Below are 125,078 nucleotides of genomic sequence, written 5' to 3' on the forward strand. Positions count from 1 at the left end.
CCGGATCCCACGCCGCCTGGGACGGTGCTGCTGCATCAGTGAGTAATTCCTGCTAATTCACCCCCCGGGGCCGGTGGGCTCCGGCTCGGCAGATCGCGGGGGAGGCGGGCGTTTTGGTTATCGCTGCTTTCCCCCCCTCGCCCCTCCTCTCGCCTCTTCTCCGGGTTTTATATTATTTTTGTTTTCTCAATAAAACACCACGCGAAGAGGCGAGATGACAAAGGAAATGTGATCCTAGGCGCTGCAGGGGCTCAGAGCGAGCGAGAACCGGAGAGGAGGAGGAGGAGGGGGCGAGCGTAGCGCTCTCGGATAGCATTGCACAGCGGCTCCAATTTGTGCGAGCGAATATAATACACCCTCCATGAATAATTCAGGGCGGCCGGCGGGGACCTGCCGCTGCTCCTCTGCCCGGCCGCCGCAGCCTCTGCGAGCCGCGCCGAGCCCCGCGGCACTGACCGGCAGCAGCCGCCCGAGCCGCCGGGTACCGCGTGTGGCGGGGCTGCTGCGGGCTCGGCGCTGCCCTCCGCGGGAAGCCCCGCGTAAAGGAAGGCGTCCGGCGGGAGTCGGGACTCGGAGAGGCGAGAGAGAGGACTGCCCTTCTTGGCCGCCCTCGGAGCCCTTTTATTCTTCCCATCTCCTCCTTCTCCTCCGCGTCCCGCCAGCGTGAGTCTCTGCCGGTGGGGTGGGCACCAACGCCGCCCTCCATCCCCACCCCCCCAGTCATGCGGTGGTGGAGCAGGCGTCGGCGGGGGAAGACTGGAGCCGGAGAAGTCTGCCTGGCCACTGTGTTTCAGTGCCTCTCTCTCTCCTAGAGCTGCTCTGGATTGCAAAAGTGGAGGGGGGAACTGAAACGAAATTTCCCCTTCCCCCCCGACAAGCACAGGTTTAAAGGAAAAGAGGAAAAAACCCAACGCCCCAAGAAGAAAGAGCGAAACTTGAGTTAAGCCCCTGCTGCCCCCCACCCGCCCGGCCGAGAGGGACTTGCACTGCCGCCCCGACCCGGTTCTACGGCCGTGGGAAACCGGAGCCGAGCCCCCGCGGACGGAGTTCGGTCCCCGCTGGATGCGGCGGGGATCGGGCGGTCGGCGCCCATGCACTTTCCGTTTAGGAAGAAGACAAGTAACCAAACCACGTTGTCAAACTGCTGACCCGAGGGGGAGATGAGAAGACTGTGTGAGGTATTGACCGATCCGAGAATCGATGCAATTTGTCTAATGCAACGGGGGATCGGGGGTTAAGTACATGAGAGGGAAGAGAGGATCCATTTGCTGAGGGAGAACGGGACAGCTACACCTTGATACCAAAAATACTCCCCCCTCCCCGCAGCAGCCAGCCCGGCAGCAGCGAGGTACGAGAGGACCCAGCTCCCTGCAGACCGCCGGATCGATGACACCGTATTTGCAAAACCGGCCCATCGATCCCACTTGGCAAAACGACTGATCGATGCCAGCTTGCTCGTAAGCTGCTCGCAGAACTACCTTCTCCCCGCGCCTCTGTTTTTCCGCCCACCCTTTTTTTTTTTTTTTTTTTAATTGGTTTTTTTTTTGAGGAAGGAGAGACACGTTTTTGCCCCCCATCGGGGAGTCAGGCCCGTCGCAAATGGCTTCGTTTCCCGAGTCCGACTTCCAGATCTGCCCGCTGTGCAAGGAGATGTGCGGCTCGCCGGCTCCCCTCTCGTCCAATTCCTCCACCTCCTCGTCCTCCTCGCAGACCTCCAGCTCCTCCGGGGGTGGCGGCGGCTCCTCCTGCGGGGGCCCCGCCGCGGCGGCTCCACGTCTGCCCTGCCTGCACGCCTTCTGCCGCCAGTGCCTGGAGGCGCAGCGGCACCCCGGCGCGGGGGACGCGCTCAAGCTGCGCTGCCCCATCTGCGACCAGAAGGTGGTGATCTCGGAGCCCTCGGGCATGGACGCGCTGCCCTCCTCCAACTTCCTCCTCAGCAACCTGCTGGACGTCGTCGTCGTGGCCGCCGCCGCCGACGAGCAGAAGAACGGCCGCGCCGCCGGGGCCGGCCCCGCCGCGGGCTCGAGCGCTGGCGGGGGCGGCGGCGGCGGCGGCAACAACCGGCACCACGGCCGCCCGCCGCCGGGGCCGCCCGCGCCGCCGGCTCCTCGCCCGCCGCCGCAGCCTCGGCCGCGCCCTCCTCGACGTCGTCGTCGTCCTCCTCGGGCGGCGGCGGCGGCTCGGCGGCGCTCCTGCTGCGGCGGCCCCACAGCCGGCAGGGCGAGCCCCGCTGCAGCTCCTGCGACGAGGGCAACGCCGCCAGCTCCCGCTGCCTCGACTGCCAGGAGCACCTGTGCGACAACTGCGTGCGGGCGCACCAGCGCGTCCGCCTCACCAAGGACCACTTCATCGAGCGCTTCGCCGCCGGCTCCGCCGCCGCCGGTCCCGCCGCGCCGCTCGCCCTCAGCCCGCCCTACCCCCGCCTCGCCGTACAACATCCTCTCCGTCTTCCCCGACCGGGCCAGCTACTGCCAGCACCACGACGACGAGGTGAGCGCGGTGCGCGGCGAGGGAGGGAGGGAAGGGGCGGCCGCGCTCCCGCCCCTGGCCGGCGCCAGAGGGCCCCCGCCCGCATCGCCGGGGACCGGCCGCGGCGCTTCTGCCGCCCCGCGGGGCTGGGGACGGGGGGCAGGGCCGGTGCGGGGCGCGGGAGCCGCTGGCACACCAGGGGAGGGCGTGCGGCGAGGCGCCGCCGCCCGGGAGGAGGAGGAGGAGGAGGAGGAGGAGGAGGTGAGCCGGGGGCCCTTCCGCGAGGTGCGGGACACGCTGTCCCGGAGGCGGCTGGCGGAGCCCCGGTCTGCCCGTGAGCGGGTTGTAGTGGGGGCATTGGGCTGCTGCGGGCGCTGTGCCCCTCAGAGGGAGCTCCTCGGGCTCGTGGAGATGCAAGAGAAAAAGGTTTGGGGCCCCCCAGAGCCCCAATGCTGAGTTAAACTGTTTTGTGGAGTCTTTGTACAGCCGTGTTCGGTGTGTAACCCACTAGAGAAAGAAAAACGAATAAATAGGGAAGGAAGATAACTGTGTTGAGAAAAGGACACCTTTTTGATTATTTATTTATAAATAAATAAAAGGTAGCAAAAAAGTTAGGAGATATATTCACGCTTGCATATGCCAGCTACATCTCCTGCCCTTGGTCAACATTTTGTCTACTTCTGTGGTGGCAAACATCTACTGATGCAAAAACAGGAACTTGCTTTATGTGGTGTTAATTTAAAACGCTTTGGCTTTGCAAGTTTTGATTCTGGTGACCCTAAGTATTGTTTCATAGATCTTAAGAGGCAGTGGCTTCTTCAAAATGTACTGAAAGTGTCTTAAGTTTCACTGGGATAGTTTCTTGCTGTGATAGTTTGAAACTTGATTTTTCGTTTGAAGCTGGAAAATGGCGATCTGCTGACTTTCCCCTTTTGCTCTGGGGGTCAGCGCAGGGGGATTTTGCTGGAATTTTCCAACCAGCGTTGGAGGTAGTTTCCTCCCAGGATGAAATTGGACAGCACAACAAGGGGCTTCAGGGAAAACCTGCCTGAGGACAGGGGTAGTACAAGAGTTTCCTGTGGGATGCTTGCTTAACTGATACATGAAGGCATTTAGCCTAGGGAAATGTGGTGATGCCTTCAGTTTTCAGGGACGCTTTTTCGATCTCCTCTCATGTTGTTATAGCTATGAAATAGTTCCAGAAAGGTCAGGTTTTGTGTTTCTTGAAGTTGCTAGTGTCAGAGGACAGAATGTATGAATTCTGTGGAAAAAGAAAGACCTTAAAATGACATTTGGGAGACATGAAGTGTGCTTGAGGAACAATCAAGTTTTTAACAAAAAAACCCAAACCAACCCAGAAACGTTATGGCAGCTGGGCTGTTTACAGCTCTTTGTGGTATCTCGGTATCTCCCTAAGAGTGGGCTTCCTAAAGCACACGTGTAATACTGAATGCTAGACTGAAATAAGGCATGATGTTCTTAAGACGCTAAAAAAAGCCATCTTTCTGCATTCATTTTGGAGTATAACTTTGGTCTTGTGGTACAGGCTAGAAAGCTTCTAGTTTTTGTGTTCTCAGTAGGGCGAGTGGTTTTACACACTTCTTTTTGAAGTGTGTAAAATAAAACAGTTGAGGGCTTTTGGCCATAGCATAGAATATCCAGCTTCTAATGTGATATATTCTCCATCATTTAGTAAAAGAGTAGCTGGGATAGGAGCTCCAAGGTATTTTGTGGACTTAAAAGTTTAAATTGCAAGTGGAACAAAGGTATTCTAGCCTTGCTTAAAGTGTACAGCTTTTCTAGAAGTAACTTCTGAAAAAGCTTAATTTATTTTACATAAATAATTTTACTTTCAACAGTGTACTCTGAAAAGAGTACACCTCTTAAAGGATTGGGTTTGGGTGTTCCTGTATCCTGTAGACCTAGAAATTGTTTTAAAACAAGTAAGCATTTTCAAGCCTTCAGCTCCTGTTGAGAAAGGCTTTTATTCTGCAAATTAATGATCTACTACTGTTCTTGATTAGTGCATTTTGGTGGCTCCTTAATGCAGTTGTGCCTGATCAGTATTTGCAAGTATTTATTATTCACTCAAGGGGAATTGTTTGGGAGAGACTGACTGTTAGGAACAGTTTATCCTGTAAATCTTTCTTGCTTTGGCTAAAAATATGGGTGAGGTGTACAAGTTTTTTTCTGAGAAAGGGTGGCTGCAAAACTGTGAGGGTTATTGCTTGTTTAAGAATGCTATTTACAGCCTCATAAAAGGCACGATAATAGAAAGGCAGCCTTCCAGGAGAGTACTTAGTGCATCACTTAAGTACTTTGTTTGGCTAATAGTGTAAAAACAAACCTAAAATGCAAGGCAGGAATGGTAGCCGTAATATTAGCAGTTAAAAACTCTGGTTCTGCTCAGTATGTGAGAAAAGCTGGTGAGCAGGATATTCCCTCAGATTAATTCATGCAGGCATAGGCAGATCTCATCTGTAAGCTGCTGGAAGAGTAGTTCTCTTAAATGCAGAGTTCTCCTTTGCCAGGGTATGTCCTCCTCACCTTGTTTGAGATCAGTTATAAGGAGTTTGACCCCATCTCTGAGGGTTTTCTGCACAAAAGTTGCTGGTTCCCTTATTCTGTGCCTCCTTGCCTAGAACATGATGCTCCTGTCCTAATATTGCTACTCATTTGTTACCTTTGGTCCTGTTCCTCTCTGGTGTTTCCGTCCCTCCTTCTGGGAATCACTGTCCATTCCCCATAATTTTTCCTCATTCCACCTCCGTTTTGAGACTCCCTCGAGTGAGAAGGGAAATAGCACCGTGGGTGGTTACTTACTGGGTGTTCCAAGTCTCAAAACAAGACTACACATACACATTTGCCAGACAAGATCAGTGTAGTTGCTCATCCTCTTAATGCAGAGAAATGCAGATTTCAGCTCTTAACTGGGATGTCTGGCATAGTGTCTTTTTAGTCGAGATGGTTCTGGTCTCAGTTGAGCTGTTGACTCTGGTTGTGTGCTATGAGTATGTAGCAGTCTCTGTAACAGAGAATATTGACTGTTACAATAGTGGCAAACATTAAAGAGAACCCCGAACACTGCTTTTAGGGCAGCAATGCCTGCAGATACTACAGTGATGCATGAAAGAAAGTGAATAAAAGTGTTGGGGGGGGTGGGGGAGGGAGCAAAAGCCAATTCTTTGTCACAGAGCTGCTGTTGAAACCCAGTCTGGTGGTTTACCACTGGGAACCTCACAGTCTGATGTAAAATGCTATCATGGCAGCAGGGGAAATGCTTAATCTCAGATGTTTCAAAGCATTCTACAAAAGTAAAGGTGTTGCAACCCTGATAATTTTCTTTTGTCTGGCAGTGTTTGTTGTATGGACAGAACTATCAATGCTACTGTAGCAACTAGATGTTATTACTATAAAATCAACTAGAATAGGACTTGAAAAAGATTTTACTTTAGTTTTACCCATAATTAAATCAAATATCCTACCTGATATGTTAATGTGTTCTTGATTCTTTCATGTGACTGAAAGAGCACCTCTATTTTTCTTTTCTTGGAAGTCTTAATAGTCTGCGAACGAAACCACGCTCTTAGAAAATGTTGGAACAGCTATAGGACACTTGGCTTGTACTGATAAACTCTCTGGATTCAAGTGAGTTTGCAGAAAGTGGAAAATGCCACAAGTTGCAAGTTAAATAACTGGGGTTTCATTTATGCCAGAGCTCAGCTGCTGTGTGCTTTAATATCATTTCATGATAACAGTGGCGGATGGTCCAAACACTTCAATAACAGACTTCTAACACTTTCTAGGGAAAGTGTGGAGTTGCCAAATTCAGTCATCTTAACAGTGTGTGACCCTTCTAGTTCTCATATTGCTCTACAGATTCCATTTTAGGAGTGGTTCATGGACTACCAAAACATACAAGACAAAACCCTGTAGCGCCACAGCTCCCTCCATTGCAAGAAAGGATTTTAAAGGTCTTTCTCCCTTGCCCTTAGACACACTGTTCCTTCATTTTCCTTGCATCAGTTCTGTCTTTGGTCAGGTTCTTAACTGATCAGATTACTTTACAAACTCCGAAGTTTTTTGCCATTTTCAGTGAGTTGCAGTGGTTCATGGGGCTATTGGAGCCCCATGGAGACTCAGTAAAATTAGATTGCTATGTTGAGTTCTGGGGCTGCATATATTCCTGTATTTCTTATCTTTTTAGATTACAAATAAAATGCATTCCTTCTTACTGTTACAGACTGTAAAAAATGCAATTTTTGGAGGATTGTGCATGTATAGGGGAAAACATTCAACTGCATATCTGTCAGTTGAACTGAAAGCTACTTATCTGGTACCTTGGCTAAATTTGCTGATTGAATTTGTCTAAGCTACTCTAATGTAGGGTAAAGCTGTGGTTTCACAATAGGGAGCAAGCTGTCTTAACATCTCACGGCTACTCAGAATAGGGGATCTCACTTCCTCTTCTGTTCTCACCAGGCTAGGCTGTGTGCACTCAGGAGATGCTTCTGTGAGCCAATTTAACTCACTTAACATGACAGAAAACTTTTTTCCCCTTTTCTACCACTGGTAAAAGTTTATTTTAACTGCAGGCTGAACTGGTATGAGGGGAGAGGAGGAATAGAGTCCTTAGACAGGAATGGTAGGTTAAACGGGGTTGCTTTTGTGTAATGGCTTTCCATACTGCCAAATGCTGAGCTTTGCTCCGAGGTGCTCCCAGTGCCATCCACCCACACGTCTCGCCAAAGCACTTGGCTGATGCAGAGGGAGTATGCCTGTGTTCCCAGTTCCAGTTCTCCACCTCTTGCTCAAGGGTTATTTATGTGAAACTGCAGTGTGTGATACAGGCTCTTGCTGTTTCTCTTTCTAATGATTAAGGGTTTTGCCGCCTAACAAAATGATTAAGGATTTTAAGAGTGCATCCTGAGGCAGTCATCTTAAAATGTGATCCTTGTGCACAAGATAGAGAAATTCGTATTTCCAGGGTATGTAAGAAACTGCATGTAGTTCTTTGTACTCATGCAGCCTTCATTTACCATACTTACTGTGTCTTTTCTGATGTCAAATGCACATAATACAGGTGCCCATCTGAAGGCAGTGCTTCAGATTAGGTTACTGACAGTTGTGTTTTCCTTTTTAATTTTTTCCTGATGAAGAAAGCAGGGTAGTGAGTTATTTTGTTCATATGTGATTTATGGAATGTGGATTTAACATCCTTAGGATGATAAGGGATTGGAATAATCTCTAAATTCACAATATTTTTAAATTTACAAATACTGTTCAGCTATCAGCTGTTAAACCTCTTGGATTACCCTGCCTTACCTTCCCTTTAGATGCCTCCATCACATCTGTAGGTCCTGGCTCTTCCCTGCATGCAGAAGTCTTTTTATTTAACTCCTTCTCTTTAGTAAGAGAATGAAAACTTTGGGTTTTAAAACAGCTTTGATACCATACTGGACAGAATCCAAACCCCCCCTGCTGTGCTGTGACTGGTGTTGAAACCCACTCAACATTTTAGGGTAAACGCAGCAAAGTTGTCAGGTTTTTCTCCTGGTGATAATGATATTGTTACACTACTGGCTTAATTAAACATGACTTCAGACAATTTCCAGTGAGTAAAAACTGGAAGAAGCAGAAATGCCTTGGATGTTCAGGCACCTTTCATGGACTATTTTTACTGAGAGCATGTATTTGTAAAACCAAGAGTGTTGCTGTATGTAAGGATATTAATGCTTGCAGGCTGCAGCATAGACCTCTGAGGTTAATAGTGACTTTTTCTGAGAACGTACAACTGGAGATGTGCATACAATAAATAGGCATGAAACTAGTCTACTGTATACCTGTAATTTTTTAATTACAGTTTTGTTTAAAAGTGATTTCTTGAAGCATCTTGTAAATGGGAGAGAAGGTCTAGCTGAATTTTTGCTTCCATTTAGTGATGAAATCTTGCATCTCATGTGTAGCAGTTTTTCCTTTCAGCTAAATCTTCAGAGCATGTAAACATGCTTTCTAGACCATGCTTCCTTAAAGGAAAACTACTTAGTTCCTCTGTTTTAAAGTAGAGGAGGTATCATTCCTCTTTCAATACTGTCTTGACCCAGTCTCTTCCTAGTTTTCCTCCCATACTCCCTTCCTTCCTGCAAAGTTGTTGGTGTCTTTCCATGAGACAAAGAATCATGATGTGTTGAGGGCATAGATCTTAAGCTGCATGAACAATGCACTGAATGCAAGACCAATGTTACCACAGATAAGATTTCACAGAAGAGGTTTATTGTCTTCAGCTGTAATCCACTTTCAGTAGAGCAGTTACAAATATAATCTTGGATCATAATTACATAGTACATAATTTTTACTAATGCTTTTAACCTATCATTTGAAGTCTTAAATTAAAGTGTGGAAATACTGGATGGGAATGGGACTGGCTACTGCTTGGCAATTCAAGTACTGGTTAATGTAAGGAATGGATGTCCCTGATCCTAAAATATATTAGGCATATTGACTTTGTTTCAGCTGTTCTCCTCACAGGCTCAGCTGCAGCTCCTTCCCTGGGTTGTCTTCTCCTTTCCCTGGCTGTGCTTGAAGAAGGGCTCTGTGGGTGGGATGGGTTTGGTCCTTGTAACAAATTAAGCTTGTGCATCCAAATCAAGTCACAGAAATGGAAGAAAACCCTGTTAAGGAATTGGAGCAATACTATCTGCCAACTTCTACCTTGAGTACAAAACCTTCTTTACTATGTAATGTCACCTCAGACATTATTTTATCTTTGCCCTAACATCTTAAAGAAGAGAAATTTTATGTGGCTAAGACAGTAGTGTGCTTCTTTTCTAAAGTTCTTTTGACTCTAAGCTACTTGTTTCTTCCTCTGCTATCAACCCTCAACAAAATAAATTCTTTTCAGGTTTAGAGTCCATAGCTGCTAATCTTTTTTTAGCAACTAAAAATGTTGGCCCGCTTTGAATGCTCTAGCTGTATAGCACAGTATGAAAAGGAATAAAACGCAGTACTCACGGATGAGGCTCATGAATATATGTTCTGTGTTGCTCAGGCATCTTGGATATGTGTGCAATACTGACACAAGAATTAATTCATAGTTACATGTTAAGCTCTAAGAAATAAGAGCTCCATTCCTGTTATTTCTCTTGAGTGTGTAATACGCATTTCTAAAACCCCAGATGGTGAACTTGTTGGATAGGATGATGACTAGTTAGCAGTTTCCTTCATATGTGGTTGAAATATTTTTGAAGTGACTAAGACTTGAACTGGAAACTTCAAATGCTTATTGTTTTATGGTTCTGCATGCTTTGTGCTGTATGCCTCTGCACTGGTGCTGACTTGGAGAAAATGGATTACCTCCCAGGAGCAGGGAAGTGACTTGAGACAAGCTCTAAACCTGTTGGGCTGGCAATGGGTGCAAGTCACTTTTCAGAGTTGAACACTTAAAATTCTGGGGACTCTGAGGTGTGCCTTGACTGCTATAGAGGAAATGATCTCTACTGAAGAAACACGTGAATTGTCTTAAATTCATCTCTGAAGTGGACAGATTAACCCAACCAAAGGCTACTGCTGTCACCTCAGCAGGTATGTTTTACTCCTGTTTGTTACTACAGTATTATCTCCAAAGATCACACAAGCAATCACCGAGGCTGCTCTCGTACCAGTGCTTTCCAGGAATGTGAGAATAGCAAATGCTCTGAATTTGTGTTGTGGGGAAGAAGGGTTCTTTAGTGAGCTAAAGGTAATAGCTAAACTTGTGTTGTATCATTTTCACTCTAATGTTGGTTAGTCTCCATGCATAACCAAAATATTTAAAGGTGTTCCGTCAAGTTTGCTAAACCTTATCTTTTTCAGTTGTTCGTTTGTATTACATGCCCACCCCATACATTTTGTGGCTAGTCAGTGTTGTTATAGACTACCATCTACTGTAAATACTTTCTTTTGCTGGGCAAGGTATTGTGAATGTGCAGAGCTACCAAACGCTGTGTTTGTCTGGATTAAAAGGCTGGCAGGGATCTCAAATTCAGTAATCAAACTTCAGCAGGATTCTCGGATGGTAGTACTGGAGCTTGTTATTGTATCTTCTCCATGTCCCATGTTGTCTTGGGTTTTGTGGATTCTCTTTGAATGTGTAGGTACTTGCTGTCCAGAGTGGCTGACATATGCTAAAAAACTAATTTTATACAGCCTTTTGTTCAGCTCCTCTTGGTTAACAAAAGGCAAACTATTATTTAGGGTAAAATGTCAGCTATCAAACTTCAAATCCTCCCCTTTTCCCTCCCTCTTCACTTCAGTGGTTCTTTTTACTCAGCTATTCACACTGTCATCTTATTGTAGAAAATAAAAATCCCTAGCCTTAAATATTGGGTGCAGGCAAAGCTTGAAAGCTGTCTGCATTATGGATGCCCTTAAGCTTTGTAATCCAACCTGGTGCTGCATCAGGGAGTAGAGAAATGCTGCTGTCTTGTGTCAGGGTTGGTAGTGTGCTCTGTGAATCACCAGTGAGTGAGTCAGTACTGGTTGCCTGACAAGGTTACTATTGCTGGTCTTCTGTAACCTTGAATAATGCCATGTCAGGTGGTGGAGGGTGTAAGGGAATGTGATCAGGTAGCTCCTGGGGTCTTGCTGCTGCTGTGTCTTGCTGTGCTTTGGAAGTCAACTATATAGTTCCTGGATGTTTTAGTAAGTGCATGTATCTGTGAGGCAAAGTGGGTCTGTTACTTTGAGTAAGAACTTTCTTAGGGCATGGAAAGAAGGAGCATCATGCCTCCAAGCCTTCTTTTTTCCCTTTAAAAGCAGGGCTGGTAAAGGGTTAAATTCCAGCCCCCTGCAGCACACCCCGCCCCCACCGCTATATATGGTGTGCCCAAAGGCACTGGAGATTTAATACATTGAAGTTGGAGCGTGAAGGGGGTCTGCAGCCTGCTAGACAAAGTCACTCAAATTTCAAGAATACTTGATCCATACAAGGATGTTACTTGAGAAAGGCATGGCTTTTCTGTTAAGAAACCGGTTGCCGAATGAGCCGGCTGAGTGTCCCAAACACGGCTTTTGTGGCTAGATGAGCAAATTGGAAACCAGATTTTCTTTAATTGATGACTGATCAGCAAGCCAGCTAAAGTGGTTGTGAGAACCAAACAGTCTCCCTTCAGAGAAGTGGTTATTTGTAGGGGAAAATGAAAATGGTTGTTTCTCCCACTGAAGTGCTTGCAAGTTGTGGACATTATTGTGCAGATAATGATACAAAAGAGCTTAGTTGAATTGAATACTAGACTAAAATAATGGAAAATAATTTCCCCAGGCTAGTTACTGGAGAAGCAGCTACAGTGTTGCAACTGTGTCCCAATAGGATATATTTGGTGTTAACTTTTGTTAAAAGGCTTTTAAATGGATGGGCAGATATTTCGGGAAGAAAGGAGGGACAGTTTATGGAAGAAAAAAAGACAAAATTATTATAATAAAAAAATTGGTACTGGAAAGATCAGGCAGTGGTCTGGAGTGGATTCTACCCTGAAAGAAATAACAACCAAACTAGCAACAATAACAAAACATCAGGGAATTGGAAAGGATGAAGTACAAAAGAATTCCTAGAACACTGAGGTCCCAGTCTTTCTAGTGCTGCTCTTGTATGTACTAAGATGGTAATGGGAGTAAAATTTAATATGCTCCTTGCTTCTTCCCCTCTTGTACTTAATATAATTTTCAGTGAGGGGGTGGATGTAATAATCCCTGCCTCCCCCAATATCATGAAAGCATTGATAAGATTAGAATTAAGAATTGGATTAGAGTTATAAATGGTGGCTGTTGACAGAGTTCCAAAAGGTACTACATGCCCTTTCTTAGCATGAAAGTGCTGGTTTTTTTCTCTGTTCTAGACAACATGTATTCTAATTGACAATATTTCATGGTAGCTCTTGCTCTCTTCTAGCATTACTAATTTTTTCAAGGGCTCTGAGCTTCTTGCTAGATAACTAATGTATGGCCCTTGAGCTTTCTGCCCATGAAGCATGAATTACCCTGAGTGGTGGTTGGTGGGACAGTTCATAGGGAGGTTCATAGCAGGAAATCTAAGTAGGCTGGGCTAAGTGGAAGCAAGGCTGAAGTGTCTTGAGCTGGCTTTTACTGCGTAGCTGGCAATTTGCTGGAGGGCTGTCCACTCCAAGCCTCCAGACACTCCTGAGAGGTGCTTTTTCTGTTTGTATGCACTTCCCAATGCATACAAATTTGATAAACTTCCTAAGTTTTAGACAGTTGTCTTGTCAAAGCAGACTTTATCTTCATGTTATTGCTTTTCTGGCAAAGGTGTTATTATCCCATCTTTGCATCTTGTCAAAAGTAGTTCATTATGTACCTCTGAATCTGAACTCTTCCTCAGTAGCAGCTGTGTCAAGTCAGCCCAATTTCTTTGTCCCTTACCAAAACAAGTGGTAAATCTCTAAGGCAATGTTCCTCTGAGCCTGAAGGGGTACATGGGGGCCCCTCATTCCAAGTGGCTTATTCTTCAAATAATATTTCCAGGGAGCAGTTGTACACCTTCATTGCATATATTGTTACATACTGGTACATGGTTAGTGCATGTTGATACCTTCTAGTAATAATTGAAAATTCTCTATGATTTAGGCAGCTACATCTTCTAGAGAACTACTAGAGAGATTTTGCTGGAAGTTCTGAAGCACTGCAGTTACAATTAATATAACGTGTACATTTCGTTTCCCCTTGTAGGAGACTTTGGCATTGACTTGGATATAGGTAAGGTCAGCATGTCTTTGCAAAGACTGGAGTAGTTGGATTCTGTGGCTGGCCACTTGAGCTTGTAGTGGCATACTTGGGCTTGGCTTAGATCCAGAGGCTCTTCTTTCACTGGAACGCTTCCTTGTCAGTCCTTTCCTGAGCCAGTGAAGCGAGTTCAAGTAGTACGTGATTACTGATAGTCTTTACTAGTGCTCCTATCTTGGTCTTTCAGCAATGATGCCAAAAAACTTTATACACTGAGAGAACAAATAGGAGAACCATAATTTAAAAGTGCAGGTGTTAACATGAGCTTACTTTCACAAACTGCAACAAAAAAAATCAACTTGAGCCATTTTTATAATTAATAGTTTCATTTTCATATCTCAGTCCTTAGATGCAAGCAATTAACTTATTTTTCTTTAAAGAGTACCATCATTTTTATAGTTGTAGAAGTTATTTAGGGTGTTAAACTACTTATAGCTTTATTTTAATTGGTTTCCAATTGCTTGTCTAGCTGCAGAACTTTGAGGAGGAGTTACTCAGCTGCCTCATTTGGCAACCAGTTTCTTAGAGTGAAGTCACACCTTTCAGTTAACATCCTTGTAAATACAATTCATAGCATTTTTATTCTGTATGTGATATCACTTCTGATACCTGTTCTTAATGCCAGCCTATGCCAGTCAGCAGAGAACAGGGGCTGCTAAGGAGCTTCAGCTGATGAAACTCCTCAATGGTGTGGACCAAAGATGTATGGAAGGTCCCTTTCTCTTGTCCAAACCTGTTCATCTCATTTCCTTCCTTAGCTCTGCCTTATACTTTGAAGTTGAATAACATGGATGCTTTGAAAGAATTTTTGGTGAAAGCCATAGTTGTGCATGTCATTATAAAGCATTCTTGTGACTAAGCATCTCTTAAATTTAAACAACTTTTAAATTGTTGTGTTTTTTGCTAGTGCAAGTCACAAGTGTTCATTCCTCGCAGTAATACACTTTATCTGTTGCCATTCATTTGCCTTCATTATATAGTGTCAGTGTGTGTATGTAAACATCATTTTTATATAGTATTTATGAGGGTTTGGCTAGCATAGTAAGACCAACTTATTTTCTCCTAAATGAAAGATAAATCTTGACAGTTAATCAATCTAGGAATAATGTATTGGACCAGTACCCTGTCAGAACTGCTGTTTTGTCTTCGCCAATGTTCAATACAACTGTTTCAGGAAAACAGAAAGAAAAGGTGTTTAGTATTTATTTTAGAGTAGCTGGTCTACAGTGTGTCCTTCTGCTTTAATTTTTAAATTATCACGGGGAAGCCTTGACAGTGTCCTGTCTTACATTATTTTAATATTAGTTTTCTAATATAAGTGACAGAAAAAATCATGGTCTCAACTGAAAATATCATACAATCCATGAAATTCAATATCATCTTGTCTACAGGAGAACATAGTATTTTCATCAATGTGTTTACTGTTTGAATTTTAAATTCATTTTAACACCATCCAGGGAGGAAGCATAAAAGGAAACACTTTTCACTAGCTAGGGGATAGATTGGAAAGAGGAAGTGTTGCATATCAAAACAAAGACCAAAATAAAAAATAGAATAGTGATACCTCCCAGCTGAGATTATTTTATGCTATCCAAATGTGCTATCAGCAGGTGAGAGACTCACTGACATGGAATGCTGTCTTGGGAAATCTTGTTTGTTTCATCCAGGTATTCCTCAGCATATGAGAACACAGTGTTAACCTTATTGCAGAATTCAGATAGATTTGTATATGGCTTATCTGGGGATGGAAAGCAAACAAACTACTTGGGATAATGAGTACCTCCCTCATTATAACTCTATCCTATTGTCACTTTTTTGCAGTTTATTCTTCCCTTTGAGAACAATTATCTCATTATATGTAGTGGCATATGATTTTACTCCAAAGCTTCCTGTTAATAATTTTCCTCAAGGTGTGTGTAAAGAAATAGTTGACACCTGTGTTAGTAGGTTCAGATTTTGGATGTAGATGGGCAGTTTTCCATTTGGCTCCTGTGGCAAAGATACTTTGACAGACAGCTATGTAAACGCTTGCTGAAGGAGGGAGGTAGTAAGGGGAAGTAATCAAAGGTGACTGACACAGCTCTAAATCTAGTAACTTGTTTTGGATGCACATACTCTAATAAAGTAGCACAAGTTTTTTGAGCAGCATGATGTGAAATGATATAAAATGCTACACTTATTATCGAAGAAAGGAAACTCCTCTTCAGAAACCCCTGTCTAACCCAGGAAAACCGTTGCTAGTCCTTCGCTAAGGAGCGAATGGCTGTTGTTGGAAGATACTTTCCTAGATCAGGAAGACTCAGAGTATCGTGGTGTGTGGGTTGTTTTTCCCCATTTCATGTATCTGTTTTTCTCCAGGCAGGGGAGACATTCCTGTCAAATACGTATGCCATGGCTCCTTTTCTGCTAAAACTAGGTGAAAATGCTTTCAGAATGAAAGAGCTTTGTAAATCAAAGTTTAAACAAACAAAAAGAAACAAAACCAGCCAAAACAAATTCTCAAAACACCCAGCTCTCATGCGGTCAAAGAAGCCACTTCTTGGAGTAAGCGGACTTGTTTCATGTTTGATCCCATATGGAGTTACGGAGGGAAACCATTCCTCGAGTGCTTTTGTTAAATAAAGCTGTTGCCATGAATTAAGCAACACTGCCCTGGAATGTTTCTGATCATGGTCTTGCAGAGCTTGTGACCTTTGCACTGAACATGTGAACTGAAACTTCATCTTCCAGTGTTCAATAACCATGTTAAAAATTCAGAGGTGAGGCAGTCTTGGGATTTCCTTAGGCTAGCTTAAATGCCAAGTGAAATTTAAGTACTGATTTATACAGTTACTCTTCCCTTTTTTTTTTTTTTTTGTGGTAAGTCTAAGCTACAATTTTTAATATAAATCTGAAAATTCTTACCAATTAAAAATACCTCCACGATTGCATAGACAATGTCTTAAAATGCTTTCATTTATAGGAGCCTACTAAAGCATTAGATACTGCCACCTTCTTGTCTAGATGCATTCAATTACTCTAATTAGAATGTTTGTAGTAGTATACTACTGCTTCTTAAGGCAATTGCTTTGACCAGTAACTGGTTGTAGTGCCTGCAGAGGATATTCAGTTTTAACTGGGCTGCAGCTGAAAGGGGGAGAGAAGCAGTTTAAAAACTTTGCCTCTTGCAGTCCATCACTTTGATGCCACTAGGCTTCCTACCCAAATAGAATGCTATAAACAATTAGTCTTTTTCCTGTTTACCAGATAGAAACACTGCCACCTCTTGGCTATGCAATATCCTGGCCTTTCTGAACAACCTTATTGTTTCTTGTGATGTTTTCTGGTGCAGTGTTTCTGAATAATTAGGAGGTGGTGTAGTGAAAGCCTTAATATACCATACTGTAGACTTGAGATTTTTATGGCAGCCCTAGTAATTGTGGATTCTACCCTGGAACAAAAACATGGAGTATTACTTGGTCAAGTGACTTTCAACTCTGACCCATTGCAGTATACATCCCTTAAAAATATACTAAGTTAAGGTAGACTTCTGCCCTTGCTAGATTAGCTGACCACACAATTTGGCAGCAGTGCTGGCATCTGAAAGTAATGTCTGGCACAAAAGGGATTCAGCCTTTGTGCCATTAAAAGGGACCGACAAAGTATTTTCTACTGATCTTTTTTTATTTGGTTTTGGTCAAAACTATGTTGATCAAATGCTGAATTTTGCATTTGGGGAAAAAGGCTGTGTTAGGTTCTGACAATGTTTCCAGTATCAGTTTTAGTGAAGCTGGCTTGAGGAGTAGTCTAAAATATTGCAGCTTCAGGATTCCCTATATTGTGGGGGGTTATAATAGTTAACCCTTAATTCCATAACACTTCCCAGTCAGGAGGGAAGTTATGCTTCTACCCGAAAGCCTTTTCTTGCTGTAACCAGCTTTGTCTTTTTCTATAAACATCCAGTGTTGTTTGTCTGGTTGTGCAGTGAACTTCATTCTCAAGAACAGGTACGGAAGGGTAACTTCTTCAACAGTTAACCTGCCACAAACTAAATGAGCCTTGAGGAACACCCCCAACGCTGGCTTTTACTCTAACAAGCCAGTCCAGTGAGTGCTGGGAAGAACTCCTACTTAAAACCTGCCCATGTGAGAGAGAAGTCTGATGTGCCATTTCTCAGAGAACTTTTCCTGTAGAGAATCCTGGTGCAAAGCAGTGACACCCATAGCCCAAAGAGCTGTAATACCAGTTAGTGCAATCCCCACCTCAAGCAGCAAGTTTTGGTGGAATGTGGAAACTTGAGAGAGACAAGGTGCTTACAGAACATGAGAGGACTTCAGTGGTTGAGTGGGATTGTCAGGATGCTAACAACATCCTGACTCCTATATTAGCAACGGGAATTAATTTCTTGACGTGTAACTTAAGCTCCATAATGGTGATAAAGGATCTGGGTTTCCAGCATCTGTTCATAAGTTGCAGCTCAAAACCCTTTCTCAAAGGTAGTCTCCTTCCTACACCCCCCTACCCCAGCACCTTCAGGTGTGGGGGTGGGAGGTCATGGTGGGGAAGCAGCTTTCCACTGTTGTATCCCTGTTCTGTGCACATCTCAAAAATGAGGCAGGTGTAAATCCAATTTCCTGTGAATGAACTTTCAAATATAACTTCTGACATGGTGTTTTGGAGTCTCTTGTGGGAGAGACTTTATAGAGAAGAACCTGAGTGACTGGCCTGAGAGAGAGAGTAATGAAGAGCCTGGCTTCCTCATCAGTAGGAGAGGAGGGGTGTCTGGGGTGCCAGTCAGTACTCCAGTGGCTCTTATTTCATACGAATAAACACCTTATTAAAAAAAAAGACACAAACTCTGGTATTACTGCAGTACAAAGTGGAAAATAAGCTGCAGAGCTTTAAAGGCCTTCTGTAGCCATAGCAAATAAAGCTTCACTGTGCAGGCTATATGCTTCCTTCTTGTAGATTTTAGTGAAGTAACAGAAAAGGGTGACAGTTACTATACAAGCTTTAAGCCTTCTTGTTTGGATTCATGAATCAAGGTTTAGAACTGCTGAAATGTCATTCTTGGATTTAAATGACAAGTAATTTGATAGTATGGAAGTTACTGAAATGTTTTTGTTTAGCAGAAAACCCTCTGTTGTGTTTAGTTTTGATGGCATACAGATTAAAGGTGTATTGTGCTGCTGCTATGGCATTAATGAAAATACTATTTAGTGCCTGTTTTTCAGCATCATTAGTGCAGAGTTAGTCACACTGTATAAGCAGTAGTGGTGGATTTTTAAAATGGAGGCCTGCTGAAGGGAGGAAGGATTGGCAAATATGATGTATCTAAAAATTACTGGAAAACAGTAATTTTCAGAAGTGTTTCTCTAGTGGCAGATTCATTAGGATAAAATGTTAACTGAATAGTTTTGGCTAATTTGTGATGAAAGTGAATAGAAATTTCAGAATTGCTCGCGGCTATTATGATGGCTAAGTATTTTGAATGGAAGAACAAAAACCTACCTTAAGGATTTTTTTCAGCCTTTTTGACAAAGCTTAAGAGTTTTTAACATCTCAAAACATGTTTGACCTCCCCACCCTTAAGCCATTTTGACACTCTTTACCATTGCATTTCAACAGGAAAGAAAGATCCTTTTTATAGCCAAATGGCTTCCTCCTTCTCTTCTGCCTCTTTTCCCCTCCATCCCCCACCCCAGAGAGCCTTTCTAGTGCTCAGGCTTCAGCTGCTGCCTGGATACTGGCTACATCTGTCTTGTTTAGATGGTCCTAAGAAAAAACAGCATTGACTGTGACCGGAGGGCCAACAACAAGATATGTTTCTTTTCAAATTTGAAAGGAAGCCCTGCACTTGCTTCTGCCTGTTTCTCTAAACTCTTTTTAAATCAATCATGGCTGGTGCTGGTAAATGCCTCCTCTCCCCTCCCTCCCTGAAATGGTCAAAATCCAAAACATTTGAAAAAAGTCTAACGAGTTAAATATGGTGGTGTTCACAAGGCTGATTCCCCTCATACAGCTTCTAGTTGGATAAAATAAACTCTTTATGGGCTCTTGCTTTGAGACAGCCATTGGGAAAAGTTTCAAAGAGAACAGTGTGACTCTAGGTGGAATTTGGAGGTTTGCAAGTCCATAAATACTTACACTGATGGCAGACTGAACTTTTGTACTTGCATTAAAAGGGACAGCATTAAAAACTGATTTTGGACCTAAGCAGTGCTTGATGTTTTGTGGTGAAAAAGATGGTGAATGTCAGGGAAAGAGGAGTAATTATGTGGGGCAGATGGAGGACTGAGTAGTTCCTATTTTGGGGGGACTCATCTGATACTTTTAGAGTGAAGGATTAAGGCTGGAACAATGACAGTCTTTGCCAGTCAAGAATGCAGTTACAAAAATGTGGGGTGGTGGTTCTGGTTTTTAAAGGTTCATCAGCTGGGTGGGGGGAAGCCATGCAACTTGATCCTGTTCATAAAATTCAGCCATAGCTGAAATGGATTTGCCGATGTGACAATATCTTGTTACACACAAAATAGGAGGAGACTGTGTTAGTGCATGAGAACATGCTGATGTTTTTGCATCACAACCTATGCGTGTCTGGCTGGAGGTGCTAACTTTTGGTTAGTAGTGCTTTTACCACCCCCCACACTGGAAAATGCATCTTTATAATGAACTGCAGGGAACAGAGGAGAAACAAATAGTAGAAGAAATTGCTCTTTTAAGAGTTCCTATTATCCCTTGATTAAATAATGGTTGCTACTACTTTTACTGGTTTAAGAACTTATTAGCCATTTCATTTTTAATAGGCTTATACTGCAGTGAATAGTTTTATGCATGAGCTCTATTTAATTGCTAGCTGTGATGTTTTTAGTCATGAAAATAAGTATATAAGAGATGCAACCTAAGTATTTGGCATGTTACTGGTGTGACTTGGGTGTCCAAGAACCCAGTCCTTTAACTTTTGTGAAAATGTTGCTAGAGTGAGATTTTCTGTTTCATTTCAGCATTTCCTCTGTAGTTAGTGCTTGAACTTTGGAATCCACTTTCCTGGCTTTTGTGTGGGGAGGCAGAGCAAAATGGATGTTTGCGCTGAACTCAGCACATGCTCTGAGCTTCAGATAACAATTATTTGGCTTTTTAACATCCTTGTGTTTGGCATGTTGAGCCAGCCGCACGGGGCTGTCCTGGGTATTCACACACAAGGAGCAGGTCAGCTCACTGGAGCTTTAATTTCCATTAACCTCGTGTTGCTGCAGACTGACTTACGGTTCTGTGCAGAGATGCATAGAACCTTATCCAGCTCTGAGGTGGCTTCAGCTTGTGCTCTGGAACAAAGATTCTGAAGTTTGGTTCTTAGATGTGTTGTAAGGACAGTCTCTACCTCAAAGCAGTCTCTCATGACACATGCTGCAGGATTTGGTGTAGAATGGGTAGCTTACTCCTAGAACAAAAGGAGTACTTTTAATATGTGTTTCCTTGTGAAAAGCTGGATCAAATAGGAAAATAGATTTGCAAAAAGTGAATTTAATAACTCTGACTCAATTTCTTCCAGTTTTGAGGGGGTAGATTTCAATTTAATTCACCGATTTAATAAAAATTAGTGGCCTGACATCTGTTGGCTCTCAGCAGACCTTAGAGAGGTCACAAACTGGTAGAGGCTGTGCCTGTGGGTTTAACAGTGTTGGCACAAGCTGACATGTACACTAGCTAGATTTTGTCTTCAGCCAAGAGAGCTGTGGAGACCTCTGAGTCCAAACACTCTCAGTAAGCTATAGCTTTGTTTTCAGACTTCTCTTGAGAGGTGTGGAGTTCCCTGTCTGAAACGACCTGCTAATGCCCAAAGACCTCCCTGATATGAAATTCATGTCCCATTTTACAGCCTGTGTCTTTCCCCTGCAGAAAAAATGGGGAGCTGGAGATTAATGTATTAATGATCAGCCCTTACTTTAATTTTCAATTTGCTAAAAGCTGAGGAATTTTTGAGTTTGTCATATCACGCTGTCAGGATTGGTCTCACTGCCAAAACCCCGCACTTGGCCCATACGTAGCTCTGTGTGCAGCCCTGTTCGTCTGGCATGAGGTGGGAGGATAAATATTCGCTGCACACAGGAGTAGTGTGCAACTGGGGGGAACACCGAGGGCATTAACAATACTCTGTCAGCGCTAATATGAATCTGCCATCACTGGAAGCTGAAATTTGGCCTCTCCAGCCTGGGCTGAATGCCTCCAGCTCCTCAAAATGGAGGCTGTTTGCTGATACAAAGGCAATCAGCGATGCTGCTGCTGTTGCCGGAGGGCGTTCCCTCCCCACCACTCAGCTCCTTCAGGCGCTGGTTCTGCAGTGGCCCCAGCGAGCGAAGGGCAACGCTGCTGCTGCTGCTGTGCCGGGGAGGAGGGGCACGCCGGCCCCTCTCCTCTCTGCCCGGCTCTTCCTGCCACTGCCTGGTACATCAGCACCAGCTTTTACACCTGTAGCTGTACTCCTGTCACTTTCCCAACATCAGCACAACAGGCTGTATTAGCGAACTGAGCTGACTGATGAGCAACTTAATCCTTTATAGACCATGGACAAGTTTTCAGGGTAGTCTTCAGATTGGTTCTGTGGTGGCACTACTTGGTGCTGATGCTTGCTTGTCTAAACTGGGAGGATGCTTGAAAGGGGGGTGGCTCTGGAAGAGGTGGGTTTGCTTGGGTCAGCCTTGAAGCCCTTGTGAAACCTCTACTGTGTATTTGTGAACTCAAGTCTGAGGTTGTACTGGGTGCTGCATCACAGAACAGATAAATGCTTCATGTAAGTTCAGAATCTTTTTGGAAGTAGAGCTGACTTCCCCTAACGGCATCCACAGTGCAGCCCTGGGGATTTGTGATTCTGCCTAAACTAGAGAAGTGGTGTGGGTTGGGATAATTACTGAAATTTGGAGTCTCTTCAGATTGAATAGCTTCTGTTCGATACCATGAGACCACAGTACTAAACCACTCTTTCTTGCAGTAAACCTTGAACCATGTGCACCTTCAAGTCCAAAGTATTGCCTGCAGTGAATTTCCTAGATTTTTTTCTTCAGCACCTTTAACTATACCACTAACAGAAGAGCAGTCTTTATCAGAAGAGACACTGGTCTACTGCATTAGTTGAACACAAAGTCAGTGTGAAATCTAATAGAGGGCTCTCGCCTTGTTCCTCAGTTTACCAAGGCCTTCTGTAAATACCAGCTTACAGTGGAGCTCTTTACACTTTGACTTGTTAAGTTGTAATCCTTTAGCTTTCAGATTTCCTGCTTGTGTCTGGCACCACAACTTTTCACCTGTCTTCTAATTCAGTACTTGGGGTTTTTTTTGAATGTGGCTTTAATGAACAAATATAACTTTGGGTAAAGGGAAGAATATTAATGTACAGTGTAACTGGGGCTTCTGTTCACTGTAAGGGTCTTTTGACCTGCTTATTAGTGGGGGCATTGTTCTGGTAAGCCATTCCAGGACCCATCCTGCCAGTCTTCTGCACAGGATTAATCATTTCCTCTTGACCTCCTGCTCTCTTTTCCTAACATGTTGCATTGATCAGAATCCTTAACTCGCAAGTTTGCTCCTGTTTTTTAAAGAACGGGAGGAAAAGGAGGGGGGAAGGAATGCAAAGAAATTAGATATAATGTCTGCTGTTAACATTCTTAGTAAGCTTTATTCCTTTTTTTTCCTGCTTGACTCCTCCCTTCTCCCAAGAAAAGAAATCCCTTCCTGAGATGTATTAGCTCCAGATCTCAAGCATCTTGAGTGCCTCTATTTCACTGGAATTACTTTTTTTGAGCATGCAACTTCCTGCAAGATCAGCTCTGCTTAGAAAGGTCACATTTAAAGCTTTACCTAGCTGAGGCTTTCAGCTACTGATCTACCAGATTAGAGCACTTTATTAATCTTTATCTGCAGTATTCCCATCATAGGTAAGGCAGCATCAAGAACACTGCATGTGACTCTTAATTTCCCTCTAGTTTTTTTTAATGCCAGCAGAGGGGAAGGTATTTATGGGATCATGTGGGGTACCTCCTAGTAGTGAAAGCTCCATGCTTGTCTTTACTGACAACATCTTTGTTATGCCTTTAAGGGAGCTGTTGACTTTAGGGTACAATGGTCTGCTGCCAGCCAGTCCCAGATTATATCAGTAACAGAAAGGAGGACTTGTTCTGTTCAAATCACCCACGGGCCCCTGTATTCCCCTACTACCGTTTGCTGGCAGCTGAGCCAGAGTTCACAGGAGTAGACCTCTCTAGACTTCAAATTTTACTTCTGCATGACCTAATTGTTCCAGCCCACTTGTGTCCAAGTGTGGTCTGGTTTTGAGAAGGCTGCTGCAGCTTGTGCTTCCTTTTCTAAGGTGTTAACAGCAGCTCCAAGGGAGAGAGTTAAGCTGAAGAAAGGCAATGGGATAAAAGCAGAGGTCTGTTTCCTGTTCTCACAGAACCTCTTTCTGTGAGGCTGTATGTCAGAGGTAGTCTTCCACTCCTAGCCCTTGCTTAAGACTTCATCTCCTGGAAATAAATCATTTAACCTGCCTTGTATCTCTGAACAGTGATGCTGGCTGATAAGCTGTTCTAGGTGCAATGGCCTTGCTCAGATTAGAGGAATGCTAGATGTCTGTACCCATTCCCAGGAGTACTTTGTGCTACTCTGGGCTACCTGGGGATTCATCTTTGTATGTGGAGTGGCTCCAAAGGGCACTGAGCCGTGTGACTGACATGCACAGATTACTTAATAGCAGAAATGGCAAAGCTAGAAGTAGACCACGAGCTGGAAATTAAAACTGGGTATAGTTGTCCTATCAAAAGCGAACTGATTGGAAGCTCTAGTGGCAAATTAATAGTCCTGTAGAGTGAGAGATCTGACTTAGCCCATCCACCAAGCCCATGGCATGTGAGCATGAGACACAATAGCCCTTTGTTCCTGAAGCTGTGGGAATTACTAGATTTTGTTAACTGCTGGTTTTGGAGGAATCTCCAAATTCCATTTTGTTTCCTGCCCTGAGGTAGAGTTGTGGGACTGTAACAAAACTGTGATGGCTAGTAATGTCGTCTTACTTCCCAGAGATGTGTGTTAGGAGCAAGCAAAAAGGCCACATCACAAACCAGCATTTTGTTACTTTGTGTGTGTCCCAAAGAAATTGGGGGCAAGAATTCAGAGATAATAGAGGATACCTCCTAGTAGAGAAAGCTCCATGTTAGTCTTTACTGGCATCATTTTTGCAATGTTGTTAGGCAAGGCCTTTCACAAGAACACCTCTGTGGAGGTGGAAGTGGGCCTATTGTCTGCTTGGTAATAGAGCAAAACAAATCACCTGCACTGAAGGCAGGTTCAAGCTGATAGCTCTGGCACTATGCAGGGGAGGGCTGGGGCTGGGTGGAGGGAGCCGCGCATTCTTCCTGCTTCTCCTCTCAGAAGATCCTGTGGGGTGGGGGGGGGTGCTTTCAGCCATGCCCAAGACCTTGCATTAAGTAGTTGTTTTCAGCTGCTCTTGGCCACCACACCCGAACATCTAGGCTATTGTCCCTGGGTGCTGCTGCTGGCTGTTGTGCTCCCCTAGCATCTGGCTCTAGTGATAAGGGACAGTAGCAAAGATGAGGAGGAATGCGCAGTCACAGAAGGGGGCCTCTTGTTTGCCCCTGGTCCAGCTCCAAAGGTCTGTGTTCCTTTTCCCTAAGCTTCCTTGTGGAAGGCTACAAGGTCCCTTACTGCCATTGGTTGATATCAATTGCCATTGGGCCCCTTCAGTTGGGGTGTGGAAGGGGGTAGTTGCATAACAGTCTTCTCTTTTTATGTGTTATCTTGATGGACTGTCTTGGCAGTTATTAGCCTGTTCAATCAGAAAAGTCTACTGACTTGTTTCTAAAGCTTCAGCTGTGTGGGCATACATACCACCATTTTCACCACTGAGACTACATGCTTGCAAAAAAAACCTGAAAAACCATTACAATGGTGATTCTCCAGGAGTTTCTTGTGAATAGTTCCAAGATGCAAGATGTAAATCTGAAGTCCTGGCTCCAGTTCCATTTACACAGATGAGAACTGAGATCTAATGGAAGATTTTTTTTTTTTTATTCTAGTATAAGCAGAGATGATATTTTTCATTTTCACATGTCACTCACAATAGGGCTGAGGCAAAATCAGGGCCTGTCAGTCACATATGTGTGGTTCACATCTTGTTTCGCTCCCATGCCATCTTCTGCTGAAGGGCATGTGACTGACTACCTGAAGTGCTAGTCCAGCATTTGGCTGCTTGTTCTGGTCCAGAGAGTACCCCTGAACCCCTGAAGAACTCTAGGGCATTGTCAAGTCTCACTTCTAGCTCAAACAAGAAACAGAACTCTCTTTTCAGGAAAGAAGGTGTCCAAGTAGCTGAACACTACTTTAATATTAAAACAATAAAACTTATAAAATAAGTTTTTGTGGCAGAAGCTGTGTCCCAGTTCCAGAAATAGCCTTGTTATCCAGTCTGAAACCAATGCAATTTGGTAACTGGCCTGTTTGTATGAGAACTGTTTTTTAAAACTAGAGATGTGAGGAATAGGTATTTCTAGTAAGGCCTCTTTTAAGCTTTGTACATCTTTACTCAAAGTGTGGTGATGCACTGGGACAGATTGCCCAGAGAAATTGTGGATGCCCCATCCCTGCAGTGTTCAAGGCCTGGTTGGATGGGGCCCTGAGCAACCTGTCCTAGTGGAAGTTGTGTCCCTGCTCATGGCAAGGGGATTGGAGCTAGGTGGTCTTTATGGTCCCTTCCAACCCAAACCATTCTGTGGTCTTGTACTCCTCTTCGAACCATGGAAGGTAGTACAGCAACAACCATGAGAGTTAACTGAAGTAGCTTGCAGACCTGATGCAAGCTTTGATTTTTCTCTTTTGGAGGGAAATTGTACAGTGGTAGAACCTACCCACTGTCTAGGAAACAGTGGGCACATGCAGGCTGCATGAAGTGAGGGTAATACTTCCATGGTGTCTCAGCAGTGAATTGGAGTTGGTGTTAGTGTGAGTAAACCAGAACACTAACCAAGGGAAAAAAAAAACCAGTTCTATTTTCCTCAGAATGGTCTTGATGAGAAATGTGTGTCTTCTGTACAAGAAGGCTTCTGGTTACTTGTTTTGCTCCTTCAGTGCTACCTGAATTGGGTGCAGAAAGGATTAAGATTGGAGTCATCTGTATGTGTTGATTTGCCAAGTAGATGAATTTTGAAGTTGCTTTCTCTAAGCAATTACCAATGTGGTCTTTCAGTGTCCTATTGGTAGTAGGTGTTATTAAAGCAGATTTAAATATTCTTTTACTCGTTTGAGTGTTAGAATGCTATGCTCTTTGAAGAGAGAAGTCTAACAGACCGGTTAGCTCTGTGACCTGCATGTAGCAGTCTTATCTACATATAGTTCAAAATGTGCTATGTTTGTATTGTCTGCGTGATCACAAACCTTTCCTAGAAAGAAAGGATGTGGGAAGAGAGGTGGTTCTGCTCATCCTCATTCATTAAGGTACGTGTAAAGGTGGTGTGCTTTTCACCTTGCTGGTGAAAATAGTGACTGCATATGAAAGAACCCCGACCAGCACGTCCACGTGGCTTACAGCACAGGGAGGTATTTTACTGAAGTTGTTAGTGCCAAATTGCAGTTCTCTGAAAACATTCCTCCTCCCCCTTCCTCATCAGAGGTTGTGGGTGTACAACTCAGTCCATGCCTAAAGTCTCTGCTGTAGTTTAGTTTCTCACATGAAGAGCTGGCAGTGAGTAATCCTGACATAGGATGAGGAGGGGAGCTCTCTACGTTCTATTTGGAAAACTTGTGCTGTTGTCACAAAGGAAAACAACAGCTTATAATTGTATTGCCCTTGCAATAAAGTGTGGGTTGTGTGACCCTTTTAGATTAAAGAAATTGCTTGAAGTTGCTTAAATAGGCGTTGAAATGTCTTAAATCCACGTAGGAGTACCTAAACAGCTGATTGCACACAAACTGGCTTTCCCTGTGTGTGCATGTGCTCAGCTGCTAATGGAGGCTCAAACGTGCTCTTCAAATGCCCCTTGGTTGGTCGGAAGCCCCTTTGATACCTGTACTGCCCTTTGCCAAGCAGCAATAAAACCAAACCCTTTCTAGGAACTTGGAAGCAGCCAGACCAGAACTCTGCACGTACAATGCCAACATTCAGCTGAGCAGTTTATAAAAACTATTAGCAGTCAGAAACTATTAGCAGAGGGCAATAGCAGATGAAGTTTAAGATCAGGGAAGCTAGAGAAAGAAAGCAGAGGCCAGTTTCTTACTTTGTCTGTCTTTCCTGCCTCAGTAAAAAAGTAGTGGGGATACAGGTAGACTAAAAGCGTTGTTGTGGGTCCTTCTTCATCTGAAGAAGCATGAGCTCTCTCAGATGTATTGTTTTTAAAAATAAAGAACTAAGTAAACTGCTTTAAAATGTAATTTCTGAAAACTTAACTCATTCCAGGAAAGAAATGCAATATTCTAGTATTCTCTGCAGTTAGTTATATTCTTAAATTCTGCTTGTTCTCACTGCTATATGATTGAAAGATACTTGAATGATTCAAATGCTGGAGTGTCTTCTCCTTAAAGCTTGATAATTTAATATTCATTATTTGCACTTACAGATTCACAGTGTAAATTTGGTTTAGAGAAATTAAAGTTAGTTTAATCTTTGCCTGCAAGACCTTAAACTCCTCCTTCCTACCCACCCCTTTCAAGGATAATATTCCACTGTGCCAGATTGCCCATATTGCCACCAGAAAATTGCTTGGACCACTTCTTACAAAATCAAAGGTCAACTCCATGCCTTGGTGGCAGCTGGGAAACTAATGATTTAATGCTGCTTTGACCTTTGGCTTCCTAGTCCGTTTGAGTCTGACCCAATGTTTTAATTTTCCAATACTGCTGGGCAGTTGGCTTTTGTCTGTTTCCAGATGTAACTTGCATATTGAGGCCTGTTACTGAAGTGAGAACAAAACAACAAAACATCTCAGCTTGCAAGGGGAAGGAAAAATAACAGCACCTACTTCTTATGCTACAAAATACAGCTGTCTGATGACACTGATGCTTCCACAACTAACAAGGTCAGATTTAGAATAACAAAACGTGAATATTTGTCCCAACATTCACATCTAGATTTAAAGTACGTTAAGAGCACTCTTAGTGAAATGCTGCTTTTTTACGTGTCTGTAAAAAAGTAACCGAGTAAAACCAGTAGCTGTTTCCCCTCTGTTCTGCCCTTAATCTCTCAAAATAAGTATTTCTTTTTTTCACTGGAATAAAAGTCAATGTTTGATCTGATACTGGGAAATACAGAAAAAATAACCAGTTGGTTGTTGAAAATGCACATGCTTGCTGTGGGTTAGGGAATTGAAAGAAGTGTAAAGTGAGATGGAAACCAGTGCTGACGCACCCCTTCATTGAGACTGGGAAGTTCCTTTTTTTTCTTTCCCCCTATAAGAAGAAGAAAAAAAAAAAAAAAAAAAAAAGTACTACTCGAGAGTGTTTTGTCACGGATTTTTGGTGTATACACAATGTGAATATTGCATTAGGTTTTTGCAATACCGGTAATTTTGCGACCATTGCCAGTATAGTTTGCATTTGCTGTTAATGGTGTGATAATGGTGGGGAAAGCACCCTGAGGTGATTCGTCTTTTCTTAATGAAAAGACTGCTGATTGTTTGGGAAGCTCCCCCTTGAGTACTGATGCATATGGAAGCTCCCCCTTGAGTACTGATGCATATGGAAGGCCCTCTTTGCCTGAAAGTGCAAATGTCTTGTTTTGCCCGGTCTGTGTGCCCAACACAAGCACCGATTGGACTCGATTCCTGACTTAACTACACTGCAGCTCTCAAAGGTCAGCTCATACCCGGGCCCGTGTGTGAGGTTGGTTTTGCAGAGCAGATGGGCTCCTAAAACTTTTATGGTTTCCAGTCAAATCACCTCAAGCTGTAATCTCATTAAATCTGAAGTGAATCAGTGGGTCTGCTTATTACTTGAAAGCAGTGTTACAGGAAGTGATGTTCCTGATGCAGTAGGTCTTTTTCGGCACTAAGCTACCAGAGGTACTTGCCTGTGTGTGGCTCTGAAAGCTGCTCCCTTACTCTGATAGCAAAGGTGGTGTGTGGGGTGCAACAAGTTAACCTTTTGGTAGAGGACAAAGGTAGAAATGCAGCTTTTCCTGTAACTGTAGTTGTGTTTGCTTCGGGAGTTTAAATTCTCCCTTGCACTCTTGATCACACACACCCATTGCACTGTCCCAGTGCTCATTTGTGTCTTAAAATAAATTAACAACTAATTTAGGAAACCAGCACGGTGCTCAGTGATGTGCACAGTTGCTGAGAGAGCTGCATGACAGCGCTGTCCAAAAGCCTGACCTTCCTCTTTTTAAATTCAGTATAACTGTCTTTGGGAGAAAACAGTACATAAAAGAATCTCTGGAGGAAGGCAGGTAGCTTAATTGAAACTCATTTGACCAAGCAGAGTTGACTCTAGTTTTAATTGTCTTATGCTTAGAAATCTGGTTAAGCATGTTTTGTCCTTCTGCCTGGACTGCAGAAAGGCTTTTTCCTTTTTAGAGAAAATAAACCTAATCTATGACCTCCTCATACTTGCTTCTTAGCAAACAGGGGACATGTAGGACTAGTTTGGCAATATGTAAAAAATTAATGGTCATGGCATAACACACAAGACTTGTGTACACAAGAGCATTCATAAAACACAACCTGCTGATTGTGCAAAGATAATAAAATTTCTTCTGCCTTGCCTACCCACTTCCTCCCTCATGATATGTGTGTGGTGTATGAGACCATACCTTGTGTTAACCCAGTCTTTTGGCTAGTTCATGTACCTTAACTGCATCAAAGTCCTGCTGATCCTTGTCAGAAATAGCCTGTTCCTAATTTAGGTGTTTATGGTGCACTTTAAGAACGTCTTCTTCCTTAGAATTTTATATAAAAAGACAGTGAAGATAGGGATTTTTCTGTTGTTTTGTACTAAGACTAATGTGTATTTTTCTTTTCAATAATTGGGCAAGGGTTTAACCTTCTTAGCCACCCCTTCCCTCTTCTTTCTTCCTTTGGTAAAGTGAATCACATTAAAATCTTCCCCTCTAGTTCAGCCTGGATAGCTTTTCTTCCCTTCACTGATGATTGAGCAAGCCTTCTATATTTACATTTATCCTGATTTAAAGCTTTAAACAAGGCTACAGTTAAAGTTTAGGATAAGGCTAACTTGCCTGCACAATGTAGAAGCCATCTAAAGCTGGTGGAATGTGAAACAGTGGATGCTGCTGTTGAAAAGGCTGGTGCTTTCACTGAGGGATTCAAGGTATTTAAGCATTTTAAAAATTCAGAATGCTTTTAAATTCTTAAAAGGGTCCTTGAAATATAGCACTGAACCATGACAGGGTGGCATCAAACCACTAAAGTTTGGTTAGACCAAAGCTGTAATGCTCTACAGCAGAATCGGTTTGGTGTTTGTAGGAATGCCACACTGTATACTTGCCCCGTGGGAGCACCATGGAATGGATTAAAATAGTGCCTATCAATCATAACTTAAACCTTGACTGGGATATAAGATTGTCCTCATTCTCCCAAAACTGAAGCTACTACTCAATAATGGCATCTATGGCACAGTGACAAAGTGGAGTTATTAGTGCTATTATCTGTAAGCACCTCCAATCTATCCTGCAGTTTGAAGGAGTAGTGGTCATGCTGTCAATTTCCACTTAATTGAATATTCATCCTGGAAAGCTTATGACTTTTCAGCATTCTCAAATTCAGAAGGAAAGCATTCTGAAGTCCTCCCCATGAGGAGAAAGACTATTAGAGTAGGACACTGTGCAGCTCTTAAATCTATGACAGAATTGCAGAAAGTACATTTTCAGGGATTTTTAAAAAAAGTTCCCATAATCAGCAAAGACCACTTGGGGGAAGGGGGGGTTTAAACTTGTTTGTGCCTGTATTTTAGCACTTGGAAATAAGTATGAGGTGGGTAGGTAATTAATTCAGAGCTCTGAAACTTGGAGGTTTTGCTTTTGCTCTGTTGTCAGTGAGGTAAACAGATAACTAAAGACACACTTAAGTCCTGGTGGACAATATACGTTTTCATATATAAATAAAAATTCTCTCATTTTATGTTAATGACTTGTTAAGAAAAAGTTTCTGTTGTTCATGGCGACAGAGAAAAAAAATTCTGTGCAAACACTTTTGACTTCCTGGAACAGCTCTTCTTATTCTTAGATGTCTTTCCTTTATGATTTACAGTACCTTTTTTGGCAGTAACTACAGAGCTGTGTAATTATATGATAGATGGGCAAGAACTTACTCATTCACTCATGAGGGATTAAAGAGTAACCTGCAGTAGTGTTTGTTATATGATTATTGAAATGCCCTGTGGCTGTTAAGACAGCTAGGTCTTCCAAAACAAACATTAAATACTAGAGTTCAGTTGGAAGTAATAGTGCACTAGCACCCATTGGATAACACTTCCATGAGGAGTCTTTCATAAAATGTGATTTGTATAATCCTCCTTAAAATTAAGAGGAGTTGTAACAACCGTATTAATCTGACAAATGCAGTCTGACATTCTACTACAAGCAGCGAAGCTTTGCTCCTCAGGGACAACATTGTTTCTCTGAATAAGATACTCCAGCGTATGTGCCAAGCCCTATGCTGGGAGCAGATAATGATTATTTTTGACATGGATGGTACAATTTGATGGTGTTAGCTAAAGAATACACTGTAATAATACACTGTCAGAGACTACTGCCTGGATCTGGAGCAAACCAATTTTGTCTTTTCTTTTAATGCCATCCAAATTTGGTTTTGCTTAATTAAGATTCCTCATTTATGAGGAATCCCAAATGAAACCTCAACATGTTGTAATCTTTCTTCCTGTTCTGAAACATGTGCACTTAAGCTAGTAAAAATTTTACACTTGCATATTTTTGGTGTGTGAGTGTTTAAAAGTACGATAGTATAGGGGTAGAACTTGAATACTTTTTGAAGATACCTTCCAAATGTTCATGTTGGCTGTTTTGGTGAAGAAAGAAGTTCCCTGAAAGGCCCTATTCTCTAAGAACTTCATATGTGGGTATATAGTTGTAAAAATAGTGTGTGGGACAGAGTAAGGCAGAGGAGGTGAGGCAAAGAACAGAGTGGGCCAATTCAGTGCTGCTTTTGTGCTTTCTACAAAAGCTGTTCCACATAAGCAGTAACTAAAAACATTGCAGTATAAAACACTTGGAATGGGTTTATATGTCAGTTTTCCCAGACAACCGTCTTGCCTGTATTTCCTAATAAAAGGCTATAGTTGGTCATATTCACTTTGACCTGAGTTTGATGTGCATATGGCACTGGTAGTAACTGGACTTGTTTAATAGGAATGGATTGTTTCACAATTAAAGAAGAAAAAATTTAACAGTTCCTGCTGTGGGGGTTCAGTACCATGGCTGTTCATGTTACAGCTTTTCTCTGAAGACAGAGATTCAAGGCAGAAGTTGGAGGAGCAGCGGAACTGTGCTGTTCCCATTAGATATCGGGGCTGCAGCAGTACCCAGTGCCTAATGCTGGGGTGGGACGGGGAGAAGGAGAGGAGAACAGGATGGCGCTTTCTACCCTGCCCAGTCGGCTTCACTCACTTGGCCAACTGGATAGTTTACCACTGAGGATGTAGGGAGGAGGAGTTCCTTCCTATAGTATCCCAGGTGGTCAGCTTATGCCCTAGTTGGGTACATTTCTTTTATTGTTATTTGCTTTTACTCCACATAGAAACAGAACCATAGCAATTCTATGGAAGTTTAAGCTAAGTTAAAACCTGATAGAGGTATTTAATGTTTTGCATATGTAAGAGTCATTGCAAGCAGCTGTGCTATCTCTTTAGGGATATTCACTCCCATAATACTGGGTTACTCTCTGAAGAGCTGATACTGGAAAGCAGGGGAGGAGGGACAGTGTCTTGTACAAGTTGTGTGGACTGATTTTGCTTACCAGGCTGTTACTCAAACTGGAATTACCAGAGTCTAGTAGTGGTGGTGTTAGATATCAGAATTGCTTCACTTTGCTGAATGTGTGCTAACAATCCTCTTTGTTAAAAGGACTTTGAGATTGGTTAGTCTACAAGTTGATGCATTTTTCTTTCATCCTAACACAAATACTCCTTTTAAAAAAGTATATGGAGAAGCTTTTTTAAATTATGTAGAGATGATGTAATGTTACTAAAATTACCTTAAACGAATAATCTGTATGGAGACAACCCCCCCCAAATATGTGCATTTGAAGGTCAGAAATTAAACATGTTGAGCTGTTGCCTATTGCTGGTTTTATGTTCATGTTACTTCCATGTAAAAACTACTTTATCTGAAATTTATAACTTTTTGAGCACTGTTCTCTACTAATGGTTTTGACTCTGGGTTCTTGTGCTTTTCCCCTGTGATTGTCAGTAAGGTCACATAAGCAAGGGGGAGCAAGGAGACAATAACGCTGCAAAGTGGGCTCAGAATTCGTGCTTGCTTAGTTTTCTAGTACTTAGTTTTTCAGTATTCTCTAGCTTCTGCAGTTTGACTTAGAGGTTACTCATGTGGTGCTTCAACTGTGGGAGTTTTCAAATACATGCTTTCAATCTTTTTTTTTCTCTTATTGCAAATGAGGACTAGACGACACAATTGAAGCATTACATGGTGTGAAAGAATAAGTCCAAACTTGTGTTCTGAAGAAATACTTTTCTGAACCAAGATGTCTAGTACTGCTTAAACAACAGAAAACAAAACAAACAAACAAAAAAACCCAAAAAACACCACCAAAAAAAAAACCCAAACAAAAAAGCCCCCAGCACAACACCCCGAAATCCTCACACAAAATAAAACTAAAAAAAAAAAATCCAAAAAACCACCAAGGTAGAACCTATCACAAAGTTCGAATAGATAAAGCAGCAGTTTATCTGGATAAATGTGTTGTTTCTCCTCATACTCAGTTTTTCCCTAGCAGTTGAGCATTATGAATTTAAGATGTCTAGTCTGATAGGCTTCCTGACCCCCCAGAGAAGCCCTCTAACAATAATTAATGGGAATCAGTTGCATCAAAGTGAATTTTGTTAGGTAGTGGTGGATTGACTACAGACTAGCTGTTTAAGAAAATCAACCCTATCACGCCCTGTTTGTGTTGGGATCAGGGAAGTCTCTCTGTCAAACGGCACACAGCCCATCTGTTTAACATGTTGTTTCCCAATTGGTTTGTCCTCAGCATGAGGACTAGCTGCCCTTGAGTGAAATCTGGGAGCTTTAGGGTCGTTTGTTTCTCTTCCCACTCCCTTCCCCCATCAAATCAAAAAAGATTAAGTTTTGTCTCCAGTATATTAAGAGACAAGAACTTTTTTATTTATTTGCAAGACATTTAATGGCATCCTTGCTGTCAGATTTCCATGTGAAGATCAAACAGTTGCCAAGGACCTGAACAGAGATAGTGTTCTGTGCAGTGGTGTAGGAACAGCATGGGGTTGAGGAATATGGATTTTAAGAGGTGAGGTCTGTAGTGGTGATAGTCAGAGAGACAATACAGGAGCCTTGAGAGTACCCTGACTCTTAGTCTAACATTTCTGTGCATAGAAGGAAGAATTTCAAATGCTCTTACACTGAGCTGTGTGGGAAAGGGAAGACGTTACATAAGGTGCTTGTGGGGATGTTAATGTTTTGGTTCTCTCTAAAATACAAAGTGCCTTGTGCAATAGCAAAGAAGTTGTCAACCTGTTGCTGTTTACAGCATCACTGAAATCATGGCCCAGCTTTGGCTCAGAACTTTAAGACACTCTGGTTTTCAGAGAGCTGAAGAGTATACTGACTCTTAGTGGAGGACTTGGCAGGGACTCACAGCAGTGCCTCGGACAGATGGACTTGAAAGTAGAACTGTGTCCTGACCCACTCTGTCAGCTACCACAGCAGGCTATTAGCTTGCATACTTGAGCTGTTGAATATTTAGATCCACCCACTGTCCCCTGTGCCAAGACCACCCTGCTGCTACTCATGTCATGCAGATTTGGCACAGAAGCTGCATTTAAACAGCTAATGAGTTGCATGTTGAAGCACAGGCTGGTCTCCCCTATTGAAATCCATGAAAGAGCTGTGACTTATCTTGGGCTGAGTAATCTACTAGCTACTGATACCATTGCATCTTTCCCTAGACTGGCTACTTTACCTGCTTCAGTGTTGAAATAGATGCTGTGACTTTAAAAAAAAAATTTTTATATATATATATATATATTTTTTTTTTTTTACCCCAAACAACTTATTAAAGGAAAATTGCTGAATGTAGACTTGCTGTTAGGTAGTAATTAAACAATAGCCCACTGTGGGATAATTATACCTGCATCACCTCAGTATTAACATTAAAAGAGCACTAAGCCTTGCTTATCCCTATTTAGGAAGAATTAAACCAACGAGTTAAGTTGGAAGCGAGATGCCCTTTCCAGTCCATCAATAACTGGAATCTCTGAGGTGGTGCATTAGATCAGCTGCCTGAGTTACCTTGCACCCAAGAGCTTTAGAAAGTTAGCTGATGAGATGGGCAAAGTCCAGTGACTGATGTGGTGCTCCCTCCATAATCAGAGCGGATCAATGGGGGCGTAGTGCATCTGGCAGAGGTGCTGCCGAGAGAAATGCTTGGGATGCTGCAGTTCCAAGTGAGTGCCTAGAACCAGAAGCTGCAGTCATCACATGAAGTTTCATTTGTAAGATTTTAACTTAAAACACAGAGGATGCAATCTCATAGCAGGCTGGAGCCAGCAAACCCTTAAAACAGCTTTGTCAAAGGTGTGACTTCCTGTCTCCTGGCCGGTTGGCAGCCTGTTGTCGCACCATTTCAGTGCTCATGTGGCCTTCAGAGTGAAGTGGAATTTGATTGTCACTTCTACCCCAAATCCATTTAAATTTGCAAATGCTGTTTGTATTGGCAAAGACAAAGTAAATGGTCTCTGCTCCACTCCCAGCTGACTGTTAATACCTACTGGGTGTTCTAAAAGTGATTAATGTGGCTCTGCATCTTTCAAAAAACTTTGCTTTTAATCTGGATGATTTGACTGACTCAATGCTGTCACCGCTCTAAAATATGTAGCTGTTTTTACCGGCTTCATGATATCACAGCAGGATGGAAGAAGGTAAACATTAGGAATTTTAAGAGTATAGTAGTCTGTTTGATTTACCAGCCTGTTTAACTCAACTCCAGTTAGATACTGTTCTCTTCCAGTTAGAACTTGAGACGAATGCTATCAATGAGAAGATTTACACTGATTTCCAGCTGTGAGGTTGGCAAAGTACCAGATAGTTGTCAGCAAATGTCTCTATGCCCTTAATTATGGGTTCTTCCCCCTTCCTTATGCTGTTCCTACTGATCTTCTGATCCCAGCCTCAGCTGATAAAAATAGTTTATTCAAAAATGAATTTTATGCTTTTTGTAAAGATTCCCAAATCTTTTCACTGAGACTGGAGGAGTATGAAGGGGAGGGAGATAGGAGCAAGGAGGCAGGGGAGGTTTAGGGCTTCCTCACAGAGCAGCTGTCAGTTTAACTGTGGAGTGAAATGACAGCCTTGAGCTGTATGTGGTTTCACATTTGGGGTTTTATTTGTGAGCAGCCTTTACCTTCATGTGCTGGGCCAAGAGATACCTGTGTGGCTGAGAAACAAGGAGCAGAACCCAGTGGAGCATCTGGGGAAGGAAAGGTATTAACACTAGTGCTGGGGGAAAAAGTGTGTGGAATTACAGCTTTATTTCCTATAAACAGACTTGTATGAGCCAAGTCATCTGCTAGCTGGGCTTTTATTATTCCAGGTGGGGTAAGGAAGTCAAGGTGAATTTAACCGAAGGGGGCTGAGTGATCCTCTTGCACTTGATGAATTTCTAAACAGACCAAAACCCACCTCTGTTCATGCAAGCGGCAAAGGAAGGTAATAGTAAACTAATTTCACTGTTGCCACTCGGTGCAGCTACCTGTGTATGCTGCATGCCCTGTGTGAGATAGGGCTGTAACACTTCAAAGTGCCCATGCTTCTCTAGAAATTTTGTTATTAGACCATTGAGCTAAATTCAAGAAGTAACTCTTGTCTGCTGTGGAGACCTTCTGGAGCTGGTGTACAGTTTCCCATTACCACTGGATGCAGTGAGGAAGATTGGTGGTAAGCCAGTCTCTTCTACACCAGAGCATCAAGTTGAAATACAAGTTCTAGGAGGAATTTGATCATTAACTGGTAGGGAGAAACATGAGGGTTTTAAGTATATTTGAATGCAAAACGTTTAAGGTGTACTGGGAAAATGCCCATAGTTCTGATGTGTATCATGCGACTTGCTCATGTCTTCAGTCTTTCTATTTAGCACTCAAATTTCAAATTAAGGTTCCCGAAATGCAACTTTCGTCATGGTGTGAAGCAAGTTAATTGTCTTGAATTGCCATTGAAGTGGAAACTAAGGACTAGCTTCCTACAGAGTAAAAATATTACCTATTTTGGCAACAATTATCTGTATCAAACTCTACACCACTCAGGATGACTAGTTCATTTGTATGCTGTTTCAAAAAAAAGGAAATAATTGCTGCATGCAGGGAAGCAGCTTTTTCTCCAGGAAGGGAGGGAAGCAAAAAAAAAAAAACACAAAAAAAACCCACCAAAAAAAAAAAAAAAAAAAAAAAACCAAACCAAACAAAAAACCCAAACCAAAACAACCAAAAAAACCCACCAAAAAAAACCCCCCAAAACCACAACAGTGCTGAGGAAATAGGACCAAAATTCCTTGGAAAATTGCTTTATACTAAACTCGGTCATCTAAGCCTTACACGCTACCTAACAAAGCCACTGGTGTTTGAGTTACTGTCAAGGGAACTTGATAATAAAACACCTTTAGTAATGGAAAACTTTAAACTGACTGGTAAGTCAGTTTAAATGGTAAGTTTAATTTTTTTTTTTTTAAATCATAAAATCAACCTTCATTAACTTACAAGTGCCATACTGAAACTCTTCCAAATGTAGAAACTAAGAGGCTACTGTTTTGTCTGTAGACGTTTTTTATTGTTGGTTAAGGTAAAAGGGTAGATTTTTAGAGCATCAGACTTGCATTTTAAGAATAAGGTGGCCTTGTGTGCTGCTGCCTTGTACAAATTCTTAACACTGTAGGCTTAAATAAAATCCTTGCAAGATACTGAAATGTCATGGCAGAAAACAAATTTTGAACGTGATTAGATTCCCCATGCTTTATTGTCCATTTGCATGCACATGTGCTCTGAAAATGAGAGAAACGAAGTGTTTGCAAGCTGGGAGGAGACGGCACTGTGAGTATTGCAGAGAGAACATTTATTTAAACACAGTGTAAGGATAAGCCTCCTCAGATGCTGTTTCTGCTGAATTCTCCTCTGTCATGGTGCCTACTACATTCCATTGCTTTTGTCTGGGCTTGGTATTTGGGAAATTTTGGTGAGGGCTGCTGGAAGGTGGGGGGGGGGGTGGGATGGGACACGCTGGAAGCTGGTCAGCAGTAAGGAGAGAAGGGCTGGTGTGGGAATTGTGGAGTGGGGTCAGGGTTTAACTTTAGTGGCCATTCATCAGATGATGATTGATTGCTGTGCAGTCCCGGGGGACGTTTAACAACATCTCCGCCCATCCCCCTGCCCCCTTTGAAAGCAGATGGACCAAAAAATGGGGAGAGCGACACCCAGGAATTCCTGCTGTTGTAAAATGTTTTTACGGTGCACTGTACAGCCTTTCCTGAAGCAATCACATTTATGGCCTTGCTGTTGTATTTCTTGGGCTGCTGTGGCTGTAAAAGATGAATAGCCCTGTAACATGGTTCACTGATTCTGTTTAAATTGAAGTAGGCTCCCTTTATTGTTTTGTGTCTAAAATTGTATGCCACCAATTCAGGAAATATTTCCTGTTTGGGAAATAATCAACCCATAGCTGATTTATTTTAAAATAAATCACTTTTAACTATCTATAAAACTAGTCCCCTCTTCCTTCTGATTTCTCTCTTCATTTAATTCTGGTGGAAATTCTAAAATACTAATTAATGCAGTGGAACAGTTTTAAAAAAGAAATAAAAGCTCCTAAACTTGCTTATTAGTCTTTTTCCCCTAACTGGATAGGGTGTTGTAGGGCACCAGTTTTTGTCTTAAAAGTGTTGTTTGTACTTAATTACTTGTTAATTACTGCAGAAAGAAACAATTAATTAAATGCAATTTACACAGATTATAAATTTCTTTGAAATGAAAAATCTCTGCTTTCATACTGCTTTCCTTGCTGCCCATCAGAACATTAGTGTGGTTTGGAAAAACCAGCAATGTTTGAAGGTGTTTGCTTATAAACCAGTTTTTCCTATCTTTGGGTAAATAGTGAAATTAACAGGACAATAGTTAATTTACAGCTTGATGGATCATGCTCTGCCTCTTCAGAGGGGGGAAAAGTCCTAAAAATTTCCTATAGGTACTGCTTTGGTTTTTTGTTTTGGTGGGGGTTTTGGGGTTTTTTGGTGGTGGTGTGGAATTTTTTTTTTTTTACCTGAGTGTAAGCTGGTGTGTCCACTAAGGAAGACTTAGTGTTACTCTTCCCTTCTCTCCTACTACTCCTGCCTATTCCAGACCAGTCTTATTATTTGTCCTATAATGAGCAAAGAAAGGAGCATTACAATGCTACAATAACAGTGAACTGAAATGTGGGGTGGCCGTCTCCCATTGCTGAAACTGGAAGAGGGGCTCTGCCGGCGCTTTAGGTGCGCTGTGTGTATCAGTTCTGAAAGGAGAACACAACTGTGCATTGTCCTACACCTATCCTCAGTATGAGTTTTTTTTCCAGGGAGTTGCTTGTTTGAGGGATGGGGGGGAAAGGGGAGATCTGGCTCCCCCTGACCCCACTCTATTTAGAAACAGGCATAGAAACTTAATCTAGCAGTACGTGACCTTTGTGGCCATGACCTAGGGACTGGGATGTGAGCAGGCTTGAGCTTAACAATAAACTCCTGGCTGTGGCTGCAAGCACGGGCGGGTTGGATGCTGTGCCCAAGCCCCGTCAGCCCAGCTGGCACAGCCCCCCTCCCTCACTGTTGTGCCCTGCGCAGCTGAGGACTTCACAGCTTTATTCTCTGGGAGCATGCTCCCTTTGCTGGGTAGAGCTGATGTACAGCCTGCTGGGTGCTGCTGACATGTGTGTGCGAGACTGACCACAGGAGGAGAACTGCCCTTGTAGCCCTGCCAACTTTGGGGGGTTCTGCTGTAGTCTTTGTGTCCAGAAAGGAGTTTCTGGGGAGTTTCTAGTTCATCTTGAAGCTGGCTGACTCCTTCAGTTCTCTGGCTAGCTTCCCTCCCCACGGAGAGCACTAGGGATTGTGCGTTCATGCTTGTCTCCTCTGTGTACTTAAGGTAAAGTGTAATGACGGAGATCATTACAGCACTATCTACTGCTTTTTGCCCAAGTCTGCTAACTCTTTTGCTCTCAGTTTTAAATCTAGGTTGTTTTTACCTTTTTTGTTTGTTTGACTAAGAAACAAGTAAGGCCTTATCAATGGCTCTGTAGTATTTACCCAAGACCTTCCCCCGCTGTGTCCTGTGTAATCTTCCAAAATGAGAATATGGCTCGTCACTCTTCATTCTAAATTCAGGAGTGATGTTTCCCGCCACATTTTGGTGGGTGGCAAGAGGTAACTGAACAGTTTAAGCTTGGTTTTTTCTTTGGCTTGAAAGGCTGGGTGACTCTTTTACCCAGTGGAAGTTGTTGCCTTGTAGCAGGAGTGGACTGAGCTTTTCCTTCTGGTATTGACTGTTGTGGAGGACTAGTAACAGAATTAACTTGCTTCTGGTCTTCTGTTCATATGGTCACCATTTTCCTTTCAGCTGCTCTGCTTGACTGAGGCCCCAAATCCCTGCTGTATGTTTTTAAAGTATATCAGATTCATATGACTTAACTTGATACCTTGTCTTGGTTTTCATTCTCTCTCTCAACTTCTCAGTTGTTTAAGTGGAGTTATTTAGCAACATGTAATAAACATTCCCTGTAATTTCAACAGAAAAATGACAGAACTGTATGTGCAAGTGAACATTGTATACATATTTAGACAACTGCAGTGTAAGGACAAGGATCCCTCTAGCTGAGGAGGATGATGTGTTTGAACAATGCATTTCAGAGCTAAGGCATTTTTTCACTTACAAAAATGGGAGTCTGAGACACTGCTTGAGGATTTAGTGTTTGAACAGAAGCAAATATAAGTCTGTTGCAGTTTCCCTGCAGCAAAACTTAGTTTCAAAAGAAAAGGGCAGATTTTAGTAAAATCTGACATGTGCACACGAACACACACATACCCCTTTGAGAAATTAATCCATATACCACTTCAGCTGTTGTGCTTAAAGGAGCTTAAAATGTCACTTTATGCAGCTCAGGCAATCCAAGGGAATCACCTGTCCTGTCCTTCCCCTTGCTTTTGAGGGAGAAGGGAAAGGGGGATGTTATGCACCATATCACGAGCTGTTAGCTGGAGTCGGGAGTGGCTGGATGACAGCTGGGAGAAGACAGGCATATCAAACACTTGTCCAATCTTTGTTCTACTCTTGCTCCTTTCTGTGAGGTAGGCTTCAAATATCTGGTGATGAAAAAGTTGTTCATGGTATGAAACCTCGTGCCATTGTACTCTTCCATGGTAATACAGATTTTCTGTTATTATTATTATACTCTAAGAAAAGTAGTGTATGTAGTTAAGAGTAAGACTTGAATACAGAACTTTCTTGTGTTGGACTGTTGTGCTCCTTCATTTGCATCTTTGGAAACAAAAACTAAGACAGCTGATTTCTTCTCCCCTCTAAGAAAACACTCTTCCACGGAAGTTGCTATTTCTGTGTGTTACTTCCCTCTAGTGGATGGAATGGGAGCGGCTACGGGTGATGAATGGCTCCAGCTTTCTAGGCTAACATCTTGGTGTAAGATTGTGATTTGAATATAGGGTTTGGAAGTGCTTTGTGAACAGAACGGAGATTTAGTGGTTACCCACAGGTCACTGTAGCATTCAAATGCTCTGATGGGCATGATAAAGTTCCAGTCTTGTTTTCCAGCTCAAGCATCACTAGCATAGAAAACACTGTCATAGCAAAGGTTTTTTGCTTTGTTGTTGGGAGTGGCAGGGGAGAGTTTTGCCGAACATTGTTGCTGTCCTGAACATAAGGAATTTGCATATTTTGAAATGAGAGGATGTTTTTTAGCATGCATGGTTTGTTTTCCCCTTGTGAGGAGTGGGTGTGCTGGTGTTGCAGTTCTCCAGTGTATTGATTATTGAATGACCCACTTAAGAGAATGTGGTGTTTGTATTTGCAGGAAAAGTCTTCACCTGAAACTTGCCATAGATGCCATCTCCAATCTGTAAGTGTTGGCAGATGGCTTCCGCTCTTAAAGAGGAGCTGATGTGGACACTCTTCCTAGTATTGTATTGCAAAGAAAACAATGACACTTCCATCTAACTGTTAGGGCATGGTTTGGAGTTTACTGGGAAGGATAGCTCTTCCTCTGTGGAGAAACTATTGTGAAGTCTTTGCCTATTGCTACTGCCTCTAACCATCTCCTCTATAGTTGAGCTTTTGGATATATTTTTTTTAAACATCCTGGCTCTGTTTTCTTTTTAATTCTGCTTTTATGTAGTGAGAAATATCTCTGTTTTTCCTTCTAGGTACTGCATTTCTACTGTGATACCTGTTCTGTCCCCATATGTCGGGAATGTACCATGGGACGACATGTGGGTCACAGCTTTATCTACCTCCAAGACGCCCTACAGGATTCCAGGACTCTCACCATTCAGCTCCTGGCAGATGCTCAGCAAGGACGACAGGCTATTCAAGTAAGATACTCCCAACTTAAGTACTTTATTTCCCCCTCCTTCTTCTCCCCCCTCCCCCCCCCCCCAGCTTGTCTGTTACAGGGCAAGGTGTCAAGGCAAAAAGCTTTCTGCTTCTGCTGTCAGTCTTCTCACCCCTTCTGTTTTCTCAGATCTCTGACAGAAGTGGCGGTGGAGCTGAAAATAAAGTGCTGCTATATAGTTTTGCATTCTTGCAGCATAATCCTGTGATGTAAATCACAATATATATGAAGCTTTGTACAAATGCACTTGAGTGTGAAGCATTTCAAGAAAGCTCAGATCTTGTATAGCAGTGCCAAACCTGGTTTTGTTTTTACGACTGAGACTTACTTTGGGCATCATCCTGCCTGTATAGCACCTAGCACTCTACCTACCTTTGGATCTTCTTGTCTCCAGGGTTGCCACCAAATACAAAATACTAATCAGCTGCTGGATTAGTGTGATATTTCTTAACCTGCATGTGCAGAGGATCTAGAGCTGTCTCCATGCGAGGATTGCTCTGCACACAGAGATGCACATTCTGCCTGCTCCTGTGTTCTACCTCAGCTGTGTTTTATAGCGCAAATAGAAATACCTGGCAACAACTGGACAGAAGGTAGCACAGTGCTTCAAACTAGAGAAGGAATTTTCATAGGGAACTAAACTGCAGTGATATGTAGATGCTTACTTTTGCTGAGTATACCTAGTGGTAGGTTTGCTATGGTATCAGCAGTAGTTTTGTCGATAGGGAGACTTTGGGTGGGGAGAGCATAGTGGGAAGCTTCACTCCACACCTCCTGCCACGTGGTTTTGTTAGTGTCATGTTCCAAATTTGAGTTTGGTATTGCAAAACTCAACACTATGTGCTTTAACTACAAAGTTTTTTTGGTTTTTTTGAGTAAACATTTATAGAATGTCATGGATAAGGAGTAAAGTTACTTTGTGAATTGGGTGAGCTTTCCGGGCACATGCAGGGTACAAACAATAATTAAAATAACAATAATTAAAATAAAATTTAAATAATTTTAATTTAATTAAAATAATTAAAATAAAAAATTAGAAGCTCATTGTCCTTCCTGTGCTGCTTGTTTCGAGTAAATGAGGGAATTAAACTTCTGTGAGACAAGAACAAATAATTAGTCCCTCATTAAGCCTTTGCACCAGTGGAATGATAATAGTTTATATTGGTATAGATAGTAAACAGTTGACAGCTCCCCTCTGCTTCTGATGTTAATTTGTTACACCAGCATAGTAAACACCAAGTTTTTGGAGCTGGATGGCTAACTTTAAACTCCACCTTCAGACAGAATCCTGGAAAACATAGCATCTTCCAAGATTTGTTTTAAACTAGGTTATAAAGCTCTTCAGCAGTATCCATACTGAAATGTTTCACACATCCCCAAATTGACAAGGAAGGAATTATACTAGTTTAAAGACCATCACTGGTGCAGTGTTTTGAATTTCTCCAGCCTGTCCTAGACAAGGGCTTGCCTGTTAGTAATTAAATTACTGCTTTTGACCTTCAGGGCTCTTAATCATCTAACTGGTGCAGCTAAATCATCTAAGAACTGTTTTTTGGAGTAGAAACTAGCAGGAGATCATGGAGCACCACTCTGCTACTATTGCATAAATGCTTTTGTGCCTGATTTTGTTCCCACTGTGTTCACTTTTCTCATTCCTCCTCTTTTTTTTCTGGCTTTTAAGCTGAAGGCTCCTGCCATTGTGGTCAGCTGATTGTTACTTGATGGTGCAGGTAAAAGTTGCACGGCACAGGCTATGCTCATGTAACTCGAACAAGCAGCTCTACTGAACTTAGCTTGTGCAGCTTTGCCCTGGTCTGGCTACAGCCCATCCAGGTTAAGAGGCTGTCTTGGAAGCATTACCTGAGCAGCTTGTGTAAAGATCTGTAAAATGAACCATGTTTTCAAGAGCTGAGTTGTTTCATTACTTTAGTGGGGTTTTTAACCTGGAGCATGGCACAGAAGAAGGGTAGTGAGCAAACAGATCAGTGAGAAAGCTGATGGGGTTGGAAATCTGTTTGTACTTGTGGAGGAATGGGAAGATTGTTCAGCTCAAGCCAGCTACTCCTGGAGCAACATCAGCAGCAACTAGAAGAGCATGTGATGCTGTTAAAAACAGAGGTGCTCAACTCAAAAGTTTTCAAGGAGCAGAGCTTTCCTTGTTCTTGGGGGACAGTATGGCTATATGTTTATCCTAGGGAAGAGATACCATGTCAACATGAATTTAAAACAAAGTCTAAAATAAGTAGTCTCTAAATTGAAAGAAATTTGCTTGAGTGGTTTTCTTAAGAGTATGGGAATAGAATTAAATGCCAGTACAAGCTGTAATATAAGGAACACAAGACTGGAGCTCTAAGAGGCTTGCAAAGTAATACCTTGTAGTAGCACTTCTTAGTGAGACTGATTCTTACTGCTGTACTAGAAACTCTTTCTTAATAGGCTCTGAAAGTGATAGCTCCCCTGACAGGAGATGTTGAGGGTGGATGAGGAGGGGTAGTTGAGAGTAAATGGGAAAAGGTGGAATTTGAAGGGCGTTGCAGGAGAGAGGAAATCAAGCCATGCGTCAACTGGCTGGAGAGTATCTGGTTAACCAAAGTTGAAGGCTTTTAGGAAGAAATGTTTATTTAAGCTCTTCCTGTGGCTTTGGAGGAAAGATTGTTTTTCAGACTTTAAAAAAATGCTGTGAGTTGGGATACATTTCAGCCTCTTGATCCAGTGAAGCCTGATGTAGTCTGTCACTCCAGAAGAGTCCAAACCTCACTTTTCAAGGAAGTTGAAGTCCTCTGCAAGAAATAGCAAGCCTAAGAGCAAGAGGTTTACTTTGTTTTTGAAGTTTCTGCAGCAATGGACAGCTTTCCCTGCTTCCTTGTGCTATGATGGTCCTGGCCTGCATTTCTAAGCCTGTCTCTAACATGAGAACTTGTGCCTGTGTGGTGAACTAATCCAGCTGAAAGGGTAGCCTTTCTGTGGGTTTACTTTTTGGCTGGGTCAGCTCCCTGGCTGGTTGACTGCAGTGCTACAAGGACTGTTGATGGTGCCAGGGAATGGAGCAGAAACATCCAACTCGGTTGCTGGTAGGACTCTTCCTTATTTCAGTGGAAAGCTATACTCCTAGCTGGGATACTTTTCCAGTCTTTTCAGAGACTCAGATTGATTCACAGGGTGATGTGAAAGCCAAAGTTGACCCTGGATAAATGGTGTGGGAGGAATCAAGACTGCTGCCTTTCTACATGGGGAGCGTGTCTCGCTGCCTTGTTTTACCTCATGAAAGTGCACACTTAGCTGTCTTCTTTCAGAATTTTTTCCAAGGACTAGGTCACAAACTGAACGTAAATCTGTTATGATGAAAGATAGATGGCTTCTTCAAAATGTCACGTTCTTAAAATACATCTATACGTGTGTAACTGTATATATGTATGTATGTATGCATGTAATCTAATGCACTTGCATAACAGTAAAGCACTGAGTGCTCCTGTTCATTTAGGGTCAGTTTCCAGGTGGACATGTTAAAATACATTTTAATTTATTCATCTCAGATGTCTTAAAAAGTGGGTTTATTGGAAAACAAATTCTTTCTCAGCTGAGCCTGTAGTTGGTTTTGCTGGGGTGTTTGACCATGCAAGCTTCTCACTGCCCCACCTCACCAGTGAGACTGGCCATGTGTAGAACACAGCGGGAGCTGCTCTCTTATCTACTGTCATGAAAGGCTTAGGAGCTTCCCTCCCAAATTTGTGGGGGAAGTGGTATGAAATAGATTAACACCTTTATGAGGGGTGAGGGGTTACTGTAAGGAACTCGACTGGCCAGAGGAGGAAGCTGATCTATTGCCCTGAGCCTCTGCCCTTCAGTGGGAGCTTCCCTGTGGGTTGCCATATGGATCTGTGCTGCTGGGAGGTCGATACCTGAGAAGGATGGCACTGCTATGCTGCAAGGGATCGTTTTGGGGTTGTCACATTGAGTTAGCTCAGGCAGCCTTGTTGATGGCTTTGAAGTCAGGCTTGCAGGTTTGAGAATCAGAAATGAAGCTTTGTCAACAAAATGGAGTCAACTGTGCTTTTTCTAAAGCTGGGATTTATGTCAAGAGGCTGAATTTCTTTGTACTTGTAGTTACTGTTTTGTGTGGTATTTCAGTGAGTTCCTCAGTGCAGCATATAAGCAGATGGTTATTGGGGAAGGTGCATTTGACACGTGTCACCGTCCAAAACTACTGTTCTGCCTAGAACTGTAGGCAAAAAGTCTGTCCTTGCAGTACAAACCAAAATGATTGTTTAGTTGTATCTGGCATGAGTTGACCTGGCCTCTAGCCCTCCCTCCATCAAAGCTTCTTTTAAAATTACCTTTGTGAGGAACTTCAAGTGAGAATGTTTTAGTGTTTTACACGCATTAGACTGAAGCCTTTAAATTGGTCCAGCTACTGTGATTTGTACTATGGCTGCACCAGTATTACTGCAAATTCACTACTAAAGTTGTTAGTTGTAGTACCTTTCACTGTGACTGTGTAGGGCCTTACAGTTCATTTTTCTAGTGTAAGAACATTAGGAAGTTTGTATCCAGTTCTTGATGCTGGAGAAAGCGAACTGTTATGTCTTGGTTGTTTTATCCTGCTTTGAAACAGTGATAAGTAACTGGAAAAGTTCAGTGAAACAAGCCCACTGTATCTTTTTGTGACCTTAAGGAACTGAAAACGAACCACTTATGGCTGGAACACCTTCCATTTGGTGGAAGAGGGCTTACTTGAGACATACCAAAAAGTTTCCTTCAGGACTTTTTGTATTTACTATGCTTGTAAAAGCCAAAGAGGAGTTTGTCAGAGAAGAAGCATCTCAGCTGCTTTTTCCCCGCTAAGTAGGGTTAACTTAGTCTTAAGTTCCTTAATGGTTAAAGCATAAATTCTCCATACTGAGGTAGGAAAGTGTATGTTTAATACTCTTTATTCAATACCTGTGATCCATCCACCCCTGAAATACTGAAGAATTCCTCAGTAGAACCAAAATTTGCTTTTAAGTTTGAATTTTCTCTCCAGAGGGTTTGCACCCTTGGAAAACTTGAGATTGGGAAACTTAAATATTGAAATTAATGCCTGAAAAATTATACCTCCCTCCCATCTTTGGATGGATGGATGGACGGAATAAAAAAATCCTAGAGACCTTTTCAAATATGGTCATGCAAGCCAGCACTGATGTGTTGCAGTACAGTTACCATGAGCAGCCTTTATGCATCTCATGGTGCTGCCACTGTGGTGTGTTGGGCTGCAGTTGGTTCAGTTGGATAAATTCCTGGACTGAATTGGTGTAACATGCATCTAACAACATGGCTCAGCATCTGGATTATCAGACCCTGCTGTTTCAGAGAGCTGAGTTAGCATCTTCAAATATCTGTGTGCTGTGTGGACCTAGCTGTGGACATATTGATTTAATTTGAGTATCAGACAGCAGAAACCATGCAGTGAGGGCATCAGCACCTCTGTAGTTGCTCTTCAGAACACAAGCTTTGTAGCAGTTTTTCTTTCTCCCAGAGAATTGTATGCTTTTGATCATACTTTTTTCGTTTAAAAAAGCAGCACTAGTGAAAACTTGGGAGTCTAGAACATCAAATATTCCATAGGAATATTTAAGTTAAGTAAACATGGAATTATATATAAAGTTTTTTATGACTTGAGGCTCTAGTTCCTACTGTTCAACAGAAGACAGGAAATACAAAAAATTGCTGAGTGCTACCATTCTACAAAATGGCAAGTCCTGATTTGGGCACCTCTGTAGTCAGCGCAGATATCCTGAAGCATGGCCAAGTTCTGTAATGCTGCTACCTTGCTACTTCTGACTCTTGCACGTTTCCTCATAGGTTCGTTTTGCACCATCAGTTGCTGTAGCCACTGTAGCAAGATCATGACTAGTTTTTCCCTCAGGTGGTGAAATGTACATAAAAGGGAGTTCACAGAGGTGTCCACCTAAAGGGAGCTTGCAAAGGACGCCCAGTTTCCAATACGACTTTGCCCTTCACCTTTTACTCAAAACCGAAATGCGCTGCTAGCAATAGCTAGTGATGGATGTCTGCGTTGCTTTCCTTCATGTTTGTCTGCCTCACTGGAAGCTATGTGTGCAGTTTCCTGGTGTGGTGGCCCTCTGGAATGTATCACCTGCACAAGGACTGTTGCACTTCAATTTTGCTCTTGAGGAATTGAAAGTACCAGTTTTAAAGATACACTGCAAAGTCCTTTACTTGTTTTTAACAAACACAAGGCACTGGTGACATCTCTAATAGAATGGGGAGTGGTATTGGCCATCTTCAGACCCCTGAGAAGCCAGAAGTGGAGAGGTACAGCAGCAACTAAATTATGTACTGCATTGTCCAACAGCAGGAAACAAAACAGTTGCTCTCCATCTCAAATTCAGTAACCCAGCATAATTCTTGGCTAAACACAGGCCTTGTCTTCTGTCTCCCAAGTGTATGAACTGGTTGACCATCTAATTGACTAGCGCTGGAAAAATTATGACATACCGTGAGGAGAGAGCATCATAAAAGCTGTTTTTCTTTACAAGTATTTGTTGTTAAAAAGATTATGTGGTGTCTGAACAGAACAAGAAATGCTACTGCTTAACATGCTTCCTAAAAAGCTGACCTCTCTAAGTTCCGCACAGGAAATGCCTGCAGAACAGCAGGAGTGAGTTTTCGTGGCAGAACTCTGACATCTTAGAGTAATCAAAGTGAACAAGGGCTTTCCATGTGAAGAAGAATCCCAAAAGTTGTGCTTAATGCTCTTGGCTTTTGCTTCAGATGTAGATAACTTGCCTATTGCTGTTCCCCCCATCATAACTATGCATGTCTGATGCTGTCAGCCTTCCCAGGCTGTTCTAGCTTATTTGGGCAGAGTGCAGGATCCTCTGAATTTTACCAAAACTTCACCAGTATCCTGGATATTAGAGTCTTAGCATTTTGGGCATCCCCCACTGATCTGAGCTGTTCATACTTGGGCAAGTAAAAATAAATCCAGATGATGAGATGTGTAGTCGGTAGACAACCTTGTGCTATTGTTATTTGCCCTACCATAACTGGTTCCTACAGCTGAAAGATCACAGCATCCACAGGGAATTGCTACCTCTCCTGCTACAATGGAGTTCTTGAAAGGTGGACTCTGGTTTTAGTGGGGGTTAATGAGGAAAGTTGGGATTGCTCCTATCTCTAAGGTATAAAAAGGGATGCGTATACGTAGATCATGCTTCTAAATTGGTACTGCTGTACAAAAAGCAAAAATAAGTGAATCAAGGCTTTTATGCTTTCACAGACATCATTGTTAAAATTGGAATATGAGTGGATAGTTTCCCTAACACTTCTCAAGGAGATACCTCTTTCTCTTTGCTAGAGAAGGAAGGTGTTCTGCTGTACTTGATGGGAATCCAGGTCTGTTTTGGAAGAAATGCATGCTTTTTCCCTACAGTAGGGCAGGTTCTGTATTTGAATGGCAAAGAAGAGATAGAGGCACAGTATTGTTACGTTTTCCAGCTAGGTCTGAGGCTTACTGGCTTTTATGAAGCCTTAATCCATGGCCAATTGTGACTTCATGTCTGTTTCGTGAAGTGTTGCAATGAGATTTTCATTTTTTGTCAAATTCGCCTGCCAGAAACTTTGTGAGAGGGCAGGTCAGGTCAGCCTCCAGTGGGACTGGGATATGTAGGCTGTCTATGAGTTTGAAGACATTCCCTGTTAAAACTGTAGTGAAGGTGACTCTGGGAGCTCATGAAAGAGGAAGAGCTGAAAGACCTGTTCCTCTTACTGAGTCCTGGGCTGCAGGCTGGCTGTCAAGTAGCACTCCTGTTTTCCCCGACAGTTTGCAGGAGAATTCTTTGGAGCAAAGATAGAAATGTTGTCTTGTCCGATTTTTTTCGGGGTTGTCTTCAGCTTGTCTCCGGAGAGCAATCACCCAGCCAAGTTAGTCTCATTTTTCTTTCAGAAAAGGGTCTCTTATGTGACCTGAAAGAATAAGTCTAATTCAGACTAGTTGTCTTAAAATAACTTACCTGGAATGAAAATGTCCACGTAACACTATATTTAAGGTTTTATGTTTTGGCATTCCAACTGTTGGCATAAACTAGAAGCTGCTGAACTGAGAATTCAAAAATACTAACAACTATTGAGTGAAAGATGACAAAGTACTGTCTGACTTTCTAGATGATGCTGGGTCACATTGGGTAGTTAATAGATTGTTGCATCAGGTGGTTCTTAGATTGGTACATCCTCATATGTAGAATTAAACTGAGGGTATCTTCCAGAAGGTTCTGAATCTATGATAAAGCCTTTAAATTACTTTTTTGCTGACTTCAATAAGCCTGCATTTCTGAAGAAAAAAAAGTGTTTCCTAATGTTCAGAGGGAACCACTGTTTCAGTTTGTGCTAATTCCCTCTGGTCCTGTCACACGGCACCACTGGAACGACTCTGGCTCTGCCCTCTCAGTGCCCTCCCTTCAAGTATTTGTATAAATTGGTAAGAACCCCTCTTTTTTAGGCTGAATACCTTCACATGCCATCATTTTGTTCTAGAATTTTGTGACTAATAAGTTAGTCTTTTTTTAACCTCTTTGAGGTTCACAGGCTCATCTACTGGTTCACTGTATGACAAAAGTGTTGAAAAATTGTTAACCATTGCTATTGAACCTTTTCCACTGGGAACTGTGATCCTTCAGATTTGCCTGGTCTTTGTTTTTATGCCCCTTTCTGTAATATTTTGTGAAACTTGGGAGTAGTTTAGGAAGGATTTTTTGAGGAAACCATTTTTAATTTGAGGGGGGAAAAGAGACATGCTCCTTCTGTGTGCATTCTGCAGAATGCTACTACAGAATGTTTTTAAAATACTAGCATTGCAAGGTTAAAATAATTTGGTCTCTACCCAAGGTGTGAATAGCTATATGAATGCTTTTTACTGATAACCTTTTTTTTTTTGGTTTTTCTTTTAAAATTGATTAACTTTATGCGATGTTAGGGGTATTTCTGTGCAGCTCAGACACATAGACAATGCAGTCTATTCCCTACACTGTCATTTCTTACTAGGAGCGGACCCATCACACAACAACAGTCTGAACCGTTTTGAGGGAGTAGAAAAATTGGCTTCTCTACGTGTAAGAAAACAGGAGTGTGAATTTCTGTGCTAGTCTCTTGTTCACCATACTAGCTGCTTGCTGGAATTGCACAGGGAATTTAGTGCTCTGGTGTTGGTGCAAGGCACAATGAAGGTGTAAACTCCATGTAATGGATGTATGTAAACAATCCTGTCAGTTTTTAGGCTGCAATGTATAAAATGGGTGAAGGCCTAGTAAGAAACTAAGAGTTGTCACTTCATGCCTTCACCTGAAGGTGTAGTGAAATGTAAGCAGCAGTCCTCTGATGCATTTTTAATTGGTTTGGTCGAGCCTGAAGTGTGTTTGTCTGTTTTTCTCCCTAGCTGAGTATTGAACAGGCCCAGGCTGTGGCAGAGCAAGTTGAGATGAAAGCGAAGGTGGTGCAGTCTGAAGTCAAAGTAGTGACCACTAGACATAAGAAGGCCTTGGAAGAGCGGGAGTGTGAGCTGCTCTGGAAGGTATGCACCCTTACATTTGTGGTTTGTGCTGCTGACAAGTGATTTTCAAACTGAAAAAATACTTAAACTACTACACAGCCAGATTCTGATATCCAAGGAAAACTGCAGGTTTCCTTAACGGGAGCTGCTGGTGGGGTTTTTGCAGGGGCTGCTGCATCCTCAGAGCAGTGCAGCCCCACCTGTGGGCTGGGCGCTCCCCCTGCTGGCCCAGCAGCTGCCCTGAGAGGAGATCTGCTCCATAAACAATGTCTTCAAAATATCTTTAATGTGCTGCTCTAGAATCAGGTGCATAGTATAATCAGTTTCCCGATCTGCTTCTCATAAAGGACAGGAGCAAAGCTGTATATCCCATCCATTTTTTTTTTTTTTTAGAAAGACTAGCAGAAATTCTGTGAGACCAATTTCATTGTCCCCATCCCTAAAAACCTTTACTCTCAATCAAGGTAGCATCCTCCCTCTAATTATTTTTTTGGAACTAGTACAAGAAAAGAGTACTCTCCAGCAAGAATATCTGCACAATCCTGAACTGATGGGCTCGTTTCAGCCAAAATGCGTGTGTGGTATTTTGAGAGGAGGAAAGGAAGTAACAGGCAAGTTTCTTATTCCAGAAAAGTAACTTAATGGTCATGGCTTTTCTCTGCTTGTTTAGCACAGATTAGTTTGGATTGGCTGTTTGCATCCCTCTTGTAGAATTGAACAGGAACACACTCTCAGCTGTAGGATTAGGACTTTTAGATCACCAAGTCAAGCTGACTTGTCCGATGACCCCATGACTGCTATAGTGCTAAAAGGGAGCAATAATGTTTGGTCAAGATGGGAAAGGTTTATGAGTAAACCGAGACTGCTCCTATAACAAGCAGTGGCACCAGAGAGTGCAGCTGGAAACCAGGTGCTGTGTGGCTGCTGCCTGTACTGCAGAGCTGGGCAGGATGGCACATACGTGTGCTTGGCAAGGTACAGGCTGCCAAGAAGCAGTGCCATTCTGCTAGGGCGTTTCTCCCCTCTTCTCCAGCAACATGAATTGGAACAGTAATTTCCTGGTTTAATATCTGTTGCCAGCAAAATGACCACTCTGGTAGAGGTTTATTGTATAGAACTGCTCTAGCTACAGTGAGACTCATCCCCTGCAAGAGAAGCTTTGTTTTCTTTTGTAAGTGTCACTAACAAGATTAAAAATGCATTTTATATAGTTAGTGTACTCTGAAGGCTGCTTTTTCTGAGGTTTTGGATCAAGGGAGATGAGTTCACTTTTCACTGTTAACCTTCCCCAGGAAGCTTGGCAGCTTTCTCTTTTAAGGTATTCCTAGTACAGGAGGAGTAAGAGCTGCCCCTAAGCTCTTTTTATCCCATGGTGCTGTACAAATGCACTTTTTGGGAATATCTGCACTGAGAGCAAGTTCTCTTTAAGTTAGAAAACATTATTTTAAGAAGAAAATATGGTGATAAATTATTTTAGCAAAACAGAGTCGAACAAGCTCTTGGATCAAGTATGCTAATAAACAATTTTTTTATACTAGAGCTGAGTCTAAGGATTAAGCTGAGACCTAAGATCAATTTGTCTTGGACATCTATTGGAAGAAGCATCTCCAATTCTTTTTTTACAGTTTGGTAAAACCTGCATACCTGAACTTACAGCATGTTTGTACATATGTTATGTAGTCAGTGTCTAACCAAGGGGTGTTCAGACATTGAGTCTTCCTTCATTAAAATGCATTTCAGTTATTGTTCTGCAGCCAAGCAGATATTCAGACATCAGGAAACGTCTTCGCTTTATTGTTGCAAAAGTACATGTCACATTAGTTTTACAAAGCAGGTGTCTTTGTCAGATGGTCCTAAGTGCTTTTTCACATGTAAAGGTAGACACAGGCTTATATAGATGAGTTACAAAACAACCATTTTTGCACCAATTGCAGTCCCTCAAGCAGGGACTGGCAGCAACCTTCTGTGTTATTTGAAGTGACGTTTACAAAGCATTCTGTTTTAAAGCACGAGCTCAGCATGACCGCCAGTATTTACAAGAAACTATTAAAATAATTGGACCCTAAAAATCCCTGGAGATAGATGTCTGCTATTATCCAGTCACATGAAAACAGTTCTGGCGCGAAGGGGAATGACAGGAGCCCACGTGCATTAGCTGATGCTGACTCCCAGCCTCAGCTCTGTGGGACAACAACCCACCGTCTGAAATTGGTCTCAGTTCTGGTTAGTGAAGCCTCAGCCTCTGCTCTTCTTGAGAGGCTGCAGTAACCTCTGTCTTCCCTGGGGGCTAAATGGTGGTGTGCCTGTGGATGATCTGTCAAGTACCTTGCAACTAGAAAACAGAATACCATTTGGGGAAGCAAATAATTACTAGTAAGCAAGTGATTCTTGCTTTCGAATGTCACTCTGATGCAGCAGATCTGCAGGGTAGGAATGTATGGTTTTGCCTGGAGGGTAGGAGAGACTAATAATCCTACATTTGGATAAATAATTAGTTTTCCTTGTTTCTTCTTGTCTACATCGTGGCTTTTGGATGTTTGTTCTGCAGCTGTGTGTCAACATGCCGTAGCAACTCTCCAACTGGCTTTTATGTAGAAGGGAGACTGGAGGAAATCTGTGTTCTGGTCTGTCTTTCCTGATGTAAGTGTGCTTTTCTCTCCCCCGTTTCCTACAAGGTGGAAAAGATTCGCCAAGTCAAGGCCAAGTCACTCTACTTGCAAGTTGAAAAGTTACGTCAGAACCTAAACAAGCTGGATAACACCATTAGTGCTGTACAGCAGGTCCTGGAGGAGGGTCGTACCATGGATATTCTTCTGGCTCGGGACCGCATGCTGGCTCAGGTGCAGGAGCTGAAGAACGTCAGAGGCCTTCTCCAGCCACAGGAAGATGACAGGATCATGTTCACCCCTCCTGACCAGGCATTGTATATGGCCATTAAATCTATGGGCTTTGTCAGCAGTGGGGCTTTTGCTCCCTTGACCAAAGCCACGGGGGAAGGTCTCAAGCGTGCGCTGCAGGGCAAGGTGGCCTCTTTCACCGTGATCGGCTACGACCACGACGGGGAGCCTCGCCTTTCAGGGGGTGACATGATCTCTGCAGTGGTCATGGGCCCAGATGGAAACCTTTTCGGGGCAGACGTCAGCGATCAGCAGAACGGAACCTACCTGGTCAGCTACCGTCCCCAGCTGGAGGGAGAGCACCTGGTGTCCGTGATGATGTGCAACCAACACATTGAGAACAGCCCCTTCAAAGTGGTGGTGAAGTCTGGGCGCAGCTACATCGGCATCGGGCTGCCGGGGCTGTCCTTCGGCAGTGAGGGAGACAGCGACGGCAAGCTCTGCCGCCCCTGGGGGGTCAGTGTCGACAAAGAGGGCTACATCATTGTCGCCGACCGCAGTAACAACCGCATCCAGGTGTTCAAGCCATGCGGGACCTTCCATCACAAGTTTGGCACGCTGGGCTCCCGGCCGGGCCAGTTCGATCGCCCTGCCGGTGTGGCCTGTGACATTTCGCGTAGGATTGTCGTGGCCGACAAGGACAATCATCGCATCCAGATCTTCACGTTTGAGGGGCAGTTCATTCTGAAGTTTGGGGAGAAAGGAACAAAGAACGGGCAATTCAATTATCCATGGGATGTGGCTGTCAACGCAGAGGGCAAGATCCTGGTCTCTGACACGAGGAACCATCGTGTTCAGTTGTTTGGGCCCGACGGTGTGTTCCTTAACAAGTATGGCTTCGAAGGGGCACTCTGGAAGCACTTTGATTCCCCCAGAGGTGTGACATTCAATCATGAGGGCCACTTGGTAGTGACGGACTTCAACAACCATCGCCTCCTGGTCATACATCCAGATTGCCAGTCAGCACGCTTCCTGGGCTCCGAGGGCACCGGGAACGGCCAGTTCCTGCGCCCGCAGGGAGTGGCCGTGGATCAGGAAGGGCGCATCATTGTGGCCGACTCCAGGAACCACCGGGTGCAGATATTTGAGTCCAATGGTAGCTTTTTATGCAAATTTGGCACTCAGGGAAGCGGCTTTGGTCAGATGGACCGTCCTTCAGGTATAGCTGTCACCCCTGATGGCATGATTGTTGTGGTCGACTTTGGAAACAATCGAATTCTCGTCTTCTAATCTGTGTTTGAATTAGGAAGAAACTGTCTCAGGGAAATTCTTCTAAGAGAAAATGAAAAAAATACAACGTTAATTCAAACCTACCTCATCTTTAATTTTTTTACAGATGAATGTACTTACCTTTTCTGCAGGGAGTGAGCCTGTAAAATTGAATTCTATCTACCTCATTGTCCTCCCTTCCCTCCCCGGTTTCTTGCCCCCTCCCCATCCCCACATACTCATAGTTCAGAACGTTTTACCTCTTTCCCCCCGATGGGGTTTCATGCACAAACAAGTGTTGCTGTGCACATTAGGTGGTTTGTGTGGTGAGTTCTGTTAGACTAAGCCAGGAAAGGCGCTATGTAACTTTTTAAGTGGAGAAAATGGTAGTAGGTGTTTGTAGAGAATTTGTGTTCTTGACCATTCTGCAGTTCTGTGGGTGGGGACATGGGAGGGAGGGACATTTGTTGTTGGTTTGGTTTTTTTGTTGTTTTTGGTTTGTTTTTTTTTTTTTTTTATTGCTGCTGCAGCAGAGAACTTTTTCCCGTTCTCCTTTTTATACCTCAGTGTGTTTGATTTACTGGCGAGCACAGCATCTTGTTCCCAGACAACTTTGAACGTTTTGTGAAAGTGAGTGGAAGTCATTCACCAGGAAGAGCAAGTTTGCATCTTTTTTGGCATTTCTCTGTATTTTTTTACTAAAACACAGTAATTTAACAGCACAAAGTGAAGCTGATGAAAATGCACAAAAATTCTTTTAAGTTTAAACCAAATTGTTCGTTTTAGTGGCTTAGTGCGGTCATTGTAAAGTTAAGATAAAAAGCAAGGCTTCCTTTAATGTATCCTGTTGTTGAGAATTTCATTTTTACCCCTTTTCACCTGAAAGCTAAATTAGTTTGAAAAAAGTTACTGTTTCTTTTTATCAGTGCCCCTAATCTGGGAAACAGAGGAGGTTATAAGGAGCACTGAAACAGGGAAAATCAAGACCTTTTGATTTACTTTCTTTCTGAAATGACTAGCGTTTTTTGCCCCTCCCCGTAGAGTGACTTTAAGGGAATAACGTTTGATTTTGTTAGAACAGAAGTGGTACCTTTTTCCAAAAGTAAGAAATAAGCACAGCTTTGGAGATTCAGGGTGTGTTTTGGAGAAGTCAACAGTTGTTTTGCTTTGTTTTGGGTTTTTTTGTTTAGAGAGGATTGCAATAACTCTATCAGTGATGAGGTTTTGTTTTGGTTGTTTTTTTTTTTCATCTTCTGGCTTCCCCAAAGAGCTGGACTGAAGATTTTGAGAATGTCTTCTGTAGCTTTTAGGGTGGGTGGGGTGGGCCTGTAACTCCCTGCTGCAGGATCTCTGGCTACAGATCCAAGTGAAGAATTACCAGTACCAGCTAAAGGCAAACTGCATCGAGGTGAAACTTTGCTGCTTTTTTCCCAGGGCAGTACCAAAGAATTCTGTGTAAAATTAATGTATATGATCCTTAAAAGCTTGGAGGCAGGGGAAGTTTGCCCTTTAGGGGATATAAAAACAGGTGTTCTGAGAAGCAGAAACTTTTGGGGAGAATAGAGATCTCTTTAGCAAAACGTGACTTTGAATCCCTGGGAGGATTTGGTTTTATTCTTCGATTTCTTGCATTCCGGTTTAGCTGTTCATGCAGATATGGTCTCTACACATCTGTAGCTTCACCCTCTGGTGTTGGCAAAGGAGAATTGTTTAAAGTGGGAAACAGGGCTCTTCTGCAATGCAAAAACTCATGTGTCAGTACTCTTGGGTTTGGAAGTGCCATGGGATTTACCTTACTGTTTGCAAGAGATCTCCGAAATGTAAACATGGTCATTGTTGAAAAGTCTGAAGAGCCTTAACCATCCTCCAAGGAAAGGGTTCATCTCTCTGCCAGCCACCATGCACAAAAGTGACCTGAGGTTGAAAGGCTCTTTACAAGTTTGTGAGAAATCACAAGGTGCACTTTCCTTCTTGCTGCTTTTCCCCTCCAAGGAGTGTTAACTTTCTGGGTTTTGTAGAAATACCGATGATGTGTGCAGACAGAGAGAGCTGCCACTTTAGAGGAGGCTTAAACTAAAGGACCAGAAAGAGACAAGAAAGATTCATGAGATGGCAAAACCTCTTTCAAAAGAAGGGTGAGGAAAACCACCTAAGTTAAATGGCATAAAACAACTGTGCTCCCTTTCAGCCAAAGCCTCAAGGAAGCAGACTCTTCAAAGCAGTGTGTTTCAGTTAGGCTTAATCTTAGGATGGCATGGTTTAAAAACAGTCTTGAAAGGATAATCTTTTATACGGATGTCTGTCATTAAATTTCTGTGGCCACACAAAATGTGTATGAGAGAGCGCTAGTTTACCTTCAAGTTTTGCAAGTTCTGCCTGCATACACGCCTCCCTTCTTGGGGGTGGCCTACAGTTGTGACAGATGTCCATGGTTGTTTTGTATTATTCAGCCCAAGAATTATTTGCAACTTGGGCTGTGAAAACTAATAGCCTGCAAGATGTAGATACCAAAGAAAATTGGTTTTAAAAGCTTTAATGTTTTGTCTGCAGTGTCCTTGCATTTATCCTATCATATCTTAATGAAAATGGCAGGTCTCTTAATACTTTGACCAGAGTGGCTGACAGTGCTGAAGTGTCCTAGAAATGCTCTTGTGCTTAAATGCTTGTGGCGTTTGCCCTTCTCTGCAGCTAGAAGGGAGTTGTTTTTCCAGGCATTAAAAAAAAGTGAAGTGTGCAGTCAGGATTGTGTTGAACTGGAGGAACGTTTTGCCCCCCCAGCCTGCACCGTGTGGAAGGTGACAGACACTGAAGCTGCCCTTTGCTGTTTTGAATGGAGCCATTGCACAACCCCGCAGCCCAGCTCAGTCAGGAAGAGGAATGACTTGAACTCTTTTTAAGTTGCTGTCTATTTAACTCATAATTTAGTGGGATTTGCTTGCAAACTGAACCTGGAGTGTTTGACCTCGTGTTGGGGAGCTTTTTCGTTTTAAAAACACTACTATTTAGCTACCCAAAAGAATTCCTTATCTTTGTGATAAATAGTGCTAAGCACACTTGGTCTCATTGAAAAGTGGTAGTGTAGCTTATAAAATGGAGTGTTTTATATGCAATGAAAAAAGTAGTGCTAATATACAATGCCAACATCAGATGCCCCATAGGGGCCTATTAAAAAGTAATATACTTAAATGAGATTCAAACCTTGCTCTGCTTTTCCATGCATGTTCTCAGGTTAATGCCCCAGTATGACAACATGCATGCATGCAGAGAGGAAAAGCAAGGCTTGGAAGCTGGATTGCAAACCAAACAAGCATTCAGAGTAACCTTCTTAACTAGGGGAAATGGCCTGGAGAAGGGTGAAGTGAGTGTGTGCCTCTTCATTGGGGAACAGCAAATGTGGGTGACAGAGCTGTCTTCTACTAGAACTCCCAAAGGATTTTCTCTATGCCGTGTTAAACCAGTGGCTCTCTGCAAACCTTTTGCTTGACAAAATGTTATCAGCAATCAGTGTGGCTGGTTTGGGTATATAAAGCAATCTTGTCCTTTCTTAGAATTATTTAAGCAGGAATTTTAGTAGCAAGCTGAAGCAGATTCAGTACTTGATAATGCAGGTCCTTCAGATAACTCACTCCTTTTTATTTAGTACCTTTTAAATATAACTTATTTAAGGAAGTCCATAAACCTTAAACTTTTAAAGAAAGCAAGGGAAGGAAGATAACACCTGAAAACTAATGCATGTTAGGGCCAGACATAACCAACTTGGGAGAAAGAACAAGTCACTTGGATTTGGCATTCCCTTGGAATTGAAGGAGAGTGGGCCCAGTTTGTTATGTTACAGTTAAACCAAAATTAATTTCTGAAGAGAGCAGGTTTATAGGCTCATCTTGCCATAACTTTGATAATAAGATTTATTTGTTCAGTTCTAGTTTAAAAAAATATTGTGCCAAAGTTTTGTTTATTTTTTAAAGGAGTGTAAGCCAAATGGTGCCAAAAAGGTAATAGGGTATTTTAAAGTAGAGATATTTAGACAAACAGTTTGGAACTGTATAAAAAAGGAACACTGGTACTTGCGTTAGACAAATATTGTACCTTTGGTCTCTTGGGAGTTTGAAACCGTTTGCTGTGGTACAAAATGCACAACTAGAGATGCCACTATCTTTTGCTTGAAGTTCTACCTCCATTTGCAGAAGTAAATCATCTACCTCAATTTAGCATCAGACAGGTTTGGGAAATAGCTGAGAATCTGCCTGGGGGGAGGATTCATCCTGCCTGTTGGAAAAGCATTTTAATTGAAAGAGATACTAAGTGTGTACTATGTGGTGACTGCTTGCTTTTGTTTGCTTTTGTTTTTGCTGCCTGCCTATGGAGATATTAAGCTGCCCTCACTAGAGAATCTGTAAATAAAACCAAATGTTCAGGCAAACTGGACTGAGACCTGAAATGCTTTTGAGTTTGTTCTGGTTTCACTACGAGGTATGGAAGTGTAAACTTTTGTTCAGTATTATGACACTACTGGCTGACGTGACATATTTCATGTTCATTTGCAGTGTTCTTATGTCCGTAAGACCTTTAGGTCTTCTCTCTACGAGAGAAAAACTACGAGAGAAAAAATGCATGCCTACCAATGGGTCCTGTTTGGGAAGACTGGTGTTATGATTGCTGTAAACACAATGCTATACCAAATGCTTGAAGGGAATAAGGTCCTGATTTTTTATTTTATTGACTTGGTGATTGTATTAGTAGCTTGCTTGACTCAATGGGATTTTTTCCACCATGACAAAGCAATCAAGTTCCTACTCCTGGAGGGCAGCTTAGATTCAGACACACTCAGGAGAGGCAGTTTAAAACCAGTGTCTTGGGGTTTTAGGCAAGTTTAGTAGTGACGTGCAACATACCCCCTGTTGTACCTATGGAGTAAAGTTGCAGAAGCACATTTTCAGACTACTCTATTGGGGGGAAAAAAAAATCCTTTTTCCTCCCCAGTTCATATTAAGGGGTGGCAGAAGTGGGTACAGGAGACCCCTAATAACAATAGGCTGTGTTGGGTTTGGTAAATGTTATGGTGGGAAATGTACATTGATGTCTCTAAGTGATCTTACGGGTTAACAAACCAGACTGGCATCTTTTTCCATCATTGTTCAACTAATAATGGTTCTAAAAGTGCTTTGTGTACCTGCATGGTCTTAGACCTTCTATTAATGATTGTATCAACTTACAAACTCAGGTAGATAATTTTTTTAAGCTCTTTTCATGGAGCCTTACTGACTGAATGTTAAGTGTCTGTGTACTGATGTAGTTAAGTAACTTCCTTTTGAACTACCAAACTAGTTTAAAAAAAAAAAAGTCCTTTTATAGGTTTGTAGAGTACTTTTCAGACAATGTAGTAGTTTTTCCTTCAGAGGGAGAGATGCCTGTTTCTGGGTTTTGTTTTTAGGTTTGGTTGGTTGTTTGTTTTTTGTTTTTTTTTTTCCCTAAAATGACTAGGAGTTTTTTAACTAGTTTGTAAGGTTTGCTTAGTCACCTGAGTTGGTGGGGGTTTCTTACATCTGTGACTCTTGTTTGTACTGTGCATTACCTGTCATGCCCTGCTCACTTCGTGCACAGGTCCTTGGAGGAGCTGAGGGTGTTGAACACTTGCCTGAGATTTAACTCAAATAGAAATTGCAAGCCTGGAACAAAATGAAGCTCAGCCCCATGAAACCAATGTCAAACATGCTTTTTTTTTCTCTCCCCCCCATTTAATTGGCTGTAGATGTATGCCCCATCTTACAAAATTTTAACTACTGATTTATAAGTGGCATTGCCTTGGTGCAAGTTTGCATTGGGATCCAGGCTGATCTTGTCATTCTTTGGATGTTGGGCATCTTGAGTTGATTTGGTTTTTTGGTTTCCTCTTCTGTTATTTCTTTTCTACTTTAGTTGACTAATCATGCTGCTCTCCTAACAATAATAAAGTATCTCAGGAGGACAGACAGTGCTCTGCTTTTAATGAGCCGCTCAGAGCTTTTGTATCTAATTGAAAATGAGCCAGGCTGTGACAAGAATTGCCATGCTCCAAAAAGGGCATCACATTTCTACTTGGACAAAAAGTGATATAATTTTTACTTGTCAGATGTTGAGTACTGCAGAGAAGAAAGCATGACAGGTTATGTGCAAACTTTTACATAGAATAAGTGAAAAAAATGTTAGAACCCTTGTGTTAATGGAGGCTTCTGAATGTATCTTTGAATGTGGTCCATAGGGAAGGCTGAAGGATGTAGCAAGGAGACGATGTATCAGCTACTGGCAGCCTTAAAACAAAGTCAGTGTCTCTCTGGACTTTAAAATGTTCCTATGCAGTTTATTTTATTTTTGTTTAATCAAATAAATGTGAGGTTTTTTCATGGCAACTCTGTGTGTGTGTGTGTGTTTCTGTACTACCCAGAAAAAGTCTTCTCTTCTATGAGGATGCAAAAAAGAAAAAGCCCCTCTTCATTGTCTGTGCTGTTAGAAAAAATTGCTCATTGTCATGGCTGGAGGAAAGAGTTGTGATATTGAACTCACTGTTTCAAACGCCATGCTTTTTTTCCAGTATTTTGCCAGAAAGTTTCTGGTTTAACTTTTTCAGGTCCATTTCTAGGTTTCCATTCCTTCACCTTGGCAACTGAAAGAATGCTTCTTCTGCATGGCAGTGTAAAGCAAAGCCACCAGAACATTCAGTAGGTGTCTCTGGCATCTTACAGGGCAGGCTGTCAACAAAAGCTGGGTGAGTGGAAAGCTGTCCTCTTTCTTCACTACCTTGGAAAATGTTTAAAAAGAAATGGTGAGCATAGGAAGATGCTCTTTAAGGAAGGTTTGAGAATTAAAGCCGCTGACTGAATTCCCAGTATGGGTAGCAGTGGAGGTGGATTCCAGGTTCTGGAAGTGCTGGCTGCTTTAGCTTTTCAAAGCCAAGATTCCTTCTGGGCCTTTACAGCTGTAGGGCTCTCAGCACCATGCTGTGCTCTATTCATCAAAATCCTTCACCAGGCCATTGCTTTCTTCCTGCTGGAGCAGCTGGCAGCAGGTCAGCAGTACAGAGCTCATTTCAAGTGGGAGGGAGGGAGAGAGAGAGAAGGCCCTGTGGAGGTGGGGACAAAGGCTGCCCAGGTGACCTTGTCCAGCTTCCTCTATTACTCTATATTCCCTTGGCTCCTGTGTGCCCTCTTCCTGAAGACAGCAGGAACCCAGCAGCTCACTGAACACCAGGAGCTGGCTTAGGACGCTGCTGAATGAGTGCTGTTCTTGCACCCAGGGCCATGGGCGGAGCTAAAGGCTCTGAGGAGAGAGAACAGCAGTGGTGCAGGAACAGTGCTGAGGTAGCGACAAGGCTTATGGTGGGTGGTGGGGGAAAAAAGGGAATGCACCCTCTTTTTCCTGCTGTGGGAATATGAGCCAGTGCATGGCTGCAGAGGAAGATCCTGGAGGTAAGGGGAGAGTGAGGGGATAGGGACAGGCGCCCTTTCCTTCAGGAAGTGGCCCAAACCAAACTGATAAGCATTATTGCATTTACTAACTTAGCCCACTGCTGAGCCTGGGCTGCTCATGCTCCCCCTTTTTCCATCAAAGGACAGTTCACAGTTTTACTTGACCTTCACTTCTTTCTTAACAGAGACTAAAAGCAACTGAGGGAAAAGGGACTGGAGGGAGAAGCCAGGTCCTTGGCTGCTGCCTCCCTTGATGTGTTTTGATACTTATTTTTTCTTTTCTGTTAATAGTGAACGATGGAAGCTGAAAGCCGTCATCAGCACTCATCCATCCCTCTGTGCGAGACAGCGCCACGGGCAGGGGGGAAGCGGCAGAGCTGCTGTGGGGGCTGAGCCGCCTCCGGGCACAGGAGCAGGCAGGGGCAGGGAGAGCTGGGGCCGAAGGCTGCGGCTCACGTGCAAATGCGGCTGCGATAAGATGTGCCTTATCTGGGAAACAACTGCATCCGTCATCGAGCCCGGGCACGGCGAGAGCATCTTTTGCATGTGAATGCCCCGCATTCCTGGGGGGGCGGGGAAGGGCGGGGAGGAATCTTCTCTATTCAGGGCCCGGGACCACACAGGGAGCATCTCGAACCTTTTGTATTTAATCAGTCAATCTACTTTGACGTAACGGATGTATCCGCTCCCTTTCTTCCGTCTTTCAGAAAGGTGATGGCTACCTACTTTTTCCTGATACGTTTTTTATTCCTAATGTTTCTAAACTGTTTGCCCCTACCTGAGGCCAGGGGTGCATTGCACCTCCTGCAGTGATAGAAAAGTTCCTGGAAAAGGCAGCTACGGGGTTGTTATTCTGAAAGGACTGAAAAGCAGTGCAGGCAGTTACCTGACACGAGGGAGAGTGCAGGTCTCAAGCTTGCTGCTGGACTGCTTCCTGCTGGAGACACACTCCACAACTCGCACTTTCATACACTTGCTGTTGTTTCTGTCCGCTGGTTTCTGCAAGATGGCAGAGACAAACCCAGGGCTGTCCTGCTGCCGCCTTCTCCTGGACACTGCATTACCTCAAGCTCACGTTACTGCGAGCAGAGGCTGCAGGCCCCACAGCCCAGTGCTGCTTGGAAAAGTGACCTTGGTGCTGGCTGGAGGCAAAGTACAACAGCAGCAGCACAGGGAGATAAGGTGGAAGCTCAGCTCTGTGCTGGAGATTATTAGGATAGCTGAAACGGCACAAAACAGCCCTGGAGGGACTGTGAGGAGAAGTGCTGGGCTCCTTGCTGGGCTCCAATTATCTTATGCCTGCATTAAGTCCCAAGGTAGGATGGCCCCTCCCCTCCTGTGCTCCCACCAAGTAACCCAGAGGAGGGTCCTTCATTATGCTGCCATCTTCGTTTGAGTAAAAGGTAGAATTTTTTTTTTGAAAGAAAGTATTCCTCTACAGTGGAAACTAGATTTAAAAACTGCCAAAACCCAACCAAAAAAAAAAAAAAAAAAAAAAAAAAGGAAAAAGCTCCCACCAAAAACACCCCATACCTAACAACAACAAAATGAACAAACAAAAAAAAATAACCCACACACAAAAAAACCCCCAAGAAACCAAAAGCAATGAAACAAAAAAACCAAGTAACACAAACAAACCCCAAACAAAAAAAAGCCAAAACAAACCCCAACTTTTTCCTTATAGCCAGGCACACACTTCCACTGTACCTGCACCATTACATGTTTCTGCTGGGCAAAGGAAAACCAGGGAGAGGAAAAAAAAAACCCAAACCAAACTAAAAGGCCAACAGAAACAGGTTCCCTCTTCTTTGAGGAAGAGCATGGCTCATATGTGTCAAAACAGCAGCCAACACAATAGTTCAGCTGCTATTTCAGCAGGACTTTAGTTCAGGTAAATGGTTCTCTCCACTCACTGCTCTCCCCTCTTATTCTATTCAAAAAGAGCTGAATTACACACTTGGATAACCTTTTTTTTTGGTAAATAAACTACCACTCCCATTCAAAGCAGCTACCAACCTCCCATCATTCATGAAATAACCTTTACAAACAAGTTTTTGGTTTACATCTTTTATTAAAAATTTACATAAACAAACACACTCCAGCAATTTGGGTATTCAGGTGTCCTAGGTTAAAAAAATATACAAAATCCCAAGCCCTCATGATCAGGGCAGCAGCAGGTTAAAGCACAACCTCACTTCCTTTGAACAGTGGTGAAAGCTGGCATCTGAATGGGCTGGAGTGAGTGGACTGGCTGGAAAACAGGCTTTTTCCGCATGTCAGAGAGTGTTTTCACAGAAGGGAGCAGCTGGTTCCTCTTGATGATCTGCAATGCCAGCTGCGTGTTACCTACAAGACAAGTTTCCATTAAAAAACCCAAAATACCATTTTATAACACATGAATTACTGTTCAGGGACAGAGCTGATGAGCCAGCCCTGGGCCCAGGCCAGGTACAGCAGCAGTCCTTCTTCTCTACTGAAATGCTGACATGGCCAGGAAAAGCAGTAGACAACAGTAAATTTGAAGAAAATAGTTTTGATTGAGTCCACCTATCCTTAACTGAAGACCTCACGCTTTTACCTCAGAGCTGGAAGATGCCAAAGCACCTTCTAATTTCCCAAAGGACACCTCTTCTCTCTCCCAGCTGCACAGCGAGGCTCTAGCTCTCACACAAAATGCCCTCACACTGTGACATTGCAGGCAGAAATGCAAATGCCAAGGGGACAAAACATGTTTTTAAAAGAAATATGATTTTCAACCGTATGTATGGCCCATCAAATAACCACCAATATAAATGGAAAACTTACTCTTCATTAAAAATTAAACTTGTAAAATTACAGGAGAAAAGACACTGAGTTCTGAGGACAGTGTTCCTCCCTCATACTTCTTTTCCACTGAAGTTTTCATTTCAGAGGAGCTGCACCATTTTGTTGTCATTTATAGAACAAAAAATGTCTTTAGCCTCTTTCCGTTATATACTTGGAAGGAGGTGAGGGATGTAAATCCCACTTCCTACTCTCTTCTGCTCTGTACATCGTTGTTGCGGAAATAAAGGTTCCCAAAATTCTAATTTAGAGACATCTTTGTAAGAAAAGCTTTACAGAAGTCTCAATTCCAAATGCAAATGCTCAAATCCTCTGCCTGCCTGCAATGCAACATCACTGAAGGGGAACAGGCACACAGAACATTTCACAACACTTGGATATTAAGTGCCCCTCAAGGGGCACAGGTCCACAACCGAGACAGCTTCAACCAGCAGCTGCACGAGGTCTGCTCACACTGCAGAATTCAAGTGCAACTTTTCCAGTTTCCCATTATGCAGAGCTTTTCCCTCATACAAACACAGTGAACCTTCAAAAGGAAGCATTTTGGAAGAGACAGTTATCATTATTACAAGCTTTGCTGCCATACTTGCTACACAGGCCTTGACAAGGCTTCTTTGGGAAACCTGGATTGTGGTTGCCTTTTAATGGAGAAAGCTTTCCAAACCCTCTTTTTAGTATAAACCTCATCAAGGGTTTCACTGAGCCTATCTGAGACCACTGACTTCTGCACAAAAAGTATAGAAAACTTCAGCTCAGGAAATGAGTGTTTAGGAAGTCTGGAGTGTGTGAGAACAGGATGGCAATAAACTATGGAAGTGAAGGTGCACATGCATGGATCCACAGCAGTGTAAAATGGAGCCGAGGCAGGGCCTAAAGGGTGTCATTCAAAATACTGGCACAACTCTATATGGAGTAGGAATGATGACTACTGCCCTCCTCCCTTTGTATCCCAAATTTAGGTTGATGGAACATTTCCCAACTTACCATTCTGTAATTCAAGATACACAGCCAGCAGGATGGCCTCTGGAGGGATCTCTTTGGGGTGGATCAGTGAAGCAGCCTTATTGAAAAAGAAGATGGTGGGGAGGAAAAAGTGCTTAAGAGAAAGATCCGGCACAAACAAAGTGCCCCTTGACAAGATTGCTACCACCATCTCAGGTAATAAAACTAACAATTCATTAACTAAGATCACATTTTTTCAAACTAATACACTCCATCAGGTTTAAGCATGCAAGGAGAGACTACAAGATTCTCTAAATAGCAAGATTGTTTCACACTAATTAGCAGGACCATCTGCTGTGTGCTTGTGTTCATATGGATCTGTAATTCTTGGGCCAGACTAGTGTGGTTTCCTGGTGAGGTGACAGGTAAAGGTAACCTCCACTGCTCCAAAGTTCAGCATCAAAGTTAACAACAATCATTCATTAGTTTTCCATATACAACCATTTTTCAGCTATGAAGTCAATGAATTTATTGTAGATGCAGAGCCCCACTATATTTTACATCCATGGCTGGCCTTGGACTCCTTTGGGCTTTACACAGGTGTTACAGAGCCCAAGCACAGACACCTGCCTCATCATAAGAAGCCTCAGGAAGAAAAAGAACCAGACAACTGCCCTAAGTAGCTGAGAGCCTCAAGGATTTGAATCTGTTCACATGCACAACTACTGTGAAATAATTTGGAAGCTGCTGTTTCAGTTGGTAGCTCAACAATGCATCCAAGTAGTCTTCCTGACAGACAGGAATGGCTGCAAAAAGAAACATCATGACTGAAAGAGACAGGTCCCAGACATGAGAAGGACCAATTGATGTGACACAGGCTAAGTGGAGACAGCATTTCAAAAGCAGTACTTGAGAATTCTTGGGACAAAAGGCAGACAAGGAACAGAACTGCAGTTTGTTCTCACAGCTCTAAAGACAATAGTTCTGATGGTGAGTTATTAAATGACTAGGGAAAAAGCCTTCTCTGAAATATAACAATTACTACTAGACCATTAAAAAGACCACAAAAAAACCCAAATAAACCAGCAAACTTAGAAAATATGAAAAGGCTTCCTTAGTCACCTTCCACTGTTCTGACATGACCTAAGGAAAAGAAAATGCGGCATATAGTGGTACTGAACTTTTTACACAAGCAAGAAATTTGGAATTCTTCATTTTGTTTCTAATAGAGACTGCAAATAAGGAGTCTGTAAATAAACTTGGGCTGTGAAATCACCAGAATTTGCTGTGATCTAAATGGCACTTTTAAGGAAGTACATTTCTCCCTAAAGGTGCCTTGAGATTTGTTTTTCATACCTGATGAAGACACTTTCGAGCTTTGTCATATTCACTCCTCAAGCAGTAAGCACTTCCAAGGTTAAATAACATCATTGTTCGTGCAGACGTGACCGAACTGGGGTAACACTGTGGTGTCTGCTTGCCAGCTGCAATGAAAAAAAAGTAAAAATCTTTTTTCTCTTACACTTCTATTCCAACTGGCCAAGTAAGTTCTTGTACTCTGCTGAATACAGTGGTTGGTACTTACAAGACTCCATTGCCTCATTCTCTCCTTTGTCAGACCCTGCAAAGAAAAAAAATACCAAAAACAAACCCTGTCATATTCTGTGACCTTTTTTAAAGGTTATTACAAAAATAATACAAAGATACAAATTTTCTGCTTTCTTCATGGTCTGACATTAAAGAGGGAAAACAGATCAGTTTGCTCAAGAGTTTATGTCTTGAAGATAGGAAGTCTTAAATGTGTTGTGCTTTTAGATTTGCAGATGAGTATAGGGAAGTTAAACTGCAGACATGTCACTGGAATCAGAGCTCTGTAGACTTCACTATACAGATGGGTTCTGAAGTACTTTCCTCTTACAGAATACACAGTCTTGCCAAGAAGACTAAGATACAGATTAACTAAGTTCTCCCCAGTCCTGTATCACACTAAGGTGGATTCCAAAGCAAAGCCTGGTTTAAAGACCAAAAAGGTGAAAGAGATGGTATGAAACCCAAACTTAACCATAATAGCACATTTAACAAAAGCAGCTTTCCAAAGTTTCCTTCAAACAAGTCAGAATACCACAATATACAGTCCTATTGATGCTACAGAATTAACCATTTCAGAGGAATGACAAACAGGGAAAAGACACACAAAACACAAAGTAGGAACTGAAGCCAGGAAAATAAAAACACAACAACAAACCCACAAACAACACTCTCCCCCACCCTGCAATAACCTACAGGTCTTAAAACAAAATGTCTTAATCATCATTATATTTGTGTCTAGAAAGTTACAGCAGGAAGGCAGCTGAAAGCATAACCAGTTATAATGAAGTGTGGATGCATTAACCTTGATCCTGCTCATTTGAAGAGATCCCAAGGGAAACATCAGTGACATTCTCAGGGTTCAAGTGAGTGATGGCATCAGATATTCTGTCTAGAGAGATGAGAGCTTCTGCTGCATACAAATGCCCGAGAAACCTACAACAGCGAAGGGTTAGGGTACAAATGTCAGCACAGCAATCCCCACAGTTTGTTATGTGAGTCAAGCAATGCAGTTTTTAATGTGAGCACATGGGAACTATTACTGGGAACACTTGCATGGAAATTAACTTGCTCATAAGGTATTGTCATAATACCCAGTTCTACCATTTACTGCTTTTAGGCACCAAAGTTATTAAAAAAAAACAACACCTGAATAATGACAATTCATCCATGCACAGGAATTACCATTCCACAGTGAAAGTACCTTGGTGTGGCTTTATTCACAGAATTAAGAAAAGCTACCCCAGAATATTAATATATCTACAATTTAAAGTGTTACATGACTTTACATTCAATAAAAATGTATTTTCCTGGGACCAAGATACACACCTCTTTGTCTTTGCAAAAAACCTGTCATTTAGCATTTCCTTCATTACATAATGGTAACACAAAATTATGTGTTACCTTGCAAACTCCTCAAAGATCCTGCTAATACAGTGACTGTGCAAAAGCATGAGCTCCTGCAGTAGTGTCAAGAACAGGAGCCAAAGAATTTAATTGGCATGGACCAGTTTAGAGCATGGTGCCAGCATATAAAAATAAGCATGAGTTACCTTTGCTTTCCACAAGTACATTACCAGTTTTGAAAACTGTTAGTACTGTAAAAACCTCTGCTATATTTTATCCTGTGTGTTAAATGCACAAAGTCAGAAGGATGGGGCTAAAGTTGCCTTTTTTGAATTTGTAGAGCTGTATGAGAACTGGGGGGTAGAAAAAGAATGCACTTTGAATATCCTTCAAAAAAGTACAGTGCCAAATGAGAGGTGAACAAGAGAAACTGAAGAATGGAACCTATATAAGCAGCAGTCGCAGCTGAAGTGACAAGTCCTGCACACACAAGATCTGGTACCCTGAGTGACTGAGCAAACCTTCCCCTCTGAGGCTGTAGTTTCATAAGTGACCTTTCAGCAGCGTGGGTTTGGGCTGATGTTGGCTACCCACAGCTGCACATCCCTGCCCCTTGTGCTGGGCCAACACAAGCACATGCAACCCTACAGTGAATCACAAGAGAGACCTAATGGTCCTGCTGCTGCATGGGACCCAGAGCTGGAGAAACAGCAACAGAAGCAGCAATAGATTCCAAATTATGTGGTATTCGTGCACAAAGGAGGGAATTCATGTTCCTGCGTGTCAATGGACACTTAGTCAGGGCTTCAACAAGAACAGGAGCAGGCCAAGCAATTCTTTGCATCAGATACAGAATTGGCAAGCAACTACAGACACTGGAAGTTTCAACTCAGAACTCTCCAGCAAAAAAACAGGGCTGAGGGAGAAGAAATGACCCCACCAGACTTACTTAAGAGACCCTGACAGCTTTGGTTGCTGTAGAAGTTTATCTGCATGATTCAATGCCATAAGATTATCCCCCAAAGCCAGAGCCACATAAGCACTGCACGCAAGGATCGAGCACCTGGAAGGAAACAGACAAAAAAAAAGGGGAGGGGGAGAAGCCATTATGTTAAATGGAGAATTCTGTGATTCCAAATACACTTGTTAAATTTTCTTTCTTGTTTAGTGCTAAAGAAATAAATCAAACTTTCAATAATGACTTCCCATCTAACTATGAAGTAAATGAGTTAGTGTTCATTATTTATGGGCTCAATTGTTCTACCAGTATAAACCAAGGATCACCATTGCGTGCTCAGTAAGATCTTGCAGTTTTCATCATAAATAACAGACTAAAAAAAGATGGACTTCACCATGTGTCATTTTTCTCATGGACAGTTTCCCTTTCTCACACTCTTGTTATTGGTCTTGCCTTGGACTCTCACTTGTACTCCTCTGCCCTCACCTTCTGTTGTAGAGAAGAGTAGCAGATTTCTAGATTTCTGTAAGACACAATCTACAGACACACAGTAGCTATCAATTAAGCTGTAATGTATTTCACTCTTCTATTGTACAATGTCTGCACACAGGGAGATAAACACTGGAGAATTTGGCATTTCCAGTTTTGTGTTCAGTTGAGAGCTGTAACCCTGTGCCAAGACTCTGACTGATCCATGGCATTTCGTTGCCATCACAGACTTTGCTTATCTTTCCAAAACCAGAAAATCTCTGGCAGTTCATCTAATGAAATCTGAACTACTCACATTTTCCATCTTCAAACAATAACCCCACATCAGGATGCCATCATTAGGCCAAGGTTCACACTTTGTAATAGCTCCCCCCCCTCACCAAACACTGTTCTTGGGGATATTTTCCACTTGGTAAAACATCATTCAGTGCAGGCTGCCTTGTCCTCAGGGCACAAGCCTCTGCCCATGATGCCCTGCTGTGAGCAGGACTCTGTTCTTCTCCAGGGAGGACAAGTGGATGCTCTGAGTGGGGTCACACGTTGGGAGTGATGGGAGGAGAGCCGTCAGCTCTCCCGCTGGTCGGCGGGCTATTATTGCGCCAACCTTCTGGCAACTGTCAAGCCTGCTTTTGGTCCAGCAGTAAGTCATGTAATTCATGACAGGACCTGGGGTGCCTTTATTCCCCTTTCCCAGGAGGCATGCTCCTTAATTATGCACAAGCAGGATAAGAAACTTCTCCAGTGTTTCCCCCTACCCCCCACTTCCTCTCCACCGTGCCCAGATGTCACATCAAATCAGAACACATACAAAAGGTTGAGAGAGGGAGAGGAAAGCTTCCCCAGCTCAAGTCCCAAACCTAAAATATTTCTCATAGGTTGTGACTGGGGAGGAGGATGGAATGGGGAAACAAAATTTTTGTAATAACAGCCTGCTTCTAACTAACCTCTTTTTGTCTCTGCCTCAAGGAAGTACACTTCTAAATCAGTAGAGATGCTGAGTGTCACCCTTAGTGCAAAATACCCTTAGACAGGTATTCAGTCAGGGCCTGCGGAGTTGGTTGCTACTGCCCTTTACAGCAATGTGTCTTACACTTCCCACAACTTTCTTAAAGCCTATTTTTATTTCTGCAAGTGTAAATTCGAATACAAGACGTGCTCCAATCACACAACAGGATGAAACCTACTCCTCTGCTCTAAGGACTAGTCATTATTTGGGCCACGTAAGAGCTAGCAAAAGCCTTCCGCAACAGCCATCTGAAGAGGAAAACATACAGGTTTCTTCCCCTGCAGTTGTGTTCTTGCACTTGGATCCATTGTTGAGTTGGCTGAACCAAATGCTCAGGAGAGCTGACAGCCAACCGGAGCAGAAGAATTGCACCACAAGGGAATAGACAAACTAGTTTTTCACCCCAGTCAGGATTCTGACAAAACTCCACAGGTCGCCTTTGAGCACGGCAGACTTCCAGCATCACCGAGCCTCCGCATGCCCTAAATAAAACTGCCTTTGCACTAGGAAAAAGAAAAATGTTTTTTTAAACTGCCAGATTATGTCAAACAGCCTCTTGTGTAGGTTTAGGCAACAAGATTTGTCAGCCCACACAGACTGCAAGTTTATGGAACCCAAACTCTGTTTCTGACTTGCCTTATTTCTCAGGGAAATTGCAAGTCAGAGCAAATCCAGTTCTTCAAAACTTAGTATGAAGGCACCAAAAATGACACTTCAAAACCATCAAGAGAACATCACTAATCTGAAAAAATTTCAAATAGCTAAGCCCAACAATGGATACAAACTATTTACTTTTTATGTTTCAACACAGGCAAACAATACAAAATATGAAGAAATACAGAATGCAGACTGAGCTTACTCCAAAGGGAACTTCAGCACCAGCAAAGGGGAGATGGGGAAGAACTACACAGTGGCTAAGAGTGAGGGAGAAGAGAATGAAACAGCTGTGAGTGATAATCATTGTAAGTTTCTAGTATTGTGACAGGGACAAACAGACCGCTGCAACCTTTAAATGGGTAACTGAGGCAAAACTGGGTGTGGAGAAAATGAATGATCAAATTATTCCTTTATCTGCTTTGAGGGGAAAAATTAAGGTTCTCACACAAAGACCTTCAATCTAGGGAGAATGACTACAACAAGGTCTATTGCTGTCCATCTCAACTTTTACAATAAAATCCACAAAATTTTCCAAATGTAGCACTGTGATCTACCAGAACTTCTTTACTCTTGATGCATCCTAACAGTGTTAGGTTGTGGTGTGTAGAACATAGCAGAGGCTGAGAGCAGAGCAGGACAACGTGCTTGTCCAAGGATAAGAAGCAGCAAGGAAAATTGTTTAGAACAAACTCAGAAGAAAAATCTGGAGTTTCTACTTCCAATGCATAAATTCTTAGCAATGATTGGTCTCCTCAGACTTTTAAAACCTTGCAGTTGAATTACTGCTTATTATGAGAATAGTCCACTCAACCAATTTGTGTACAAGCACCAAGCAATATATAGGACATGTAAACCTTTTCTAGATTATATTTTTAGCTTTTAAAAACTGTTCAGGGGCAAAGGTAAGTCAGGCATTTTCAACTCTTACAAGGATGCACAACTGTATAAAATCATCCAAGAAAAGCATTCACAGTCCCTTTTCAGTTCTAGAAGCAGGTTTTTCAGTCCAGTGACTTAGCAGGAAAAAACTGAACAGACACTTATTCCTTAGGATAATCCCTGACAACATCCAGAATCTTTTTTTCTTCATTTTCCCCGACTCGACAAGAATTTCCATTTTCTCACTTAGCTCCTTAGTGAGCAAGGCTACAGGAACACACTATTTACAATATAAATATACAAGATTACTATTTGAGTGTAACGTATTTTGCTTTTCAAAAATATCTTCAGAAGCTTAGAAATAGTTTCAGCAGAAACACTTTCTAGGAATGTGTAGTCCTCTAGATTAAACCAAAGCAGGTAGTAGGAGAGAAAAAAAATTTTTTTTAAAATCAATGCTTTTCCTTTCCTTATATGAATGAAGTTCTTTACCAGAAGCAGCTCACTGCTTCCTGAACTGCTAGGTTTTTCCTGACATGTTGTCAGATTTCATCAGTAGATAACAACAGATGATTGTGAAAGAAAAGACTACATATTAAAAAAAAAAAAAATCACAAAGTGACACCACGTAATTTTGACATGTGGCAGCCACATTTTCAACAGTCAGAAGGAGAAAAAACCCACAAAACCCACAAGCAACCCACATCACTGTTTTCAATCCAGCGTGTTTCATTTGGAGTAGTGCACTCTTGTACCACTTCAGAATAAATAACTGACGTCGCCTCACAGATTCCTCCTAAAGTGCTTTTAAATGAGTACAAGAAGATTTGCTACACATAGTGGAGCAAAGGAAAGGTTAAGCTGGTCATTATGAAACATAGGTTACCTGGGGTTAGGCTGAAACAGAGTGTTTACCTAAGAGTTCAAGTAGGAAATTACTGTATGCTTTGCCCATAATGGAAACTTAAAACAGATTTCTTTTTTCTAAACAGGTGCAAGCTTTATAGTAAGAGATTTTCAACAGGCTGGAAGCCACCTGAAACAAGTAACATTGCCAGTAAATGGTAATTGTTGGGGGAAAGTAAAGAGGCTCCAGACAATATGATACTTATTTACACACAAGTGAGTTATTCTATCTGGAGAACACTCAGACTCCTGAACAAGCAGTTTAAGGATCTTTGAGAACACATAAGGAATCTACAGTGAAATTTTACCTATGTTTTTGCATTGGGAGGAAGTCAAATGCCTGGACAGAGGCATTTTTACTTTCTATTTTATGCAAACTATGGATTTATTCTGGCTGAAAGGAACACCATTCTCATCAGTAAAAGCAGCTATGCTGCTTTCCACTTTCATTTTTTTTCCCATCCAATAAGCAGATAATGTGGGGACTGAATTCCAAACTTTAAAAGGAAAAGGTACATACAGTAATTTCCATCCCTTTCTACCAATGTCAACAGCCATTGTCAGGTTTCTAGCTTTCTCTTACGGGACTTGGTATTTTCAGCTTTGCCCGATATGTAATGCCAAACTTACAATAGTGGGATCAAACAGACTGATCTACCTAAATTGAAATTCTGGATGATTTCTATTTGTTCAGATTCAAAGCTCAGAAGAAAGGAAGCACACACATTTGAAAAACAGATTACCAGTTACAATTCAACATCCCAAGTGCCTACAGAAAAACCTAGGAATCACAATTAAGGAAGAGGCTTATTTAGTGGTGAATATTTTATGTTATTTACTTGCCTTAAATTCTCTAATTCCTGTTTCTTCAAAGGCGAAGAAGGAGGAGCTGCAATGAATTTATCCCCTTCATGACTTTTATTGCTAGAATAAAAAAGTGTATTATTATAATAAGTAATTTAAAAATGGTCAGTGTATTTATTCACTCTATTTAAAAGAACATAAAAAATTCTGCAGCCTAAAATAGAGGGAATTGAAGTTATTCAGAGATTGAGGCACATGCTCTTATCCTAACCATTCTATTTGAGAAGGAAGAAGTGGGACACTTGCTGGAAAGGATTTGACTGACAGACCAAACAACCCACACCATTCTTCACAGCCTTGAGCTATTTTTGAAGTTCAATGTAGGATAAACATTTTTAACTGGAGGGACACAGAATTTGCTGCATTTGTAGCTTCTCTTCTTTTAGCCTGTAAGAAAAGCAGTAAACTAGTTCTCTCTAGACATCTTGAAAACTAGTTACATAAACATTCTAGAAAGATAACCCACAAAGTGCTACAGCTTCCTTTAGACTTCTAGCTACCCTTTATTACAAAATGTCCTTTTTTTTTTCCAAATAAAATTCCACTTTCTTAAAATTGCACCTTGGTCTTTTGGGGGAGCATTTGGGGAGTATTCATTCTATTTAAGAAGTATGAAACTTCACCCTCCAATAAGCTGAAAGAATCTCCTGGAATGAAAATTGAAGAGACAGCTAATGGCTGTATCTTGGTAGTGAGAGACACCAAGGTCTAAAAAAAGATTTAAAAGAAAATTCAGAATTGAAACTGAGTCTGTCCACTTAACGAGAACTTTTTAATTTACCAGTTTCACATCTGTCTATTACAAATAGGTAAGATAACTCTAACATTCAAAACAAAGAGCAAAAAACTCCAAGGAAATTCATACTCAATACTGCTGTAGAGTATATACTTCATGCCTTTACCAAAAATTAGATTAAAAAAATACCCTTAGCCACTGAAAGTATTTGCTGTTTTCTTGTGAATAAGAGAAGAATCTGCCTTAAGAGTCAGCTTGCTCAATTAGTGGGATTTGCTTTAAAACCATCCTGTTTAATTAGTGTGATTTTCTTCAAATGCCTTGTATGTTCTACTGTTCCCTCACAGAGGTTCCCTTGTCCGAAGGAACAAATCCTTAGAGAACCTTTCAGAATGTGACATACAAATTCAAGAACAGCCTCCTTTGTTGTGGATATTTTGAAATTGGCAGTGACTACTGGGAGATATGAGGGAGTCCTTTCTTTAGCTTTTCTTCAGCTGAAGAAGCATCTGGTTTTGAAAGCAGAAGGTAGCAAAGGATCATACAGGGCATGTTTTCCTTTCCTCACTCCTACAAAAATAAACAAAAAACACCCCAACACAAAACAAAAAAGGAGGTCTTGTCTGAGTAAGGGCCACCATTCTGTTTTCATCACTGCCCCTCAGTGAGCCCCAAAAGCTTAAAATTGAACTCCCATTTAAACCAGAGAAGCTTCATCTCAATGGGCTGCATATATACTTGCCAGAGGAGTTAGATCACAACATCCAACCTCAGTAAAGAAAAAAGGAAAAAAAAAAACCGAAAGCAAACAGCCAAACAAAAAAAAACCAACAACCACCCCCTCCCCCCTCCAACTTTTGTAAGTCATATGGTCACTTGACAAGATAGATTGTAATTGGAAAAACAGAATTACAGAGAACAGCTTTCAAATACTGTTGTAACAGTAACAGCCACTAACCCCTAGCCACAGTCCATCTGCAGGCAACCCCACAACATATGAGGATGCACCTTGTGCCTACACAACACAGTGTGTGTGCAGTAAATCCTGCCTTCTGACAAATGGATCTTATCTTCTTAACATTTATCTGTACTCAGGTCTGACAAAACCAGCGTGTTTTTTCATTACTCTCTAAGTAGCTCAAGTTCTACCACAGACACTTTTTCCAGATGAGTTATTGTAACATTTCCCCTCAAAATGGTCTTCAATGAAAGTGCAGACTATGATCAAAAGTTACTCTTCAAAAGGAAGTCCAGAATGTATGAGATGATGCAATAAATTAAACCACCTTCCTTTACCATGCACTGTCTGCAAATTACGTTTTCTGAAACCTTAATGACAAAAAAAAGTTTTTCTTAAACTCTTTTCTGCAAAATATGATTTATTAAGCAATAGCTCCATGCTGGTTTCCTACTTCACTTTCTAAATCTAGATTCCCATTTTAAAGCAAACACAACAAAACATACTAAGACTGATGAATGTCAAATTTGATCATGGGGAAATGTTTACAACTGAGTTGCCAGACATTCATATACATATATATATATATTGAATCAAGTACACAGCGCATGTGCGCACACACACAAAATCACTGTAACATGTGAAACTTCACTTACAATTAGAGAAATACCAATATGCACAGCAGGAGGGTGTGGGAAAACACAACATTTGCAGCACAGAAAAAAAGATGGCCAAGGGAAAAAATAATTTCAGTGTTTAATTTAATAAAAGTTTTTAGGGACAGCAGGAATCAACTCAGTATTTTATTCTTAAATTAAAACAAGCAGCTAAACTATTTCTTTGAATAGTCCAACACTATTAAGAGAATTTACAAATATGTTCTATTTTTCTGCTAGCCAAACAGGGTAAGTAGCAGACACAGACTGTCAGCCCAGGGTTACTCTGGACAAAAAGAAAGGTTTATATTCAATTCTGTTTACCTGCATGCTTCACTGCTTTCACTGTTTTCTGTATTTCCCCCCAGCTGATTACTAGTTTTAGATCCATTTTCCTGCTTTGGCTCCTGTTGATCTTCTGGCAGCAGCAGCAAGGCATTTCTTAGGCAAATTGCTGCAAACTCCATGCTGGCTACAGGTATTGCTGATGACTGCCCATCACTTAAAGAGACAAAGAAGTTGACCAATAAGAAGCAGTCCTACTACATTAAAAATAAAAGCAGAGCTCCAGAAATATCTGAATGCAGAGAAAATTTCACCCTAAAAATGTTAAATAATGTTTTAATATAACAAGTTTAATTTATGAGGACATAGTATCTTGTTATTTTTACATATTGAAAATACACCATGATGCCCAAATAGATTCAACCACATAATTTCTTGATTTCACTTCCTGAAGTTTTATGGCAGAGCGACTAGATTCTTCCTGCATTTTTCTAAAGTGGATAAGTGAAAAAATATATATTTTAAGTGAGAAAAAGAGGACAGATTTAGCTATCTGAAAATATAAATTTCAGATAAATAAATTTTAAGCTTTAATGCTCATCTTAGTTACCATAAACACACAGTTAAGCCCTCTGCTGGCCATCACAGAGGCGGCACAAAATGATGTTTAAGACTGACCAAGCATTTTAGCATGCCTCTCTCTTCACTACATGAATAAACAGTTATTCCACAATGGTTTTAAAACCTCTGATAAACAGATATATATCCTTAACAAAGGTATAAAAACCAAATAAATAACCCATGGAAAACATACTCACTTATAAACAACATTCTGTATGGACTGGGATGCTAGGACTATCTTACGGTGGTAGCCTTGACCTACTATAGATTGCACAATTCCCTTTTTGCTGGGAAGACCTTTAGTCTCTTGTTCTGATGTCTAAAAGGAAAAAGGAAAAAAAAAAAAAGAGCTTAAATATCAAGGCTATTGAATGAGAGCTCGACAAAATAAGTGAAGGCTGAAAGAAGACCTTGAACCCTGCTAAAATATAAGAATAATGGACACAGTTTTAAATCTAAAGTACAACGAAGGATCAGGGATCTTCTGTTGTCTTTGTGTTGCAGAGGGGTTTTACTGCAGACTGTGTAAGCACAGATTAGTTCTGACAGCTTGTCTGATAGCCTACTGACCTAGTTTCTCCTCTGTTTTGAAAGCAAAAGAACAATGAACCAAGTCATACTAAAAGAACTGACAGGATATCTAAAAAGAAATAATTTGATCTGCCAAATAACATTCAGACTTGGCACTGTAACGCTTGCCATCTTCTCTCTCTGCTTACACAGCACTCAAAATGCTCTTTGAAAAAGCTGCTCTCAAACTGTTCCATGGGGAGCACACAGCTGAACAACAACATATGCAAAGATACATTAAATTAACTTGTTTAATGGATTTTTGGGTATGCAGACGCATTCTGTGGGTCAAATAAACTTAAAGTACCCTAAATGTGAGTCCCAAGAATTATTTCTACACCATATTTACTGGGCTTTGTTTGGCTGTTTTACCATGAGCCACCTTAACTTCACTGGTAAGTTAAGTCAGTGACAAAGAGTTGCAGTTTTAAGGAAAAACTTATCCTAAATCTGGACTTTCAATAGCTATCACTTTTCAAAAAATTTATCGGAATCTATTGTAAAAATACTGACATAGTAGCATTTACTGCCACATAAAAAATACATACACTGAGTTTGGATATGAAGCGCATATTTCCAAAAAGGTGTTCGAAATGAAGGTGTTTAAAAGGGAATCTTCTTCCATTTACATTTTATGAACTAAAATACTAAAGTGGGTGAAAATTAGTGAATTTCAGTGAAATTGCTTTTCTGCATGGTGTTCAGAGCATAAATACGAATCCATACTTAGATATAAAGGAATATTATTGTAAATTGAGTTGTGAGGTCAAATTAAACACACTATTGGCTTTAAGGCCTCACTTGTCATGTTGAAAATCTAACAATTTAAAGACACTTCCTCTTTGCCTTTAATATTAACGGCATCCAAAGTTAATTTTTTGCTTCCAAGATTACAAATTTAGGGAATAACAAGCTGGTTTTTTGACATGAATTCAAGTTCTCTGGTACACCACACATCATCCTAACTGTAGCAGGAAGAAAACCTCAGGAGCCTGGCATAATCTACTACTTTGCCTAGTCTGCAGTAAATAGGGAAGTGCCCCATAAGGATCTGCTATTTCGCTTTTCCAGACTGCTAAATACTGCCCTTCTAAATGGAATCCTAGCTTTGGGTTTTTGCCACAAAACTTAAGCTAATCAACTCTCTCATACTCAGCTTTTCACTAGAGATGATCAGATGTGTCTTCTTTATCTATGTGTGACTTCAACCCAGTAGGATTGATACAGAGAATTGCAAAATTAGTATGAAGAAAGCTGTTCTTCCTGCATTTGATGTGCTTTCTAAAACTCAGGCAATCAGACAACAAGTAGCACATACAGAATCACAGTCAGTCCAGTTTTGACCCAACACTCTTGAATCTTCAGTGGTCTGCCTCTGAAATGGGTATAGAAGCAAACCTCTGCCATAAAGTTGTGAGTATCTTAAGTTTTCTGAAATAGAGATACCAAAATATTGAGTACTATTCAAATTCCCAAGGGAGAAGTTCTGAATTTTGTATTTGGAAGTATTTGGATAGTATGCAGTAAATAAATGCACTGAGGCCCCCCAGAGAGGAAAAACAGAGAATTCAGGGGTGGGGAGAAAAAGAGAGTGAATATAGCTACTTGTTCAATTCATCCTGCACATCCTGTGTAAGGAGTGAAAGGGGCATACTGTGGAAATAACTGCATAGAATCATGCAATTACAGATTACATCATCACTCCCCCACACTTAAGGGGTGAATTACAGTTTTACAGGGAATCAAGTATATCTTAATTTCACAGATGTACTATTTAGGTGCAGTATTTTCTTGTAAGAGCAAATAATCCTGTTCTCAGCCCTCTGAATTTTATCATTTGTATTTATCCTATTCATATATAGATCAACAGGCTGAAAACAAGATGCCCCAGAGGACATGCAACATGCCTGCCATGAGCAGGTTTCCACCAACTCTGCCAGGAGAAGGTGAAGACTTAGCAGTTAGAGATTCAGCTCCCCAGCAGCCGTGATCCCAACAGCTTCAGGATAGAGAAGGCTGATCTCTGCTTCCACAGCCTCTGTCACTTTCAAGCTACCCGCACTACAAAGTCTCATCCTTCTCCATCTTTAGTGGCAAATGAGTGAGGAAACAATAAAACTTTAGATGAGCTTTGGCTGCATGAAGAGAAAAAGATCACATGCAAAGAGTTCCCCTCACCTGTAGCAGCTCCAGATTAAACACATAAAAATACATATACACAAAAAATAATTAATCTGGATTTACAGAGGTGTTACATCAGGCCTTCAAAATGAACAGCTTAACTATTAATTCTACCTTTCTGTAACCACATGCCATTCTTTAGAAGAATTTTCAAAAGTTACTTACCCCTTTATTGGCAGCAATGCAGCATTCTGCTATTCTCAGCCACAGACGAGGGTTTGAGTGATAAACCTGGACTGCCTCAATCAGGCATTCAAAGGCAGCTAAGGGCCTCCCAATATGCAAGAGCTGAATTCCACAGTTATAGAGCAACTCATATCGTTTGTTAGTCAGTAGTGTACACATGGGTCTCCCCGAAAATTTTTTACCTGCAGAAAAGGATTACATCATATTGGATATGCAGCTCAGGAGAGCACAAAACTCTGAGGAAGACAGAAGATGTGAGAGACACCCCAAAGCTACCAAAACCCCCTTTCATTGCTGAAATCCACTAGCCTCCCTCTGTAAATAAATTCCTTTCACATCAAAACTGATTTCAAAGACAAATTAATTGTATTCTTAATAAAGATTGAAGTATATTAAATACTAACCTCATATGTTCCTTATCACACAAGCTAAGTGTTATACAAGAATACTGAATCCCAGATTTGTGAGAATACACACACATTCCAGAGAATACAGATTGCAGAAGAAAACCACTTTGCTGTTAACAAGCATAAAACGCTTTCTGTCTTCACATTAATACCTAAGGCTGCACTTAGGTCCAGGGGAGAAATAGAAAAAGCAATAAAATGTCTGATAGTAAGTAGATATTAAAGAAAACAAGAAATGTAAACAACTATAACTTCATCAAGAAATGATGAAGACTGAGTGATGAGGCCCTCTATGGTCAGATAGGAGAGGTCTCACATTCACAAGCCCTGGTCCTGCTATCTGGGACAACACAGAAGGGCATAAACAATCCAGGAGACTCCTGGAATGTGTTTATGATAACTTCCAAGTGTTGGAGGAGCCAATGAGAAGAGGTGCTATGCTGGACCTTGTTCTCACCAACAAGGAGGGGCTGGTCAGGACTGTGAAACAGTGGAGTTAAAGATCCTTAGGACAGCAAGAAGTATGCATAGCAAGCTCACTACACTGGACTTCAGGAGAGCAGACTTTGGCATCTTTGGGGGTCTGATTGGTACAACACCACGGGATAAAGCCCTGAATGGAAGAGGAGCCCAAGAAAGCTGATTAATATTCAAGCATTACCTCTTCCAAGCTCAGGAGTGATGCATCCCAACAAAGAAGCCAGGCAAAAACGCCAGAAAGTATTTGCCAGGAGCTCCTGGACAAATTCAATACAAAAAGAAAGCCTACAAAGGGTGGAAGCAAGGACCAGTAATCTGGGAGGAATACAGAGAAACTGAGAAACCAGGGATCAGGTTGGAAAGCTAAGTCTTGGCAGGATTAAATCTGACCAGGGACATCAAGAGCAACAACAAAAGCTTCTATAGGTATGTTGGTGATAAATGTTGATGTTGGAAGACTAGGGAAAGTGTGGGGCCCCCTCCACAAGGAAACAGGGGACCTGGTTACCCAGAATACGGAGAACACATCCTTCATGCCCTGATGGTTCTACACAGTGTCAGCAGGACTATAAATAACCTATGCAAAATAGGTCACAAAAATTTTATTTTGCCATACCTCCCTAACTGATGGACCAAGTCTACAAATGAGGGAGAAGTAATTGTCCCAGCACCACAGTACATCAAGAAAAGCAAAAAAATAAAGAACATATTTAATCATCACCATGTATTTCTGGCAACAACAACTACATTCTTACATCAGATTATCATCAAAGTTCTCACCCTTCTTCCCTGTCCTCCACAAAGAGACAGACGGGGAATTTTGCTGATAATTACTCAAACCTTCTGTCCTCTGTTTCCTTGATTTGCCCACCCCTCTTCCACCATCTGTTTGAATCTCCTGCTTACCTGGATCCGAGCTGCCCGTTCCTAGCTGTGCACATGCATTATCATTCTCTTGCAAGGCTTTTTTAAAGTAAAAAATTCCTAAATTGTGCTTTCCCATTGCAAAGTGGATGCAGCCAAGATTGTTCCAGAACATACACCTTAAGCATTCACCTGACAGAACAAAAGACCATTTTCAGAAAGTGAAAGTTGTTGCTAAGCCCATGAAATGCTCCAACCACTCTCTCATGGGTCAGCATATTATGGCAGTCTATTAAACATGTTTTTCAGTGAGATGTTCATGGATGATGGTGTTATACATATATGTATATATATATGCACCAACCTAACCATACAAGTGGGAAATGCACTCTTCTTTCTAAATATATGATGTTCAGGTAACACTGTAAGAGGTTCTTTCTAAATAATAAAGGACAAAAATTTAAACTTTTCACTTATCTGCTGGTGACTAAAGTTTTACATGGATAATAAAGAAAAAAGAAAAAAAAAAACACCCTAAAAATCCAAATAACCAGACCATTAGCAAATTAAACAGACATTATTTCAGTCATAGCCTAGGAAGACCACTAAGTTAACATTATATTGTGCAAAAAAGGTAATGCAAAAAAGTGACATGACTGTAAAGTTTTCAATAAAATTTTAAGTCATAAAGAGAACTTTAAGCACATAAATTGCCAGAAAGGTCTCAGTTCTAGATCTAGTAAGTTGCCTTTTGTTTCATTTCTTGATTAAGAGACTCAATTATGAGCCTTGCAAATAGAACACACCTTCACAAATTCATTTTTATGGACAATCACAGCCTTGTGTAGAAGAAAGTTCAATGAAAAACACCACAGTGTTATATGAAAGAGCATAAGACGGAAGGTGAAACACATCCAGCATATAAACCCATGACTTTCAGGGCTGACTCTGTTAAGTCATCATTAATGTCCTTAAAATTAATATAAACAGTAGTCCTATCAACTAGTTCTATTATACTAGACACTGAAGTACCTGCAAGGATGAAGGGTTTTTATTTTACCTGTTTTCATGAAGCCTGGATGTTCAGCAATGTTGGCACTGTTTAAAAGTTTGACAGCTTTACGGTAATTGCCTCTCAAATATTCAAAATTGCTCTTAAGAAAGAGAGAAGGAGCTGACTGTGAAGGAGAAAACAATAGTTAGTTATCTCTTGGTTGATGATTTCTACTGCTAGTGTTAAATCACTTCACAAATCTGCTTCTTCTGCCACTTTAAAAATAAATGGGTGTAGGCCATAATACTTTCAAGAACTCTGTCATGGAAATGGCTAAAGGCAGAGGATCTCTAACCTGTCTTCTAATACCTTCCTCCCCACACTTCCCCTCCCTGCAGAGCTCCTCCTAGGCTGTAATCTTCCTGGTCTGCCAATAGAGACCTCATGATCTAGAAGGTTTTCTGTTAAACTTGCTTTCCAGCAAGACATAAGCCTCCCAAAAATGTCAACAAAAAGAAAAAAAACAATGCCAAAAAATGCCCACATATCCCAGAATTAATCTTTTATGAACTGGTTTAAACCACCAATTACATCAAAGTTTGTAATATGCATAACATCCATAGTAAACTAAAACTTGTTTCATTTCAATTATAAAGAATGCTGAGCCTGTTTATTATGTAGTGTTTCACTGTTATTTTGGCACCACAAAGTGCATTTTTTTAGCAACTGAAAACAGCACAAATAAGAAAATTCTACATTGATTACATCAGCAGAGAGATTACAAACCAAACTGACTACCTAAAGCATTACTTCATGCATTCACCCTCAATTAGATGGTTTTTCATAAAGAACATTAGCAAATTCAGTTTTAAGATAGAGAATGTATCTATATTTGAAAAACAATAGTCTTAAGAATACTTACATTCCCAGCTGTATTCATAACAGACTTGATCTCCCTCTTGCATGCTTTTAGTGACTTCATCTGGATATAGGCTCTCACCTTATACTGTTAAATAATTAAATTTGTTACATAATATACAATAATTTCTGCAGGTTTGCAAGACAAACTGTATCTAGATATTTACTGCAGAATATTTTATGTATGTCTTTAAAATAGGTAATAAAAAGGTGTTCAAAAAGTCTTCATTTAAAAATTCTATTCAGACTCAAAACACCACATTTATATGGTTTGTACTTACAATAAGCAGATAAACATTTTGTTCAATGGCCAACAGCTGCTTTATATTCAAACACAGATATGAGCACTCAAAATGACAAACTGATTAAAATAACCTAACATCTTCATCCCAGACATTTACCTACTAAACTGAAAACAACAGTAAGCAAATGCTAATAGGGAACCACTCTGATTCTTCCCATATTTTTCAACAGAACAGCACAGTAGAGTAAAACCTCAGCTGATTTAGACTGTTGGAGGTTGAACAGACAAATTCAATGCAGAGAACTGCCATGTAAAGAAATTATTATAAGATGCAGGTACTGAAATGGGGGGGAGGGGGAGCTGTTAGGTCAGTTTTTCCTGTACATGGATCTTACAAAAAGGAAGACTTACATAAATTCATTGTTTTGTTTTACACCAAGGAGAGAGAAAGCATCATAATTTGGGCTGAACTAGTTTTGAAGGAGATGGTGCTCAGATTTTAAAAAACCTTGAAGTAATGTTCTTGTAAAAATAATATGCAGACCCTTACCTGATGTATCTTAGATTTAGCAACTTCTATTAAAGCTCCACTTTCAGGTTTTTGATTTGAGGAATCTTTATTGGTATTATTACCTGACTGTCAAATAAAAAAAAGGAAGTTTTACTGTTAGTCACCTTTTAAATTCAGTTGACAGATTCAACTCACATAAAAAAAAAAAGTATTTAATAGTATTTCACAATATTTAATATCAAAATACACACATCCCACCAGAAACTAACATGAGTTTAACAATTAAAATCGACAAACCACACCAGCCTATGAAGAGCTGAATTCTGTACTAACATTAGTGTTTCATTATGTTGCTCTGCAGTTAAGAAGAATTCTTTTGCCTAGAAGGATGACATGCACATTCTGGAGTACCTTTTTAATATTTTCACTGGTAAAATTACTATACACTTAAAGAGAGAATGTTTTATCTTAAGTGTGACATTCCATCAACAGGAAAACACTGAAATGCCCTCTCTTCACTTCCAAACCACTACAGATTCTACTGATTTTTCCAAAAGGCACATGAAAGATTCCATTTGAAAGTATACCTCATACTTTCATATACTATATGAAAAAGATACTTCATTTCCCATCCTATGCTATGCAATTGCAGTTCCTCTGACACTGACTTCCCTTTCAAACTTAGGGTCTCATATGGTCATAAAGCAAAGACAAACAATATTTGACTCTGGAGACAACTGTCTTTCCAATGTCTCTGACTGAAGACAGACAGCTCCCTGGAGTAAAGAGAAAAGGGTGAAAGAGAGGGAATAAACAGCTGCTGTACACAATTAACTCAGTTATTAACATATTTAAGCTGCTGTCTAAAGTTACAGGTGATCTAACATAGTTTTATAATTCAAAAGTCTTAAAACACTAATTTTGGATTGAGCTAAAGCATACTGTTGGAACCCTGGATTCCGAGAATTTCAGCCTTTCAGTGCTGAGAGGCAGTGATCCTCAGAAACACACTGTATCCAATCCAACACCCTGGGAAAAGTTTCCTAAATTGTGTGATAACACTGAGGTTGTTGCTGTGTAATTAAAAGTTATGTCACTGGGTGAAATACGTAGAAATGTAGAAAATTAGGTTTTGAACATATAGGTAAGAATAGGTTACAACATGGAGGATTTTGGGTGTGGATTTTTGTCTTCTTCCTTCTCCTTCTTCACAAACCTGAATGTTCTGTCATTGGGTCAAAAGTTCTGCACTGCAGAACTTGAAAAGTTAGTAATTGGATTGTAAGTAAAAACATCTCATTACTAGTTAGTTTAGATTTTAAAAAGCTTGGAAAAGTAAAACTCACGGCCATTTTCCACCCTTCCAACAAAGAGGCACTCTCTGTGCAGCTGTGTTACTGATAAGATATAATAAACAACTAAGTCTGAACAAGAATACTTGCTCTCCTGTGTCTCAATTCAAACTCTGAGTTAAAAGAATTCAAGATGAAAAAGTAAAAGAAGAAAAAGTAATACATATTTCTGATAAAGATTTAGTGGCATTTGTATTACTTTAAGCTTACCTCATTTTTTCCATTCTTGCTGTTATTGTTGCCCTGTGAAATCATTTTTTCCAGAACCGCAAGCAGATGCAAGGCTTTCTCAGCTTGGTAAGTTAACAGGTATAAGTCTACAAGCAAGAAGCACACAGCCTGGGCAAACTTCTCTTCTGTGAAAAGCAAAGAAGAAAAAATTATTTTGCAGCTCTAATACCAATCCCTCCAAACATGGTTGGAAAAAAAAATTACTATAAAGCGCCATCTATGCAACATTATGAGAAAAATCAATCTATTATGTAAGAAAAAATAATGCAGCCATCTCCAACCCACAGCTAAGTACATACACTGAAAAGAAAGCTCATTCATTCAAATGGCATCAGCATAAAAAGCACAGACTAAAGACAGCTTAACAAGTATTTCATGTTCATAGGTTTTGAGAACTGGTCTAAGCAGATCAGCAGCAAAGATGCAGCATCTGAACAGACAGAGCCATATGCAGACGTAGAATCCCACAGAACTCAAAAAGATTCTGTACAAGCACATCTCCACTTGGCTGACTTCACAGAGTAAATCCCAATTATGCATGTTGAAAACTGGGAGGAACTGAAGGAGAAACACAGTAGCATTTACTTCATTTACTGAGACACACATACATATATCCTTCAGCCTTCTCACTTCTAAAATTTAACAAGGACTATGAAATCATTTCATACAAGTATGGCAATTCCACTGCACAAGGTATCATAGCTCATAAAAGCTGCAGACTTCATATTCAGATATGAGCACATACAATTATGTATTACCTAATACAGGTATTTTAAAATGAGTGCCCTGAAAAACAGACACCCACCTGTGAAGTTGCATGATGACTCAAAACATTAGATTTTAAATAATTTCATTCGCTTGTCCGTATTATTTACATAAATACCTTCTCAAGTTGAAAAAATCCATTTCAGTTTCATTGCACTTGTCTGCTAAAGCTCTCTGAAGTACCTTCCCCCAAATTCGTTTGCTGTCCTTGATACAAGTAAAACATATTCTTCATTCCAAACCCTACCTAATTTCTTAAAACCATATTAGACAAATTACAAATCACTCGTCTGATAGTGAAAAGGACTGAATTGTCTTTCTGTAGTTCTTGCATGAACAAGATTCTTCTTTCTGCCCACATACCAAAAGGCTCTATGAACTGGTACAGCTTCTCCCCAACTGATATAGCTTCAGTATACTGACGCAGATGGTACAGGATAACAGCTTGATTGTAGTACAGCATACTGTTCTCAACATCATCCAAACCATCCATTTCTTCAACAACAGAGTGAACCTGAAAAAACCCCACTCATTTCATTAAACTTTCATTACCTACGATTTTAGAGTACCAGGTATTTAAAAAAAAACAACTCCAAAGCTATGAATTTCTCTAGAGGTAGATTATAATTTACTGACCTAATAAACTTCATTGTTGTTGCACATAAACACAGCAAAAAAACATACAATGAAATAGAAAGTTGTCAAATGAGTAGTAAAGTAATATTTTCACTTTTTTATTATTTCACAAACTATTCCAGGTTAAGGAACTTTCTACTGAAAGAACATAGCAGGTCCTTCTATTGTTATAATCTCAGACCAATTTCAACAATAGTTAAAAACACAACTACAAAAACTGTCCTACAAGATTAAACTGCCTCAGATGTTTAAAAGTGATGTTACTTTCTTATTTTATTAAATCTAAGGGACAAGGGACAGAAGTTTTACTCCTACTCCACTGAAAGATTCTGCCACCATTAAAAGTACTCACAATCAAGTACCATGTCAATATGGTTGCATTACCTGGTTTTTCAGTTGGTTAAGGGTTTGTCTCAAATTGTCTGTGGTAGTCTGGTTACTTTTACAGAACTCTGCAACAGCAGTATTCAAAGTTATTTTGTAGTCATCTTTGTTTATGTCTTGAAGGGTATTTAGGTGTTGTAAACAAGCATCATAGTTTCCAGCCTGTAAATTGCACATACCAGAAACATGCATTAGAAGATACAGTCTCCTTTATCAAAACAAGTGAACTAAATGTCTATACACACACTTCATTATTTATGCAGATTAACATGGATGAGAAGCAAGTCTAAATATTGAAGCCATATCCAAATTGCAAAAATATTTTGATGGAGTAAGGACAAATTAAGTAGCTGATTATTATTAACAGATGTTTCCATGAAAAGCGTTATTCTCATTTCTCTTATCATATTAAGTTTTGAGATTCTGTTTCCTCAGTTTTCATAATTTTTCCCCATTTCATGAACATTGAGCAGCTGCCGTTGCTTACACAAGTTCCAGCCCAACATTTTATGCTCATTCTTCAGTTGATCTGGATATACAGTGATTTACAATTTGATCTATAGAAGTTAGCTCAGGAGAGATTGCAAGAAGAAAGTGTCACTTTCCAAGAGTAGGTTTAAAAAACATTTTTACAAGCTTTAGCTGTTGGATGAAGTATTCAATCACCTAGGAATGCCTAAACAGAAACTAGGAGCCAAGCACGACGCTCCACTGAGGTGTGATTTAATAGAAAAATCCCTTTCTTTGACCTCAGGAATAAACAAGGACTTGAGAGTCACGCACCTCTGCTGCTTTCAGTTTTCGTCTTTTCTGTGTTGGTACAGGAGAAATTTAGTGACATCAAGGAATGAAAGAGAACTCCTGACTCTTTCAACTACATCAAGTTGATGTTTCACTTAAGATGATGCTTCACTTTCAACTGCTCAGTTCCTACACATGAATAATCACATTCACCTCTTCCATATCAGAGTTACTTCCAGTCTGGTCAGACAGATAAGCAGATGCATTTCCACCTCTGTCAATGGTTCACACCCAAAAGCTAAGCTCTTGAATACCACCCTCCACTTACTCCTCCTCTTCAGGTGCTGTTCCACTGAGCTTCTCCTGGGCTCCTGAGTAACTTCATATTAAGGGCAGAATACAACAGAGAAGAGCTCTGGGGTCCTTCTGCTCTTCCCAAGAAAGTTGCCATTCTGCAGCTACTTTCCACAGGACCATTCCAGTTCCTTCAGTCTCCCATGAAAGCAGAGTTACAACACAGAGAGATGTAGCAGGACATTGACACATTTTCACAACTCTAAGCATCAACAGCATGGATTGCCTTGTGATCATGTGCACAACACAGGGACTTGCAACTCAACTGCTGGCATGCTTTTTAGTTGAGACAGTTCATCTCCCAGTGATTCTCCTCCTGTGCTCACACTTAGAGCTTCTCTTCAACAGGAGCTTTCAGATCACAGCAGCAAGGCTTCTAACCATGGCTGGACTACAAACCTTGAACCTTTAAATGCTCAGCTTATTTTGTGATGTTCTTCATCAGCTAACAGTCCTTTATGCCACTCTACTAGACAGGATCTAAAATATAATACCCATTTTTATAGGAATTTTATCAAGACTGAAACTGGATGTGTAATATGATAAAGCAGCAGGCAAGGCAGTCCACAATGCTATTTGGAGCTACTCAACAACAAGAAAATTCCTGAACAAGGCACCAAATTAATTCTGCTCACATCTGTTGCCACCTCACTCCATGAATTCAGAGAGTTCTTAAAACAAGAAAAAACATTACAAGACAAACCAGATACACTAGACCAGTAATGATGAAGTCATTAGCAGATCAAAAGTATTTTAGTCATTCAGATGTGTGGGCAAGGTGGAAAAGAAATTACTCTCTCATGTGTCTTCAGTTCTCAGGATCAAATGCCAACAACAAAAATGTTATTGAAAAAGAGCAGTTGAGCTAGACAGCTTTCAAGAAGACATCGGTGAACAACATCAGCTGTAGTCAGTGTAAGAACCAACTGCGTGCACTCCATGTAACAACATGAGTGAAACATTGAAGCAAGAATCTCAAAAGCCAGAACTTAAATTCTTCCCTGACCTATTTCACAAATTCAAAACTGAATTTAAATCAAGGCTTTTTGGAGACAGAGATACAACAACTGAAAGGAAAAGCAATTACATTTCTTGTCACACCACATAAAATCAGGAGACAATACAAAGAAAGAAAGGAACTGAAAGACCTGGTACCTGAACTTTAACAAACAAGAAAAAAAATCTTCCAAGAAACACAAAACGAGTAGTAAATACTGCCTATAGGTGTTATGTGTTCAGAAATACGTTTTCATGTAAAGTGACAGAGCATTATACAACACTTCTTTGTGAAAGAATATAGCATGATGCTAAAACACAAAAGGATTTGTTTCGTTGCTGTTTTTTAAATACACGTGGTTCCTTTAAACACTAACACAACATTTTTAGCTTGATGTCAGTAACTCTTCAGAGAGATCATGCATTTCCAACGCTGATGCAGAATAGCAGCCTGCTTCTTCCAATTAACTCATCATATAGCTTTTAAGGTTACTAAGTTTTGAGAATCAAGATTAAAAACGCTCCTGGTTCAAGTATCCTGTTCAGTCTTCTCACATCACAGCAGATAGAAATGCATGTGCTGTCTTTATAACATAACTAGTGCTACTTTTAAACATCCTCTCAATGTATTTGCAACTGTATTAAGAAAACAGGAAAAACAATTACACAAGCCCATTTAGCAGTAATGTGGTAACTAAGAAGTCTCAGAGTTTGACTTTGTCTTACTTGAAAAGCTTGTAATGCACTGCTCGACAACTCCTTTTCCTGATCAGTAATCCCAGAAGTACCCGCTCCTTCATGTTTCTCAGTACCTTGATCTGTAAAGACAGAAGGTTACAACAAAGTTTGCAAGTGTGGTGACAGCTGTGCAGCTTGAAATCTTTGTTTCTTCCAGTTCTCAAGGTCCTCCTGCCAGTAAGTAATTCTCCAGATAACTGTAGCAGTGTCTCTACTACACTATCTATATCCCAAGTTACATCTCCTACCACAATATCCCAAGTTATTCTGTACTCCTAGTGAATTCCTCTCCATAAAATGTAAATTACAGTGCTCACTGAATAACCAAAGTCCTGTAAGTTAACAGACAACCTATGCATTTTAGATTTCTCTTTAAAGTTGCAATCATACACTACGATTCTTATTTTCCTCAAAAGTCAGCAGTGAAGGCCATGTATCATAAAATATGTACCACAATGGGTTAGATGAAAACCCACACAAAATCCTGCATACTGCTTCCTAAACAGCAAGAAAGGGATACTCCAGGGTGCAACAAAAGCCAGAGTAAAGACCAGAACTTCCACACAGCTCCCGACTTTGGAAGAATATCTCCCCAAATAAGAGGCTGCAATTGAAACATCATTGTTAATAATCATTGACAGACCTGATATACTTTTTAAAAAACCTCTCTATACTTTTGTATTCTTCAATGTACTCCATCAAATGCTGTCTGGTGACTATATTGCAAGGCACAAGCAAATGCTGACTGTTCACTTTTTCAGCCTCACTCCAAATCTTACAGATCTTCCTTTGAATCACCTCTCTTCCAATTGCGAGCAGGAACAGTTTATTCCCCATCTTCCTCACTTTTATTTTTCCCAGAATCTTCTCCAGTTCTATTATACCCTTTTCCAGATTAAGACAAGAACATGTAGCAACTATGATGGTAGCCCCTTTATGCATTTGTATAACAATGTAATAAGGTTTTGTCTTCAATTTTTTACATAGGAATCCTATCATTTGTTTCAGTCACTATTGAGCATATTTTTCAGAAAGAAGTCTACTAAATCCTTTTGTCATCATGTAATTAAGAATTCAGTGAAGTTGCATGAAAAAGCACAGTACAGACATGCCATGTCAAAGAAGCTGAAAAAACCCCCACTAAGCCGTTCCTTGTGCTGAACACAAACTACTGAGGAAAAATAAAACAACCCCACAACCACCACACCAGACAGAGTATTTCTAGGAGCATTAATTAATGTGCTAGAACATACCGAAATCATTTCATGTTTTTGAAACAAAGACTTTATAAACCAGCAATGGTTTCCACTTCTGCAGAAGATTATTTCTTGAATTTCACAATGGAAGATCTGCTCTAATATACATTTCGCTATCTTAATAGACTATGTAGGCTTTGTAAACTCAATGTCTGCTTTGTCTTCCCTATAATGCAGAGATATAATGCAAACTCTGCTAATTTTGTTTTCACTTTGAACAAATGAAAACACTTAGGTGTGAGCTCCTGGCAAAATCCATTCCTCATGATCACCAATATATCTGGATCTTCTACTACTGACCATGAAAATTTACAAATATAGGACAAACAACAGTCGTAAGGGACAGTCAAACCTCAGAAGATTCATCAGTTAACATCCTCAGTAAGAACAAAACAGACTTATTAATCTATTAAGTTTGTGCCTGTTGCTGGGAAATAGTGAGATTCCTTCCCCCTGCAGTAACACTACTGCCCCCTACAATAACACATTTGAGCAAGAATTGTAAATATTTGGTTGTGACTTTCATCCTGCATTAAGATGTCAACAAAGATGAGATTTTAAAACTTCAACAAATCTTACACTCGCAAGAGTAATCCACTGTCATTTAGACAAAATTCAGGGTTCCGCAATTTCAGTACTCTGGAGGGATGGATCCTCAGGGGCCTACACCTGCTATGAAATCTGATTGCATAAGGCGTTGATCAACACCACTTGCACTGCCTTGTCCTTGAAAAGGCAAAAGAGAAATTTAAACCACAAAAAAGCTCAGAACATTTTTGATGTGCCAAAGGCTTTCCACAGCAGAAAAGGAAAGAACACGAAGCACCTCTGCTTCAAGCTAAATATAGCATAGGTCTGATTCCAGCTCTAAACCTTGTGATTAAAAAGATGAACCGAAAGCTCTCACTCTCCAGGGATCTCTAGAACAGCAGCAAATAAGCAAATGCATCTTCCCTCAAACTTTCACGTTAACAGTGGCATTATCTGCTTTATTTGCTCAGCATGCCTGTCAGATTGTGCTAGTAAAGGTAACCACAGTGCAAAGCCTTGAGACTCTAAAGCTTTTGAAGCTGATAACACTCAGTCTGATCAGGTTCTTCACATACAGGTTTATCTAGCAGAGAGCCATCAACTACCACATGGATTACTGCCTTTGTATGCAGGTTTGTAGGACCAGCGTCTCAAAGGAAGTCTGAATTCTGAAGTAAAATGTCTTCAATGAGGTGACAGATAAACCAGGAGACACTTGACTAAGGTAAAAACTACATTTACATAGCTTCGCTGATGTAATTGCTAAGGAAAAATCAGGACAGGTCTTCAAATTTCCCTGTCTCTCTAAGCTTGTTGGTACATTAAAAAAACACGAACAAACCCAAAACATAAAATGAAACTGGGGACTACATCAAGCAAAACCAGAGCTGTCCCTGTAATCCGATTAACTGCACCTACTACCACTCAGTAAACAAAGCAGGTTTGTGAAACCTGAATTGGAAGCTTATCAAGAAAACAAAACTAAAGTCCAGTGGATGTAGTTCACAGAGTAGCTCCTTCCTTTGAAAAAAGCCCAACAAAACCAGTTTGGCTACTCTCTACCCTTTTTGTCCAAACACATCTGAAACTTGTTAAAGACCTAAAAGCCACTCCAGTCTAATGTAATACTGCTATTCTTGTTTAGACTGGGATCTACTGCTTCAGCTGATCTTTGTTATCAAGAGATCCCTCCAAGAGGAGTCACCTGAAAGCTGTCTGACACAATGTACTGAACAGAATTCCCACCAATCCCACTGACATGGCGGTGCAGGAGAAAGTGCTCCTGTTCTCTTGGCTGCAAATGGCTATCCCAGTACTTGCAAATAAAACTGTTACCTCCATGTTCTTTGAAGCATTTGAAAGTGAAACAGGTAGGAAAATTGCTCCCTGGCAAAAGATACAACATGCCACTTGCCCACTTGGGCCCCTGTGACCTTTGGCACTCTTGCAGAAGCACGTGGTGTGGGTAACACATCACACCTGTCACCTCCAACATGCTCCCATCCATAGAGCAGCCAAAATTATCAGCTGACATATCCAGGGCAGTGTAGATTCTCTACTTCACAAGCGAGAGAACTTGATTTATCTCTGTAACTTGTATTTAACCTGTTTAACTTTTCATTTGTCCAACCTTCACGAGTACAGACCAACTCTAAAACTAAAACTTGTGTAGGGTCATGATGAGGGGCAAAAGGGGCAACGTGGAAAAGGATGTAAAAATCAACTGCTCAGATTTTGACCTGGAGAAAGCTGCTGCACTAAGTTGGAAGTTAAAGAAGCAAGCCAGGAATTATCTTCCTAGCTATCGATCCTGGGGCTGAGCTGCAGAAACACTACGTCACGGAGGCTGGTTTGCTTTGTACAAGCAGGAAGATGCTCTTGCTGGAGAAGGTACATCATGGTGGACAGCAGAACTTCAGGAAAACTGGCTCTATGAGAGGAGAACAAGGAAAAGTATGAGACTGCCACCTGAAAAGGAAGATTGCTCTCCTTGTGGGCTTGCTGCCAGAATTTCATAAAAGCAGCAAGAAAGTCACATCTTCCACATACACGTACCTGAAGACACCTGAGAGCGACTACAATCATTATCCTTCTCACACCTGCTCTCTGTTTCTCCAAGGACTGCTGTTCCTGAGCTCTCTTGTTCTTACACCCTGCGAATTAGATCTTGCATGAACTGTGCTGTTAAACACCAGAGCATCTCTGGAAATATTTTTCATTTCCAAACTGTACAGGCAGAGGGAAAATCTCTTTCTTGAAAGGAGAGGAATCTATCACGTGACTCTTGCTCCAAAAGAATTTTGAAGGGTATGAAGCCCAGGCAGTGTCCAGCCATTACAAGATAACAGTTTGTGGCACCAAGACTTACATTTTAATTTTTGTAGGAAGCCCTTCACTACCAGTATAGGTACAATAGGCTTCTTTGCTGTGCAATGAAAAGCAAACACTTCTCAATGGAAAGCTACCTCTAGCTCCCTGCTATGAGCAAGTGCAGCATGTAGAATATCTTGCCATAGCTCACATCTTTGATTCATTTGGCACAGACTTTTAAGAAAATAAAACTGAAAAGTTCCATCAACACTTCAAAGAACATCAAAAAAAATATTAAAAACTTGATGCCAATTTTTTTTCTTGTAGTTTAGCAGTCACTAATAAATAAATAAACACATGATAGTTTAGTAAACATTACTCAGTACAGTATACTTATTTTTCCTGTATTTTTTTCCAGGTACTGAGGCGTTTCATATTTAGCATCCAGAGAAAAAAAATTGCTTAAGGTGATTTTAAATAATGCTCCCACCACATAAAAACAACTAGAAAAAAAAGGTGACCAGAAACAGGACCTGAGGGAACGGCATGAAGCTGTGTAGGGGAGGTTTAGGTTGGATATTAGGAAAAGGTTCTTTATTCAGAGGGTGTTTGGGCACTGGGATGGGTTCCCCACTTGGCACCAAGCCTGACAGAGTTCAAGAAATGAAAAACTCTCACAGGCACATGGTGTGATTCTTAGAGATGTCCTGTGTAGGGCCAGGAACTGGAATTTGCTAATCTTTATCAGTCCCTTCCAACACAGGATATCCTACACTTCTATTAAGTAGAATTATACAATTCTAGAAGTAAGCCTTTCCTCCACATTGTCCTCTTCTCCTTCCCCCGCGAGCTGCTATCTGATGGAATGACCTTTCCTGCAATGAAGACTTCTTGCACGATGTGGAGTTGTACAGGAGGTGGACAACCAGTAGTTCATCAGTGCTACACAGTAACTGTATTTGAGATTTATTCTGTCTGTTTACCAGAATACAGCTTATTTTTTAGTCTCAGTGATTTCTCTCTGCAGTGTCTTCCCAGGCCCGAGTTCAGTGAGGACCCACTCATCCCCTGAAACCAAAGCAGCACTCCTGCGGAAATCGGTCTGAACTCCAGCGATTAAGCAGCACCACCAAGAGTTATAACCTCCCTCATACCTTCTGCATGCCCCAGTTTAACAAATTAACCCAGAAGTTCGACTTTTGTAGATGTTATCAAGCTCTAGGAGACAACGCCGGCCCCCCCCAGTACGTCCATAGGGCCCTCCCCACCGAGCCCTTCCCGGCCAGGAAGGGGCAACAGCTCAGCGCCGCTTGCCGAGGGCACAGAGGGCCCCGTCCGCACCCGGCCCAGCCGGTGACCCGGCAGGTGCCACAGGGGCCCTCACAGCAGCCCCCGCGCCCGCCGGACAGGGGGGCACTACCTCCCCGGCGGAAGGACACGGCACACAGCAGGGCAGGCGGCCGTTCCTCCCGGCGCTCACCGCCACCCGCGCGGGCGCGTGTCCCTCCGCGCCGGGCGGCGCAGGCCCGGGGCGGGCACGGCGGGGCCGCGGCCTCCCCGTCCGCACTCACCCGCAGCCTTGTCCGCCGCCATCTCCGCCTCGGACGCAGCTCCGCGCGGGACCGCGCAGCCCGAGCGCGCCGGTAGTTGCCGAGAGTCCCCCGCGCGCTGCGCTACGCCACAGGCGCTTGCCCGACGGCCGCCACCAACCGCCCGCTGCCCCCGGCACTACTTTGCCGCCGCCGCCGCCGCTGCCCTGCGCGCGCCGGACCCGCCCCGCCGGTGCACCGCCCGCCCCGATTCGCCCGCCGCTTCCGGGTTCCCGGCGCGCCCGCGACGTCCGGTCGTTGCCGCGGTACCGCGGATGTGACGCCAGGACGCCGCGGGGGGCAGGGGCAGGGGCAGGTGAGCGCGGCGGGGTCGCCGTGCTGCCGTGTGAGGGTCGGGCGGGCGGTCCTGCCCGGTCGTCCTGCGGCACGGAGCTCACTGGCAGCTGCCGGCCGCTGTCTCGAACGGGTTTTGTCCGTTCTGCCTCTTTCAGACGTGCCAGCCCTTATCAATGTGTGTAAATAACGAAAGGTGGGGTGCTAAGAGGATGGAACCAGGCTCTGTTCGGTGGTGCCAACCAGTAGGACGAGAGGCAACGGGCAGAAACGCATCCATGGAAAGTTTCACCTGAACATGGAGATGAACTTCGTTACTGTGCAGGTGACCAAGCACTGGAACAGGTTGCCCAGAGAGGGTGTGGAGTCTCCCTCACTGGAGATATTCAAGAACCAGCTGGACACAATCCTGTGCCATGTGCTCTGGGATGGCCCTGCTCGAGCAAGGGGGGTTGGAGCAGCTGACCCCACGGTGGTCCCAACCTGACGCATTATGTGATCCTCTCCGGAGCAATAGCGGTGACCTGGAGGCTTCCCTTCAATACGTTCTGTAGTTTATGTGGATTATCAGGCCTCAGACCGTCTCTCTAAAGTGTTGTTAAGGTGCTTCTCACCATACTAATTAATGGCGATAAATGCCCGAAGCAGGTTTGGTGCTTGCATCCCGCATTCCTTCCTAAGTGGCTGTTTGGGCACTGGAGACCCGAAGCCTGGGCAGAGGGACAAAACCCTCATCAGACTGAAGACCCTAATTAGTCTTTGTTATGGTCATCATTATATTTCTCATTAACGTAATAGGCATGGGATAAATGGCACTGGCATAGTCATGAATACTAAAGATTCTTAAATGTTTGTGTCCAGTTCCAGGCCCCTCAATTCCAGAAGGACATAAAGGTGCTGGAGTGGGTCCAGAGAACGGCAGCGAAGGTAGTGAAGGGTCTAAGGGATAATGAGGAGCGGCTGAGGGATTGTTTAGCCTGGAGAAAAGGAGGTTCAGGGGTGACCTTGTCACTCTCTGCAAGTGCCTGAAAGGAGGGCATAGTGAGGTGAAGGTCAGGTTCTTTTCCTGGGCAGCCAGTGACAGGACAAGAGGACATAGCCTCAAGCTGTGCCAGGGGAGGTCGGGCATCCTTCATGGAAAGAGCAATTAAACATTAGAATGGATTGCCTAGGGAGGTGGTGGAGTCGCTGCCCCTGGAGGTGTTTAAGGAAAGACTGGACATGGCACTCAGTGCCATGGTCTGGCTGACACAGTGGTGTTTGGTCATAGGCTGGACTCCATCTCAGAGGGCTTTTCCAACCTAATGGATTCTGTGATTCTGTGATTACTTGGATCTGCTATACATAGTATTTAAGTATTCACCTTTGCTAAGATGTATCTTGGTAGGCTCAGCAGCCACTTCTTCTTCTGACTCTCGGGCATGGACTCTGGGGATGAGTGCAGAGGAGCCAGACAGGGAGTTCTCTTTCAAACCCTCATAGTTATACAGTGGGAGGTGGGATGAGGTTAGAAGGCACCCCAGAGGTGTCTCACCTCAAGCACCAAAAGGCTCCCTGTGTCTCCATCCCTTAAAGTCAAGCTCCAGAGACACAGCGTCAGTTACCCTTCATTGCCATCACCGATGTGCACTGTGTGCTTCTTCTGTGTCACTGTGGGGTTCCTGTCAGACACTGCTTCCACAGTGATAGTCAACAGTTATCTGTTGATATGGGAACACTGCTATTATTTCTCCAGACATGGTTCTCCAAGATTTCCCCCTCCCCCACTCCTTCCTAATTTATTCCTGTTAAACATCACCTTGTTTTCCTACTTGTGACAGCAAGTGTAGATACACTCAGTTCTGATTAAGAGATTTTAGCTTGTACGGTTTTTGCCTTGTTGCCAGCAGGCAACACTTGTCAAGAGAGCCCAGAGTGTCTCACGCACACTGCACCTATGGCATGCCTCTTGCACGTTAGAGAAAGGTTTAAGGAGGAAATTTGTCCTTGGGGAAGTCAACAGCAAAAGGGATTTAGTGGAAGCACGATTTCTTAGCAGTCTTCTTGCAGCGGCTTCCAGCAACAGTGTTCTCCCTAACTCTGCTGTCAGGCACCTCAGAGAGGTCGGGTTTGTAGGTAAGGAATGATTTAACACAGGGATACAGTTGGGAAGAAACACCCTTTAACACATACCAGCTCTGAACACCTTTAAATCACAGCTTTTATTGAGCCAGACCCTGTAACGTAAGGGATTCTGAAATTGATCATATTATTTCAGGAATTTGAAGAGCAGGATGATTCTTTCTGCTTTGTAATTGAAATTCTGAATATTCCAAATTATGTCTAATAACTTACTATTTATCACCTCTTCTCCAATTCATCTTCACTCAACTCTGATCTTCAGAATTTCTTTTAGACACATATATATGAAAGAATCACACAATCCTTATTCTTAAATACCTTGTTCCAAGTCTCTGGATTTGTTGTATCTTCTTTTCTAAGAAAGAGCTGTTGGACAAGACCCGTATGTATTTGGAAATATCTGCAAGCGAAGTTGTAAGTAAAGTCCTCCCAATGTGTATATATTTAACAGTGTAATTATTTATTTATGTTGCCATTCTATTTATTTATATGTGCACATATATGTAAAAACCATGCTGTTTTGGTAAGAAATAAAACCTGTAAAGGGAAGAGCACTGTGCTACAAGTGTAACTGCTTGTTCTCTCTGATTTTATCAAAACAAGAAAGTCACCAAAAATCTATGCTGAGTGACCAAGCTGGAATGCCTGATGTGGACCTGATGTGGATGTAGGTGTCCCTCTCTCCCAGGCTTGGTCCAGTGTTTATTGCCAGTACCTGAGCAGGAGCCTGCTTGTTCCAGAGCATGTCACATCAGGATGGGCACTGCAGTGAATTTGCTGTTCCCTACTGTAGCTTTTCTTTAACGATCTTGTCAAAACCTATTTAGCTACAAGTGTGGCAGCCCTGGTATCCAGCTGCTCCTCTTCCACATCATGACATCTAGAGGACAGTAGTAAGAGTTTGCTTTATCCATCATGCCATGATTTTGCCACAGGACTTGCTTACCTGAGGGGTACACAGAGCAAGCTTTGGTATAACTTCCATCATTATTTTGCCATGTTTGTGGCTTGTAGTTCCAAAATAATTTCTCTTTTTCCATTTCTAGGGGACAGACAAAGCAGTTTTTGTCAGCTGGCCTTTTTTTCAGTATGGATGATCTTAGAAAGGAACTTAACACAAATAAAATCTCTTCTAATTAATACTCAATTGCTTATGTGTGTTGAGGTTACTGAAGGAAAGGAAGAGACCTTCCCTTTATTACAATTCAAGCACACAGTTATGCAATCAAAAATGTTGACATTTTTCCTTCAAAAATATTGTGGTAGCATCACTACTTTCCTCTAAGGACAGAGGAGCAGGTTTCTTGCATAATTGTTTCTTATATTACACAATTGTTTCTATGTTATACAAGTTTCTTGTATAATTTGCATTCTGCTTGGGATCTCTGGTCTCAGGGAGGCAGGCACGCCATCTGCTGTGGAAGATACAGAATAAAATCAAATACCATTTGGCAGAATAAAAAAATGGGGGGGAAAAAAACCAAAGCCTACTCCTAAAAAATCACCTGTCCTGGAATTTTGGTTTATCAGGAAAGAAATGACCACAATTCAGGCTTTTAAAACAAATCTCATTCTGAAGAAAACAAACATGGTACAGCGATGGGCAGATTTTCTAGGTTTCTTTAGCCCATTTCTAAGCTAAATCATTAGAAGCCCAAAGGAGCCAACTGTAATTTGTAATTTCAAGGAGAGTGGGGGAAATTTCAGAAGGAATAAGACCTATCTGCTCTCAGATAGAGTAGTCCCAGTGTCTTATTCCCTCCTTGTCCTGCCTTCCCTTAGCAGACTAGATAAGTAGAAGTAGGCCAGGGTTTTCTCTCTGATTTGGCCTCACAAAGCAAACTTTTCAAGGCTCTATTTTAAGTCCTTGGAGACCCAAACCCAGCAATACAGCAATCTCCTACCTGGCCTTGCAGCCGTAATGAGATGTAGATAACCTCTCCACTGATCATACCAGCAAGACCTGGCTAGCAGAGGAGAAAATCAGGATTTGTGGCATCCCCAATCACTGCCAGACTATGGAAGAGAGAGAAGAGTATGGCCAGCTCCAAAGGGAACTGTGGAGGTTACAATTCTTTTGCCAGATTCCACAGTATGGAAATCTCAGTGGCACTTTGTTTGCCTAGTATATTCCAAAAGAGAATTTAATAGAAGAAATGCTTTCTGTGTTATTAATAGAGCTCCCTCTCCTTTGCCACTTAGTTTAATGGCTTTTACCCCCTAGGTGGCACTGTACAATAAAGCAAGGCATGTTTAAATACGGAATGATCATTAACAGTGAGTCATTAAGGTTGGAAAAGACCTCCAAGATCAACATGTGGCCAAACACCACCAAGTCAACTAAACCACAACACTTAGTGCCACATCCAGCCGTTTATTGAACATTTTCGGGATGGTGACTCCAGCACCTGGAGCAACAGGTCATTCCAATGCTTGACAACCCTTTCAGTGAAAAAATTCTTCCTGATGTCCAACCTGAACCTCCCCTGGTGCAGCTTGAGGCCATTTCCTCTTGCCCTGTCACTGGCTGCCTGGGAGAAGAGGCTGATCTCCACCTGGCTACAGCCTCCTTTCAGATGGTTGCAGAGTGATAAGGTCCCCCCTGAGCCGCCTCTTCTCCAGGATAAACATCCCCAGCTTCTTCATCTGCTCCTCATAGGACTTGTACTCCAGACCCTTCACCAGCTTCATTGCCCTTCTCTGGACACGCTCCAGCCCCTCAATGTCTTTCTTGCAGTGAGGTGCCCAAGACTAAACACAGAACTTGAGGTGCCGAGCACAGGGGGATGATCACTGCCCTGATCTTGCTGGCTACACTATTCGTTTTATAGGCCAGGATGTCATTGGCTTTCTTGTCCACCTGAGCACATGCTGGCTCATGTTCAGCTGGCTGTCAACCAACACCCCCAGGTACTTTTCTGCTGGGCCAGTGGAGTTCTTGTTTACAGTGAAAACTAGCGTAAGTATGTTGAATGTAGCTATTAGTCTCAGCTTGGTAATCCTCTTTCTCTGAATCTGTCTCTCAAAGTCAGTAACACATACTGCTGTGAATCTCATATAAATACAGTATTTTTACTTTCAGACTGCTATGGAATGTATTTTTCTGGAAAATTATTGTGCATTGCATGTATTTGTTCTGTCTGTGCACAGTGAATAAACCAGCAGAGGCTGTGCTTACTTTAACAAGTCATTCAGAGCAGCAGGAGCAGAGTGACAGCTGTAAACTGTAGGGGCTCAGGTTCCTCACATCTCCAATATATTCTCACACAGAAGTTATTTTGCATCTGGTGGGAATTGGCCCAATACTACACATCATCATCACCTATTTTGAAACTCCCTGACATAAAGCTCTCCCACAAAACTTCCATGGGACTTCTAAGAAGCATCAAGTTTCACTTTCACCTGTCTCACCTAGGTATGTTTCACACCAGTCTCCACTATCTACATAAAAACTTCATAGGCAGAAGGAAGCTCTCTAATTTTTCTCACTCCTCCAGTTTCTGAGTGACACTGTTTTACTTGTTTCATATGCTGCTCTTCACTCTGATGCTGGAACATGGTTTGCTTGGTGGCACAGGGGAGGAGAAATAGCCCTTGCCCTCCAGGCACTGTAGCAGTGCCAGGAAAACACCTTGAGTACGGCCTTCTTACCCCTTGCTTTCACACAGAAAAAAAAGAGATATCTTTCTGACAGTGTTTACCACTGTGACAACTTTCTTCACAGTCAAATAGAGATGCTGAACCTGGGAGACAAGCTTAGACAGACAGGACATCACCACTATTGGGATGTGGAAAGAGAATAAGTGAGTGCAAAACTTCTGAGAGCAAGGGGCTACCATTGAGAAACAGGGAACTGTGGAGCATAAGGGATGTAGAGGAATGACACCACAGCATCCTCAATAAATTTCTGTAATTCCATTTTGAGAAGAGGTGCTGTGGTTTTCCTCACATTATAGTACCTGGTAAATAACTCCATCATGTACCTTCTCTTTGCTCATTCAAGATCTCCTCTGATTTTCCTTGTATATGGTATTATGAGTTGTCTCTTCATTTGGCTCTCACAATAGCATCATTATTTTTTTCTGTTAATGGGTTTAAGTCCAGAGATCATCCAAATTGTGCCATGTAAGGCTTTTCTAGGATAAGAAACAAAATAGGGTTTTATATAATCTTAATTTTTCTCTTCTGGTCTCATCCAGAAGAAATCTGCACACCCAATTACAATTACTCTGGCAAACAAAGAGGTTGTGGGAGGAGAACTGTTCATATATCACCATACATTTTGGGTTGTTTACCTTCCTGTAGAGAAGGCTAGCACAAAGATTACAGAACTTTGTTTTCCAGTTCAACTCTCAAATTGACAGAAGCACCTTTATTTCAATGAAAGTGTACTAAGGCCTAATCCATAATTTGCAGAGGGGCAAAATTTCCAGTGTTACCCAGTTAGGAGTAAAAGATCTCTAAAACATTTTGTGATTACATCAGTGCCTTCTAGTGCAAGCAGGAATTGATTTATTCATAATAGGAGGATGTCTCCATGACATATGTGTTTATGTCCAATGTGTCAAGCACTACTTTATGTCCTTCTACATTACAGAGCCTTGACCCTTTTTGAGATGCAGAACTAGAAAACAAACATACCTGTGTTGAAACAAAAGCTTTGAGGAAACGTTGGTTCTTCCAGGCCAGCCTTAAGGATTCTTCCTGTGCTGATATGCACACTTTGTAGGAAAAGTCTAATACTGAATGTCTTTGGTTTGCAACAGCTAGGAGGCTGGAGCTTATTAGGAAATTATGTTACGTCTCCAGGCACTGAAAAAGTAAATTCTTACTAATGACTTGTCTATTGTAGTTGTTATTCTCAGCATTTCTTCAGACATTCAGGAATAGATTATTTCTCTCTTGAGAAGTATAAAGCAAATTTTTGCACTAAAGATACAAATTATTTTGCTGATAGAGCCTGCATGAGATGGTGCAAAAGCCAAAAAAATGCGTTCAGTACAGTTTTTCTACCTTCACAGTGTGTAGTAGAATTTTTACGTATGTTCTCATTATTCTTCCTTAATTTTTTAAACTCTCACAGGCATTTGCGTAAATTTAAAGTATTTTTTCCTACAAAACTTTTAGGAACTTAGAAACATAAGACCGTCACACAATTTGTTGAAAGACATTAAGTTTATAGTGATGGAGTTGTTTTTTTAAGAAATAGGAGGGGGTTTTACCTATTATTTGCCCAAAATTGTAGGCCTCTGTAAAACTTGCATCTAAATGCCTTCATACTGCACATATGTAGATCATACAGAGATATCCCATTTTTTTGTTTGTTTGTTGTGAAGAGCAAGAGGAAATACCCTGTTGGCAGCTACCATTGTTCTCTGTGTGAGTCTGTGAGGTTCTGAGTCAGTCTCCAGTTCAAGTCAAAACCTCAGGCTTTAATGATACATCATTAAATACAAAGGGTTTTTTATTAAATTTTAACTTGCTGTGTTCCATCCCAGGAATAAAATACTGCATGTGATCCTGAATGAATGCAGGACAGAAAAATCCTAACCCATATGTTTTCTTTATTTATGAAGATTAATGTAGACTTTATTTCATTTCAATAATTCATGTTGACTCTTGAAGTTCCAAATATATTTGACTGTAGTAGTAATTTTTGCTATTTTAGCTTCTTTCTGTCTGTCCTTCCTGCCTCATCTAAGTCAGTTGTAAATGCATGGGGCTTCAAAGGAAGGAGGAAAAAAGCATAATGAAAATAGCCAATGTGCTCCAAAATGTTAAAAAGATGGAAAACTATTTAAAGAACAAAACATGTCTCAGGAGCTCAAGAATCACTGTGGACTGACATATGGTAATCATATGTCAGCATATGCCTGTGCTGCTTCTCCAGCATATCTCCATTTGCTAAATTCTATTTGTGTCCAAAGTTGTAGCAAGAAGATCAAGTTTCAATGCAGTTAGAAAAATGTACAAGCATGATGATACGTTTAATTTTTAATTTTCTGTAGAACCAATCCTACATATTTTTATTCTTCCTTGTTCCTTTTTCTGATTTCAGAGACTATCCTGACATTATATTTACCCATCTCATCCCATGCTAAATTCTCAGTATCAAGAAAGATGGGACTAACTCCAAGATTAACAAATATCTCTTTAAGTTGTGGTTGGAAAAAGACTCAAAAGATGCAGTGCATAGAATAGAATAAGAAGAGGGGAAACAGTTTCAGTTTCCTGCTCTAAATCTAGTAATTTAATAACCTAACCACTGACTCATTGTGTGTATTTGTTTCTGGTTTCCAGAACACAGAAATCCCATTCTGAACCAAAGAAATCTTCCTTTGGAAAATTTTGCTGAAGTTAATGTAATTTTAGTTTCAATTAAATAGAAAGATTATAAAAGTTCTGGGAAATTTCAGCTGCAAACTAGCTGTGAGATATGAGCTAACCCCAATTCTCATGTTGTTTCCTAACAAACATTATTTCCTCCATCCCAAAGTTGAGGATAGATGTTTGTTTTAGTTTTAGCATACATGTTAAAGCTAATAAACTACGTATTTGACTCTTCTGGCTACTAGAAAAGTAGGCTATTGGGAGCTGCAAATAATGTTGACAATTAACAGTGGCAATACTGAATATTGTATATGGGTCTAAGATTTCTTCCATTACTCCAGTGTAAATGGAAAGCATTTTACTTCAGGATACTGCATGATAGGGAAATAGCTTAGCACAAGAAAAGATTCCAAGGGTAACACCGTGTTGTTTGAGGTGCACGGAAAAAGTAAACGGAGCACGTATTTCCTTTCTATCTGGAAACACACAGTGAAGAATTTCAATTTCCAGTCAGACGGCCAGGGAACGGATTCTCCTCTGAAGATAAACCCAAAATAACTTTGCCAAACGAATGTCTCTGGATTGATACTGCTATACTCCAGATGAGAAATTCCCCCACATTGCTGAGTCTCAAGCATGGATGAACACAGCAGACTGGTGAAGCAATCATTTAATCATTCAGTTCCATTAAATGCGACATAGGATAGCTACATGTGTCAAGAGCTAGAATGAGGCAAGCTACTTTTTACAGGCACAGGTCCTAGGATTAGAAAACCACCACGATTTCTGCCCGAGCATTGTGGCACTGAAATCTCCTGGAGGTTTCTATCATAACCCAGCGCTGTGGTGGTGGTTGAAGAGAGGATGTGCAATGGTAACTGCAGTTTCTGCTTCACTGCATTACCTTGTAATGACATTAGCACATATTTTACATTCTGTGAGGGGAATGCTTCCCTCCTTCTCCCTGCCGCTTAGAAACAGTGAAGAGATGAGATCTGACACTTGAAAATGCTGTAGCGCTGTGACCTCGCCGGGGTATAAGATGGTCTTAGTGGAGGCAGAAAATTCAGATGCCTGAAGTACTTTTGCTTCGTCCAGCTGGTGTCCTACTGTCTACAAAGCTGCTTCCAGACAGCAGTGCTTTGTTATTCACTTGACTTTACTAGCCCTTGTCAGCGTTAATTGGATTTGTGACATGGTCAGATGTTTATTTCTTGATTCTGTTGTCCCTTGCCTTACAGGACACATATGCCAGGGGAAACTACAGAATATCTAGCAAATACTAAACTATGAAGACATACATAGACATGCCGTCCAAGTTTTCAGGAGCTAAAACTTAAGGAAATGGGGGCGTAAAATATTTTTTTCCTCTAATTTATGACAATATTGTCACTCAGCACTGATTTATCATAATAATTAAAGCAGTTATAAAACTTTTTGTTTAAATATATCCAGAGCTCTCTAGACAGTCAAATGTCATTCATTAATGTGGTCATGTATAAATGCCCAACTAAACCTTATTGTAGCGGTATGTTTTTTTGGAGAAGAACGCACATAAATCACATAATCACAAGGTTACACTTCTGGTAAAATCTCTTAGCATATTAAGTATTTGCAAAACTTACTCCCTTCATGGAAGCCACTGGCTACAGTCATAATTTTATTATAACTTCCTTTTGTTTGGTATATGAGATTATAATCTCGGGCTGTATAGGAGTTGTTCTACAACTCACTTTCTAAATCTTCGCTACTATTACTGAGGTAGTATTTTGTAAATGTTTTTAAATACAATGAAAAAAGTGTTTATCAAGTTATTGATACCTCTAAATTATTTAAATCAAAAACCAAAAAAAGAAGAGGACTTAATTTACAACTGCTACAAAGAGCATGGGTTTTGGCACCGAATCCCAAAGAAGGTTTTATTCTGAAATGCAGCCTCCCTGCTTACAGAAATTTTGGTTGGATGAGAGGCCCATACGTGGTCTTAGAGAACAGATACACACAGAGTCAGAGACTGAAAATAGTTCATACCTCAAACATTGATATAAAATTTTGCTCATTATAAAGAAGCTACAGCCGAAGAAGCCTCCCTGAAGAGTGGGACTTTGAACTGAAAGTCAAACTGCTGGTTAGATAAAGGGAAACACATTGTTCAGTCATCTCAGGCTGAGGGAAAGGTATGCATCCACAAAAGGCCAAAGCTACCAGCTGCAACTATCCCCAGCTGAGTTTGGGGTGGGGGAGAGCACAGCTCACAGAAGCCAGGCTTACAGAGACTCCCCCCAACCGAGGGGGAGGAGGAGATTTTGGGTGCATGGTGCAACCTCTGGTGAGAGACACTAAACACCCATCCTCCCATTACACAAACCAGCCCAGCTGTGGAACCCCCAACCCCACAGGGCACATCCACGGGACTTTCCTGTGAGAGGCTTGGCCCCACAGGGCTGCACGTGGTGCAACAGACCCAGAGTCTGCTGTGAGAGACTGACCCCACCCCAGGGGGACATGGCCAGACGTGCCCACCCAGCCTGAGCATGTACACCCATGGGACTCTGTGCCTTCCGGGGGGACCTTCACCACCAAGAGACCAGCTGGAGAGGATCAATGAACAGCGTTGGGATCCACGGAGTGGTGCTTTTTTCCTTTTTCTGTCCCTGTCACACTTTCTGTCCCCCCACCTATCTTCTACTTCTTTCTTTCTTCCTCTCTCTCATATTTACTGTTAAATAAAACCCTTACTATTGTCGCTGGCATATGGTTTCGTTTGCACCTTAATTTGGGCAGAGGCATTTCTAAGAACCTTGAAACTGGATCATAACACTCACACACACCCCCCACTCTGGAAGTCACAGTGGATGCAGTCTTTTCTTCAGGCTTAAAACAAGAGTAAATCAAACATGGCTTCTCTACACAAAGAGTGTACAGAAATACCTGAACATTCATTCATATGTCAGCATGAGCTAAATTTCAGAGACATGATAAGACAGTAGGACCAGGGAGAGAGAGAGACAGATTGACAAAGCAGTTAAGCATGGGCTTAACTTTAAGTTTATATCCAAATCCTCATGAAGTCAACAGCTATGCAGTTGGAGCTATGCCAGGATGTAGCTGAAGATGTGACCATCATAGTCTGCTTTATTTAAGCATGTTGCTACTAAGTTTGTAAGCAGAAATGGAGTTAGGCAGCTATTGATAATCTGTAAGTGTTGTGAAAAACATGTTGGCAAAATTTTTATATTGGCTAATGCAAGAGAGTAATAAAATCAAAGAGAAACTACTTGTCATCACATCAGCAAGAAACAGTGTGTATGAGTTATTTCTATTCCATTCTAATTTTATTATTAGCAGACCCCCAGTGCTTTCAATACACATAAAGCTGGAATAGCACAGGGGCAAATCAATCCAGCTTGGTTTCATTTTGGACAGCTATTTGGAAGCATCTGGAAAATGCACAAGACTAAGCTCCACTCCAATGTATTGTACTAGCTGAGAAACAGGAGAGGAATTTTTTTTTTTTTTTTAATTATAGTGCTTCTGCCTTTTGTACTGATTTTGACAGGCCGTTGCTCCATTAAATAAGGCAGTGTTTGGTCCTTCAGTTCTTGCACTGTTAGATAACATTGTATAAGCCAAAAGACTATCCACCTAGACTCTGAAACTGTTCCTCTACCCCACTAGGAACGTCAGGAATGGGCTTACTACCTTTAGTGGGGCAGTATGAAGGTATGAAGTAAAATCACTAAGAAAATTTGCTGAAAGAGTTACTAAGCTGGGCAAATTTTATCAGAATGTCATCTTCTATAGTATCACTGTTTCTATTTGCCAAAGTAATTACATGATTTTCTTATGCTCTACTGTATTATGTTAATTAAAAATTCTTCATTAAACTTCCTCGAGGGCAATCATAAAAGAGGTGTCATCTCCAGACAATGGTCTATAAAATATTTGGTGTATCACAGGTCCTTCATTACATCTGCATGTATCATTCAATATCATTATTTAGCTTCAATAAAGCTGAGATTTGTTTATTTATTTATTTATATGGCATCTAGTAGCAATCTACAAGCAATAGCTGGAGCAGAAAAAGTAGTTCTTCTCCAACCCTGCCTGTTATTGTGATAGTGATTTATTTTTGGAGTAGAGCTCCATTAGGAAAGATAAGTTTTCTAGCAAGCTATTCAAAATGCAGTAAAATATTAAAGAATTATCAGGAAAAGAAAGAAAAATTGCTTTGTATACTTTTATTATTTATTAACCTGAGCTGGCACTCACTTTTATACAAAGAGTTGCTCCATGCTCTTTAACTGTACTTTTCTCAGCCCTAAGAAGATAGGATAAAAACTACTAAGGTCAATAACCATGTACACACCAACATAAAACTTAGCGGCTTTTATTCACTCTTACAGTTCTTTCACAACACATTATTAATGCCAAGGTTGTATCAACTACCATGAATATTTAACTGATTCAAAAATCACATGCTAGCCCACAAGATATTGCTGATGTCTGATTGAATCTCAAATAAGATTAGATATTATTAGGGAAAAAAAATAATGTCCGTTAAGATAAAAGGAAAGCACAAAACCTCAACAAAACCTAATGCTGTGTCAGAAGCCAAATTCCGACTTGAAAAGCAACATTCCTCTAGACATGCTGTTGCATTTTGTGTCATTTCTTCATGAACCTTCCTCAGAAGCAGGCCTGCTACAAAGTGATGTGTTAAAAGCACACATCCCTGTTTTAAGGTACAAGGCCTTCCTTAGTGACAGAAATAGGATGCCCACTTATGAAACAATTTCTTAAAGAACTACTAAAAGCTGGCACAAGATAAAACATTTCCAGGCCTGGAAGTTCCTTAGCTTCCAGCCCTGCCAGGAGGCAGGAGGCACAGCACATCACCCCAGGGTGACGGGGGACCCTTTGGGACAAAGTCCATCTGGACACCTGCTCAGGAACCTGCAGCCCTGCAAGTGCTGCCAGCCCTGACGCAGAGGCAGCTGCAGCTCTTGGAAGGCTGGGTCACCTGCCAAGTGGATGTGTAGAGAGCTGGCAGGCAACCAGCATGTTTCTGGCAAAAATCTGACAAGCTTGGGTTCCACAAGATTTCTCTTTTATAACATGAGAATGCTACTTTCTCTCCACAAGAAAACACCAAATAGTTTATGTTAGGAAGTGCATTTGTACAAGGCCATTTTCTCCCTCCAAAAATATGCGTTGAGTAAAATTTAACTTGACAGTTCGTTGTGAAGTTCAGATAAAACCAAACATTAAGCAATATTTGCCTAATTAGAAAAATTAGTATTGAAATAAATAGAACCATACAATCTACCTGGTATGTCTGTTGCTTGAGTAGTGCAATACAGGGCACTGTAGAAATTCTGCAATTAGTTCTAAGGAACACTGAAGTATCACAAGCAATGTATTTGCTCACCCATGGCACTTCCTCAGGCAGACCAGGGCCACATGCAGCCAGACATTGACTGTAATAAGGGGTTAAAATGTAACTCTCCCAAGTTTTTGTTGACTTCCCTTAGCTAGAAATAGTAAAAGGATAATGTGATTTCCTGTTATAGTTCAGTATGAAGTTGTCTCAGCACAAATTTTAATCTGTATTGTAGACATAAATTAGCACATATTAATGTTAATGGAGTTATATTGCTTATTGTGTCTGAGCTAGAACCTTCAGCTTGGGTTGTGCAGCTTGCTTACATATTTAGAAGGGCAGGAAAATCTACAGCCCTCCTACTGCCAAACAGCATAATAATTAAGTAATTAACCAGCAACTACTTAGCTCTTGAACTAGCTAAGCTAAAGAATCCTAGCAGCCTTTCTGTGTAAAATATTTTTGGGGATTGAAGGCTGAATCCACATTGATGAATCCAATATTCCTTCTGCACTTGTGTCAGTGCTTTACATTCTGACAAGATGGCTGGCAAGCCACAAACCAAGTTCATATTATTCAATATCCTTATATTGCTTTACAGTCAGGAGTTCACTATAAGCAATGCTGACAGAGTTGTCCCTTGTGAGTACCTACATTTCACTGCATTTGTTTTTCAATATTCCCCTTTAGCTTGAAACAAATGCAGGTTTCATGCACCCACCTAAGTATTAATTAGCCTGATGCCTATCACTTGAGGGGAAAATAACTTTATGCCATGTTACATTCCTTCAGTTCTTACAAGTGCGAGTACCAGTTTCAGCTGTTATGCACACTTGAACTTCTGCTTTTTTTGTGCAGGTACCTAAGCAATCTGTTAAGGAAGGTAGGAATCACTGTAGCAAAGAATCACTGTCCCAATCTGTCCTTTGACAGAAAGAAAACACCAGCATGTATATATCCTTTTGCAACCAGGAATTTCTGTTTTACCAGTACAAGATTTCCAAGAGAAAATATCTGGCAAAAGACAATGAGAAGTGCAAAGTCTTGTCTCAAAGTTTCCATTTTATATAGTACACAATTTAACTTCCTTGATCAAGGAAGGTGGTGAAGGTCAACCCTTCTTCCTTGACAGCCAGCAGGAATAAAAGTAGTCAGTACACATTTTAATGTGCTGCTGTCTTGTGCACTCTCTGGAGCATTGAGAGAAACTCTGCATTCCCTGTAAGGCTTTCACTATGATGAATCTCATCTCTTTGGCTGCCTTCCTAATAATACCTAGCAGCATCCAGCATACATGCTCATACTGTATTAGAATATAACAATTTCGTAAATGTGGAAAAGAGACTTTTCTGAAGTTAATGACTGCAGCTAGAAAAACCATATCAAACAGGACTGCAGACCACTTGTGTAAGTCACAGCCTTTTCTTCAGAGAAGGGCACCTCCATTTCATGAATTGATACTAAGCTGAATTTCTTTTTCTACCTTGTATGTTCCTGGACACTGACATTTTTCACGAGACAAAGAAAATGGTGATCCTCTATGGGCTGTAAGGGAAAACAGCTCCTAGTTAGAACTGGGGTATTGAGAGCACTTGGTCAATCCAACTTCATAGAAGGTTTAAGTACCTCCAGACTGTACCACATCTGTCAAAGCAGCAGCAAATACAACACAAAATGTAGAGCAGGTCCAATTTTTAGTGTGTCAGTAGAATCAGCCTGCAGTTATTTTTAACTGCCTTGGAAAGCTTAGCAGGCAGATACAGTTAATCCTTTAAAGGATTTGCAGGTATTCATAGCTTAATAAGTAAGTATAGTGGATTAAGCCAATAGAAGATTGCAGACAGTCAAAGACGACCTTTACATGCTAACATTCAAAAAATAAAGAGAACAGTTTCTTTTACATAGTTCCTTCCTGACAATCACCCTCAACTGTATGTTGAGGTCAGTATGTGCCAGAATCCCAGGCAGTGAAATATGAAATAAAAATGTTAGTCATTCACGTTAACACTTGTGATATTTAAGTTAAGAGAAAGCAGTGAGTTTCTGTTGTCTTCTATTTCCATTATCCTATAAATGCTTTGAAAAGCAGAACTGCTTTCATGAATTAATGTGAATCTACTTATGTAATAAATAAATAATAAAACTTAAATGGTAAAATTCATTTTAGGAAGAAGAAAAAAGGCTGAATTATTATTATAGGTCAGCTTTTGTATTGCTTGTATTCTCTTTCAGGATTCACTAACATAGGTTCAACTGAGAGATGTCGGCCTTCAATATATTCATAAACAATGTGGAAAAGAACACCCATAATAAGACAAAGGGAAAAAAATCAGATGACACAAAACTATTAGGCTGAGGAAATCTAGGGCTGGTTATGAAAAGCTTTGAAGGTAGTTCAATACTGAATGGGTGATAAAATGCCAGAGGCTATTCAGTGTCATTAAGCACAATGCACATCAAGAAGGGAAGAGAAAATACATGTATATGTATGTACATGGGTTGTCAGTATCACCAGGAAAGAAATCTGAAAATATCTGGTGCTTAAAGGAACAAACAAACCAGGGATTTATTTAAAAATTAACAGAGAAAACATAAAAAATCTGCCCTGTAAACACTCAGGACACAGACACATCATGAATACTATATGGAGTTTCAGTCATTCCATTATCAAAAAGGTTATAATAGAATTAGAAAAATATCTAGAGAAGAAATGAGAGCAATGTACTAAATCATGAATTTTATTAAAAAGGTGAGCTGGGAATAGTTATTCACTAGTTTTCACAATATAAATATTGGAAGGCATGCATTTTTTTTGGTAATAATAAACCAAACTTACTTTCATTAGATATTGAGAGGCACAAATGGTACATGGATCAAAAGAATCATGAGTTCATTGATTCAGCAGTTCTATTCAGTAGGTCAGCAGTAACTACTAAACAAAAGAGTCTCCTAGTCACTGAAGGCCCAAAGAACATGATGGAAAAATCACTAAGCACGACTGCCTCCAGACATTTTTTCCATATGTATCTACTAACTAGCTTAGGTAGACTTTTCATTTGGCTGAATTCAGCAGTTCTCAGGTCCTCATGACTAGAATGACTGAAATCATAATGTGTATTGTTTGGCATATTGTTACAAGAAATTTGGCCAAGAGCTCTCCGGTTCTACCACTGCTATTCAAAAATAATCACAATAAAACAAAGTTGCTTCATTAACTACAACTGAAGCAGCCTAATTCCCTTACACATTTTTAAAGTTATATACTCTGACTACCAGGAAAACCACTGCTCTAACACCTCAACTGTGTTAACTGAAATATAGTTGAAATAAATGTAGATAAGAGATACATGAAAGGTAAGAGCAGAATATTGTTCCACAAGGTTATAATTAGGACCCTGCTCTTCCCAGATGATTCAATAGTAGGACATATTGTTGACTCTGATGCTTGAACAGAATTGTGAGACATAGGAACATAGGACTAAAAAGGAACTCCAGAATCACTGCAAGCACTCAACTCTTACACTTGCAGTTGTATCACCTAATTTTTTTCGGAAACTGACCAAAGCCCCTTTTGTAACTACTCGATCAGACGGCAGTCTCAAAGTGTCTCTCCCCCGACAGAAAATTCTCTTTGATTTTTAGACTCAGTATATTCCTAGTCAGTTGATGACTTATGCTCTTCTACTAACACAGCCCCTTGGTTTAACTCTCTGATGGTACATTCAGAGAAGGAAATCGTATCATCTGTTAATACTCATTTAGCTTGGCTCATCGAGGCAAGCTCTTTTGCAGCACATCTCTCCTACCATGGTATCCAATGTGAAGAGATCCCAGCTGGCTGTGACACCAGGCCAGTCAGTGCAGACACTGCAGACATTCTACACCCGCATGCCCCGGTCCCAAGAGCTGTGCAGAGAGGTTAGCACATTCCTCTCAGGCCAATGTGCCCTGTCACCAAGACAGCCAATCCTCCTCAACCTGTATTCAGAGCCAAACTAACGTGGCTGCACTAAATCACTTCTGGAGATAGTTTAGTGGTGGTTAGATCAATTATTTATATACTATACTTCCCTGTGTAGTGTAATTACACTCCTAGTCTCATACTGTACACTTCTAATCCCATGGATCACCAAGCTCTTTCTCCTCACTAACTCTGTACTGATTTGCCCTTCTGGAATGCAGAATTTCCACAGAACAGACTCCAGTTTTTCCATACATCTCAAAGTCTATGATAATCTTTGACATGCAAACTGAAAAGATTTTCAGTGTTTGCACTGATGGCTTTGCTGGAATGCTGAGCCCTACAAGTCACTACAATGACTCTGAAGCTTAGTGACAACTCTATTATGAGAATGACATCACTTCTTATCATTTAGGAAGAAACAATTCCTTAATATAGTAGTGGCAGATAACTGACATCACCATCACCAAGTTCCTAAGAGATGCCTGAGAAGGGAAGAAATGCAGTTAAAACAGTAGGAAATAAAGATTGACAGAACACTTGACAATGGTTCTGCACTTTTTAAGAGCAGTCTATCTTAGTTTCTCATAATCTAATCTTTCCCTTGTACAATCCAATTTGCTTAGGTAACCTGGACATCTTTCAGTCCTCATGGTTTCTCTGGCTCTGTTCCACACTGCAGATTTGTTGCTGCAAGTCACTCCTACTAACAGACACTGCACAGAGAACACAGTTTCAGGAAGTCTGCCACTTATCTCACTGAGTGCTTCACTGTCATATCAGCACTTTTTCTGAATTCAGGAAGGGCAGGGGTCTAGGACTGGGGACAAGAGAAATTCTATCCTGACACAAGCATGAAGGAAAGACCAGCACAAAATCAACATAAACCTTAAAAAAGTATATGAGGGCATAAAAGGGCTCCGAAACACATAGGGGTACCATAGGAAGAGCTTTATCACAGAGCAAATGAAACATAGTATCACAGAATCACTTCTGTGGGAAAAGACTTCCAAGATCACTGTGTCCAACCATTTACCTAACACTGACGACACTAAATCATGTCCCAAAGTGCCACAACATGAGAAGCTCCTGGACCTTAATGGCCTAGAGTGACTTGGTGGGTGGGAGGATGAGGGGCATTCATGATTTATAGATGAGTAAGAAAGGGGCTGTGAAAGAAAGTAGCTTAGGCGAAAGGACACACTGAAAAACATTTAAAATGAAGATTTTATTTCTTTTAAATGTGTGGCCTTCTGCAGAAATTTACATTTAGTTATTGAATATCACCACATCATAGCTGTGTATGCATATTTATTCTCATGAAAGGAAGCAAAATATTACTGAAGTTGAATATGCAGCCAATATGTATTTACCCCAATAAGAAACCATACAACGTTTACCTTAAGGTAATTTATACTATAACACATATTTTGAAAATCTGTAACACATATCTCAAATCAGACTATGTACTCAAAAAGATCTATGTTTGCTTAGCAAAGGAAGCAGGACAGTGGTACTTCCTCATTCCCATTCTGCCATCCTAATGTCCTATTGCCACTGTACCTGGCTTCTGTGTTCCTCACACATTGAAGAAATGAATGAATACGAGGAAGCAGCCTGCAGGAAATGGTCTGTGCTTGACTATCCTTTCATGCTCATTTTACTTTGTGGCAATACCTCTGGCTTAACAGGGGTTTCACTTGATTTAGTTCAAGTCAAGGGAAGAATTAGCCCCACGATGTGCCTCACACCCACTGAGCCCATATACCTATCCAACATGGACTTAACATTCCTGACTAACCTTCTGAATGCCTGTCCAAAGGCAAAACAAAGCAACTGGAGATTTCAGATGCAATCTGAATGTAATGTGATGTGAGCCAGACAAATGCTTCAACTGATCTTGATCTCTTTCCAAAACATGGAACACTGCATCAATAAATATCAATACTCATTTCGAAACCTTCAGAGTACTTAGCTAAAGTACTTTAATTGTATTCATACAGTCAAGTGTTAGCAAATTTTCATCTTAAAGATAGATGCTACATTGGCAGTTTGCAGAGAATTTACAGAAAAAAAATAAACCAAACACAGGAACCCCCAATGACAAACACAGGGCTAGACAACTATAAACTTTTTGGGGAAGAAAAACCCCTGATTTTCTTAGAAAACATGTAATGTTGAATAAACCAAGAATTTTTCTTTCCTTTCCTTGGTACTTTTACTCATTCAGGTATTCTTGCTGTGCATCAGTTTCATAGAACAGTACTTCCCTGAATTAAGATTTGATCCTTTTTCTTTATCCTGTCAGGATTCTTACCAAAGTAATGAGAAATTGTTTTTATGATCTGCAAGAAGAAAGATTTATTCCTTTCTTATGAGTAAATAAATTTATTAAAAAAAATCAGTTAATCCTCAGCTACATCCATAGACCTGCTCCCATCATACAGAGATTAAGAATTAAACAGAGGCCTTTCCCTGGAGTGTAGCATCACTGAGCAAAGGGCAGGGATAAGAACCTGGGAGGGTGCCATGAACGGGACAAGAACAGAGCATCTGTTCCTGTGTGGATTTTTCTCTCCTCCCACACATTAAAGGGAGAGATGCATATGGAGTGTGTACAGTGTTTATTTTTAACCAGTCAGGCAAAGGGCCATGATAGCTCTGTCCCATTGCTCTGTTTATCTCAAGGACAGCTACAAATACCTGATACTGAGATCTGATGTTCTCCACTCATGTCATGGTACCCCCTTCCCTATTCTTTATATGTTGCCTTATATATTAAAAATGTGTCTCAACAATACATATTCTTGGCACCCTGCAGGCAGTTCTGCTCATTGTTTTTGTGCATCACATCTCTTAATACAACATAAGGATAGATCTCGCCAGGACTTAAATAAAAGCCAAAACCCCCCCCAAACAATCAGGCCTCCTTCCATGCTAAAGAACCTTCATAATTCTGTTTACTGAATATATTATTTCTTTTAGGTTTGCTTTCAAGCAAGAACTCTCAAGTCTCATTGCCAGTATTTCGCCTCTCATCATATTAATAACTTGTTTTGGTTTTCTGTTAGACGTCCTAAGACATTTTAAGGCTATTCTAAGGCAGTTCTTCATATTGCCAATCTTTGTTTATTTTCTGTTTGGGCTATGCTTTTCTATCAATTCACAGAGAGTACAGTACAGGTTAGTCATACATTCATAACTTGATTATACTAACCAAAGTCATCCATTTATGCAGTTCTGAGGAGGAGGGTGATTTTACCAGGCAATTTTATTGAAAAGGACATCATCCTCACCAAAGATATAATTCACAGCAAGAGTAACATGGAAAAGAATATCCTCCTCCAACATATGAAACAACATACCACTAAGTTAAAATAGTAATTTCTAACCCAGTAGTTTAAGGAAGTACATTTATATATTTTTGAACTCCATAGGGCTTCAAAGACTAGGCTGTGAAAGGGAAAAAATGAGGAAATCATATTTATCACTCTTATTTTGCAGTAAATGGAAGATATCTTACGTTATTATTCCTGCTGAAGACAGAGCAAACACAAAATTCTTCACAGATACCTTGAGACAACACAAATGAAGTAGCTACCACACCACAAACACAGACCCTTGTTTTATGTTAGCCTATCCAAGTAGCCGTGCCATCTGGCAACCAAAAAGTCACTAAAAAGAAAAACAGCTACTTGAGAAACAGTCATTCAGTTCCCTGTGGTAAAGAACTCACCAAAAAAGCAGAATTGCAAATAAAACACAAGGAAGTGCCTGCTGCTGACTACCTCTACAGTAATCTGAAAAATTATTCATTCACGTATATTTTTTCTGAATAAACAGCATTGTATTAAAGAACCAACCAAACAAACATACAAAACAAAACAAACAAACCAAGCAACCTGAGGTATTTCTCTCTTTGAAGAAATTATCCTGCTCAAGCCAATGGAACAATTGTACTTACACCACATGGCCCTGAAAGAGCTGAATGCGCCTTGAGAGGGAATATACCTGGTCTCCCAATGGAAAACAAGGGCACTCAGATCTTGACTGATCAGACCCTCCACAGTTATCTCCTATAAATACATAGTAAGCACATATTTTTAATCATCAATGAGAAATGTAAAGCACATTTTAAATCCCACTGATTCCAAGTAAATTTAAAGGTGCACTTAAACATACATTTAAGATGCTCTGGGAACAAATTTAGATTAAAGAAATAAAACATTGTCTATGTGAAATAAAACAGTTTTGGTCTACTTTGTAGCAGACCATAATACACTGCTTCACAGTTAGTTAGCCCTGCACATTCTTAAAAATTTACAGGGCAGTATGTTGAAAATAAATTTAGAAGTAAGTGGTATATTGCTGCATGGTCTGCAGAGCTTATATTACCAATCAGCACAAACCATGACTGGATGAATAACGAGATTTATACTTAGTCAAATGGAAAACAGAAATGTGATTCACAAAACCGGTCATAGTCTAGTATTTCTTATGGATTAATCCCAGTAAGGTTCCTGAGACATGTTCGTCATTCTTAAGTACTATCTATACAGTTTATATTAACAAATTTCAGCATACAGATTAAAATATTAATTCTGTGCTGAAGTAATCCATTTGCAAATTGTGCTATTGCAACCAACTAGTCTGGGAAGCCATGCAGTATTTTTTCATTTGTTGACAGAATAACTTGAATGTTGTAAACAAGATCAGTAATTCACTTTCAAGATTAAGTTTCAGATGACTGGCTGCTAATATGAGAAAAAAGCCACGTTCAGAAATCATTACCAACTTCATGAATGCTTTCTGAATATTAACTGCACACAAATTCTGATCAGCAAATAATGAAAAATCACCCAGTCCTTCTCTTTTAAAGGTTTCGTTTTATACTTTCAAATACATTACAGCCAAAGGTAACAAAACATCTTTTTGGAAATTTTATGTATTCTGCTTCTTCATTTCTGCCTTTTCAAAGGGAAGCTTTTTGCACAGCAAACTACAAGTATGTATTGAGCACAGTGACCTTTATAATTTTGATTTCAACAACAAGGTCAACACTGCTAAGAAGCCAGTTTTGCCTTAAAGGCAAAAGTCTCTCTAAGAACCCAAAATGCATTTTTTAAATGTAATTGAACTACGACAATTCATTTCCATAGGCTTATGAAAAAAAAGCCTTCTAAATTTGCAACCAATTTTACAGTATTTGGCCACTGACAATAGATGCAGACAGGGAAGCTGGACCATTACTTTTTGAATTTCATACACTGCTAACTCAGACAAAAGTTTTTATGTGAAGAGAGACAGGCAACAAGGAGCCCCCTGTCAAGAACAAGCACAGCATAGTCAAAACACATCAGAAAGTGAAAAGGCACAGAATGTGAGAGAAACCAAGACTCCATTCCTGGGATCACCAACCAGCTGTGCACAGGAGGTGTCTTTCCCTGTTGGTGCCTCCTTGGTCAGCACAGCACAGCTGACACAGCTGACTTCCTCCCAGGGCCTGCACCACCTCAGGGCAGCTCACAGAGGGATGGAGACCTTGCCTGTATTAGGAGATTACATTATTTCACCAGCAAGATGCTGCTGCAGTTTACCCTTAAGCATGTGTCTAGTTAAGCTGTTGGCAGTGCTGTTTCCAGTTAAAACTGTTGTAACAATTGTCAGCTGAAAAAATGTTCTCATCATAGTTGACAGACCTGTTTCTTCATTACCTTTGTATTGTATAGTCATACCTATCTCTGCAAGTGTAACAGCCACTGAGTATAGCGTAGTATCAAATCAAAAAGTTAACTTTAACTTCAAAATTTACAATTTGATGGTAGGAAAGACCTTATATTTCATGTCCTTGGCTAAATAGCTACAGGTTGGATGAGGTAGGAGAAAATGGGGCTTTTATGTTTGCTAGGCATCATTAACATCCATTCCTGTTCACAGCTACATTTTGGAAAATGCTACATGGAATGGTTGTTCCTATATATTCACAAGATCATTTTGCTAGACAGAAACTTATTTCATAGGGTAGGAAAGGAAAGAATGTATTACTGATTTCCCCCCTGCTTTCCTACAGTTGCTTCATTACAGCTTTCCTAAATTTCCTCTTCCTATTGATGCCTTAGGTTTTAAACTTTGTATTTTTCAAATTCTGTACTGCTTGGTGTGTGACTCCGAAGTTTCTTGTAGCCTGTTAATTTCTGCTCTCTCATGCTAGGTAGACATAACAAAGCCTCTCTGGGCCTGCTCTCCAAGGACACCCAGACTGTCCTAGCTCAAAAGCATAAACCAAAGAGCCTTGAAAAGGGGGGTAAGCTGTGGAGAAAACTGAAGCTTTAATTGGAGAATTAACCCTGCTATGCAAATGAACCAAACCTATAAAAGAGTGAAGAACTCGTGACCTGGGATGCATCTTGGGGTCCATTTTGAGAATAGCTTCAGGCTCCCCAGGGTGTATCTCTGAAGGCCTTTCAAATAAATACCTCTTTTAATCCTTTACTCCTGTCTAGTTTCTGTTTCTAGGAGACCTCTCAAGGCATCACTATCATGCTGTACAGCTAACTCTATGAATAATTTAATTGAGATACTCTATCAGCACACTGCAGTTTATGAAGGCATGCTTCTCTCAACGTTTCTGCTTCCATCCTGATTTTTTTGTAACCTAACCTGAGAGTATGATGACCAAGCATTTCCATTTTCACTTTCTCCTCTGCAGCTCCTGAGACAGAAATAAAATTCAGAAGGGGCAGAATAGGAGGGGGAGGGATGCCTTCTGCTAAAGGTAGAAAAAACACATCACACAACCATCATCAAAACTTCATGTGTGACAATCTGGTAAGTGAATCCTCAGGGAATTTTAACTATACACATCCCTTCATAGGTACACTGCAAAATCCTCCACGGCAAGAGGATGAGGCAATGAAAGCCACCTTAAAAAGACTCCAGAATGAATGGATATCAGGGGAAGGAGGAGGGGAGAAAGAAAATAGGTGGTCTCTCTTTCACTGTGAATAATCCTTGCTAGTTTTATAATCACCAGATTTTTTTTTCCAGATAGCAACATTAGCCTCCATAAAAGTAAAAAAGCAGGAAAATTGCACCATCTTTGCTCAATATCAGTATGTTCCTAATGCAGCATGAAGCAACAAGCTTTTATTATCATTTTTCCTTGTAGTCTTTTATTTTCTACTACTTTCACACATTTAAATACTACTTCTGTCATCTATATTCTAGTTTCAAAAATGTCCAAGGGTTATATTATTTACATATCTCAATTGAATATAGTTCACATATGAACAATATGATAAGGAACATAATTTAAAATAACAAGCAACATAAGTAGTTTAAAACTCTCGTTACTTTCAGTGCCTCTGCAAGTGAGGTGTTTAAAGCTAATTAATCAAATTTCTGTGATTTTCCACTTTTTAAAAAAGTTTCACAAAAATCTAAAAACCATACACCAGGATAAATAGCAATCCATTTCTCATACTATATTAAAAGCAATGTTATCCCTTTTGATTGAAGTAGGTGGCTGAACTTTGGACTCTTAGAAGTGGTTTCTTTTAGGAAATGCATTCCAGAATCTGTTGGGGTTCTTTGTGTGTTTTTCCCTTTCTCTTAGAACATCAGCTCAACCTGCAGCTGAGCTGATCTGTTTACTGTCACTGAAAAGGCATTCCCATCCCACTCTTTCCAAAATCAAACTTTACCTTTCTTCTCCCCTTACTCTCTAGTCAGTTCTGTTCCCCACCTATTGTACGGGCCCGGCCACTTGTCAAACACTTTCCACAAGCTGATTCAGCTCACTAAATTGGAAGTGTTATTCAGCCATTCCATTAACCAATTTTTCTGTCATTTTCATAATTTAAATCAG

At 41.2% G+C, this 125,078-nt stretch overlaps 2 protein-coding genes across 3 annotated transcripts; one reads left to right on the forward strand and one right to left on the reverse strand.

The window, feature by feature from the left end:
- The first annotated feature begins 1,384 nt into the window (after positions 1-1,384).
- Positions 1,385-58,019, forward strand: TRIM71 (tripartite motif containing 71). Its single transcript, XM_039550170.1, is given in 6 exon segments — positions 1,385-2,133; positions 2,136-2,417; positions 2,419-2,490; positions 42,891-43,058; positions 52,509-52,643; positions 55,298-58,019. Coding segments are annotated over 6 exon segments (2,643 nt in total). The 5' UTR covers positions 1,385-1,599; the 3' UTR covers positions 56,750-58,019.
- An 8,202-nt stretch (positions 58,020-66,221) lies between these two features.
- Positions 66,222-99,293, reverse strand: CNOT10 (CCR4-NOT transcription complex subunit 10). Of its 2 annotated transcripts, XM_039549437.1 has the most exons (19): positions 99,105-99,293; positions 93,425-93,516; positions 90,608-90,769; positions 89,951-90,101; positions 88,802-88,947; positions 87,279-87,365; positions 86,489-86,572; positions 85,633-85,750; positions 84,615-84,764; positions 82,801-83,003; positions 80,082-80,203; positions 79,303-79,479; positions 76,608-76,688; positions 71,819-71,932; positions 70,328-70,458; positions 69,521-69,556; positions 69,292-69,419; positions 67,978-68,053; positions 66,222-66,516 (listed from the first exon to the last, which is right to left on the reverse strand). In XM_039549437.1, exons 1-19 carry the CDS (start codon positions 99,124-99,126, stop codon positions 66,362-66,364), a joined length of 2,235 nt encoding a protein of 744 aa, XP_039405371.1. In that variant the 5' UTR covers positions 99,127-99,293; the 3' UTR covers positions 66,222-66,361. The 2 variants fall into 2 exon arrangements, with proteins under 2 accessions (XP_039405371.1, XP_019141349.1); XM_019285804.3 differs by lacking the exons at positions 93,425-93,516; positions 99,105-99,293 and adding an exon at positions 91,677-93,391.
- Between the last annotated feature and the right edge of the window lie 25,785 nt (positions 99,294-125,078).

The sequence above is a fragment of the Corvus cornix genome, chromosome 2 (assembly GCF_000738735.6).
Source record: "Corvus cornix cornix isolate S_Up_H32 chromosome 2, ASM73873v5, whole genome shotgun sequence".
Classification (NCBI taxonomy): domain Eukaryota; kingdom Metazoa; phylum Chordata; class Aves; order Passeriformes; family Corvidae; genus Corvus; species Corvus cornix.

What these genes read in the sequence shown, in the direction of transcription:
- CNOT10 (XM_039549437.1), bottom strand. Translation starts at nt 99,126, where the DNA reads ATGGCGGCGGACAAGGCTGCGG. An exon ending in GCATTGCTGCCAATAAAGGG is followed by an intron (nt 80,204 to 82,800) that starts GTAAGTAACTTT and finishes TTTTCCTTTTAG; the next exon opens with ACATCAGAACAAGAGACTAA. An exon ending in ATACAGAATGTTGTTTATAA is followed by an intron (nt 79,480 to 80,081) that starts GTGAGTATGTTT and finishes TGTCTCTTTAAG; the next exon opens with TGATGGGCAGTCATCAGCAA.